The sequence below is a fragment of the Malaclemys terrapin genome, chromosome 8 (assembly GCF_027887155.1).
Source record: "Malaclemys terrapin pileata isolate rMalTer1 chromosome 8, rMalTer1.hap1, whole genome shotgun sequence".
Classification (NCBI taxonomy): Eukaryota; Metazoa; Chordata; order Testudines; family Emydidae; genus Malaclemys; species Malaclemys terrapin.
In genome coordinates, this window is record NC_071512.1 from 90,305,649 (window position 1) to 90,440,765 (window position 135,117).

Consider the following 135,117-nt stretch of genomic DNA (forward strand, 5'->3'; position numbering starts at 1 on the left):
GTTAAGGAACTGACAATAGTTTCATTATAGCCCCCAACTTGGGTACGGAGTTGGTTTAATAATGGGACCCCAGTAATGAGCGACGGTTGAGAGAATGTGGACTCGGTCAGCGCTACACTCAGCTGATGTGGCAACTCATGGAGTCGGATGCCATCAGGTGGTCGAGAGACATCTCCATAGAACATATCACCAGACATCGGCAATACCAGGAGGGATGAGCTGGAGTGCGGATGAGAAGTGCAGTGGAGAAAGTAACTGAAATATTTCCCTCATGTCTTGTATTTTCTAAATGGACAACCTACCCTACATTTTCAATTACTGAGGGACAATCTTTACTTATTGCTATATTGGCTTTCCACAATCAACTCTCTGTATAACTTTTCATGAGTGATGTACCCGAATACTTGGATGCTAACATCTAAACTGTATTCTTGAATTTATTCACCCAAATTTGGGTTATGTATCGTATGACTTTAAAAATAAACTTTGTATTTGTGGATAATCTTAGCACTATACCCAGATATACAAGACTCTCTTTTCTTAACCTGTGTACTATATAATTTTTTAACATTAGCTTTAATAAAAATTTTAAATATCTAGGTATCAAAAAGAGGTTGCTAGGGAGACTAGATGGCTCAGTAGACTGATAATTGCCCATAGAGTCTTTCCTCTCCAAGTTGCCAATTCAACTCAAGTCCAAATCAGAAGTGACTGAAAGTTGTTACCATGGCTGTCAGGTGTTCAGTTAATGAATTGATAATATAGTCCATTTTTTTAATGAATAGGTGACCAAATTTCTTGCCCCTTCCCCCATTTCTGTTAGTTGAAAAAAAGCAGAGAAGCCAAGCACTGAACAGTATGACAACCGCTGAGGCTGTACTTGTTCAGTGCATAAATCAAGCACGGTGATCTCCAAAGCTGTTAAAAACCACAGAATGGCAATGTTGAGTAGTTTAGTCTTACCGTGTGTGCGTGTCTCTCCCATTAGCATCAGTGGGAGTGATATTTGTGTACTAAATAAGGAATAATAGCCACACCATGTCAACTCAGTGATAGGGATAAGTCATCTGTCCATGAGATTTGGCATATTCAGGCTCCATGTAACAACAGATTTGAATCCTGGCAAGGCTAACTCAGCTCTTCTGATGTAGATAAACTGAGTATCATGCACTTTACTGTGGGTTTTTTTGGAAAAGACCTTAAATGTGAATGTTAAAAACCCTACACATCACTTTCCCTAAAAACAGTTTCCCTTCAGAATTCCTGGTCAACATTTGCCTTCCTCTGCTGTTGTACTGTGTACTGGCTGGCGACCATCTTCCACCCTAAAGGTAGCTGCATTTCAGTAAGTAGTGCTGAATGTGTATTATATATTTTGTGAATCTTTGGGATGAAGTTCCTATATAAATGTACAATATTAATAATTATATATTCTCTACAGATTTCAAATTTCATAATGTTTAAACTGTAAATTTATCATTTCTGTAGACTGGGCCAGATTCTTCTTTTGATGTGTGCATGAGATTTCCACTAGCACCAATGGGAGTCATGTATATGCATGAAAAAGATAATACCCTATTTAGTAGTCTACTCTTGTTAAAACATATATGTGTTCTCACCCTTTGATGTTCTGAACAATTGGTTTTCCAACTGCTGCAGTATGAAGCATATTTACATACACTTTGTATGGATGGTTAAAACCAAATGTATGATTTAGCAACAAAATGTTTGGAGTAAACCAATTGAGTAAAACAGTAGAGGGTATGTATAATCAAGCTGGATTTGAGTAACAGCTGCTTCACATTTATGGAATAATAGACCTGATGAATTAATTTGTGACAAAACTGGGCCCAGCTGTACTGCAGTTCACAAATGACAAATTGTGAGCTACTGCATAAGGGAACTAAATTTTTCAGAACAACTTGACTAAAACTGTAAAGTTTTTAAAATGAAGAAGTAGCTATGTGGATCACAGCTTACCCTGGCAAGCCAGCCGCGTGCCAAACGTTGCCGACCCCTGGGCTAGTATATGGAAACTAGAGAATGACTCTAAATATAAACAAAAGCAGAAGTGAATAGTATGTTCATTGTCCAGTCTAAGAGAAATGTGTTGCCTTTCTCCTCTCTGCACGGTGGCCTGGTTCAATACCCACTAAAATCAATGAAGTGTCCTCATAAATGCCAATGGAAATAGAATCAGGCCCTTCTTAAACTTGTGTTCCCTTCTGCACTGAATTGTGGACAACAATGCATACTCTGTGAGGTCCAATATTCACCATCCAGATATGTTCTGTCCCTGAACAATCCAGGGAGATTTAACTATTCTAAAGTACCTAATTTTTTTGTGTGAACATTCCAGCAAATATTCACCAATACAAGATTCTTCATAGACTGTCTGGAAAAGTTTTGTCCAGCTTTACTGAACAGATTCAGTTTGAATAAATTCCCCTGCAGTTGGTCAGGCATTTGTTTTTTCAGTTTGTTCGCTATTTTCAAGGAACTAGTCATACGCATACAGAGATCAGCTTGAGAAATAGCACTGAAAGCACTTACTTTTTCTTAAAATGTACAATTAACACTCTGCTTTTGATGATAGCTGAGACAGATCTGACATGATTTTCAGTGAGAAAATAAATACCCCAAAGAGCTTCCTTATGTCTAGAGGGAAAAGGCTACCAAGATAGTCTCTGGGAACATTATCAGGCTTACTTTGTTTTTCTGCTAGCTATCTGGGGTCATTACACAATAATTCTCTACAAAACACAGTTAGTTTTAAACTACTCCTACCATACTCTGAAAAGGGATTATTTAACTAATATGTTGTAATGCACATAAAATAAAAAGGTACAGCAAACCACACTGCAAAGTTGACGCTATCAAAGGGACCAATTTAGGCAATTTAATGGCCTAAATGTGGCTAATTTTAAACATTACAATAATTGCAGCAAAAGAGGTCTGCTTCTAGGATTGATATCTTTTCTGCTCTCTTCCTGCTTCCTAGGCCTGTTTATCTGTTCCTTTTTTCATTCCTCTAGTTCAGGGATTGTAAAACACATACAGCCAGCTCTCCCTGTAACACAATGTGCAATAATAATAGGCTTTTTAAAAGCCTCTAGCACCTAACTCCCAAATCCCACTATGAAAACTGGTCCTCTCCTATTAAATCACCTCCTTTAGGTTGAAGGATACAGGTCAGTCAGTGGGAAGGAAATATAGTGCTTGCTTAGCTGTGTCTATACTATCATTCTCTGGAATATCTCCCACTGGTGAAGCTCCACAGAAGGTACTAATAAGCTAGTGAAGACAGGGCTCAGCTTTTTTAACCACCATATATCATCTAGGGCTAGATTTTTAAAGGTATTTAAGTGTCTATAGATGCAGGCAAGCACCTAGTGGGATTTTTAAAAGCACCTAAGCAGGTTCGGTGCCTAACTCCCACTGAAATCAATAAAAGTCAGTGGGACTTAGGCAACTAAGTCATTTTTGAAAATGGGACTTAGCCATCTGAGTCACTTAGGCCTTAAAATGCAGAGCAGAGCAATGCGTAAATACCTTTAAAAAAACTGGCCTTAGGCATCTAACCTGTTTAGGTGCGTTTAAATTCTCACCAGTAGCCCATCTGCATCTTTAGATGTTTAAAAATAACTTTGAAAATCTGTCCCCTCAACCAGATAAATCCAAGGACACTTTACAGATTTATCCACCATTGAAATGACAGCAACTCTGTGGTAATTGTTTAAGAGCACACACTACACAACAGTTTAAGACAGGATGTGAAGAAAACCATATCCACTTAAATCTGCAGAGGGACTGATAAACAGAATGTACTTACCAGCATCAGAATTTGGCCAGGAAACCAGGGATAACAACCTTTCTCTCATAAACAACAAGGAGTCTGGTGGCACCTTAAAGACTAACAGACTCCTTGTTGTTTTTGTAGATACAGACTAACACGGCTACCCCCTGATACTTTCTCTCATAAAGAGTGCCTCGGGTGCTTAAATGATCACAGACAGCCAGGACTTCATGTTTTGTATTACCTGAAAGGTTAATAAATTATATATGCACAGCAAAATGGCTCTCTCTTATGACTGGTTCAAATTACTTCAAGCTTTACAGTAGCTGTATACATTAAATGCTAGGATCCACAACATCTTATGTGTTTATTCCATTAAGATGTTGTTTACAGCTGTAAACTTCAGCAACTGTGTAAACATTAGTGTCTTGCAATTGCAGATGTTGCAGTGGAAACAGACATCATACGTGGTTTATCATTTTTTGTACTGAATGAATCTGAGTCCTATGAAAAATAAAATTTGGTATTAAAACTCTGGCCATTTTCCAAGAGGGGTGTAATGCACTAGTTCTTAATTATAGATTAAATATTTCTGCAAGGCTTGAAAGTATATTTGAAGCTAATGTTAATAGACTAAGCTCCAAACCGTCCCTTTCTGAACATATCTGACAATTCAAAGATCACATATATCTTAATTGTTCACATACATTTGATGTTAAATTAACATGTCCTTGCAAGAAGAGCGAACTGCAGACATCAATCAACCCATATGAGTAAAATATTTATTGTATTAATTTACTGCTCACTGCTACAGTTACACTCACTTTGCTAAGTACAATCTCTTCTTTTCCAAAGCTATTTTTTGTATTTCATCTTAAATATCTTCTCATAATTAGTTGTTAATTAGTCATTGATCTGCCAGTAATTGTTGAAACATTTTGTTGAATTTTCTCTGTTTGATATTCAGCTAAAAATTGAAATGTGGACATTACTCCGATGGTGAAAAGGCTTACAGCTCTCACTACTCCTTAGGTTTGCCATCATCTTAGATTTACAACAAAGATGGCGATACTGTGAATAAGATACAATCAGTGCTTAATTTGTAATGAAAGAGGTGCCGGGGCTCAAGCAAATTTTTTACATTAATAACAGATGCAGCAAGCCTAGAGGTGCCAGAGCTCAGCCCTGGCACAAATTAAGCACTGGGTACATTGATTTTCTCTCTCTTTCCACAACTAATTTCACTGGGGGAAAATATATAAGGTGTTTTTATAAAGTAGGGGTCCTGCTTTAAAACATTTGATTGTGGGCAAAATACATTCTAGGTATTTGAATTTTGAATAGCAGAAATGAAAGGCTTGTAGGGGAACCTAGGGGCAGGGATTGTCCCTATCAAATCCAAGGCCATCACAGATTTCAGGGCTTTTCCTGATGACCCCATCAGTTATACAAAATATCAGCGTATTGTCTCTGTTTTTGTTAATTGTTGCCGAATGGCCACTTGAAAGAGCTGCACCCAAACTCCTCAGCCTGCTGCTGGCGCCGCTCCCTTTTGTAGCCAGCAGTGGCAGCGGCCGGCAAGGGATTGCAGCGAAGAGAGGCAGGGCAGCTACCCACTGCCCAGGGCGCAAGCAGGGATACTAGGGTGGAGGCATGTTATTCAGCTCATAGAATGAAAAACTCCCCACTTCAGACTCTCCACTAAGCTTCCCACTATGTGACTTCTTAAACCAGCCCTTCCTTGCATGTAGAGTCAAATTCACAGGGTAGCGGGAAAAGAGTGGGGGTGCTTGGCTGAGGAGTTAGAAAAGTGAGAACCTTGTCATGTATACCTCCCTGATGCCCACCAGAACCATCCCTGCATTCTTTTATCTCCCCTTCCCCACAAAACTTTCCCCCATGATAGGTGTCTCACTTTTCAGTAGGAAATTCTGGTTAATCTATCCCCAAGGATCTGCTGATGTTGTTAAAATATGTCATTTTGTACAAACTGGTGAATTCCAAAGGCAAATAATTGCTTTTCAGAAGAATTTTTATTATCATGAAATAGTGATAATTCCTATGGGCTTTTTCCAAAAGGGATTTTTCCTATAGGCACAAACTCAAGGGGTTAGACCTCATCTCCAAATAGCACCCTTCGTATAAAGTCTATGTCCTAACCAAAAACAAAACAGCACTCACTATTAAAAATATTTAAGGAATGGCACAAAATATGGTTTGAAAGAAAAATGAATTTCCTTCAACATTTTATCTGCAAGGATACAGGGATGACTCCTTCTTATCTTGTAAATCCCACTGACACAATGAAAACTTTGCATGAAACAACATTAAATACCTTTGGGTGCTATGTTTTTATACTAATTGTTTTATTTTCTTTGATTAAACATCAGACTGGTTTGTTTAGTCTATCATAGGTGTAAAACCATGTTCTAAATCTAAAGTGTTTGGGAAAGAACTGACTAGATGCTGCCATTCTTCTCAAGCTCTGCTGAGTCCAGGTGCCACACACTACATACGGTGAGCACATTATAAAGACTGAGAAATTATCTCTGTAGAAGATCAGAGGGAAATGTTTATATACATGTGTGCTAAAGTACAGATGTGTAAATATTATGTTGGATGCTTATATTTAAATATATGTAAGTGAAACAAATTATAATACTCTTTGTATTGTTCATCTTGTATTGTGGGAAAGTCTGTATGAGGAATAACTGTAGATATACTACCCAACAGGGTTTTTTTTTAATAGTTATTCATAGTATTCCAAATACTATTTACACCTCTACCCTGACATAACCCGACCCGATATAACACGAATTTGGATATAACGCGGTAAAGCAGTGCTCTAGGGGGGCGGGGCTGCGCACTCCGGTGGATCAAAGCAAGTTTGCTATAACGTGGTTTCACCTATAACCTGGTAAGATTTTTTGGCTCCCGAGGACAGCGTTATATCGAGGTAGAAGTGTACATTGTTTTCTGTCAAGTATCAGGGGGTAGCCGTGTTAGTCTGTATCTACAAAAACAACAAGGAGTCTGGTGGCACCTTAAAGACTAACAGATTTATTTGGGCATAAGCTTTCGTGAGTAAAAACCTCACTTCTTCGGATGCATAGAGTGAAAGTTACAGATGCAGGCATTATATACTGACCCAGTCCCTATTCAAGCCCAGATTAATGGTGTTGAATTTGCAAATGAATTTTAGTTCTGCTGTTTCTCTTTGAAGTCTGTTTCTGAAGTTTTTTTGTCATTCATTTGCAAATTCAACACCATTAATCTGGGCTTGAATAGGGACTGGGAGTGGCTGGCTCATTACAGAAGCAGCTTTTCCTCTCCTGGAATTGACATCTCCTCATCTATTATTGGGAGTGGACTACATCCACCCTGATTGAATTGGCCCTGTCAACACTGGTTCTCCACTTGCGAAGTAACTCCCTGCTCTCCATGTGTCATTGTTTTCTGGATGCATTAATTTTAATTTACTAAGAAACAGTATTATACTCCAAAGCTGACTAGGAACTACACCTCTACCTCACTATAACGCTGTCCTCAGGAGCCAAAAAATCTTACCGCATTATATTGAACTTGCTTTAATCCACTGGAGTGCACAGGCCCACCCCCCCGGAGCACTGCTTTACCGCATTATATCCGAATTCATGTTATATCGGGTCGCGTTATATCGGGGTAAAGGTGTATTAACACATATTTATCAGGATCCTATATACAACTGTTCTTAAGTTTAAGTCCGTGAGATGCCTTCTGAAAAGAAAGAATCCTGGTCTGTACTTTAGCAAATAATTCAACTGAGGTGCAGGAAGAAGGGGAAGAGGCTTAGTTATACATAATACTGCCTTAGCAGTTCTGTACCCCACAACAGAAGCAGCATTCAAACATTCTTCTCACAGTATAATCTACATTTGTCCAGAGTGTCTTGGTAGACTAATAAATGAAGACCTCTGCTCAATGTGCAGCTATGGTCAAAAAAGTTAACAAAATATTAGATGCACAGGAATGAGATGATGAACAAAAAGAGTATTATAATACCTTTACATAAATCAATGATGTTGCCTTAGCTAGAATACTGAGTGTAGTGCCTGTCTCCTCATCTCTAAAAAGCCATTGCAGTCTTGGAATGGGTTCAAAGAAGAGTGACCAGAATGATCAAGGGTACGGAAAAGCTCTCTTAGGAAAAGAGATTAGAAAGACTGTGATCGTTTAGCTTAGAAAAGACATGAATAAAAGGGAATGTGATAAAACATATACAATTATTAATGGTCTAGAGAAGGTCATTTGGAAGCTTCTGTTCTCCTTGTCTCATAAGAATAAGGGGCCATTCAATTAATTTAAAAAGTGGGAAAATTAAAACTAATAAAAGGAAATATTTTTCACATGATGTGTAATTGTCAAACTCATTGCCACAGGAAATTGTTGAGGCCAAGAACTTATTAAGATTCAAAAAGAGACTGGAGAATTATATGGATAATAAGAATATCCAGAGTTATTGTAAATAATGGTATACATATTGTAAGAGACATTAAATCTTATGGTTTGGGGCTTAAACTAATCTCTAATTCAGTGGTGCACAAACTTTTCCAGTCATGCCTCCCTTACCATTAACAGAATGTGTCCCATGTCCCTCCCTCCCTCCCCATTACTGAACAGCCAAGGCTTCCTCAGCAGCAGAGCTTGGGCTGATGGAGGAAATATGTGAGAATATATGAGAGTAAACTCAGATCTGACATTTCAGTGTGGACTAAAATGTGCTGCTTCAGTAGGGTGCAAGTTATTTGATCCCTTTTGGGTTCACAGCTAATTTATGATTGAAATGTCTGCCTGTACCTCACTCATTACCACTTAGAATTCTTCCCCCTGCATGTTGATGACCCACAATGCAAATTCGTTTTTGCTGCCTTGTTTGTTTTTAGGGATGATTTTCACAAGACTGTGCTGTGTTCCACAAGCAGAAAAAATCCTCCTGGGATTCTTCTTATGTCTTCTGTGTCATAATCCATACGACATACGTTTTCAGGCTTTTCCTCTGCAACCTGGAGGACTAGCACCTTGAAAAGAAAGCTGAGATACTCGTGTAATCCCCTGAATCCAGTAGTTAGGGCTTTAAATACCGAACCTTTTGAGGCTGGCAATAAAAGCACAGGAGTAGGCAACACTGCAAATGTGCTTTCTAGAGCTGGCCCGTGAGTCGTGCCGTGCTGCTAGTGAGACACATGGCCATCGTGTTACAAACAGCGGGGGTGGAGCTGCACTGGGGATGGGGTGACCCCGCTGTGCCTGCGGGAGACGCTTTGGGCAGAGGGGTCGGTGACGAGAGCTCCGGGCCCCACCCACCTGTTGTTCCATCCCACCGTGCGCACAGCGCGCGCACCCAACTCTCCCCAGCCGCCTGGGGCTGCTTCCTGCTAAGTCACCTGAGCGCGCTCTCTGTCACGTGGCCGCCTGGCTCCTCCAATCAGCGGCCCCGGTGCGCTCGAGCCCTCAATTCAAACAGTTAGACCGCGACGGTTAGCAAGTGTCACCCTGCTGGGTGGTCGCTCCCCTCCGCCCCCCATCTCCGGCCTGCGTACGGGGCCGCGGCGAGCAGCATGGAGAGCCGGCTGGTGACAGCGGGGCCCTACCGCGCCACCAAGCTGGTTAGAGGGGATGGGGGCTGCGGGTCAGCACACAGGGCGGGGGAAGGGTCTGTGGGGTGCCGGAGTGTGCGGTGCAAAGCGATTCCTGGTGGGGAGGGGGACTGGAGCCCCTGAGGGGACGGGGGACGGGGGAAAGGCAGCAAGGAGCGATGCGGCCCGGGGGCCGAGCCCCTGAGGGGACGGGGGAAAGGCAGCAAGGAGCGATGCGGCCCGGGGGCCGAGCCCCTGAGGGGACGGGTGACGGTGACGGGGAAAGGCAGCAAGGAGCGATGCGGCCCGGGGGCCGAGCCCCTGAGGGGATGGGGGACGGGGAAAGGCAGCAAGGAGCGATGGGGGCCGGGGACTGGCTGGGAGGGATAGGGATCCGTGGTCGAAATCCGCTCAACGTTTTGCTTTAATCTTCTCTTCTCTCCCCCACCCACACCCCCGCGTGCCCCGTCCCCGCTCCCTTGCAGTGGAATGAGGTTACTAAATACTTTCGAGCAGGGATGCCATTGAGGAAGCACAGGCAACGCTTCAGAAAACACGGGAATTGTTTTAGTGCCGTGGAAGCCGTGGACTGGCTTCACGAACTGCTAAGGAACAACAGGAATTTTGGTCCAGAAGTTAGTAGGCAACAAACAGTTCAGTTACTAAGAAAGTTTCTCAAGAATCATGTAATTGAGGATATAAAAGGAAGATGGGGATCAGAAAATCTAGATGACAACAACGACCTATTCAGGTGCTGTATGTACACCCATTGCTAAACTGTGAAAACTAACCAAGAGTACTCTGTAACGAGATCAACAGTTACTTTCTGTGGGGAAAGTAATTTTCAGTCAGAAGCAATACTGATTCACCAGGAAGTCAGCTTTTCCTCTACTCCTTCATTAATAATGCTGTTATGGGCTGCAGCCCAGCATTTCTGTAGCACTAAGTGCAAGGGGCCTGTCACCAACCCCACCCTGGCCCCAGAGCTTGCAAGGAGGATAGCATGCATAAGCATTCCTACATTGTGCTGTCTCCCTCCCCCGCCAGTGCCTTCTATCTACAGCCTACAGAAGGTATAATCAGAGCAGAATCTGCTCCAAGGACTTAACTTGAAAGTTGAACTTCCCACTACCGTCCTCCAATGAATTTGAGAGAAGGGAATGATATTCCAAAGCTAATTTGGAATTTTGCCTAATTTAAATTACGTATATGTTGTAGAGGTGTTTTGTGTTTTCTTCTTTTTATCTTAAGCCTCTACAGAGTCTTATTGGAATCATCACTGGGCACTAAATTTTTTGATGAAACTAAGTTCTTATTTTTTAATATGTTCTGAATGTGTTTACATTTATCTTGTTAATTATAGATTCCCTTCAACCTCTCCAGTTAAAACTTTGCAAAGGAAGTCTCTATTGAAAGAGAACACAGAAAATATTCCAAAAGAGGAAGGAAGTCTCTTTAAACTACCACATTTCTCCAGGAGGACTCCTAAAAAACATGAATTACTTGATACCTTGGTAATAACTTGTGCTTCTTATCGATCATGTCTTCTTTTCAGCATTAGGAAAACAAAAATAATCACCTCCTTTAGTGGCTGCATCATCTACTTCTGTAGAATCTTCATCTCCAGTTGAAAAAATAAGCTAGCAGCTTCCTTTGGACTACTCTCAGTGAAGTACAACAGTATGAGAATGCAACAGAAAGACACAGCAGCCCTGGTAACAAAAAGCCTTTATGCTATATGTGGTTGCTTACAGCTTGGAGTGCAACCTAAGATCTTAAGAAACTTGAACGGTAGATGTTCAAAATACTGTTTGTATGAAAACCATCTTAATTGTAAACTTGTATGTGGACTTGCTGAAATCTGACAAATTGGAAATAGTGAAATTAAGTACACCTCTATCTCGATAAAACGCTGTCCTCGGGAGCCAAAAAATCTTACCGCGTTATAGGTGAAACCACGTTATATCGAACTTGCTTTGGTCCACCGGAGTGCACAGCCCCGCCCCCCCGGAGCACTGCTTCACCGCGTTATATCAGAATTCGTGTTATATTGGGGTAGAGGTGTATTTGGGCTATTAATTGTATGTAGTAGATTGAACTACACTGTACAGTACAAACTGAAATCTATATATACAAGCTCTTCTCTTACCTACAATTTTAGATTAACTATAGACTAGTATTGGCTTATTCTTTTTTTTTCTCATTTAGTCACATAATAACAGAACTAAAAAAGATCACTTAATGCTCCTCCTCATTCCCCCCCCCCCAAATATGTTTTATAAATTTAAATATTTAATTCTTTTTTGTCAAACGATTAAGATTCCTCATAAATTCTTACAAACTTTATATATTTTAGGAACACTAAATCAGGATACATTACTTAGCTGGTAACTTACCTAACTCTACAACCTTGAATGTAGCTGCCCAGTCATTATTTGTTTTATTCTTTTGCTAATTTTTTTGTGCTTCTGACTCTCTGAATTTAGGCCCCAGTCCTGCAAGCACTTACGCATGCATTCAATATTTAGGGCCTTGGTTTCCCTTTTCATTCTGCATTTCGTTACTTTTGCCTTTAAATTTCAAAAATTTTTCTGTGGTGGACAGTAAACATTAGCAGTGGATGGAAAAGAGCTTTAGCCTTCTATTTTAAATTGGGATAAGACTCATTCAGTGATAAGAGAGCTTAAATTATAAAAAAGAAAATGAATGCATTCTTTAATTTGGAATAAAGCCTTCTTTACAAGTGTATGTGAGTAGGTTTTTGTTTTTAAATAACATTTTACTGGAATTTTGAGTTTGGCATTTGAGATACTTCAGAGAGTCAACAAAATATAACACGTATGATTGCTTATTTGTAGGAGAACATAGAAAACACAAAAAGTGAAATAATGGAAGAGGACAAGGAAAACTTACACAGGAAGAAAATAAGTCAAGAGGATATAGAAGAAATTTGGCGAAACATAATTTTGATACAGTAAGTCAATAACAAACTGGAAATAGTTGGGGAGAGTGTGTGTATATATCTTTTCCTGCCAGTACATAGGGATTAGGTCAGGGGTTGGCAACCTTTCAGAAGTGGTGTGCCGAGTCTTCATTTATTCACTCTGATTTAAGGTTTCGCGTGCAGTAATACATTTTAACGTTTTTAGAAGGTGTCTTTCTATAAGTCTATAAAATATAACTAAACTATTGTTGTATGTAAAGTAAATAAGGTTTTTAAAATGTTTAAGAAGCTTCATTTAAAATTAAATTTAAAATGCAGAGCCCCCCAAACCGGTGGCCAGGACCCGGGCAGTGTGAGTGCCACTGAAAATCAGCTTGCGTGCCGCCTTCGGCACAGGTGCCATAGGTTGCCTACCCCTGGATTAGGCCATTTTAGCTTCAACGTACCATCAGAGCAGAAGGTACATCCATGAGTACATGCTGTGTCAATAATTAATGATCTAAACAATTTATGAATTGCTTGCTTCTTGCTGTTGGCTCTTTCTATTGGTTCAGACAGACCTTTCTATTGGTTCAGACAGACCTTTAGTCATCTGGCATAAAAACTTACCTCTGACTCTTGGAAGCATTGGTCTTGGACTAAGAACTTGGAGTTTAATAAGTTAAATTTTGAGTTTTTCCTTGTTGAAGAGGTCCTGAAGTAATTAGCTTGTGTTCACGTGCTGTCAAGACTTCTGAAACAACATTTGTTCTCTTCCACCCTACAGCTTGCAAACCATTTTAGGTCTACCCTCTCTGGAAGAAGTCTTGCACTCAGCCCAAGTAATTCCTCAATATGTCATGTACAACATGAGTAACACAAGTAAACATGGTGTTGTTGTTCTGCAAAACAAATCAGGTTTGGTTTTGTTTTTGACATATGCTTCAAGTGCCAGTATTTAGTTATTGTCAAGTGGGAGATGACAGTAATTAACTATAGTAGTTTTTAAAACAGATTTGCTTAGGGTGATAAGTCTATTTTTCTTTCAAAACTAGAAAGTAGGGCAGGTGAGAATGTAATAAGTATAGTGATTTAAAAATCATTCTATGTATGCTTTTAAAACTAGTTAAATTCTATATATGATCTTCCTGTATTTAAAGTTTAACATCAGGTGGCTAGTTTATATAGTGGCAGTTGCTGAACAATTTTCTTACTTTTTTTTTTTTTTTTTTTTTTTGTAGAAGACCTCCCTCATTGGGTATTGTCAGCTATGAAGTGCCTTGCATACTGTAAGTTATACAAAAGTAGTCTTTAAAATTTCAGATACGAAGAAGCTTATTTTGGGGAGTGGAAATTCCAAAATGTTTGCTTATATGTGAGAGGTACTAGGCTCTTCTACACTGGATGCAAGTTCAACTATATCTAACAACCTGACATATTCAGAAGATATAACAGTAGGCTGCGTAAAACAGTTATGTATAAAGGTGACCTGTAAGGAAGAAGAGGTAAAGATAATGAAGTTATGTGGTGTGCATTAAAGAGGAAAGAGATCCTATAGAACAATGTACTACTCCTAATCATTGAGTAGACTACCTAAATATCCTAGTGCCAGCTTGCTTTATATGGATCCATGCATGAATCTCTCCCTACCCTTTCAAAAGGGGATGATCAGCTGGGGAGTTTAACTGAAGTGAGGGAAAGATGGCAACATTCCCCAATCAATTAGGGAATCTGCAGGAACATACAACGTAGAACTCTATTAATGTTATATGGAGCCCTGCTATGCTGGAAGACCTCCCTATCTCTTCTCACCATAAGGAGGGTTCCAAGTGGTAGCTACAGACTCCTGAGTCACTGGAAGAAGCTATGCTGGCAGGGAGCTGGGCAGAGATGAAACTTGAGTCTTCAGGCACAGTGCCTCTGTGTGGTTCCTTCTCAGATGTGGGATTTCAGGGACTAAACTACCTGCTTCTTGCACAGAACTGCCTGCTTCTCCCAGGCTGTGAAATAATTCAGAAAAAAATCTGAGCCAAACCTTGAAGAGTTTGCTAGTTTGGCCTGGCCCAGCCCATAATGTGATTATTTTTCTGAATAGGCATCAAAAGTGCTCAAGATTTTTGGCATTTTTGATGCAAAATCTGTTCTCATCGTAGAAAGGAATATTCCATAGTTTCCACTCTAAAGAACTATCTTTATTAGCTACTATCCTTAATTGAAGGTGTGACAAACTTGCAGCACAGTCCTCTCCACTCTAATATTTATATAGAAAAGAGGGAATGAAATGAAGAAGTGGAATATTTTCAAGACATAGGTATATGTTCCTATATTGTAGAATCAGGATAGCAAAATTAAGTGAATTCTCTTGAGAAATGAATGGGCGTCACTTCTATCTATGTAATGATCTGCACTGCATTTTTCAAGTTGTTGGCTTTGAACTGGATTAAAATAGCCTTTTAAAAAATAATGTAAAATTTAGCAAAAAGTTTATAAACTTTAAAAAAAAAATACTTTACACATGTGAAGTGGGCTAACAGAAATGACTTCACTTGGGCTTTCGGAATGTCAGTCTTTCACTTAAAAAAAAAAAACACACACACACACTTTATAAATGCTGATGAATGTATATGCATGGCTGTGTTGCAAGTCTTGTATCCAGTTGAATTCTTCATCAGTTGTACAGTGACTGATGTGTAACTTTTTTTTGAGAGAGAGAGAGATTTTGGAGAGGTAGGGAAAACATGAGTTTGACCTCATTGAGTTTCCTGCAGAGCAGTTCTCCTCAAAGAAGCAGTTTGGGGCATGCAAAATTTAGAAATGTCATGTCTCCCAACTCAGTTTTCACCATTTCACATGTACTGTATCTGCACTGGTGCCTATGCCATTGTGTGGCTTTTTTGCTTCCTCTCGCCGCACAACCTCCAGCAAAGCTCCATAAGAAGCTATGGTGGCATTGGCTGTGTCATTGCATGCATATATGTAACTGTTCAGTAGCAGCTGCAGGAGGGGCCCATATGCAGCTTAATAGAGCTGGGAGTTGAGTTTGCAGTGTGTGATTCACAGAAAGTGTCATTTTCCCCCCATTCCATGCACAGCCCCTAAAAAGCTAGAGTCCATTTGTGAAGAAAACTGTAAAGGAAAATGGGGACAGGGCAGAGAATGCTGCTTTGCTTCATCCTAGCCCATCTTTCTGTGAGGGTATGGTGGAGACCCATCTGCAGGGAAACTCTGGTTCAGTTTATTCTCTCCTTGTCCTCATCCATGCCCATAAATTGGTTCATTGCCCACTTTTGAAGATGCTATATTGGATGAAGAGCAAACCTGAAGTGCGCAGTTGTGATCATCTGGGGGGGGGGGGATATAGGTGAACAAAGTTTGCTCTTATTGCACCAGTTATGTAAGCTTTCAGTAGTGTGTGTGCACTTTAAAAAAACCAACCAAACACACACCTGTCCCCTAGCTAAAAACAAAAAAAAACTTTAGCAGCTGTATTAGTGAATTGAGCCTTAAGCATCTTGAATATGAAAAAATCTTAAATCTATTCTGAGTATCTGAAAATAAACTCCTAGGTGCCTGTAATTTTTGTTTTATTGCTTATGTGTATGTAATCTGTTTGGTTTGGGGTATTTTGGGGAGGTGTGTGGTAATTTTAACAGAAAAACTAAAATTAATTGCTTCTTTTGGCTCATTTTTAAGGGGTGGGTGAGAAGCAGAAGGGGTTGAAGTAGTCAAATAAGGGACTTCCTCTAAATTATTAATATTGAAATATATCTATCTTCTAAAGTTGAGTGACAGCTTCTTGTTCATCTGTTGCTATATAAACAGTTTTATTCTGTTTCTGCATACTAGTTACACAAGGCTGAACTACTGGTCCAATGTTTGTATAAGTAGATGGCTAACATGACTCTCCTTGAGAAATACTAGGCCGTCCCTACCATTCTTTCAGCTAATGTTGCAGAAGTTTTTTGTTGTGTGGTTTGGTGGTGTTTTTTTTTTTTTAGGTGATTATGAGAATAGTACTGTCGTGAGCCTTCTTTCCTCACCTTCTTTTTAGGGCCTAGAAGTAATGACATGAGCCAACCAACTTACATTGGTTTTGAACGGGATGTGTTCAGAACAGTCGCTGATTACTTTCTCAATCTACCTGAACCATTGCTTACTTTTGAATACTATGAACTGTTTGTGAATATTCTTGGTATGTATGACTTGAGAAATAACCTATTTTGTTAAGTGTAAAGTACAAATTTGGGTCTAGTAAGTTACACACATGTAACTGTGTGCAGAATTTGGCCCCCAATCTTTATGGCAGTATGAATTTGTGGGAGGCCACCAGTGCAGTAGTAGTTCTACATTACAATCTGAGTGAAAATACAACTACAATCTTGTGACAATAAATTCATATAAATTATCTGGTCTAACAGTGTCAAAGTATAATAACCACAGTCTCAAATAGTGTAAACTAATCCTAGTGTTGGTTTTAAAAGCTAAATGTAAAGTTTTATTGTCCTTAGTCTTGCATGTATGGGCTGTTTGTTGCATGTCTTGTTTAATGCTTTTTTTTTTTTTTTTTAGCTACAACTAACAATGTGGACTATATTAATGTCTTATATTTGTTGACTGTTCTGTTTTACTTAGCTACTTCAGTTCGTTCTTATCTTGTTCACTTTCACACCACTTGCATCTTAACTTGTATTTCATTTTCTGATAGTTGTGTGTGGCTACATCACAATTCCAAATAGACCCAGTGGAAAACACTGTATCCAAGATGAGGCGTGTGACCCACAGCCTTCAAAAACTCTGCACTTGAACTCTTTCAAGTCAACTGAATGTCTTCTACTAAGTTTACTTCGAAAAGAGACTGAAAAACAAGAGGAAGAATCTGAGTCTTCTGGAAATATTTCCCAAAATGAACGTACTCTTCAAAAAGAATGTGCTAAAAAATTACAGCACTATAATTTGGCATGTAAACGAGCCAGTGTTCATGATCTAAGAGGAGGAAGCTGTAAAAATCTGTCAGGTTTAAGGAATGAACAGGCCCTGTCTCTCAAACTTAGGGCAAGGTGCTATTCTTTGGAACAAATTGCAGCTACTACCTCAAGTTTTTGTAATGAAGTGGGATCAAACTCCCTCTATCAATCTGACATTAACATAATATCAGGCAAAAATAAGGAAAACCCACTACTACATTCTGGGTACAAAGCAGAATTGCTGTTGGATCTTGGATCAGATAGCACTGGGCAGAAACAACTGTGTGGTTCCAGGAGAGTGTCTGCATCAACAGTTCACGACCAAGAGCTATGTAATGGGAATCGCAAATCTAAGCAACTCTGCACATCTCAGAGTTTACTTGGAAGCAGTAAGTCCAGAAATTGCAGTGGCATCAACACACCAGTTGCTGAAATCACAGTAAAACCATATGCAATAATTCATCTTGGACAGAGAAAATCAAGTACTACCAGTGTGGTTACTATAGTAGAAAGTGAGCCTAGGGATTCTGATATCACAGTCAATAAAAGACTCTGCAAAAGTGCAGTAGAACTTTCAGAAAACTCTTTCACTCCAGCTTCCTTTATGTTGACTGGCACGCAAAGTAAGATTGCTCTCCAAAGCATGTGGTATTGGCTTACTGTGTTGACTAACTGTCTCTGCTTTCCTACTTTCTTTGGCCCCATTATTGGATTTTTAAATAGCAAAATCTGTACTTCATGGTTTGTTTAAAGAATATTCTAATGGCTATGAAATTAAGTAACTTAACTAATTATATTACATACAAGCTTTTGTATCTTCCATAATACATGCTCGTGGGTAGTATCCTCTCTTCCCCAAATAGTGATGTCTAAGCAATTCACCATATTTTGCTCTTTGTTCAGGTAAGTACTATTTCTTGTGATACAAACATCTGAGAGAAAGGGAGGAATCAACATAGATTTCCCTGCTTCTAAGTGATGTTTCTTCACGTTCTTTGAAACTGGATGCTGAATGAAGTTTCTAGGTGTCTTTAGATGCCTGGAAATTGGCCAAACAATATATAATAGAATAACAGAAAATACTTAACACTAATGTGCAGAAATAGCTTCAGTTATATTCCTCTGCTAGTCTTGATCTGCGTCAATAATATGTGTCAGAACAAAATGAGATTAACTGGGGGTGAAGACCATGCAAAAAATGTTGAAATAACTGATCCCTTTTTATGTTAGAGCAGACTGTGCTATAAAGTGGCTGCTGTCTTAACTGAATAAAATGAAATGGCTGATACTAAGGTACCACTGTCCTTCATATTGTTTCAAAACTTAATTACAGCTGTTTTTATAATTATTAACTTTTAGATCTTCTCCGGCCTCATTTAGAAAGAGTTGCTATTGAAGCACTACAGATATGCTGTTTGTTGCTTCCTCCACCAAATCGTAGAAAGCTTCAACTCCTAATGCGTATGATCTCTCGAATCAGCCAAAATGTTGATATGCCTCGACTTCATGATGCAGTGGGCACAAGGTCTCTGGTAAGACACCTTTTTCTAAGAGTATGGATAACTTTATTCAATAGCATAAAAATAATGCTTAAATCTGAGAAAAGCAAGAATATTCAATATTAACAGAGGAACTTAGTCTTTGTCTCACTAATTCTAGTATGTAACACAAATATGTCACTCCTGGTATACTTGTGAAAATCTGCATCAAAGTAAACTCTCTTGTTTAACTCCATCTGAACATATTCTAAATAGATTTTTGGGGAAACTTTTTATTTGAACAGCCTTTATTAACTTTTTAAAAGAACAGAAAAGATTCAGTATTTTTTTTGCTTCAATGATTCCTTCTACACCTCACTGTCAATAACTAAATTGATATTGTCAATTAAATTCCTACAAAACCTTGTAAGTATTTTTTAATTGACGCTCTGTTTTAACTGATATGAACACAAAACTTATTTTGCTTTCCTGTAACTTAAAAGGTCTAATGGATATGTTTTGAAAAATAGTTTTTGGCTAAAGCTCTTGCAGTGTGTCTACTTGAGGTAGTTTATTTTTGTTTTGTCCAGTATGGAGTGAATTTCCATAGCCGAGCGTTAGCATAGCCTTTTTATTATATAAATGTTATGTCAGGACTCTAGCTATTGTACACCGATGCCACTAGATGTTAAAATTAAAGAATGGACCTAACTGTAGGGTTTACATTTTGAACTCTAGTAGGTCCAATGCCAGAAAGGAAACAGAAGTGAGTCTGTTAAAGGCTTAAAGCTGTAAGGACTGAATTTAAGCTTGCAGTGGAAAGAATAGAGGTATTTACAGTTGTTAGAATGACATCAAACCTTTGTTTAGTTCTCTTACCATACTCCCTACAGTTATTTAAAAACACATTAAACAAATACTGATTATAGAATGTTAATTAAAAATGGGAAACAAGAAATGAGTAAATACTTGTCAGTTATTGCAAGTGATGTAACAGAGGTTCTGACCATTTATGCCATCTTGAACTCTCTTTTTTGTGTAAGAGACAAGGGTGTTAGCCAGTGAGTTTTCCTACATAAACTGGAAGGATGATGAAGAACTTAGTATAGTTTGGTTGAGGTATGGAACTAGAACAGTGGTTCCAAACTGGGGTTCGTGAACCCCTGGGGATTTGCAAAATGTTACAGGGGGTTCTCAGGAAAAAATTCCCTAATGGTGGACAGAGCTGTTCCTAGGGACCCCGGGCAGACAAGGCCAGGAGGATTCCAAAAGCTAGGCAGATCAATGCAAGCATATCTATCACACTGAGGAGATTTAAACTTCAAGACTCCTTATAAGAAATGGAAAGGGAGGTGGATATTTTTTGCTGTTTTTAAAATTAAATAGGCCGCTAGTATTGTTTTCTAAATTATTATGAAAAACAAGTTTAAGCTTTGTTGTAATGTGTGTTGTTTGCCTGGACTGCTCAAGACCTGAATGCTTGTGTAGGAGGAATTCTTTGAGTTGGCTTCTTAAATACCTTCATGCTGTTTCACATCTGATACTCCTTGATGAAACCTAGGAGCCTTGTCTTATAACAGGCTTATTCAAAGTGATACAAGCTACGAAAGTGAGATCTTGGAAGAGTGTTGCTGTTTTCATAATGTAATAAAAATACAGTAATGATTATTAATAATAATAATAATAATAATAAACAGTGTGTAATAAGCATGTCATAAAAATAAATTTTATATTTCCAAGATCACTGCTTTTATAATTTGTACTCAGGTAAAGGAGAAAATCCCTGGAAATATTCATTTTTGAGGGGGTTGCAAAACTTGACATTTTAGTGAAAGGGGTTCACAGGTTGTTAAAGTTTGAGAACCACTGAACTAGAAGCTAGGCAGATCTGAGTTGTATTCCCAAATCAGTGTATACAGCCCTTACTACAGTGGGACCTTTATCACTGATTGGGGCCTCTAGATCCTGCCACAACACAGTCTATAATGATTATGGGGAATTCATAAATATTATTAATAAAGTGATTTGAGATCTGCAAATGGAAGATGGTGTATAAGTGAAAATTATGTGTTGTTTGGTTTTTTTTTTTAAGGAGAGCACTTCCCCTAACTTCAACTGAATATTGTTAACTTCTTACTTAAACTATTGCTGTTTTGTTCAGCAACTGCCACATTTCATCTCAAAGATGACTATTTCATAGACAAACTTATTCCTATTGTATTTTGTAAAGCACTTGGGATCCACTAATACATTTGGGTGAAATGTGCCAAATAAATATTAGTTCATTATTCATTTAGAGCTGTTGGCTTTCCTCTGCTATCTTAAGCAGAGGGGAGTTAAATTTGGAAGAACCTAGTGGGCAGGTGAGGAATAGAAATATCAACTCTGTGGCATTTTAGCCTCTAGATCAGTGGTTCTCAACCTGTTTACCATTGTGGGCCACATATGCAGCTCTCTATATGTTATGTGGGCTGCATCCACACTATATATACTATCTGTATGGCCCTGAGGATGTTACATGGGCCACAGCTGTGTGCTGATTGGGCCAGGGGTTGAGAACCACTACTCTAAATCCTGCAGTATTAACTCCCTCAGAGTCTCCTCTTCTGCTGCTACTCTGCAAAACCAGGAGATGTTTCCATGGGGAAAAGTAACCCTGATAGCTGTTTCAAGGTGTGTCGCTTTTCCTGCATAGCAGAGAATGTGAATGCAGTTTTCTTGTACTCTTCTTCCTGGCTAAATTTTTTTGAATTTGAAACTCAAAACTGTAAGCTCTAGTTAATCATAAAACTAGAATTATACTCTGTTCTTATACAAGCATCACTTTGTTTCAAATGGGAGAAAATGGCAGATTTCCTCCTTGCTCCATTAATATATGTCAACAGTGCAGGAAGGTGAGGTACACGTCTATCTTGATATAACGCTGTCCTCGGGAGCCAAAAAGTCTTACTGCGTTATAGGTGAAACCGTGTTATATCAAACTTGCTTTGATCCACCAGAGTGCGCAGCCCGCCCACCCCCCGGAGCACTGCTTTACCGTGTTATGTCCGAATTTGTGTTATATTGGGTCACGTTATATCGGGGTAGAGGTGTACTTTGATGCAAACCTGTAGCAGGGAATGCAGTATGGAGCTGCAGGGAGAAGGAAAAGAATCCAAATGCCATAGTTGTACATACTAACAACCTGTTAAAACTTCTAGATGATACAGACTTTTTCTCGATGTGTGTTATGCTGTGCAGAAGAAGTGGACCTTGATGAGCTACTTGCCACAAGATTAGTTTCATTTCTAATGGATCACCAGCAGGACATTTTTAAAGTTCCAACTTACCTACAGGTTGCAGTGCAAGATCATATAGAATCTCTAAAGACAGCTCAGGTGGGTCCTGTGACAAAAAGTTGAACCCTCTTTGCTAATTGCTGTTTATGAATTGTAGGGTATTAAACTACTACTGTCAGTTTAAAAAAAAACTATATTCCATTCCTTTTTTTTTTAAAGTACAATCTTTCATGCAACTAGCTTTACAATTATAGATAGGTTTTTCATTTTTTTTAGCAATTTAACTTTCTAAAACTTGCATTTAATTTACAATGTAACTGAATGCCAGTGAGGCAATAACTTTGCAACCAAACAAGATCCTTCAAGCATGTGTAGATTTTTTTGTTGCCCTTCTTGTTTCAGTTCCAGTATCCAGGGGAAGAAATCAGTGCTATTTTGCCAACTTATTCATATTGTAAGCGGATAACTCCTCAGGAGTTTGATGAACAAAAAGTTTCTACCTCTCAAGCAGCAGTTGCAGAACTCTTGGAGAACATTATCCGGGACAAAAGCTTGTCTCTGAAAGACAAAAAAAAAAAGCTAAAACGGGTAAGAAAAGAAATGGGCTATTCTGTTTTGTTTTGTTTTTTGGTGGGACTTTGTTTTTAGGTTTTGGGTTTTTTTTAGAACACTCAGTTGTAGTTTGCAAGATGGTTTTTAAAAATTCATAAAGGTGAAGGAGAGAATTAATTATCTAATTACTAGATCCTGGCACATCAGCAAACTCCTCTTTAAAAACGAATTCTAGTCTGATAGCTAAAAGAATTGGGTACAGCCATCTGGATGAGTACTTGTCATGATGGCAATTTCTGATCCTGTTTTGAAAGGGGCTTGGTCTCCACTATAAGAATTCATGTTGGTTAGCAACAATGTTTTTCAAACTAAGTACAATTTAAGAGTAAAACACAAATCATTTTTTTTCAAAGCCCTCTGCATTAAATACCAACTCTGTGGTAGGAATTAGAGTTATTTCTTGTGATATACTAAATGCACCAGGTTTCTTGCTTAATTTTTGAGCCAGGCTCTTCACTAGGTAAAACTCTGATGTAAAGGGCGCAAAAATAAAAGTAAGTGGTTTTGGTTAAATTTTAAGACCAGATTATTCCGATGAGAAGCCCTCTTCTGACCAAGTAACTGGTACTTTCTAACATACTGATAGAGTTCTGAACGACTTACATATTGCTTCAGGTTATCTGATATTTCTAAATTCTACTAAGCTGCTGCCTAATAGTCAAACTAATAGCTCAACAACTTTGGCAGGACTTAATGCTGGAGGATTTTTTTCTCTTGCAGAAAACCTTTGGCAAATATCTCTGATCAGTGAATAGTGTACTTGTCCCAGAATTTACTAAGCACATCTTGTGACAAACACAGCTCCACAAAAGCTGCTTTTAAATTTTCAAGTTGCCCCTTTTCCCTCTTCCCCTCCCCCAGCCTCCACAAAAAGAATGATTTTGTAGGACTTGAAATGTTTCTTAAACTTGGTCACAAACCAAAAGGCTGGGCCTCCATTTTTTTTTAATTAATTGAAACTGGCTGTATGAAATAAATAGTACCAGCATTGGTAGATTAAACCTTTTGACTACCCCCAGATTTCTTTGTGGAGACGGGAGGGAATTCCCCATGCATCCCTTGCCTTTCAGCCCTGCAAGGATCAGGCTACAGCCTCTGCAGAGTAAGGAGTGTAGAGAGAGCTCTAGCTGTACAGCTGCTTCCTGTGGGTGGTGGGGGGAGAGAGCTTTGATCTTGGGGCTCACTGCATTTGCTCTAAACTGGCCCTGTATGCATGTGTATTTTTGGACAAAAATGCTCTGGTGTTGTGACATTGAAATGCACAAGTTTGCCTCAGTAGCACAAGCTGAGGCCTAGGTCTAGCAGAAAGCCACACAGATAAAAGTACAGTGCTCATCTGCACAACCACAGCACACTAACTGCTAAATAAAATTACTGTGCTGGAATAGTCAGTGAATGTTGTGCCTTCATTATACCTGAAAGTAACCAGAAAAGTGCATATTGCTTCTCTGGCATTTTCTGGCACACTGCAGTGTGTGCAATGACTTTTTGTTTGAAACTGAAAGGTTGGGGGCAGGGGGTTATGAATATTGTTTGGTTTTGGTGTACCGCTTCCAACAAGCACATGCACCACATTCTGGGAACTTCTCATATAAAGTCAACTAATTTGTAAGACTGCTTGAGGCCATGAGAATATGTAAGAATTAGTAGTTTTACTCTCAGCGATTGAGGCAGATACTACATACTTTCCTGAAATGATAACCCTGTGGAGCATTTTGGCTTTTTGTTGTTGTGGGGTTTTTTAATCGATATGCTCTTTCCTTTAGGAATAGGTCCAATTATTTCTGCCACCCACCCCAAGCCTATAAACCAGGGGTAGGCAACCTATGGCACGGGTGCCAAAGGCGAGCTGATTTTCAGTGGCACTCACACTGCCCGGGTCCAGGCCACTGGTCTGGGGGGGCTGTGCATTTTAATTTAATTTTAAATGAAGCTTCTTAAACATTTTAAAAACCTTATTTACTATACATACAACAATAGTTTAGTTATATATTACAGACTTATAGAAAGAGACCTTCTAAAAACGTTAAAATGTATTACTGGCATGCAAAACCTTAAATTAGAGTGAATAAATGAAGACTCGGCACACCACTTCTGAAAGGTTGCCGGCCCCTGCTATAAACTTTGCTGTCATTTTGAAAAAGCTGACTTCATCAGCAGAAAGTTTTTGATCTGTTGAATAAAGTTCATATACCACTTCCCTCTTCCCGACCACTGCACCAAAAAACAGAAGAGATAATAGGAAAGCAGCTTGGTTTCAGAAACCCATTTTTGATGTAATATTCCATATCTACATATCTGTAGATATTCCAAGCTGCTTTCCTATTATCTCTTCTATTTTTTGGTGCAGTGGTTGGGAAGATATCTACAGATATGGAAAACAGGATGAGTAGGAAACTTTCCTAGTACCATCAAAATTTGCATAATTTAAACTTTAATGCAAAAAACTAAATTTCTATTGTTATGGTCATAAAAGATTCCAAATGAGAACAGAGTGTGTGCCAATGCAAGATTGTCTTCCTTTGTCTGCGGATAGCTAGCTCCAGTGTTGCTATGCTGCAGAAGGGTGAAAGCTGACTGGAATGTTCAGAACTTTGTGGATGGTGCAAAGCATGATGTGTATGTCACTGCTGTTTGACAAAGTCAGGAACAACAGCAGAGACTAACATTTAAAATGGAGAGATGGGTGTAGTTCTGCATAAGGGTAACTGGCATTGGCTGAGTACAGGATAGAGGAGTGCTTGCACTTACCTCCATCTCCAACACAGTAGCCAGTAGACCATGGAGTGGGAGTGGGAAAGAAAGAGAATGTACTTCTTTTTTGTGTGAGAGAGAGAGAGAGAGAGAGACTTCAATATTATCAGAGTCGGATCTGAAAGATAAAACCCATGAACAGGGTTCAAGTATGCCATCCGGGTAGGTATTCTAGCACCTCTTTCCCAGCAGCTGTTGGAGGCAGAAAGAGAAGGAAAAGAGGATACTTAGCACTAGAGAGGAACTAAAGAGTTAAGCCATGCTATATTATAGAAAAGAAAACGTAGAGTAAAGCCTTGAAGGGAAGTAAGGCCTGACAAAACAAAATAGGGAGTACTATACACTTTTAAACAAAGCATTAAATAGAAATGGGATAATATTACAGTTGAATGCAGTACAAAATAGTTATTTTCCTGTAGGGTAGGGGCCAGGGGTTTGGTAGGATATCACAGCAAAGATATTTTTCATCCTGGCTAGCAGGCTTACTCCCCAGACTAATAGGTGACTAATCAGGTTGTTATATTTTTCAGGCTCTCTGTATCTTCTTTTAAGTAGTTTTTTATAATTACTCTTTTGTGTTTTAGTTTCAGAAGGAATATCCACTGATCTACCAGAACAGATTTCCAACTACAGAAAGTGAAGCAATATTATTTGAAAACAAACCAACAATTAAGCAACCAATGCTTAGCTTGAAAAAACCAAAGTTTCGTAGTGTAAGATACTATTAGGTATTCAACTATAGCTCTTGAATCTATTTATCTGATAGGTATATGCATAATCTAGTGAAGGACATTTACTATGAAAATCTGATATTTACTTTGTGGAGGGGAAGAGAGATGTGCACATGCACACTTTATGTTGAAAGGTGCCAAAGTATCTTTCTTCTGAAGATCACTTTTCACTTACCAAATCTTGAAATGAGATAAATATTTAATGTTTACAAGTTACCCAACACATACAAACAAATATTGAGTTGTATGTGTTGAATCTCAGAAGTAGAAAGAAATGTGAAAAGAAACATGAAGTTATTAGTAACCAAAAAATGTGTGTGTGTTATTACTACAGTCTGGGAAACTAATAGTATATGTATTGTTGTAACTTTTGTGTTAAATCTGTTTTGGAAATGATGCTATTTAAATTGTAGTTTTGGTTTTTAATCATTTCTTGTGTACTGTATAAATGCTCTGGTTGGCTACTCCGTATAGTGTGTACTTGCAACAAAACATTACCTTTTTGGATTGAGAAAGGTGACATCCAGGCCCCACTGACTTCAGTAGGGCTAGAAATTCACCCTAGGTTAGGAATTAATCTGTTTATCGAACTTCAACCTCGTATATACTTTTCATTTGCACTCATTTGTAAATCATTAAAATCATCTTAACTTTTTAATATATTTATACATGTTAAAACTATTATACTTGATTTTATATATATTTCTAATTTTTGATGGAAAGCTGATCTCAAATACATGGATAACTGACCTGATATTCTGCTCGAACAAAATAAGTAAGAGGGGAGGATGATATATGCCAATTTGGTTCAGTGTAGGTATATAGGTATTGTATATTAGGCTTCAGTGTTTTATTTATAACACTGCTGAGCTGGCTTTTACAAGACTTTTGAAAAATGTCCATATTGTTCCCTCTCTTAAACATCATGGGTGATATTATGGCCCTAATGAAGGCAATGGGAGTTTTCCTGTTGAATTGGTGGCTAGGATTTCATCTCTTATCTTCAGCAGGATTTTAAATTTCTGTGCAATAAATTTCACATCTTGAAAGTAGTGTTTTTTCCAGGTATTTCCATATACTATGTTATCATTTGTGTACTATTTTTGTTGTTGTTGTTGCCAGGGTTTTTTGTGGGTGGGTTTGGTTTTTGTCTTTTAAATTCAGGACAACTTGTGCATATGTAGAATGTAGGGGGGCTTTTGTTGAGAGGGCGGGTTTGTTTTATCCATTCAGTTTTATGGATCACTTATTTGTGTATTGTATTTAAGCACTTCTATGTATTGTTAAAGGTATAAGTTAGATGTAAATGGTCACTGTTAGTTATGCTGGTGATTTAATGTAGTTAAATCACAGTTTATTATCTATTTAATGCAGAAGACTTGTCATATTGTTAAACTCTTTTGCACACTGTACATGCATATTAAGCCATACCGAAACTAAACTTGGATTGTAGGGAGCACGTGTTTTTGTGTGTGTGGTTTTTAAACTCTGGATTTGTAGATAATCTTTTTGAATGAAGTCCTGGCCCTATTGTAGTCAATGAGAATTATACCATTAATTTCAGCAGGACCAAGATTTCACCTTTTAACAATCCAGATCCAGCCCCTAAATTCAAACATGTGGAACTGTAAACATGTGAGTAGCCCTACAAGGGGATTACTCTTTGTAAGTGTTTGTAGAATTGGGCTTGCAGCTTGTACATAAAGTAGCTGCATTACAGCTGTAAAACAACCACCAGCTAAATGATTTAGAATCTTAGTGAGCTGCAAAAGGTGGGATGAAGGAGGGAGGGGGTTTGTGCCATTCTTTATGCATTTATAAAAGCATAGCCTGAAAGTCATTTTGCCCACCCCTCAAAAAACAAAAAAATCCAGATTGTTTTCTTACAGTAGAAATGCGGGTCTTGTCTGCCTTTGACTTATGGGAGATGGTAGAACTCGTGAAACTGATAGAAGAAGGGAATGGATTTTCTTTTAGGGTGGTTTGAAACGTAGTGTTTGTTAATGCCTTTATACAGCGTATAGTAGTAAAAAAGCACAAACCTTCCCTTTCCCTATGCAAGTCACCTTTAAAGATTCCAAATCAGTAGCTATACACTGTGAAATACATCAGAAGTATTATAATATCACCTGTGAAAGATAAGAATTTGTATCCAACAACAATTAGCATACATGGTGACGGAGGGATCATGAGATTCATGGACAGTGTTGCTTGAAAGCTGGAAGAGTGACTTATGTAATGGAATATTCATTTTGATACCTGTCTGTTTTAGTCTTTTGTGGAAAATCTTTTGGATGAGAGAGTTTTTATTACCATGTCATCTGAACTTGCTCAGAACAGGATGGGATGATGTGAAAGTAAAAGTGCATGGAGGTTAAAAACATTGCTCCATTGCTGCCAACCGTGTGGCTGCATCAGCGGTCCAGGTGGGGTATGTGGGGAGTTTAGTGATGAGCCAGGCTGAGTGCATTTAGGCTTAATTCTTGTTTAATGCATTTGGAGATACTTGGAGGGAGTGTAACTAAAGTGTAAAGTATAATTAGTCTTCAAGTAGTAGTCCATAAGGACACAAGAATGACCATACTGGGTCAGACCAATGGTCTATCTAGGGTGACCAGATCTGCTGACAGTGGCCCACACCGTATGCTTCAGAGGGAATGAACAGAAACGGTAATTACTGAGTGAGCCATCTCCCATCATCTGGTCCCAGCTTCTGGCAGTCAAAGGCTTAGGGATATCCGGAGTATGGGGTAACAAACTTGACCATCTTGGCTAATATCCATCGATGGACCTATCCTCCATGAACTTATCTAATTCTTTCTGAACCCAGTTTAGTCTTCACAACATCCCCAGCAACAAGTTCCACAGGTTGAGTGTGCATTGTGTGAAGAAGTACTTCCTTATGTTTGTTTTCAACCTATTGTCTATTAATTTTATCTGGGGACCCCTGCTTCTTGTTTTATGTAAAGGAGTAAATAATAATTTTCTTCACATCATTCATGATTGTACAGACCTCTATCCTATCCCTCGCCCCATAGTTGTTTCTCTTCCAACCTGAACAGTCCCAGTCTTTTTAATCTCTCCTCATATGTAAGCTGTTCCATACCCCTAATCATTTTTGTTGCACTCCTCTGTACCTTTTCCAATTTTAATATCTTTTTTTGAGAAGGGGTGACCAGATCTGCACACACTATTCAAGGTGTGGGTGTACTATTGATTTATATAGTGGTATTATGATAGTTTCTGTCTTATTATCTATCCCTTTCCTAATGGTTCTTAACATTTGTTAGCTTTTTTGACTGCCGCTGCACATTGAGCAGATGTTTTCAGAGAACTATCCACAATGACACCAAGATTTCTTTCTTGAGTGGTAAAAGCTAATTTAGTATTTTGTATATATAGTTGGGATTGTTTTCCAATGTGCATTACTTTGCATTTATCAACATTGAATTTAATCTGGAATTTTGTTGCCGTCACTCAGTTTTGTGAGATCCCTTTGTAACTCTTCGCAATCTGCTTTGGACTTAACTATCTTGAGTAGTTTTGTATCGTCTGCAAACTTTGCCATCTTACTGTTTATGCGTTTTTCCAGATCATTTATGAATATGTTGAACAGCACTGGTCCCAGTTCTGATCCTGGAAGACCCCACTATTTACCTCTCTCCAATGTGAAAACTGACCATTTCTACCTTTTTGTTTCCCGTCTTTTAACCAGTTACTGATGCATGAGTGTACCTTCTCTCTTGTCCTATGACTGCTGCACTCCATGTGCCTTCAGCCAATTAAGTCAGCATTCCTAGTGGCCATAACATCAGCCAGGAGAATTAGAAGAGATTCAGGCCCTCCTATGCTATCTTTCTGAAGGACAAAGTCACTCTTAGGCCTCATCCAAAGTTTTTTGCCTAACAGTCTGATTTTTCACATTAACCAGTGTTTTCACCTGCTGGTCTCTGTTCCCCAAACTTCATTCTTCACCAGCCGAAGCAAAACTTCACACACGGGTCGTGGTTAGAGAGTTCTGTTATTTAGCCAGGATTAAATTGATTAGCGCTTAACCAAGACTGTTGCATTTGTGAAATAAGTGAGGACCACCAGTATCCTCACAGAGATTATCTAAATGGATCTCCAACTGTATATGTACCTGCTATGTGTTAGCAAAAAAAGGAATCTCTATGGACACATCAGGTCTCATTCAACTTCAGCCCAGGCAGCCTCCACTGACATTTTGAACAATTTCCCTGACTGAAATATGTAAGGCAGAGCCATTGAGTTCAGTCCATACTTTTTTCTCACTGCCTTGGTACAGGCCTCTAGATCAGATGCAAGCTTTAGAAGGGTGATCCTTCAAAAGATATTTACACAAGACTCCTTTAACTGCTTCCGAGCATGGAATACTGCCTGCTAATCACGGAGAGTAAAATCTATGTGGACAATGTCTCAAAGAAAAGAAAACGGGTAACTAACTTTATAGTAACTGTGGTTGTAGTTCATTGAGATGTGCTGACCATACAGATTCGACGACCCACCCTCAGTCCCCATTCTGCCATTCAGAGTCGTTATTGGTGAAGAAACTAAGAGGTGGTTTAGGCCACCCTGACCTTTATAACCTCTGCTACGGTGACTGTGAGGGCCCCAGAGTGCAGCCCCAAAGGACACTGCTACTAAAAAAAAATCCAATTTCATGTACAATTTCATGTGCATTAAGAGAAGAATCTATGCAGACAACACATCTTGAAGAAAAAATAGTTACTAACTTTTCTGTAACTGTTGTTCTTTGAGATGTTTTGTACATATCCATTCCAATGTAGGCGTGTGTGTGCTCTGAGCACAGGCCCTGGACATTTTTCCTTCAGTGATACCAGTCAGGGTGGCTTTGATGCCCTCTGGTACCATGCACTCAGCGCTGGTATAAAGAACCCAGCCAATCCCACGCCTCCTCAGTTCCTTCTTTCCAGCCAACTCCAAATGAGTTGTGGAATGGACATGTGCAACACATCTCAAAGAACAATAGTTTTGGAAAGTAATTGTTGTTTTTTCTGAGTGATGTCCATTCAAATGTAGGTGACTCCCAAGTAATTGCATAGGAGGTGGGATTGGGGTTCACGGACATGCTGACTGTAAAACAACTCAGCTGAAACTGGCATCATCTCTAACTTATTGAGTAATGGCGTAACAAGTAGAGAATGTACACATTAATGACCAAGTTGCCACTCTGCAAATGTCCTGAATGGGGACCTGAGCCAGGAGTGCAGTTGATGATGATTGCGCTCTCATGGGGTGGGCAGTCAGGTTAGCTGATGGCGGAATACCCGTCTGCTCATAACATGTACAAATGGACGATGTGATCCATGACAAAAGTCTCTGAGCAGAGATAGGGAGATCTTTCATCCTTTCTGCAATAGCTACAAAGAGTTGGGTGGATCTACCGAATGGTTTGATCTGCTCTATGTAGAATGCTAGGACATGTCTAACATCCAGAGTGCGAAAACATTCCTCCTCCGTACTCACGTGTGGCTTTGGATAGAAAACAGGTAGGAAGATTGCCTGATTACTATGAAACTGGGAAACCACCTTTGGGAGGAAGCTTGCGGGAGGATGCAACAGCATCTTATCCTTAAAGAAAACCATGTATGCAGGCTCTGATATGAGGGCGCGGATCCCCAAGACTCTTCTGGCTGAAGTAATGGCCACTAAGAAAACCACCTTCCAGGAAAGGGACAACAAGGGACACGTTGCCAACTGCTCAAATGGGGGACATGTATGTTTTGATAAGATCTGGGTTAAGTCCCATGGAGGGACAGGTTTCCGTACTTGGGGGTATAGTCTTTCCAGGTCCTTGAGGGAATGGATGGACATCTCGTGTGAAAAAACGGACCGGCTTTTCACTGGGGAGTGGAATGTTGAATCGCGGCAAGGTGGACCTTAACTTAAGGAAATTGCTAAATCTTGCTGTTTCAGGCGTAGCAAATAGTCAAGAATGTCCTGCAGAGATGACTATGTGGGTGAGACTCTGTGCTGGGAGGCCTATATGGAGAGTTACATAGCCCTGGTGGAGAGCTTCCTGCCCCTAACAGGACCTGGCAAACCTGCTCCAAGCAAGCCAGCTCTCTGAGATTTAGCCATAGAGCTTCCAGACAGTGAGATGGAGGGAGCTGAGGTTCGGGTGGAGCAGATGACCGTGGTCCTGGGAGATCAGGCCCAGATGCAGAGGGAGCGAAATTGGAGCAGTCATGTAAAGGCCTCGCCGTGTAGTGAACCAGTGCTGACCCGGCCAAGCTGGGGCTGAGAATGACCCTCACCAGTCCCATTTGATTTTTAGCAGAATCTTCTGCATGAGCGGGATGCGGGGGAAGCAAAGAACAGGTGACCTGTCCACAGGAGCAAGAAAGCATCCGTGAGTGAACCTGAGCTATGGTTTTGGAGGAAGCAAAACTGGTGACACTTCCTGTTAGACCTGTTTGCCACCAGGCACATCTGGGGAGTCCCCACCATTGGAAAATGTCCCTCGTGATGGGGACCACTTGTGGTGATTGAAGAAAGATCTGCTGAGGTGATCTGCCAGTTTGTTCTGCGCTCCCAGAAGGTGAGAAGCCTTGAGGTGAATTGAGTGGGCTATGAAAAACTCCCATAAGAGGATGCTTCCTGACATGGGGGGGGAATGAGACCCCTCCCTGCCTGTTGAGATGGGACATGGCTGCAGTGTTATACATAAGCACCAGCATGCTCCTGCCTGAAATGTGAGGCAGGAATGCTTGACAGGCCAGGCGAACTGCCCTGAGCTCTGTGATGTTGATGTGTAGCAAGGGCTCTTCTGGAGACCACAGGCTTGGAAGTCTGACGGGCCCTAGGTGAGCTCCCCAGCCTAGTGCTGACGTGTCTGAGACCAGGGATATCGATGGATGGGGCCATGAGAAGTGAACGCCTGTGCAAACCGTCAGTGGGTCCAGCCACCAATTGAGGGAAGTGAGAACCGGGGAAGGTATCATGAAGACTGAATCCAGATGGTAACAGTTTGGCAAAATACACTGAGGCCAGCCATGTCTAAAGGGGCTTGAGGTGTAACCTGGTGTGCTGCACCACATGTGTGCAAGAGGCCATGTGACCCAAGAGCCTCAGACAAGAATGGGCTGCTGTGGGTGGTCCCTTAGGTACTAACAGGGACATGATCATCTGAAACTGACCTTCTGAGAGGAAGATTCTGACCTGGGTGGAGGTGAGTGTGACAGTTTGGATCACAGAAACCCCCTTTGGGCTTGCTACCTGATGTGCCGAGACTGCCTCTGAGCCCATTTTCCCAGGCAGCTTGGGACTTCAGTGCCCGCCTAGTTTGAGCCAGACACGCTAGCTTGCTACAAACATAGACCCAGGTCTGAACAACATCCCCCAAAAGCTGCAGGCTTAACTGAAAACAGTTTAAGAAGTGTTCCTGTCTCCAACACTCAGATGCCCAGCTCCCAATGGGGTCCAAACCCCAAATAAATCCATTTTACCCTGTATAAAGCTTATATAGGATAAACTCATAAATTGTTTGCCCTCTATAACACTGATAGAGAGATATGCACACCTGTTTGCCCCCTTCCCCCCAGGTATTAATACTTACTCTGAGTTAATAAGTAAAAAGTGATTTTATTAAATACAAAAAATAGGATTTAAGTGGTTCCAAGTAATAACAGACAGAACAAAGTGAATTACCAAGCAAAATAAAATAAAACACGCAAGTCTAAACCTAATACTGTAAGAAAACTGAATACAGATAAAATCTCACCCTCAGATGTTTCAATAAGCTTCTATCACAGACTGGACGCCTTCCTAATCTGGGCACAATCCTTTCCCCTGGTATAGCCCTTGTTCCAGCTCAGGTGATAGCTAGGGGATTTCTCATGATTGCAGCCCCCTTTGTCCTGTTCCACCCCCTTATATAGCTGTGGCACAAGGCAGGAATCTTTTGTCTCTCTGGGTCCCCATCCCTCCTTCTAAATGTAAAAGCACCAGATTTAAGATGGATATCAGTACCAGGTGACATGGTCATATGTCCTGTGAGACCCCAAGCCTTCATTCCTCCCAGCCTGACTCATAGGAAGGCCTGCAAGCAAACAGATCCATCCACAGTCAATTGTCCTGGTTGATGGGAGCCATCAAGATTCCAAACCACCATTAATGCCAACACTTTGCCTAATTACAATAGGCCCTCAATTATATTGCATATTTCTAGTTTCTTATACAAGAATGATACATACATACAAATAGGATGAACACACTCAGTAGATTATAAGCTTTGTAATTATACCTTACAGAAGACCTTTTGCATGAAGCATATTACAGTTACATTATATTCACACTCATTAGCATATTTTAATAAAATCATAGTGCAACATCACAGTGAGCACCATTCCAATAGTCTCTATCCTCTGTACCAGAATGAGGGTAGACTTTTGTGCATTTATGAGCAGGCCTAAGACCTGAAACATCGACTGAATGAGGTGGAGGCTGGACTCTATCTGAGCCATGGACTGGCCTCTGACTAGCCAGTCCTCCAGATACGGGTAGACTTGCACCCCCTGGCTCCTCAGGAAGGCCGCCACTACCACCATGCATTTTGTGAACACCCACGGGACTGCTGAAAGTCCAAACGGGAGTACGGCAAATTGGCAATGCATCTGGTTCACAATGAACCTGAGAAACCTTCCGTGGCCTTGGAAGATGGAAATGTGAAAGTAAGTGTCCTTTAAATTGAGGGCAGCATACCAGTCCCCAGGATCCAGGGAGGGAATAATGGAAGGCAGGGATACTGTGCAAAACTTTAGTTTTTTGAGGTAGCCATTGAGCAGGCGTAGGTCTAGAATACATCTGAGACCAGCCTTGGATTCTGAAATTAGAAAATAGAGTAAAACCCCTTCCCTCTTAAATCTCTGGATCCTCTTCCATGGCTCCCACCCAGAAGAGAGTTTTCACTTCCTGCACTAGAGAGGGCTCTGAAGAGAAATAGGGAGGGAGGTTGGGATGGTAGCAGTAAATTGGAGGGTATACCCCACTTGCACAGTGTTTAGCACCATGCTGCGAAGAAAAGTGACAGGCAGTCTGAAAATAAAGGGGAAACAGGATCTGGAAACATGGGAACTGGTACAATGTCCCTGAACGTCCCATCAAAAGGCCTACTTAGAACTCCCTGGGTGTCTGGGCAGGGCAGGCATTGATGCCAAGTTAGAGGCGGATGGTGGTCTATATTTAAAACATCTGCTCCAATGCCTCTGCAGGTCTTGATGGGATGGCAGGGTGGAGAATTGGGTGAACTGCTGAGGCTGAAGTGCTTCCTCGAAGTTTATGGGATATATATCCCCAGGCACTTGAGGGTCACTCTAGAGTCCTTCAGCTCATGGAGCTTAGCGTCAGTCTGCTCCGAAAAGGGTGAAGTTCCCTCAAAGGGAAGGTCCTGAAATGTTTGCTGGTCCTCATATGGGAGACCAGAGGATTGAAACCATGAACTCCTACTCATGGCTACCGTAGAGATCAGGGACCTGGCCACCAAATCCACTGCATCCAGGACAGCTTGCAAAGAAGCCCTGGCTATCAACTTCCCCTCCTCTACCAGTGAGGAGAACTCCTAACTGGTCTCTGGCAAAGTGAGTCCTTAAATTTCAACATGGTGTCCCACATGTTGAAATCATATCTACCCAGAAGCACTTACTGGTTAGTGATACTAAGCTTCAGCCTCCCGGTAGAGTAAATGTTTCTACCAAAAAGGTCCAGTTTCTTGGAGTCTTTTGCTTTAGGAGTCGCTTCCCTGCAAATCCTGCCTCTCCCTTTTGTTGGCTGCAGACACCTTCAGGGATCCTGGGAGGGGATGAGTGTAAAGGAACTCATAACCCTGGGCAGGCACAAAATACTTCCTCTCAGCTCTTTTTGAGGTGGGGGAAGGAAAGCAAGGGTTTGGCCCAGAGCTTTCACTGGGTCCATAGTGACCTCATTGAAAGGCATGGCTACCTTTGACGGCCATGCCACAACCAAAAGTTAACCAGGCTGTGGGAGGATTCCTTCACTACCTCTGCCTGCAAGCCCAAATTTAAGTATTCAGTAGCTCCTGGTGGGCCTTACAGATGTCTTGGGGAGGCGACACGCCCGGCCTTGACACAGCCTCGTCCGGGAAGGAGGAAGCCTGCACTGGCTGAGGGCACCTCCTTCCCTTCTGCAGTGACAGGATCCTGCAGAACCAGTTCCTGAAACTTGGTACCAGAGTCTTGATCAGGTGATGACCAAGGAGACAGATGTGCCTTTCTCTTGGAGGACACCAAGTATGAGCATTCTGAATGGGACCCTGGGATCGGGGGCTCCAAAGGGGTCATTGCACTGGCATAGGCCAGTGACCCCTAGGCCAAGCACTCAATTGCACTCCTATGCCAGGGTTCACAGCAGGGAAGGGATGACTGGAGGAGTAGCAGGAGCGACTGCTCAGCCGAGAGGCGTACGATCCAACCTCAATTCTGATGACAACCATGGACATGCGGTTCCCACTTGTGCTGGAGATCGGTGCCAAGGCAGAGTTTCCCTCTAGACGGTACTGCAGGGCCCGGAACTGAGTGGCAACTGTGGGCTATGTGTTTCCTCCTAGCCATCAGCACCGATGCCGCTGACTCCTGTACTGCCAGCGACGTCGACACTGAGAGTGCCAGCAGGTCTCTGGCAGCAGCAAATGCCTCCAGTGTAGCCAGCACCGCAATGGTGTTGGTGCCGTGTTGTCCCTCCAGTGCCGACAGTTCGTCTGGTACCGGAATCAAAGGTACTCACATAAGGGCCAGCCTCAGCAGTGCTGACTGCGATGCTGAAGCAGAGGAGTGGCCTGACCTATGTTGCACTCCGCTCTGCTCCCCATGCCTGGCCTTCTTAGGAGTTGGGGAACATCCACTATTGGCCAGCTGTCCCTGGTGCCTCTTCCTCAGCACTGGAGATGGCACATAGTGCCAGGACTGCCACACCATAGGAGGCGCACTCCTCACCAACACTGAAGGGCATGGTGCTGAGTCCAACCGGCTCTGCTTGGAGGAAGGTCTCAGTGCCGCCTCCACAAGGAGAAACTTCAGTTTAGTCTCCCGGTCCTTGGTACGGGGTTTGAAGTCCCTGCAAATTTGACAGTGGTCCCTAATGTGAGCCTCACCCAAGCACTTCAAGCAACTAAGTCACTCAGGGTATGTCTACACCCAGCCGCTAATTCGGCGGCTGGCAATCGAAGTTCTGGGTTCGACTTATCGCGTCTTGTCTGGACGCAATAAGTCGAACCAGGAAGTGCTCGCCATTGACTGCGGTACTCCAGCTAGACGAGAGGAGTACCGCGGAGTCGACGGGGGAGCCTGCCTGCCGCGTGTGGACCGAGGTAAGTTCGAACTAAGGTACTTCGAACTTCAGCTACGTTATTCACGTAGCTGAAGTTGCGTACCTTAGTTCGATTTGGGGGTTTAGTGTAGACCAAGCCTCAGAGGCATCACCTTGTTGAAGGTGGCACAGGGCTTGAAGCCCAGTGACCGAGGCATACCTCGGCACCAAGTATGGAGAAAACTCTGCTAACTAACTGAAAATAAACTATACTAAGTAACACTTAATAAACTATTTACAATAATCAGAAAGAAGGTCCACTGAGAAGCTTGTCATAGCAAGGGAACAGTTCCAGCGACCGTCATGGGTGGTAAAGAGGGAACTTAGGGGGTGCGGGATCTGCTGGGCCCTTTACACTGGCACTATGAGCGTGGGGCACCAGAGCCACCCCGACGGGTACCTCTGAGGGAAAATTTTCCAGCGACTGTGCTCAGGGCGTGGGGGCATGCACACACCTTCATTGGAATGGACATGTGCAATAACTTGAAGAACCACAGTTACTATAAAGTAAATAACCGCTTCGTTCTGTAAACACCCTTAATTATACCCAACATTCTGCCACTTACTCAAATATTCTGTAAAAACTGCTATTTTACATAATGTAATAGTCTACAATAAGTTTTTTCACTACTGTAATATTTATAGTTTGATCCTGAAAGATTTAACCATGTTCTTAGTTTCTTTTCAGCTACTCATTTGAAATTTAGTAGGTATCCTGCTCTGAATCTTAGCTGTTTGCATGCTGTTTTGCCTGAGCTGATCAGGCGTGTCAGAACACCTGATATTCAAGCCCATGGTTTTTTAAAAAAACCTGTAATCTCAATTGGTATTCAGGTGTACTCTCCACTGCAGAATTCTCCTCTTGCTCACTGTCACATTTCTTCTAGTGTGCTTCAAGGTGTTATTAAACATAGTGTCACGAGTTCACTAATAACATCATTTCAGTGTAAAATAGAGGCTGGAATTGGTATTTGATTTAAAGGCAAGTTGAGCCATGAAGTTGAAAGTCTGTTTTACATTTTTGTCTTTTTAATTACCGTGCTGCTCCTTGATAAATTCTTAAACTGCCCACCTGCTTGCTCTGTGTCATTCTGGGGGTGAGGGTGGAAAGGAGGCAGTACTATCATTTGATTGCATTGGGCAATGGGGGGAGGTACTGTGCAAGCTCACATGCAATTCCTTCATTTTATGCTTTAGTTCCCCCAACCTTAGCCTTCCCCTTACTGGTCCTGGTGGCACTCTACAGATCCAAGTTGCCCGGGCGGGGGGTGGAGTGGGGAGGATCAAATTGTACTGTTTTAGGCAGCATGGCCATCTTATGTTCCTTACTCACATGATGCCGCTGTGCTATTCCTCCTCATTTCTCCTCTCTCCCTACATTTCCCCTCCCACGACCAAAAAAAAAAAAAAAGAATCTAATGCTGACATTTATTCCCAGGTACATCACAGCACTTAAATGGCCAGGCACACTAAGGCCTGGTCAACACTAGAGGGGGGATCGATCTAAGTTACGCAACTTCAGCTACATGAATAATGTACCTGAAGTCAACGTACTTAGATCTACTCACTGCGGTGTCTTCACTGCGGTGAGTCGACTGCTGCCGCTCCCCCGTCTACTGCGTGCATCTCTCGCGGCGGTGGAGTACAGGAGTTGACGGGAGAGCACTCGGGGATCGATTTATCCTGTCTAGACTAGACACGATAAATCGACCCCTGCTGGATCGATCACTCCCCACTGATCTGCCGGGTAGTATAGACATACCCTAAATTAATAAGTGTTTGTCTACACTGCATTGTAAACCTGAATCTGGGGGACCTGTGCTTGTGAACGCGGTGTTTCTAAGCCCACCCTGGAGCATCCACACTGCATCCACACTAGATTTACAAGTGCTGGACCTGGGTCTCTCAGCCCTGCTAATGTGGCCATACTACACTATGCAGACCTTCTGACTCAGGTCTGCAGCTTTAGCTGTTTTGGATATGAGTCGCAACAGGATTAGAGCTCTGACTTACCCGCCTGAGCAGGGTCCTGGAACCTGGGTCTTTACTGTTCTGAGTCACACTGATTTGCTGGTAGACAGAAGGGGGGCTTGAGTTCAAACCAGAATCAGAGCCCAGGCTTAATTTGCAGTGCATACACACCCTCAGACTAAATATGTTTAAGTGCATTACTGAGTAGGGATGCATGGCTGAATCATAGCCTGTGAGGGTACATCTACACAGCAATTAAGCACTCACAGCTGGCCCAGGTCAGCTGACTCGGGCTCACGGAGCTCAGGCTATGGGACTAAAAATTGCAGTACAGATGCACGGGCTGGAGACTGAGCTCTGGGACTCTGTGAGGGGGGAGGGTTCAAGATCCAAGGCTCCAGCTCAAGCCTAACATCTACACTGCAATTTTTAGCCTCTCAACCCGATCCTCACAAGCCCGAGTCAGCTGGCCTGGGCCAGCTGTAGCTGTGCCACGGGTCTTTTATTCCAGTGTGGACGTACCTGGAGAGGTATGATTAAAGGTTCAAAACGGAGATTGGGGAAAAGCTAAAGGGAGCAGTAAGATGAGCAGATTGGGAGAAACACAGGGACAGGGTGGAGGAGTAAGAGAAAATGAGACCAGAGAGGTAAGTAGATCTTGAAGAGAGGATACGCAGTTTGAATTTGCTGTGGTAAGAGACCGATGGCCTATGAAATTACAATAGAACTGCCCCAAAGCCAAACACATCCAAACTAAAATGAAAGCAAATTAGTATTGATTGCCAGGCAACCAAGGATCCTCTAGGCTTTTAGTCAGTCTTTTTTCCTGGAGCCTTTTTATTCAATATTTCATGGGGAGATTTCCCAATAACTTTGTACCAGAATTCTCATTCTGGGATAAATACACTTTTGCCAACATAACACACGTAGAGTTTGCCTGAGGATGGTCATTTCTATTTCTATCATTTAGTCTATTTTTAAGCATGAAGTAGCTCTTTTCTAAAGCAATGAAACTGCACCCATGTTCTTTCCCAAAAATACCTTATTTCTTGGGGAAATGGGGGGCTACACATGCCTCTTACGTTCTGCAGCTGAAATAAATTCCTGTTCCTTGTCCAGGTGACTGACTGGTATTTCCTGAGCAATGGTCAGTCTCTAAGAAAGACTGATACAAATCTTTGTCAACTAAGAAAAACTTAACAGCAAAATAAAGAACTTCATTTTCCCTTTAAAAAGCTAAATAATGCATCTTTCACCATCATGTGGCTGATAATCCTCATCCCTTTGCATTGCGCCATCTGAGGGTATGTCTACACTACGGGATTAATCCGAATTTAGATAATTCGGATTTGAGAAACAGGTTGTATAAAGTCGAAATGAGTGCGGCCACACTAGCACAGTAATTCGGTGGTGTGCGTCCAAGTACCGGGGCTAGCGTCGATTTCTGCACCGTTGCACTGTGGGTAGCAATTCCATAGCTATCCCATAGTTCCCGCAGTCTCCTGCGCCCATTGGGATTGTGGGTTAAGATCCCAGTGCCTGATGGGACAAAAAACATCGTCGCAGGTGGTTCTGGGTACAGCCTCACTCCCTCCCTCCCTCCCTCCCTGCATGAAAGCAACGGACGGCAGACAACCATTTTCGCGCCTTTTTTCCTGGGTGGGTGAACACTGCAGACTCCATACCACGGCAAGCATGGAGCCCGCTGAGGTCAAGACAGCACTCATGAATATTGCAAACACCTCGCGCGTTCTTGTGGAGTTTATGCTCAGCCAGGACCAGAAAAACGAGGCGAGGAGGCAGCGGCGGCGGCAGCGCAGCGACAAGCATGATGAGGACATGGACACGGACACGGACACAGAATTCAGTGAAACCACAGGCCCCGGTGCTTTGGAGATCATGTTGTTAATGGGGCAGATTCTATCCATGGAACGTCGATTCTGGGCAAGGGAAACAAGCACAGACTGGTGGGACCGCATAGTGTTGCAGGTCTGGGACGATTCCCAGTGGCTGCGGAACTTTCGCATGCGTAAGGGCACTTTCATGGAACTTTGTGACTTGCTTTCCCCTGCCCTGAAATGCCAGAATACCAAGATGAGAGCAGCCCTCACAGTTGAGAAGCGCGTGGCGATAGCCCTGTGGAAGCTTGCAACGCCAGACAGCTACCGGTCAGTCGGGAATCAATTTGGAGTGGGCAAATCTACGGTGGGGGCTGCTGTGATGCAAGTAGCCAAAGCAATCACTCAGGTGCTGCTACGAAAGTTAGTGACTCTGGGAAATGTGCAGGCTATAGTGGATGGTTTTGCTGCAATGGGATTCCCTAACTGTGGTGGGGCAATAGATGGAACCCATATCCCTATCTTGGCACCGGAGCACCAAGCCACCGAGTACATAAACCGCAAGGGGTACTTTTCAATGGTGCTGCAAGCACTTGTGGATCACAAGGGACGTTTCACCAACATCAACGCGGGCTGGGCGGGAAGGGTTCATGACGCTCGCGTCTTCAGGAACACTACTCTGTTTAAAGGGCTGCAGCAAGGGACTTACTTTCCGGACCAGAAAATAACTGTTGGGGATGTTGAAATGCCCATAGTTATTCTTGGGGACCCAGCCTACCCCTTAATGCCATGGCTTATGAAGCCATACACAGGCAGCCTGGACAGGAGTCAGGAGCTGTTTAACTACAGGCTAAGCAAGTGCAGAATGGTGGTAGAATGTGCATTTGGCCGTTTAAAAGGTCGCTGGCGTTCATTATTGACTCGCTCTGACCTCAGCCAAAGAAATCTCCCCATTGTTATTTCTGCTTGCTGTGTGCTCCACAATCTCTGTGAAAGTAAGGGGGAGACCTTTATGGCGGGGTGGGAGGCTGAGGCAAATCGCCTGGCTGCTGATTACGCGCAGCCAGACACCAGGGCGATTAGAAGATCACACCATGAAGCGCTGTGCATCAGAGAAGCTTTGAAAACCAGTTTCATGGCTGGCCAGGCTACCGTGTGAAATATCTGTTTGTTTCTCCTTCATGAAAACCCTCCCCCTTTACTGACTGATTTTCTGTAAGGAACCCACCCTGCCCCTTCCCCCAGCTTTCTTTCAAACCAAATAAAGTCACTATCATTTAAAAATCATTTATTCTTTATTAATAGATTAGAAAAAGAGGGAGGGAACCCGGGTGGTATTTGGGAGGAGGATTGCTGGGAAGGAAAAAGCCACAAAGAAAAGGTTAAAAAAATGACAGCCTTTTGCTTGGGCTGTCTACTGGGGTGGAATGGGAAGGTGTACGGAGCCTCCCCCCCCGCGTTCTTACACGTCTGGGTGAGGAGGATACGGAACATGGGGAGGGGGGAGGGTGGAACAGGGGCTGAAGCGGCAGTCTGTTTTCCAGCAGCCGTTACTGAACCTCCACCAGACGCCGGAGCAGCCCCAGCGTTGCATCCTTCATCCTCTGGTCTTCCTGCCGCCATCTCTCATCTCGATCGTCTCTCCTCTCCTCACGTTGGTCCCTCCTCTCCTCACGTTGGTCCCTCCTCTCCTCACGTTCACTGACTTCTTTCCTATACTTTGAAACTGTTTCCTTCCACTCATTCAGATGAGCTCTGTCACTCCTGCTGGATTGCATAATTTCAGAAAACATGTCCTCCCGCGTCTTCTTCTTACGACGCCTTATCTGTGGTAACCTTCGGGATGGAGGAGGGAGGCTTGAGGAATTTGCAGCTGCTGTAGGGAGGGGAAAAAAGAGAGAATTGTTTTAAAAGCTACATTTTGCAGAACAATGCTTATACTCTTTCACGGTGACCAACACTGTTCACATTACATAGCACATGTGATTTCTGTGCAAGGTCGCATTTTGCCTCTTAATGCTGAGTGCTTGTGGCTTTGCTGCTAGAGATCACAGGTCTGGGCAACAGAATTCGGCTTGCATGCGGCCATGGTAAGCCATTGTTTTACAGCTTCTGCACCCTCCTTTCCCACATACCAAGCATAGCCTGTAGAGTGCTGCAGAAGCCTGGCCAATCTCAGCCAGTTGGGGGGGGGGCAGTGTGGGGGGGCTTGTCTGGGCCCCTTCAGGCAAGTAGAGTGCTGCGGTTTTTCTGTTAACATTCAGCAGCACCAGAAAACAAACTAACCCCCCCCCCCGCCATGAATTCTCTGGGATGATCACGGTACCCCTCCCCCCACCGCATGGCTGGTATCAGGGAAGATCCCTGCAGGCACCAAACTACCCCCCCCCCCCCGCCGCCGACCCCCCCCCCTCGCCATGAATTCTCTGGGATGATCACGGTACCCTCCCCCCACCGCGTGGCTGGTAACAGGGAAGAACCCTGCTAGCCAAACGCGGAAAACTTCAGGGCCAATTTCCCATCTGCGCTTGGCTAACTGCAGGGAAGGATTTATTTTCCGCCACAGGCAAACAGCCCAGTAGGAACGGCCACCTCTGTCCCCTTAATTAAGTTCCCGTATTTCAACCAGGTTACCAGGAGTGATATCACTCTCCTGAGGATTACACAACAAGATAAAGAACGGATGTTGCTTGAATGCCAGCAAACACCGGGACCATACGCTGCTAGGCTTTGTCAGGCAATGATACCAGATTACTTGCTGCAAGCATGGCGTGGTCAAGTGTCCTACCATGGAGGAGGGAATAAGGATGCACTGCCCAGAAACCTTCTGGCAAGGCTTTCGGAGTACCTCCAGGAGAGCTTCATGGAGATGTCCCTGGAGGATTTCCGCTCCATCCCCAGACACGTTAACAGACTTTTCCAGTAGCTACAGACTTTTCCAGTAGCTGAACTGACCGCGAATGCAAAGTCAGGCAAAGTAATCATTAAAAACCGTTTGCTTTTAAAACAAGTTTTATATTTTAAAAGGTAAACTCACCTGAGGTCCCTTCCATGGGGTCAGAGTCTTGGGTACTGGCTTGGGAGGCTTGGGAGGGTACTTCAGTCAGGGTGAGAAAAAGATCCTGGCTGTTGGGGAGAATGGAGTGCTGTGTGCTCTCTGCAAGCTCATCCTCCTCCTCCTCCTCCTCTACCCCATCGGCAGAATCCTCAGGCGTCGAGACTATCCCCGACCCAGAATCCACGAACAAAGGTGGGGTAGTGGTGGCAGCCCCCCCTAGAATTGCATGCAGCTCGGCGTAGTAGCGGCATGTCCGCGGCTCTGACCCGGAGCGACCGTTTGCCTCCTTTGTTTTTTGATAGGCTTGTCTGAGCTCCTTGACCTTCACGCGGCACTGCTCAGAGTCCCTATTGTGGCCTCTCTCCATCATGCCCTTGGAAATTTTTTCAAAAGTTTTTGCATTTCGTCTTTTAGAACGAAGTTCTGCAAGCACTGAATCCTCTCCCCATACAGCGATCAGATCCAGTACCTCCCTCACGGTCCATGCTGGTGCTCTTTTTCGATTATCAGCCTGCATGGTTACCTGTGCTGATGAGGTATCTGTGGTCACCTGTGCTCTCCATGCTGGGCAAACAGGAAATGAAGTTCAAATGTTCGCGGGGCTTTTCCTGTCTACCTGGCCAGTGCATCCGAGTTCAGATTGCTGTCCAGAGCGGTCACAATGATGCACTGTGGGATAGCTCCCGGAGGCCAATACCATCGAATTGCGGCCACACTAACCCTAATTCGAATTGCTAAAATCGATTTTGGCGCTACTCCGCTCGTTGGGGTGGAGTACAGAAATCGATTTAAAGGGCCCTTTACATCGAATTAAATGGCGTCGTTGTGTGGACGGTTACAGGGTTAATTCGAATTAAAGCTGATAAATCCGAATTAAAGTCGTAGTGTAGACCAGGCCTGGAATTGCAGTGTTCTTCCTAAAAAGCTTACGGTTTTGATTCTGTGTCCTGCTGTGCTCCTTTTGATTTCTGTGGGATTTCTATGCATGTAACAGCAACAGAATCTCGCCCTCAAGTGTTTAAAAAAACAAAACCTGCACGGTGGGCTCTCAGAGTGAGGAAATCTCCACAAGGACCTTCTCACAGAGATGTCCCCCCATTATTCCGTCAAGGAGATGGAGTTTGCTCCTATGAGGGCCTGTCAGCAGTACTGCAGGATCTCAGAAGGCCATCTGCATACAGGCTGTGGACCCAGTGGCTACTCACCCTTGTCTCCCTGTCACGTTGGCTGCAAGCTCTTTCTCAACCACATCTGCCTCCATGAAAAAAATAATACAGACTCATCTTATCTAGGGATTCTCTGCAGGACAGGAGACATGAGGGAATTTGGGGGTCTCATAGTCTTGCTCTCCTCCCAGCCACCCCACATCTCCTGACCCAGCATGAACCTGCTGGACCATATGGGGAAGCATCAGCAAAATCTGGAGGGATGAGTATGGGGGATAAGTACTGCAAAGGCAGCTGAGCCTCTCCTCTATATGGAAAGGGGAAAATCCATGCAAAGAGCCCCCATGTAGGGATCTTGGAGGGAAACATCTGGTCTTGGAGCTCTGTTCTAACCTAGTTTGCTCAGTTTTCCAGGCAAAGCAATTGTTTTTTGCCTCTGCTTGTGGAAATTACAAAAGGCACCATCTGTGATGCAGCACAAACAGTTCTTGGGGAGAGAGAAAAATGCTCACTAGCTGTAGTATGAACTTGTGTCTCCTTTCTTTAGTGCAACAGGTTATTTTCTAATAGCCAGGATATGTCTTGGAACATTAATGTGTGCTTTCCTGCTATAATCTAGTGTTTAGGGTGGTGGGCTGTTGTTTTGTGAGGGGAGGCAGGGGTTCCAGGATAAACTAACTTCCACTGTAAACTGGCTGATATTGGTAATTAATCAATGGCTCTTTTGTCTGTAGAAATTGTTTTTCATTGATGCTGTTGCTAGTAAGATGTATGTCATCTAAACGCAGTCTGGAGCCAACAGTGCTTATAAAGGATTGCAAACCCCAGTGCCTGCCTAACCTTACTCACTGTAATGACTTCCATTTTGTTCTGTTCTGTGTTAATACCTTACTTACTTACATGTTCCAGATAAGCAACTTATTAGGAAAGAGGCTGACATTTCTTTGGATTTAGCTTTCAGAAGGCTGCCCCAATTATTCAGAGTTCCTGATCCATGTTATTTAATCTGTAGTCCAAGGTCTTGACATAAACTAAAGTAATAGCTAACTAAATTACAAATCTGACTAACAAACATGACAGTTAACACCTTTAAATGGGTGACGTTATGAAAATGCTCATTCTTTGTTTCATTTTAAACTATACTCCTATGGAGTTGTCAGTTTTCTTTCTGACTCATTCTAAAAAGTCTACTTCAAGCTGGGCAGTATTCATTTTAAGTACCATGCTGCAAAGTTAAAATTAGCCAGGAGGACCAATTAATTTATCAGTTGAGTTCATTCAATTTCCTGTAGCCTATCAGAGTTGTGTACAATATAGTAATAGTTCTTTGTTCTTAAAGTGTGTTTCTGTTCTGAAAACTGACTCTCTAAAACTGGCATCATGGGGTTCCATGTTTATTGTCTCTCAGTGACCCGAGATCAAATTTCTTCATTCTACATGTGAAAAGATGGGGTTTAGCACCCAGCTCTGTAAACTCATTTTGGGATTTAAAAGTTAAATCTGGTGGTGGTTGTTTTCTAAAATAAATAAATTAATGGGGATATCCTATCTCCTAGAATGGACCTTGAAAGGTCATTGAGTCCAGCTCCCTGTCTTCACTAGCAAGACCAAGTACTGATTTTGCCCCAGATCCCTAAGTGGCCCCCTCAAGAATTGAACTCACAACTCTGGGTTTAGTAGGCCAATGCTCAAACCACTGAGCTATCCCTCCCCCCATGCATCACCAACAGTAAAGATTCTGCACTGGGGATTTAGTTAACAATTATCATTGTAGCACAGGGAGCTGGGGGGTGAGCGTGGGACACCTGGGCCATGACCTGACTATTTTTTGACCAGGCCAAACCTGAGTGCCACTGCAACCCCATGTGTCAAGTTGCAATGCTATTCACTCAACTAAAATTTGGCCCAGCTGCAGAAGGCGTAAGGGCTCATGAGTGGTTTGTTTGTTTGGTTGGTTGGGTGTGGGGGGGTCAGGATAATGAGGTAGTGGAGGGGCCTGAGAGGAGAAGGAGGGAAGCAAATCTATGGGCCTCCCACTTTAAACTGCATTCCCCAGTCCCTGATTATTATTATTATAATGTATGAGCCAGATAGAATCCAGTTCTCTCTCCCTGAATACTAAACCATCTGTACATGCTGCAGCGGCATGATGTAATGGATTGGACAAAGAACTAGGAGCTAGTTCTTGAGGTCTAATCTCAGCCCTGTCACGCAGGCCTGGTCTACACACAGACTTGCACTGGTTTAACTAAAGATGTGTTTTTAAATTGCTGTGGTGTAAGTTTGTGTAGAACTCTTATTTTGGTCTGAGTGATTTAGTACAGTTTAACTTAATCTATTTCTTCACAGCATCAGTCTCTCAGTTCCCTGCTCTGTAAAGTGAGAACATTAATACTCAGGGGTTTTGAGGATTATTAATTAACTAATAACTGTATATTGCTTTGAAAAGGAATTGTTAAATTTTTAATTGACAGAAAGATGCCTGATACCTAGTGCAGTGGACAATCTCTGTATGAACTCAGGTGGAATTTGTCTTTGTGGTTTATTCTGTCTCCTAGTGTCCTGCCTAACCAGAAATAACCATCCTGCACACAAGGTCCCCATAGTCTTTTACCTGCTACTGGGTATTTTGGCACTTCTGTGTGGTCTAGCTGCATCTGGAATACCACATGGATTGTTGGCTGTCAGAAGTACCTGTAAATGAACTCCAGGCCGCTCTTTCCTGAATTGTTTGTATAGGGCCAGACTGAGATGTCTTAACTCACATAAACAATTACCCCATGAATAGTCCCATTGATCTCAATGGGATAAGGTGCTACTCACCATGAATGGTTGTATAAACTAGCCCGTAATCATTCTGTGGCAAAGATGCATCAGTATGTTCCATCCTGTTTAAGGAGATGTGGTGCCGTGTGACAGCACAGTCACTAGAGACGGTTTTCCAATAGAAAGATGTCTGCTATAGTGTTGACCCATGCAGGAGTTTGGTCAATGTATGATAGGCACCAGTCTGTTCTAACAGAGATATGTGTGCAGGCAGTCAACAGGCCATGTGCATGGAATATGTTCGCTAAGACATAGTTCCCAGCCTGGAGTAATGAAGCAGCAGTGTGTTCTGAGTTTGCATGCCTGTGGTTAAGAGGATATGCCATCTTTATTCTAGGTCTAAATTGTTTAGCTAGATATTACACCATTAAATCAGGCTAAGCACTGCATGGAAGTGAAGAGACTCTTCTGTTTTATGTTGATAAGCAAGACACAGTAGCAAGACAAAAGGTACAGACAGTCCCTGACCCACAGTACCTGAACTATCTTATTCTTACTATGGGGAGTACTGCACGGGCTTAGGTAACATGATTTGCTTAAGGGATTATCTACTGCAGTGTAGCAAGTTTTTAAGGCCAGTCACAGTACAGCAGTCAGTGGCAGGCCCAACATGAGGGGGGAAGCAGATGGTAGCAGATGCGGGGTACACTGGGGCTAGGAAGAGAAGTCATCCATGGCACAAGGATGGGGGATGGAATTAGTAGCAGGTAGATGTGGGAAGTGGTCAGTGCTCAATCAGAATGTGATGGGGCTCGGAAGTGGATCAGTAGCAAAGTGGCAGACTCACCAGGAATAGCTACATAGGATTATTATCTAAACACTGATATTGCACTTTTTATCTATAGATATCCAATGGCTTCACAAAGAAAAGTAAGTGATGTTATCCTCCTTTTACAGACAGGGTCACAGATACAGAGAAATGAAGAGATTTGCCCAAGGTCACACAGCAGGTCAGTGGCAAAGCTAGGAAGAGAATCCATGATCTCCTGATGCCTGGTCTAGTGCCTGATACACAGGACCACAAAGACTCCCTGGGGGGTAGAGAGAGAGAATTCTTTGTCCCTCAGCTGTGCACTGGGAGACTGTTTCCTTGCTGCTCAGATCCAGCAGCGCCATGCACAGAGCCAGTCTGACTGGAGGTGGTGGTGAAGGGCAGAGCACGTTACAGACTGTGTGACTCAAATGCACTCTCTTTCCCTTCTTGTTTCTTTGTAATCCATTTCTGCTTGGGAAGGAATTAGGTCTCTGGAAAACATTCAAAGACTTTGTTGTGTGAACAGCAATACAAATAATAAATAAAGGGTCAGGAGGATTTCAGTGGTGAAAGCAACTTCTGTTCCCTGGTACAAGCTGATTGGTTGGGATGATTTCCTTGAAGCTATTTCTCCCTTCAGTAGGACTTACCACTCATATAAATACCCAGCACATAGTTCTGACTTCCACGCTTCGCAGTTGGCTCTGGAAAGCTCAAATCCTTGATCAGGGAGAAAATGTCCAGCCAGTGAGTATCCCTATAGGCTTTTCTCTGGACTAGAGACTCGGTGCTTATTATTAATGTAGTAATTGTATTACAATAGCCCCTGGAGCCCCCGTTCTCAGGAAGGGCCCCTTTTTGTGCTAGGCACTGTACAGAGTAGCAGACTGTCCATGCCCTGAATAGCTTTCTCTCTAAATAGAGGACACAGACATGCGGGGGGGAGGGGGATGGAAGGCGAGGGAGATAAAGCACATGAGCGGAGGAAGCAATGTAATAGGATGCAGATATCAAGTTAGTGCCATGATTGTTTGATTGTTTGTTTTTAAACTTATTTGGTGGAGTTTTGCTGGGAGGGAATTAGCTAACCAGACAGAGAAAAGAAGGGAGATGATACTAAGGGAAGGGGAGCATGGAGGGAGGCTGAAGGGAAGAGACTGCGGGGAAAGGGGGAAGCAAACAGCCAGTCAGCACAGGGGAGAGTTTTCCCAATGAAATCTATTGGGTGCTGATGATGCCACCAACTTCTGAAGGTGCCTGCTACAGCTGCTTATCGCTGCTCCTACTGGCTGGCTCCTCCCAGGAGATTTTCTTCCCCAAATTCAGATGGCTGAAGTGGGGGGGCATATGAAGCCTGATATCAGCTCTCCCCTCCTATGGGGAGTATTGGGGGAAGGAGTTACACTGTCTGGCTCCCTCCTCCATGGTGCAGCTGGATCTGCTGGATTTACTAGATACCTGAACATACCTACTGTGATTATTGCACGTAGCATCTTGTTGCAGCTTGTTAGATTCTCAGAAATGGAAACCCACTTCAGAAGTTGCAGTATATGGGAATAATTCAGCACTCGGCTCTCTAAGGAGCAATGTGATAGTTGTCATAAGCAGGGACTGACAGGGGACCTCCAGAGCTGAAAGCATAAGTCTCCACAACACGCTCTGTAGCAGTTGGCTGTAGCAGACTTGCATCCTTAATGCATCAGGGAACACAGAGGGGGAACATTACAGTAGCACTGAGAGAAGGTGACCAGGTCCTAGAGAGCGAGCTGCATCAGAGTCGGGGAGGAATTTCAGTCTGTGTTTAGGGGTGCAGTATATTCTATCTATGCTAATGTGGGTGTGCAGATGGTTATGGGGGGTTACAGTCTGGGGAGGGGGGGCAGGAGGCTGGTCTGCACCTCTGGATGAGAGGGCAGGGCAGTGCAGTGCGGAGTATAGTCTATATTTAGAGTGCCTTGGATATTGTAGTCTGTACTTGGCAGGAGGAGAATCAAGTGTATGATTCTTAGCCAGACACACACATTACAGTTGGCAGCAAACAGCTGGCCTGGAAAATAGAACTTGTGACTCTTGGCACTAAAATCACAGCCCCCTTCCCTGACCTCAGGGTTTCTCTTCCATTGCCAATAGTATTAGGGCTTTGGCCTGTTGCAGAGCAGCCACCGGGGGCTGAGGCATTCACAAACATTAGTTCAGATCTGATGCCCAGCAGTGAAGTCACATGATGACGCTCACTCTCTTTCTTCAGAGTCTCTGTGTTATTTTTAATCAGTTAATGCAGCTCATCAGGCTTCCCCTCTGTTCCATTCAAACCTTCATTCTTCTGAGGGCCACTGCTTCTCCTCAAACCACTGAGCTATGTGCAGCTTTGTTAAGAGTTTGTGTGTGTGAGTCAGAAACTATCCCATCTAGAAACAAAGCCCTGTAACTCTGACACATTTCCAGAGCTCTTATCTAAGCTTTCTTAAAACCTTTCAGAATTGAGCACCCAGCTGGTGGATACAAGAAGCTTTTTGAGACCGTGGAGGAATTGGCTGCACCAGTAACTGCTCATGTCACAGGTTTGTGCATTTCTAACGCTTTCCTTTCACGCTTCCTCGGAACCCAGCGCTTCTCCCCAGGGTCACTGCATGCTGCTCACCTGATCCCGGGGTGCTGCACTGTGAGGTAAATGGGTTAAACATGTCACAGGGGCAGGAAGTACAGTGGCCTGTACATCTCAGGGTAGTGGAAGCAGGTGCTGCTGGACAAGCCCAATTTCCCTTTACACCCTGTGCTGTGATCCCATCAGATCTCTTAATCAAGCTGAGTCATTACCAGGACAGACCTGTAGGAACACCTAACAGCTGAAGAAATAATACTGACAGTTCCATAGGTCACATTCTTTTCTGAGAGTCAGTACTGAAATAATGCATGGCCCGGTATGCTGTTAGGAAGCACTGGACTGCTGGAGGTAACATCTTTCAGAGACATAAAACCTGACCTCTTGTGGTCATTTAATGATCCCATGGCATTTCTGTAAGAACAGGGATGGTAACTCTGCTGTCACACGCCAGCTTTGAGAGCAATGTTCTTCTTAAAATTGGCATTCTGCCTGTAAATTTCTCTTGCATCTTAACACGTGTGCAGTATTCTTCTTCACCTTTTGTCCAGAACTATTGTGTGGTATTACTGTGCAATCTTAAGTAGTTGCTGCGTTTCACCTCAGAGGAGGCTGTATTTCCGTGGTGGATGAAGTAATCCCTCTATAAAGTTGTAAATCAGACTAGTTAGGTTTGTAAGGTGACTTGGGATCCTGTATAATGGAAGATCATTATACACCTCTACCCCGATATAACGTGACCCGATATAACACGAATTCAGATATAACGTGGTAAAGCAGTGCTCCGGGGGGGCGGGGCTTTGCGCTCCGGCAGATCAAAGCAAGTTTGATATAACGCGGTTTCACCTATAACGCGGTAAGATTTTTTGGCTCCTGAGGACAGCGTTATATCGAGGTAGAGGTGTAGTTTTAATTGAGAATTCAAATCCATAGCTCACTCTTATACTAAATTCTAAGTTCCTTTCGTTTTTAAAACTTGAAGAGGAGGTGGAAAGAGATTGGAATTCAATAGATATTAAAAAAAATCTTCTACATTAAAAAACAAAATCTGCTCCTTTGCATAATAACAATTTGCTGATTTATTTAGTTCCATACTTGGGTTTATTCTATTAAGTCTGCAGAATAAGAAAAAAACTGATCTCAGACATTGAAAGAGCCCAGTATTCCTTGTTAAAAGAAGAGATTAATAAACATAGGGAGAACTCAGATTGAAAGAAGGATGGTGCACTTGGAATTAGCATTCACAAAATTACCTCTCGATTACCTTTCCTATAGGCAGGATTCCCATATGGCTTACAGGCAGTCTGCTTAGATGTGGGCCTGGCTTATTTGAAGTTGGTTCGGAACCATTTTATCATTTGTTTGATGGCCAAGCGCTTCTTCATAAATTTGACTTTAAGGAGGGACATGTCACATACCATCGCAGGTAAGTGCAAAACATCAAAGCAAATATAAAGAGATAAAATACAAAATGTTAGGGCCACATTCTGCCCTCTGACGCCTGCAGGATTCACCTTGACTTCAAATCGGTTAGCTGATTGTAAGATCTCTAATGCTGGGATTATTATAATTTGTTAATAATGGTAACATCATCATATTTATGCTTAGCACCAACATAACACTTTCCATTTAAAGATTACAGAATACTTGCATTTTGCAAGTGGATCATTTTACAGATGAGAGAATGGGTAAAGAAGGAAGTTAAGTGACTTCCTCTGAGTCAGTGACAGAGCTAGGACTCATGATTCTCAATCCCAGGTTTTAATCACTAGACAAATCTGCCTTCCTTTACTTAAATAAAGTCCTCTGTGAAAATTGTTGCAATGTCCTACAGCAATGGTCAAAACCCTGTAGCTTAGCCTCTTGTTAGTGCAGAGTTTTGGACCATTACTGTAGAACACTGTTGTCGTTCTTAATCAGGGGTTCTATGCTTGCACCCAAAATTTACTGCCACTTTATATTCAACAAAGTATATAAGTACCTGTTTCAATTTGGCAGGATCAGCATTTGTTTGATATTGAAGGTCCAGAGACTTGACTGGCATTCAAGCTGATCAATCCAGGATACAAGATGATTAGGGCTGGTTGAAAATTTTCCATTGAAACATTTTTCAACAGAAGGCATTTTTAGTGGAGAGTGTCTGTTTTCCGTGTGTGCGTGTGTGAGAAAACCAAAAACTGAACATTCTGTGGGTTTTGGTCAGGCAAAATCTGCCAAAAACCAAAAAAATTCAACTGAAAACTGAACAGTTTAAAAAATAATTCAGTTTGGGGGTTTCCATTTTTTGTTGAAAAGTTGAGACTTTCCGAGGAAAAAAACCTCTGTCCAGGTCTGAATAGGACATCTGAGCTTGCAAGGAAGACATGACTGATGCCATTCTGGAAAACCACTAAGAAAAGTCTCAAGTCTGCAGTCCTTAGGCAAAATTCCCATTGAAGTCAAAATCTAAGACGGGTTCCAGTTTACCTGGTCATCAACTTCCCAGGTGTTTCCCATGTCTGAGCATTTGGGAAGAGAGAGAAGCAGGTTTCAGAGTTGTATACTCTTGAAATGTGACATGACCCTCTTGATAGCAGAAATATGTTTATGAAACTCAGCTCTTTAAACTTCACATCAAGTTTCATTTAAATATTTTAGGGATTAGTTGTTGTTTCATTATATAACACTGTAGCCATTTTTGTCATCATGTCCATTACATCCCTTCTATTTCTTTGCTTTCTCTAGATTCATTCGGACTGATGCTTATGTAAGAGCAATGACTGAGAAAAGAATCGTGATAACTGAATTTGGCACCTGTGCTTACCCTGATCCATGCAAGAACATATTTTCCAGGTGACTGAGAAAGTTGCATGTTGTAGGAGAGTGACAGGTTTTCGGTGTCATGGTTTGAAAGCCCCACTGTCATTGATCATTTGTTGACTTTGTTTGCCCAGGTTTTTTTCATACTTCAGAGGTGTGGAGGTCACTGATAATGCCCTGGTTAATGTGTACCCAGTGGGTGAAGATTACTATGCCTGCACAGAGACCAACTTTATCACCAAGATTAACCCAGAGACTTTGGAGACAATCAAGCAGGTAGATATTTGTACTTAGGGTATGTCTACACTACCCACCGGATCGGTGGGCAGTGATCGATTCAGCAGGGATCGATTTATCACGTCTAGACTAGACGTGATAAATCGACCCCCAAGCCCTCTCCTGTCAACTCCTGTACTCCAGCGCCATGAGAGGCACAAGCAGAGTCGACGGGAGCGGCAGCAGTTGACTCACCGCGGTGAAGACACCACGGTAAGTCGATCTAAGTACATCGACTTCAGCTACGTTATTCACGTAGCTGAAGTTGTGTAACTTAGGTTGATCGCCCCCAGCGTAGACCAGGGCTAAGAATTTAAAAATGTGGAGGAATGAAAAATAAAATGAAGACTATCAGCAGCACATTACAGATGGGTAATATCCAAGGTATTACCTGGAATGGGCAGTTTTAATAATGATATCAACTAGCTTGATCATTTATTAAAGTGGTTCTGAGGCATCATGGAAAATGGGACAATGTTCTCTTCACAGCATGCTGCCTACATCATGCTTGCAGATGGAAATAGGATCTTTGTTTTAAAGAGTTTTCTCTGCTCCTCTTATTAATTCCTCCCTTGAAATCAAAGGATTCTGTTAAAATTCTGCCTTACAAACTGTGACCAAAGTGCATCTTCATGTCCAAAGTAGACACCTGTGCAGGTGAGGAGTGTGACTGGGATCCATGACCATGGCTGATGAAAAATGAAAGGCCAACTCTACAGATAACAGTGATGTCCATGGGCCTATTCACAGCAGAAAGCAATATGCCAATCATGTTTGCAAGACTGGGCCCTAAGCTAGGTGCACCTGCTGTCGATCTGTCTAAGTACTTGTAGACTGTATTATCTAAGCACGTCAAATAGCAATGAATTTACTGCACCTCTTTATTATTATTATTATTATTATGGCTGGCTTAAAATTTTCCATTGAAATTGTTTTTCAATGGAAAATTGGGTTTTCACCACAAAATTACATGTTTCATAAAAAAGTGTCTGCTTTCCATGGAAAATGTCATTTTTATGTCAAAATATTCTGGCCAAAAACCTAAACTTTTCAGCTGAAAACTGAGAGTTTGGCTACAAATGAGCATTGTGGTGCTTCATGGAAGCTGTAGTTTGCTCCTCGTGGTTCCATTTCTTCTATGGGCTGGGATCCCCAGTTGAACTACATCTCTCATAATGCACCATAGCCAGGCACTCCATGTTCCACAGCTTCTCCTCACCAAAAAGTGAGACTGTGAGGCATTATGGGAGATGTAGTCCAGTTTGAGGGTCCAGCCCACATAGGAGAATAGGGATATGAGGAGCATAGCTCCCATGACATACTACAACCCACATTTGCAGTCAGCATCTTTTGATTTCCAGTTTTCACCAAAAACATAAAAGATTTTCCATGGACATTTTGACAAAAATTAATATTTTTTGTTTGTGTCAAAAATGTTCATGGGGTAAAAAAAAACTGGATCTGTTCTATCATCCTCTTTTTGGAGATGGGAAACCGAGGCACACAGAGACTAAGGCTGGCATTTTTCAAAGGATTCTCAGAGTTGAGTGCTCAAAATCCAATGAAATTCAGTGGGTGTTGGGTGCCGTCCTCCCTTCAGTGATTTGTCCACACAGGAAGTCTGTGTCAGATGTCCAGTTCAGTGCCTTTATCCCAAAGCCATCCTCCCCGTAGGACCTCGTTTGAGTAGCATGGCAATGAAGACACAGCTAGTGAGCAATCCTTAGTATGAGCCAGTGACTGCCATTCAGCCATGTGCTAATGGAGTCCCAGTGCTCTGGTGACAGGGCAAAATGTTCACTGGACACACAATTGTACTGCTGGTCTCTGGCCCCCCGGGTGGAGCCATCGTTGTGCTTATTGGCTTGCTGTCTGTTTTGCCAGGATATTTTGTTTTTGTAATGGCTGTCACAAGAACAATATTCCTGTGCAGCCACCTGCAAATCTGAGTGCATGAGCTGATACAGACTTTGCAGACCCTGGAAAGTAGCACCAGAGTTAAGGTGAAGGGGGCTGCTTTAATCTTAGACATTACGATCAGGTCCCTTACACCCATTTATACCACTGCAGCATGGAAGTATGAGCACACCTCCATTTTCACTTTCTTCTGGCACTCCACTCCACCCCATCCCCAATTTAGCGGACCTTTCAGTAGCTCATAGGGGGATTACAGCAGGGTACAAATCACATTTCTATGTCAAGGCCAAGAATTGAATCTAGTGTGTTGTTTCTTTGATCAGAGCTAGAGGTTTTGGGAAGGATTCTGACCCCCCCAAGTGGAGAGATGCAGAACTGTCTCTAACCTGAATGCCATCTTCAACAGCTTATCTGTGAGACATTAAAGCAGTTTTTTATTTTTAAACTCTTTGCCTTTGGACCTCACAGTTCTACGTACAGAGCTCCTCTTGACTTAAATGGGAGTTGTGTGCATGCCGTTGCTGCTATTTCTCTAAATATTTGTAGATGATTTACCTCGAGGTGTGAAATGAGAACATTCCTTAGCTAAAATAACAGGACACTCCCAAGCCAAGTACTTCATTACATTCATAATGATAAGTATATACCTCCTCCAGATAAAGCTTATGATTCACCCCAAGTCACCTCTCTCTCTCATTCTTCAGGTGGACCTTTGTAAATATGTTTCAATCAATGGCGTAACTGCTCACCCCCATATTGAAAATGATGGGACGGTTTATAACATCGGCAACTGCTTTGGAAAAAATTTTGCAATTGCCTACAATATTGTACGGATCCCTCCACTGCAAGCAGGTTAGTTTATGTATTGCTTAAAAGCAATGTCTGTGCCCTTCAGACATTCAGGCTGTAGAAATCCCTTCAGGTGCCGAATTAATCTGTCACCTTTGAACATTGCATCATTTTTCAGTATTCAGATGATTTTTTTATTTGATTTTTTCTTTTCTGTCCCTTCCTTATCTAACTACAAATTTTTATAAGAAACTTTTTACAGATGTTGTTCTTTAAAAAGACAGTACATGTTATTTTCAGAGACTAATACTTCTCGTGTTAAAGGCCAAAAACTTTCCTAGCTAACATTTTGTAGCATGGGCTTACTGAGCCATTCCTGGGGCAGCTTCCATAATCATTTAAATACTATTTTTATTTCAGACAAGAAAGATCCAATGAACAAGTCCGATGTGGTTGTGCAGTTTCCTTGCAGCGATAGATTTAAACCTTCTTATGTGCACAGGTAAATTGTAGGCCACTTCTGTAAACAGCACAGTGAAATATATAAACCAGTTCTGTATGCAGCAAAGTGAGACTTTCTTGCTGTGAAACCTGTATTTCATACCTTTGAGCCACATTGGAAAACAGCCATTTCTAGCAGAGAACCCACTGTCATTTATGCAAATAACACAAAAGGTATAATTGTCCTGTGATGTGGACAGATATATTTTGTACAACGTTTGATTGTTTTTTTTAAACATGGTTTATTCAAACGCGTTTGCTGTTTTATACATGGGAAGCAGAACTGCTAAGCATGCAGTAAACGACAGTTAACATTAAGAATTTGCAGATATCAGGAGGATTATGTTCCAATAACATTAAACTGACTTTTAGATGAAGCAGCCACTATTTGACAAGCTACCATTCTGTGTATAAACATACTGTTGTCAGAAATCACCACAAGCAAACTTACAAGCTCCAACTGTATTTCTGAACAGCTTTGGGCTGACTCCAAACTATATAGTGTTTGTGGAAACACCAGTGAAAATTAACCTGCTCAAATTCCTTTCTTCTTGGAGTCTGTGGGGAGCCAACTACATGGATTGCTTTGAGTCTAATGAAACCATGGGGGTAAGTGAAATTGCATTGCATTGTTACATACTGGCCACATGTGAGGTTGTGTCATGTTAAATATACCACTATTTCTCATGTGCCAAAAGCAAAATGCTTCTTTGTTTTCCAGGTCTGGCTTCATGTAGCAGATAAAAAAAAAGGAAAATACCTCAATATCAAATACAGGACCTCGGCCTTTAACCTCTTCCATCACATTAATACCTATGAAGACAATGGATTTCTTATTGTGGATCTCTGCACCTGGAAGGGGTATGTAAGGGCACTCAAGTGATTGCCGGCCGGGCTATTGGTAAATACAATCTAGAGATGTGCTGAGAGAAATCTTGCACTGAGAAGGGGATGGGATGGGCAACCTAATGGGTCTTTCCCGTATCTAATTGCTATTATTTGGGGCCTGATTCTCGGTGATTGACATTAGTGAGATTTTTGTCATTTTCTTCAATCAGAGTAGGATTGCAAACCAGGAATGGATGGATGATTTTGTCATCCAAGGCTATAAATCCATTCTGACTGAAAAAATACCTGGCTTGTCTGGATAATCCAGCAACAAGTTTGTTTTCTAAGGAACCAGGGATAACCACTACACTGAGGGTATGTCTACACTGGAAATGCAAGTCGACCTATATTAAGTCGATTTACAGCCACTTTGATAATTACTGCGGTAGTGCATGTCCACACTACCCTTCTTGGGTTGGTGGTGCACGTCCTCACAAGGAGCATTTCCACTGACCTAAGAGCCCAGTCTCTCAGCTCCGCTGGCAGCCGCCTGCCAGGAGCTCAGCTGCCCCACAGTCTCCCGGGCTCCTGGAGGGCTGCCCCACCATCTGGTCCCTGTTCTCCGTTGGGAGCGAGGAAAGCTGCCTGGTGCTTCTCCCCTCCCCATTCCCTGCTGGAAGCTGCCCCGGGCTTCTTGCCCCCAAGGAGTGGGGTCCAGCTGCCCTCGCTTCTTGGGCCTCCCATACCCCCCACCCGCTCCCCACCAGGAGCTGGGCAGCCTTGTCAATTTCATGGCTCATCCATTCATGAAATTGACAAGGCTGCCTGCCTCCCAGCAGGCAGGGAGGTGAGGAGCCCCAGCTGCCTTATGTCAACCTAACTGTGTAGTGTAGCCCAGCCCTTCATAATTTTGACCTGGAAGTATCTAAGTATAATCAGTTTTAAAGCAGAAAGCTGAAGTGACATCTCCTCATAAAGTACTGCGATGCTGTGATCTGGTTAAGGAAAATAAGTTGGCAGACTGATTTTTTTGTTCAGACTAAAAAATAACTGGGTTTCAGGGCAAATGTTAATTTTTAAAAGCAAAATATTATTTTCCTGAAAGTGATAGAATTTTGTGGCTGTGTGACTGTTTCATTACAATATGTGAAAAATCTTACTTTTTTATGTCAGTTCCTGCAGGGCACTTAGGTATTAGCAATGAAGTAAGGCTCTGATTCCCCCAAGCTGACCCACAAGAAATGGGATCTGTCTGTGGGGAATCAGCTTCCAGGGTCAGGGCTTAAAGCAGGACCTGATTTTTAACTATCTTCTTTCAGAATGTTCATATTGATCACTTTTGGTTTACACAGATGTTCAGTTACTAGTGTGTGCGGAGGATTTTGTGAAGTTTTTATAACTGATTTACCAGTGCTTTCAGTTCACTGTTAACTTTAGTAAATGGTATTAATTGTTGAAATACCTCTGCTACTGCTAGTCCAGTGGGCACAAATCTGGATTAATTTTGTCAGGATGATAGGCAATAGTCACAGAAATACAGAAATAAATCTGTCAGCATAGACTTTAACTTTCCAGCAGTGATTCTGCACCATGGCCACTCAAAACTTCATGGTGACAGCAAGTGCAGAAGTGGGATTATCCTGCTCCAAAAGCAGCTAACTCTATAGAGCCTGTGACATGCAGCAGAACAGTTCTTAATTCCATCCATTAGAGAACAGTGCTGTGCACACGCAACATCCCCCCAAAGAACACTGCATCAGGAGCCCTAACAGATCTTGCTGTTCCCTTGTTGCGGGCGTGGGAATGAACACGTGCATTTTGACCTCTTCTCTCTAAAATGACACACAATTGTTCTGGCTCTTATTTCTGATTCTATCTTTGTGCAGGTTTGAGTTTGTTTACAATTATCTGTACTTAGCCAATTTGCGGTCCAATTGGGAAGAAGTGAAGAAACATGCAGAAAAAGCTCCTCAGCCCGAAGCTCGTAGATATGTCCTTCCCTTAAACATTGACAAGGTAACAGTTTGACTGGGCTATGCACGTCGGGAAGTTTAACTACATTCAGTTCTCTGAAATGCGACAGCCTCCCTGGCTCCTGCAAATCTGTTGCAGACTGTTTTCAGTCTAACTGAGTTTACATTTCTTTTGAAGGAAAAACCCCTTAAAAATCTGTCTTCATACAAATAGAAAACTACCCAGCACTTTCTAACAGTGTCTGTCCCACAGAAAGTTCCCATGTATTGCTTTCCAAGTTAGAGAAGTGTAAGGTGTAAGTGCAGTTCTTCCATAACACTGGTCTACAATTTTTGAGAAGTCGTCTGCTTCAGAGATAAAATGTGCTATTTATTATGTATTTTGATGTGCTGAATTCAAAGATGACCATTAAAACGCTGTTTCTAAGATATTTAAGTTTTTACATTTTATGTCTATGTATATTGTGTAGATAGTAGAGTTTTAATCATAAATTGTAAACCGAGGTCTTTTCATGTGTTTATGGTTGCTTTACATGATAATATTTCACCTGTCCTGTTTATGTAACACTTTAAAAATCAGCAAAAGGGTTATATAAATAGAATTTATTATGAAACAAAAGGCAAAAACCTGTTATGTACGTAGTTTAATCCTATTCAGTGTCTACTCGGCGCTTCTTGGCTTGTCTCTTGTATTCATTAAATGGAGCATCTCTTGTCACTGTCCAGCAATAGTCTGCAAGCATTGATGGGCTCCATTTGCCCTGATAGCGTTTCTCCATTGTTGCAATCTCCTGGTGAAATCGCTCGCCGTGCTCGTCGCTCACTGCTCTGCAGTTTGGTGGAAAAAAATCTAGATGAGAGTGCAAAAAATGTATCTTTAGTGACATGTTGCAACCAAGGCTTTTGTATGCCTTGAGGAGGTTTCCCACCAACAACCTGTAGTTATCTGCCTTGTTGTTTCCAAGAAAATTTATTGCCACTAACTGGAAGGCTTTCCATGCTGTCTTTTCCTTGCCACACAGTGCATGGTCAAATGCATCATCTCGAAGAAGTTCACGAATCTGAGGACCAACAAAGACACCTTCCTTTATCTTAGCTTGACTTAACCTTGGAAATTTTCCGCGGAGGTACTTGAAAACTGCTTGTGTTTTGTCAATGGCCTTGACAAAGTTCTTCATCAGACCCAGCTTGATGTGTAAGGGTGGTAACAAAATCTTCCTTGATTCAACAAGTGGTGGATGCTGAAGACTTTTCCTCCCAGGTTCCAATGACTGTTGGAGTGGCCAATCTTTCTTGATGTAGTGGGAATCTCTTGCACGACTATCCCATTCGCAGAGAAAACAGCAGTACTTTGTGTATCCAATCTGCAGACCAAGCAAGAGAGCAATAACCTTCAAATCGCCACAAAGCTGCCACTGATGTTGGTCGTAGTTTATGCACCTCAAAAGTTGTTTCATGTTGTCATAGGTTCCTTCATATGGACTGCATGACCAACTGGAATTGATGGCAAAACATTGCCATTATGCAGTAAAACAGCTTTAAGACTCGTCTTCGATGAATCAATGAACAGTCTCCACTCATCTGGATCGTGAACGATGTTGAGGGCTGCCATCACACCATCAATGTTGCTGCAGGCTACAAGATCACCTTCCATGAAGAAGAATGGGACAAGAGCCTTTTGACAGTCACGGAACATGGAAACCCTAACATCACCTGCCAGGAGATTCCACTGCTGTAGTCTGGAGCCCAACAGCTCTGCTTTACTCTTGGGTAGTTCCAAATCCCTGACAAGGTCATTCAGTTCACCTTGTATTATGAGGTGTGGTTCAGAGGAGGAGGATGGGAGAAAATGTGGGTCCTGTGACATTGATGATTCAGGACCAGAAGTTTCATCCTCTTCCTCTTCCTCGTCTGACTCAAGTGAGAATGATTCTGGTGCATCAGGAACCGGCAGTCCTTCTCCGTGGGGTACTGGGCGTATAGCTGATGGAATGTTTGGATAATGCACAATCCACTTTTTCTTCTTTGACACACCTTTCCCAAATGGAGGCACCATGCAGAAGTAACAATTGCTGGTATGATCTGTTGGCTCTCTCCAAATCATTGGCACTGCAAAAGGCATAGATTTCCTTTTCCTGTTCAACCACTGGCGAAGATTTGTTGCACAAGTGTTGCAGCATATGTGTGGGGCCCACCTCTTGTCCTGATCTCCAATTTTGCAGCCAAAATAAAGGTGATAGGCTTTCTTAACCATAGTGGTTATACTGAGCTTTTGTGATGCAAAAGTCACTTCACTACAAACATAGCAGAAGTTATCTGCACTGTTCACAGAAGTACGAGGCATCTCTGCTCACTTTGGCTAAACAGAAATGTGTCCCTTTGCCAAATCAAACACTGACAAATAAGAGAGCACGACACTGTATGATTTCTAGAGCTGATATAGGGCAATTTGTTCAGCAGAGTGATGTATGTATCGTTATAATTGCATCATCCATGACTTCTAGGAATAACATGATGCAATTCATATAATGTATGACGCAATACCAGCTTCAGATTTCATCGTTCATTGTTTTGCCTAAAAAGCAAGTACTGTCCAAACCCAGTCATAGATTTATTCATAGATCCAGTCAAAGATGTATTTTAGTCATTTCTGGTTTAAATTGAGATCCCTTCCCTTTATAACTCACTTATCCTCCACCATTCCCAAGTCAAGGGTCGTATATACTGACCCAATAGCTTATCTTGAAAACTAGAGCCAATCAACAATTTTAAGCATCATTTTCGTTCTCAGTGACCCAGAATTAGTAAAGTTTGACTACATTTATTTCAGAAGCATTTTGGCTGTAGAGCAGTGTAATAGGCTGTTTTCCAGGAGGTGTAGTATGTTGATTGGAGCTGGGTGAATAATTTGTCAGCCATCTTGTTTGCTAGAGTATTTGCAGAGAGCAGACACAGCTGGAGTGAATTTCTGGATGAAATCCATTCCCAGCCCCTGGTCTGGTGTTGGGATTCTGACACGACCAGCCTCAACACAAGGTTTGTGGCCTCTGAATTTACACACCAAGCAGCTTATGTTGGACAAGTTTGTCCTACTGCTCCCTTCTAATCCACTATCTTCAGAGTAGCTGCAGACAGGTGCTGGAACAATTTTTATAGCGGGGGGTGCTGAGAGTCTTTTAACCAAACTGTAAACCTTGAATATAATGGAAACCACTTCAAGCCAAGGGGTGCAGCAGAACCCCACGGTCCAGCACCTATGGCTGCAGAGCTAATTTCCCTGGCTAACAGAGTGCTGAGGTCCATTGTGCATCTGCTTCTCCTGTGCCCCCCACCCCAAATAGATTTTGTAAAGCAGAGACCCTTACATTTCACCCTTATTGTTCTAGATGATTTTTAAAACTAATCTTTGCTCTCAATCCTGACTGTGTTGAGAACAGACAGGGGTGATACTTCCAATCAAGTAAATTGGCCTCAAAGCAGTGAATTTCAGTGGCACTATATATCATACACCTCATATAATTTAATTAAAACATACATGTACATATGTCAGCACTTAATTACCTCAGGATAACTTTAGGGAAGATTCTCAAGAAGAATTAGGCCCTTGTGTTCCATGGCCTTTCAGTGAACATTGGGTACCTAACTTCTCTTTGTGAAACCTCTCTCCTAAGGACCAGTGGCCTGATTCTGATCTCATGCCAATGTAAATCCATTGGTTCCTGATTCACACTTAAATAACAGACCAAAATTTGGCCCCAGCTTTCTCTTTGTTTTCATTCTTTTAAGGAAAACAAAATGTGGATTTTGCTCATGATCAGATATAGTGCAGCAGAGCCTTATAAATTTATACTAGCCAATGGGAAACCCGTGTGAATTCATGAGTTGGGAAAATGAGCCGGTAAATCCCAACTGAAAAGTCAAGGATACTGAACTGCAGGTTGTACTTCGCTTATTTGTTTTGGGAACTATATCTTAGTTTCATTTCTGTCCTGAGACTTCATAGTATGCTGGGAAATATACAGTTATATGTTTTGTAAAACTAATGAAGTCTTATGGAGATGAGCTCTCATTAAAGCACCTTGCTGTTAAGTGTTAACTGAGAAACGGGAAGAGACAGCCATTTTGTGTCGGTGAATTATAAATTTTGCTGCTTAGCAAGGTTCTACTGTACAGTAACTCCGCACTTAACTTTGTCCCAGTTAACATTGTTTTGTTGTTACGTTGCTGATCTATTAGGGAACAAGCTTGTTTAAAGTTGTGCAATGCTCCCTTATAATGTCGTTTGGCAGCTGCCTGCTTTGTCCACTGCTTGCAGGATTCTCTGGAAGAGCAGCCCCTCCTCGTGGGGATTAGCACCAGGGGGAGCTGGCAGGTCCCCATCCCCATCAGCGCCCCTAAATTCCCTGTACGGCCCAGCAGCAGTTCAGCTGTCCCTCCTCCCTGCCGTGCTGCTCCTGCCCTGCCCTCTGCCTTGGAGCTGCTCCCAGGAGCTTCCTGCTTGCAGTGCGTGTGTGTGTGTGTGTGTGCTGATATCAGGATGTCCCCCTGCTCCTGTCCCCCCATTCCGTACCCCCTCTCCACAAAGCGGAAGAGGGGGACAGGGCTCTGGGACAGAACGGAGGGAGCTTGTTGGAAGCTGTTGCTGACTGTCTGAACCGGCTGATCTGCTTAAAAGAGCAATGTACTTGAAGTGGGGTCAGTGTACTTAAAGGGGCAATGCACATCTCTCTCTCTCTCTCTCTCTCTCTCTCTCTCTCTCTCTCATGCATGCATCCCCCAGCACTTTGGAAAGTCAGCACGTGTGCAGCCGTGCATGTGCTGTCAGGAGAAGGGAGTGGTGCGCTCCAGCTGGATAGCGTGGGCTCATCATGTTCAGTTTTTGCAGGGAAGTGTTTGTAGCTACTGCCCTGCATCTATTGTGTTTCCTCCCTCCTGCCTCAGTCCATGCTGCCTTGTAGAGTGTGAGGCTACATTAACAACAGCGTATTAACCCTTGAGGGCTCGGCCGAGTGCTAGTTCATCATTTAGCAGCAAGGCATTCCCTAGGAAATATCCCACCCTCTGACTCCACCACCTCAACCAAGCTTCACACTCATTCATTGCCATGTACAATATTAAACGGTTTGTTTAAAATTGTTTAAAACGTATACTGTATATGTATAGAATGTCTTTTGTATGGCGAAAAAAATTTCCCTGGAACCTAGCCCCCCCCATTTACATTAATTCTTATGGGGAAATTGGATTCGCTTAACATCGTTTTGCATAAAGTCGCATTTTTCAGGAACATAACTACAACGTTAAGCGAGGAGTTACTGTACGTCACTAACTGCATTGCAGGTGTGCAAAAAAAAATAAACATTAGACTGTGTGTGGTGCAAAAATGCAGAAAATAAACAGCGTTTGGAATGCAGTTGTTTCTTTGTTTCTCAAAACCTGTTGCTTCTTTGTTCTAGGCCGACACGGGTAAGAATTTAGTCACCTTGCCCTACACAACAGCAACTGCAACTCTGCACAGTGATGAAACCATCTGGTTGGAACCAGAGATTCTTTTCTCTGGGGCTCGCCAAGGTAAGATGTTAATTCTGAACCTCAGCCAGAGGCAGCAAAAGCAGTTTACTAAATCCAAAACCCACTAATCCCAGCAAATGTGTGCTCTCATTTTCTAGCCTTTGAGTTTCCACAAATCAATTATAAGAAATATGCTGGAAAACCCTATACGTATGCATATGGCCTTGGATTGAATCACTTTGTTCCAGACAGGGTAAATATTGATATTCTGATGAGGACACGTTTGACTTAAGGCATGTTATTTTAAGGCAAAATTAACAAGGAACAGTACTGAGATGATTTTTCTCCCTTTTGCAGCTTTGTAAGCTGAATGTTAAAACGAAAGAGACTTGGGTGTGGCAGGAACCAGACTCATATCCATCAGAGCCTATCTTTGTTTCACATCCAGACGCCTTGGAAGAGGATGACGGTAAATGATTTTAGATTATGTTTATTTTTGTTCAATTAGATTCTTTTATAAGTTTGTATCCACTGACCCAGGGACCCAGAGCTATCTTGAATGTCAAGTCCTTTAGATGGACAGTCAATAAATTGCCGAGTGAAAGAGAGGCATCAAGCAGCGAAGTGCCATAACAACACTGAGGCACTCAAAGTGTGCCCCAAACAAGGGTTGTTTTCATTACTGTGAAGCAGAACTGTCTAAACAATTGGGAGGAGTTTCTGAAAATAGACCAGAGGCCAAGACTGAGGAAGCAAGAGTTTAAGGTGTTGTGAATTTGTCCCTGCTCTTGAGCATTTCTATCAGGAATTACAATATTAAAAGCAATTCCAATAGCAGAGTTTTATGAAAGTATAAACCTAAGAACAAATGTCATTATAGTTTTAATGTGGGGGGGAGAGGAGTGAGTTTAGTGGTTGTGTACGTGTAGGATGCAAAGCACCCCACTTGCACAAGGCATAATGCAAGCTGGCTCTGTGCAGCCATACTCCTGGCCCCAATACTGAGTGTCAGCAGCAGCACTAGTAAAGGTAAGGAGCTATCCCGATGGTTTCCTGTATCATCCTGTCTCCCAAAATACGGTTAAAAGACATTGGGGGAAATCCTGACCCCATTGAAGTCAACAGTTAAATCTCCCATTGACTTAGTGGGTGAAATTTTGATTCCATTTATGTGCTCAATTCACGAAAGCATTTACGCATATGCTTAACTGCTATTTACTTAAATGGAACTTAAGCACACACTTGCGTGCTTTCCGGAATTAGGAGAACATCAGCTCTGGTTCAGTGCTTACATTTTTACAGACTTTGTCCTAAGAGTTTTGACATTGTTCTTTGGTGCTGCAGCACCTGTCTCTGCCCCCAGGAGTCACTGATAATTTTTTGGTATCTTAGTGACTTTGTTTTCCATGCATCAGTATTTTTGTTTCTTTGCACCAGGTGCTTGTTTCTCATGTTTCAGTATTGCTGTGGCACTCTGCTATCAGCATGTGGGCTTAATGTACCAGTGCCTGAGTTTAAGGACACTGTCAGCAGTTCCTGCCACTTGCATGGAGGCAGATTGAAACTCAGTGAAGAGGGCTAGTTGGACTCAACGGAGTGATAGGCAGAAGGAAATAGGGCCTTCACGTCTCATGCTCTACCCTGCTTCGACTGGCTGCCAAAAAAAAAAATCTTAAGTGGTAGGGGAGTTCTGCCTATCTTGCACTTCAGCCCAGAAGTGAGGATCAGAAAAGTAGAATTAAAGTAGGGCTATGACTTTCATGTTGAGTTTTCTGTGACTTGAGCCCCCGGCATCTGGGAGCTCTAGGGTCCCTGCCACCCATGCCAACCCCGCAGCACCGGATCATGGAGCACCGCAGCCAGCAGGGGTGCCCTGGAGCTCCAAGCAGAGCTACCGCAGGTGGCGGGGATGCTCTGAGCTTGGAGCCCCCAGTGGCGTGGGGACCCTGCAGCTCCCCATTTTGTCATGCATATTTTTAGTAAAAGTCACGGATAGATCACGGTCTTCCATGAATTTTTCTTTATTGCCCGTGACCTGTCTGTGACTTTTACTAAAAATATGCATGACAAAATCTTAGCCTTAATTATAAGGCAAATAATTTTCCCTTTCTACTTCTAATGTGATATGAATTCTACTGAGGGTCAATTGTCACAGGATCTTACAATATCATTTTTATGGTCACCTTGAGAATAAAGCTCTGCTTTTAAAACATTGTATACAATTGGGCTGCAGCTGCCATGCTATAGCGAACCTGCCTCAGAAATCAGAAAAGCAGTGGCTTATTGGAAAAGCAAGTAAAAATCCAGAATGCTTTCTGAAGAGGAAAAGCCTTTTCCTTTCAATAACAGTTTTATGGCCTCCATGCTTTTAGTAATAGCTATGCTCTGCCAGGATTCTGGAAGTAACTGATAGTTTTGCCACTCACAGGTTAGCGGGTGCCCGCGTTAGAGCCTAGTGTGCCATGTGTTTTTTGTTTATATAAATCATATTTACTTCTGCTTGCTAGGTGTCGTTCTGAGTGTAATTGTTAACCCTGGCGCAGGACAGAAGCCTGCCTATCTACTGATCCTGAATGCAAAGGATATGAGTGAAGTTGCCAGGGCTGAAGTGGAGATGAATATTCCTGTTACCTTCCATGGAATGTTCAAAAGATCGTGACGATTCTCTTCAGTGCACTTATCGTAATTTGCTTTTTTGACTTTGAAAAGGTACATTTCTAGTTACAAAACTCCAATATTCTATGTTCCTTCAATGTCTGATTTGTAAAACTCATTAAGCCTGAAAATTTCATTTTTCTTGATGTTTGCGGTATTTTTGTTTTGTAGCTGTGTTGGTCCCAGAATTTAGAAAGACAAGGTGGACTAGGTAATATCTTTTATTGGACCATCTTCTGTTGGTGAAAAAGACAAGCTTTCAAGCTACACAGCGCTCTTTAGGTCTGGGAAAGGTACTCAGAGTGTCTCAGACCTAAAGAAAAGCGCTGTGCAGCTTGAAAGCTTGTCTCTATCAATAGAAGTTGGGCCAATAAAAGATATTACCACCTTGTCTCTCGCTTTTCTTGATGGTCACTTAAGTATTCTCTCATCAGATTTTTCAACCTTGCAAACTCATTGACAGGATTTTAAAATGAGCAGCATCGAGCATTTTAAAACTTAAAAGAATGGTTCTTTACAGAGTTAAACTTTGGAGCAGAGATGCAGTTGAAACAGTACTATGTGAAATTCAGTGTGTTGTAGATTCAATAAACATCAGTGGAACAAGCTCAAGAGTGTCTTCCAATGACTGCTTTATGAGGAGACTATTTTATCCTGTATACAAATTTATTAATTTGACTAAATTCCAGTTCACTGTATTAGTTTTCTAAAACGCAGTATTTTTGAGTGGGGCCACCATAAATCCATCCAAGTTGTCGACTGTCCTTCCTGTGGCTGTTTTTGAGAACCAGGATCCATCTATGAGGCAGTAAGTCCATGACTTTGAGACACAGCATTTTCTCCATTGATAACACGCACACGCCAAAGAAATTTTGAAAGCTGCAGCCAACAAAGTAGCAGTTCACGTTCGCCCTGCACCCTTCAGTTAAGGAGCAAGTCCCCTTTCCAAGCATTATAGCAGTCAGTATGAAAGAAAATCCCCCACCTTTCTCCCCTCTTCTCCTAATTTTGGGAGCAAAACCTTCCTGATGCTTCAGGTAGCAGGAGGTTTGCATACGTGACCAAAATCAAAATCCAAACTTAATTTAAAGGAGGTTTGGATTTAAATATTGGCCACTTGCTTGCCGGGTGAAAGTACTCTTATGACTCTCAGAAGTCCTGCCAGCCTCCAAATCAATATAATAATGTGCCGTCAGCTAAGTTTGGTATTTGTACAGTAACTCCTTGCTTAACGTTGTAGTTATGTTCCTGAAAAATGCAACTTTAAGCAAAACAATGTTAAGCGAATCCAATTTCCCCATAAGAATTAATGTAAATAGTGGGGGTTAGGGTCCAGGGAAATTTTTTTCAACAGACAAAAAACTATATATTATATAGATATACACACTGTATAGATTTTAAACAAACAATTTAATACTGTTCACAGCTATGATGATTGTGAAGCTTGGTTGAGGTGGTGAAGTTAGAGAGTGGAAGAGGGAGGGATATTTCCCAGGGAATGCCTTGCTGCTAAATGATGAACTAGCACTCGGCTGAGCCCGCAAGGTTTAACACGTTGTTAATGTAGCCTCTCACACAAGGCAGCACGAACACGAGGGAGGGAGGGACCATAGCAGACAGAGATAGACACACACCTTGTGTGTGCGAGAGAGAGATGCACACTGCCCCTTTAAGTAAGCTGACCCGCTCTTAAGTGCCTTGTCTTTTTAAGTGGATCAGGAAGTTGAGACAGCAGCTGCTGCCCCAACCTCTCTGTCTCTCTCTGTCCGTGTCCCCTCCCTGCTCTATATGGAGAAGGGGTAAGCGGGGTGCAGGAGCAGGGGGACACCCTGACAGCCCCCGACCTTCACCCCCCAGCACAGCAAGCAGGAGTCTCTGGGAGCAGCTCCAAGGCAGAGGGCAGGAGCAGCATATGGCAGAGGGGGGAGGGACAGCTGAACTGCCGGCAATTGATAGCCTGCTGGGCGGCTGCAGCACAGGGAACTTAGGGGAGCGGGGAGCTGCTAGGGGGGGCTGCCGGTCCACCCTAGTTACAAGCCCCCACCAGCTAGCTGCAGCGGGCTGCTCTTCCTGCAAGCAGTGGACAAAGCAGGCAGCTGCCAAACAACGTTAGAAGGGAGCATTGCACAACTTTAAACGAACATGTTCCCTAATTGATCAGCAACATAACAATGGAACAATGTTAGTTGGTACGACTTTAAGTGAGGAGTTACTTATTTGATGCAAAGATCCAGAAGGCTATATGAAAAATAAAGCTATTACAGTTCATAACTGAGGTACCTGCTAGCAGCCAGCTTCTGGGTAAAATATAGCATTATTTGACTCTGAATTCCTGGAATTCTGTGCCAGAGCTGACAAACTAGTTATATTAAATAACTAGAACACTATTCATTATGTAAACATTTTATCTTTTGATGTTAAAAGTAATATTAAAGCTGGAATATTATCTCAGACCCTGAGCTGAAGTAATATTGTCTGTTAAAGCTTTGTTATCCCAGAACTTACTATAATTTCTTGTCACTGTCAAAACTCCTATGTGAGATGCATTTAGCTCCTGCTTTCTTAGCACATACAAAAGATGCAAAGAAAAGGTTTTTGTCCTAAAATTTTCTACTTATTTGCAGAATAGGTCTCCAATTCTTAGGAGGCCAGGGGGGCTAGTTAAATTGCCCCACATTGCCCTGCTACGATACCTCACATTCCATGGGGAAAGACTGCATCTAGAGTTTTCAGATAACCTGCCAAATGGATTCTTGACCTTTACTGAACAGAGACAAAAGTGCCAATTCCAGGACTAGTTTCTCTGAGGTCTCTTTCAACATTGATTCATTTCACATAGGCCAAACAGCCTTCAGATTGTAACCGCTTTCAGTTAGCAACCTGGGCTGGAGGAAGGTCTACTAACAGTACTTAGGTCATATCATATAATACTTTTGCAGCCAGATCTCAAAGCACTTTACAAAGGAGTACATCATTATCATGACTATCCAGATGAGGAAACTGAGGTACAGAAAGATGAAATGTCTTGCCACGTAGGCAGGAGAGCTGGAAACAGAACCCAGGGCTCCTGTCTCCCAGGTCAGTGCCCTATTCGCTGACTCACCATGTGTCCTTTAACTAACTGAACACCTAGCACTGACTAAATGTTACCCCAACAGTATGGAGAGACTAGATCTCTGAATGTTTGGTCTGATTAAAAGTCAACGGAAAGACCCCCGTTACATTTAGAGGGCACTGGATCAGACTCACAGTGATGCAGATTATTTATAATGTATCATAAAAGACAATTTCAAAACAAACTAGTTCAGAAGCAAGAAGGATCCCTTCAGCTCCTATTTACACTGACGAATGCTGAGAAGTTTGACAGTATAATACATGGGTGGGCAAACTTTTTGGGCTGAGGGCCACAGCTGGGTATGGAAATTGTACGGTGGGCCATGAATGCTCATGAAATTGGGGGTTGGAGTGCGGGAGGGGGTGAGAGCTCCAGCTGGGGGTGCAGGCTCTGGGGGGGGGCCAGAAATGAAGAGTTCAGGGTGTGGGAGGGGGCTCGGGGAAGGGGCAGAGGTGCAGAGGGGGGTGCGGCTTGGGATTAGGATTTGGGGGTGCAGAAGAGTGCTCCGGGCTGGGACTGAGGGGTTCCGAGGGGGGACGGGGGGGGATCAAGGCTGGGGCAGGGGGTTGGGGCATGGGAGGGGGTCAGGCTCTGGTTAGCGCTTACCTCAAGCAGCTCCTGGAAGCAGCAGCATGTCTCCACTCCAGCTCCTACATGGAGGCGTGACCAGGCAGCTCCCATTGGCCACAGTTCCCGGCCAATGGGAGCTCTGGAGATGGTGCTTGGGGCTGGGGCACGTGGAGCCCCCTGGCTGCCCCTATGTGTAGGAGCCCCCGACCCTGCTCCCCAGCTGGAGCGGGGCAAGCTCTGGACCCTGCTCCCCAGTGGGAGCTCTAGGGCCGGATTAAAAACGGCTGAGGGGCCAGATGCAGCCCTTGGGCTGTAGTTTGCCCACCCCTAGTATAGTGACTTTAAAGCAAATATCCAGGGAAGAATAAATCCTTTATTTTTCATATCAGCTTCCACTCAATTTTTATTAATTTTCATTGTTTTTCTATTGTAGACTGAGAAACTACAGCTTGCTCTTACATTTCATATACAAAGTGTGAATGTTGTTAACCCAAGAATAGTTTTTGCACAAAGAGGAGTTTGCTTCATTACACAGACTGTGTCAAGATCCAAAAGTGTATTAATTGCATTTTCTTTTTTCTTTTCATACAGTGTAAGTTTCAAATTTGCTAGCGCAACAGGGATCAAAATACAAACCTAATCCAAATAGCCTGAAATCTGAGCTTCCTTTTTGTATACTGACAGTTTCTAGAACTAATTCAAGTTATATTAAAGGTATCAAACTGTTAGAAAATCACTTCCATTTAAAAAATTGTATGTTGGCATTCTTAAAAACACAATTATTTGCAAATGGCAGTTTGATTACAATCTGATAACGGGGTAGTGTTGCAGAGATGCGATCTGGTACTTCTGCTGTTTCATAATTGTTAAGCACTGTGCAATCACCTGATGAAAAAGAAAACAGGATAAGCAATTAATCCTCCAGAAACTGCGAATACTAGAAGTTATATTATGTTCAGAAACTCAGATAATGCTTTTGTTTTTATCTCTTTCGTAGAACAATTGATGCTTAAAATGATGAACTGTAAAAACTAACATATGCACACATAGAAGAAAAATAGACATTAGAGCAATATTTTGCTGGGGGAAGGAAGAGGGAGAAATGTCCTTGGGAGATCAATAGACAGTGTGGAACAAACAGATGTCACTCTACTTTAGGCAACTGTGAAGAAAGAATATTAATTTGACGTAACTAATGACAAAAGTATACATTTTGGATTATTAAACTATCTTGCTCCACCCCTTTTGTTTGACCAATATACAATATTCATTTCCCTGATCATCCAACCCAAATGTCATTACAACTCTGCACTACTGGTATTCCCAATTGCACAGAAGAACTGACTATCCTGCTCCCTTTCTCAAGGCTTAATCTTTTAGAAAATCGTTTTTCTTGGTCTCCCATGGATCAATATCTTGTCCAGTTTTTGTCTTGAAAAATAAGATCCTTTCATTTGTTCAATTTTAAAGTAAGGAAATCACAATTTCTATATTACAATGTGATTGATTTTTCTTGTTCTAAATATACTGATTTATAGGGACTCGGATCATGTTTGGCATAGTTTGATATAGAAAGACTCCTTTCCCAAAGTTCGCTACATATTTTTGTCTTGTTTATTTAAATATTGAATTTTTTCTCTTGTCTATTGGTCCTGCTTTAATAGTGAACACCCCACTACTAATAGAGCATATTACCACAGAAAGGCTTATTAGTCAGGCTTAGATGTGAGCACACATTTCTCTATTTAGGTTGATATCTGCAACTAAGAGTGAGAACTGGGATAAGAGGCAACATGGTATAGTAAAAAGACTGCTCAGAATTGCAAGGAAAATGAACTTTGGTGTCCCAGTGAAATTGCTTGGGAAAGTATGGATAGCTCCCTGATTACTGTGCATTTTTCTTTCCAAATTTAATTTCTAGACAGATATATTTATAGGTGTCTGTGAGCTCAAATATGTGAAAGATACATCATTCTCCCATAAACAGAGTTTCCACAAAATGCCAAAGAAAATATTAAAAATCACTTATACGGTGCCATAAATATACATTAGTGGGACAAAATCCTTGCCCTAAAGGGCTTGCTGTGTCAAAGTATAGAGTACACTAGGCTCTTAAACAAATATTTATTAATAAATAATAAGACAAGACAAAGGACAAGTGTCCAGGTAATATAGATAGTGAGGAGGCACACAGGGAAGCAGTGAGTTTTAAGGAAGGATCTGAATAAGTGGATGCACAGCAGGTAAGAACAGGAAGACCATTCCAAGAATAAGGGGCAAATTAGAAGCCAAGAGTAGAAGAAAGAGAAATGCAGCACAAGGAGAAAGGATTGGGAAGAATTTAGGGATTGAGGAATTAAAAAAAAAAAGTGGAGATGTAGGTGTAGACTAGATTATATAGGAAACTTCAAGGAGACTGAAGCCAATTAAGGAATTCAAGGAGGTTTCATAATCAAAGCAACCAGAATGGAAGAGGACTGCAATGGGACCATTTTGGATAGAGTGGCAGGGAGAGAAAAGGTGAGAAGAACCTGAATGATTTATGTGGAATGTGCATTTAATGTAAGGAAAAAGCCTACCTTCCTAGAATTCTGTGGCAATATTATGCCATCATCCCAGAGTCGAGCAGAGGAGTGAAATGCACTGTTTTCTTCGTCTAGCCTAGATAAGAGAGTATTTCAGAAGCTTTAAAACTCCAGAATAGGAAATTAATTGGATAAGTCAAAGCAGAGAAACAGAAGCATAAGTGACTAAGGCACAAATCCTACTCTGGGATGCATGTGTGAAGCTACCATAGAAATCAGTGCATGTCCAGTACATATGTAAGGACAGAATTTGACCCCTAAGCCATCTTGCAGAAAGACAGTAATTCCACATGCAAAGGAAATATGCCAGGTTTCTACTTAATATAAAACCATGTTTTATAACTAACACTGATATTTGTTTGTTAGATTTTCATCAATGTTCGAGGTAATGCACTGGCTTTTTTTTTTTTTTTTTCTTTTCTTTTTTTTTTAAGTAGATCTGCTTTGGTTGGTGAGATATTTAGCAGGTGTGTTGGTCTGGAAGAGAACAAAACTAAAAAAGTGAAATTAATTTAATCATAACCATAATTAAGGGGCCAAGTATCAGAGGGGTAGCCGTGTTAGTCTGAATCTGTAAAAAGCAATTTGCGTCTGATGAAGTGGGCATTCACCCACGAAAGCTTATGCTCCAATACTTCTGTTAGTCTTAAAGGTGCCATGAGACCCTCTGCTGATAATTAAGGGGGTTATTTTCAATACTTACTTTTCTTTTAGATGCTTTAACTCTGAGTCATCTCCTGTGCAGTCGTCATCCCTAGCCTGTGGGAATGTGGAAATATGTCTTGAATCCACAAGGGCAACTCTTGCATTAGGCCACAGGAACAGGAAATTTGGATCAAATGACCTCCCACACTTAAAAATAAATAAATAAATAAATAAGTGAGACACACTATTCACTCTCCAGGAGCTTAACAACTAAAACGAGCCATTTACATAGGATGATGCAGTCAGGTCCCTGAAGAACAAAATGTAATGACTTTTTAAGGTGTGTATATTCCCCTTTGGTACAAGATCCTATCAGACTTAAACCAATTCTTTCAAGTCTTTATAGGGATTAATTAGAACACTCAACATATTAAACTGAATTAATCACATTCCCTGCAATAATGTGCGACTTTAAAGGTATGAACCAAAATGACAAGTTTTAGCATGTTCTGTGTTTGCTTTATTTTTCTGATGCATTTTTTAAAATGTCTTTGTTTATATCTACATATAAAAAGGCATTAACTATATATATATATTAATTAATTAATTTCTGGCCTAAATACCTAATGGTGAATATTAGTTTGTCAAGTCTAACATGGATACATGCATTTGTTTCCGTTATAAACGTTCAAGTCATGGAGTATATAACTACTAAAGGACCTGGCTCGAGGTGGTGTTGAACACCTTAAACTCTCATTGGCTTCAATTAGAGTTCAGGTCATTCAGCAGCTTACAGGATGTGAGTTGGCTGATCCGTACGTAGCTGTGTTTATACACATCCTTAACTGTAAGTGTCTGAGTAGTCCCCATTGCCTATGCTATTTTTTTCTTATACGTCTAATTTCCAATGCCAAGAAACATACGACTCTTGATCATTGAGACTAGTAAGCTTCAGCTGAGGAACAAGAGCAGCGTTTGATCCTTAGTGTGAGCAGTTTCAGAGAATTAATTTTCAGAGCTTTCACCCCCAGCTTTCACAGATAGGGACCAAACTTACTAGAGTTACTTTATGAAGCAGCTCTTATTTTAAAAATGATTACAATAATGAATGGAATTACGTGTGCCAATGGCAGACTGAACCAGAGGGAAACCTATGACAAGTCAAATATTATCCAACGTATTAACCATACCATGGCATAACTTTCATTCCCGTAACAGCCACCAATTACAAGGGTTATCTTGGGCACAGCAGCACAAGCAACTGCAGCCATCATGGAGGCCTGTGCCTTTAATCTATTGGTGTGATCCTCTGCCTGAAATTAAAATACAGATGAAGTCAGTGTAGTTCTTAAATATTTTTTCTAGATTCCCTTCACCCCAAGCAAACTTATAAAGCATCTGAGGATTTCCTTGTATAAAATTTGAAGTGATCAATGTTTTCAGAACAAGTAAATCAGGAAGAGCATATGCATATAGCATATGCCATAAAACTATCAATCAGTGAAATAGTTATAGCCTGTGTTGGTAACGCAGCACTGCTCTGCTACATAAGCCCTGAAGTGACTTTGGCTCTCTCTAGGCTAGTAAAGCTCAGATCCACTGCGGCTGTACCAGGCTTGATCTCAAATGCTAGGGGCATATAGGAAGAGTAGGGCTAGGGAAGAAATGGGTGCAGAGAGAGGAGTTCTCTGCTCACAGAACCTAGGGCTAAGCCTACCCTGATGTTCTCTGTGGCCTTGGACAAGTAACTCTCTGCCTCGGTTTCTCCATCTGTACAATAGAGATAATACTTAGTTACCTTCTTGATAAGGCTGTTGTGAGAACTGACTAGTTAATATTTTGAGATGAAAAGCAGAGTGCTAGGTTTTACTACTAGCAGGGAAGGCTGGACACCCTGCTACCCCAGGTAAATGGATAGTGTTGCTAAAGAAAGAGAATGTGGATGAGTGTAATAATAAGGGGAAATGGTGACCCTAGAGCAGAGGTGGGCAAACTACGGCCCGCGGGCCACATCCAGCCCGTGGGACCATTCTGTCTGGCCCCTGAGCTCCTGGCCCGGGAGGCTAGCCCCCGGCCCATCCCCCGAAGCCTCAGCTCGCCCAATCACTGGCGCAATACTCTGGGCAGTGGGGCTGTGAGCTCCTGGGGCAGCGCAGCTGCAGAGCCCGGCCAGTGCTGCGCAATGCATGGCTGGCTCCAGCCATGCGGCGCAGCTGCCTGTCCTGGTGCAGCCGCGCCGCCAGCCACCAGTGCTCCAGGCAGTGGAAAGGGGGCAGGGCTGGGGGAGGCTGGATAGAGGGCAGGGGAGTTTGGGGTGGTGGTCAGGGGCCGGGGGTGGATAGGGGTCAGGGTGGTCAGAGGGCGGGGAACAGGGGGGTTGAATGGGGGCAGGGCTTCTGGGGGTGGTCAGGGAGAAGGGGTGGTTGGATGGGGCAGGGGTCCCAGGGGGGGACCAGTCAGGAAGGAGAGGAGGGGTTGAATGGGGTGGCAGGAGGCAGTCGGGTGGGGGTTCCGGGAGCACTCAGGGAGCGGGGTGGAGGGGTGGATGGGGCAGGGGTCCCGGGGAGGCAGTCAGGAAGGGAGTGGGTGTTGGATGGGGAGGTGGGGGGCAGTTAGGGGCAGAGGGACATTAGGGGTGGGAGTCAGGGGACAGAGAGCAGGGGGGGTGGATGGGGAAGGGGGGGCAGTCAGGGGCGAGAAGCGGGGGGGCCAGGCCACCCCTGGCTATTTGGGGAGGCACAGCCTCCTCTAACCAGCCCTCCATAAAATTTCTGAAACCCGATGCGGCCCTCAGGCCAAAAAGTTTGCTCGCCCCTGCCCTAGAGTGTAGGTCTAAGAATAAAATGCCTAAGAACCTAGTTGGTTTTATCAAAACGAATAAGTTTGAAACAAAGATTGCGATTCATAACAAATAGCAACTTTGTCAACGTGAAAAAATGAGTCGGGACAAGAACTGGGAACTACCTTCTCATTCTTGAATTACGGTACCATACCTGTGAGAGACTTGTTGGCTCTGGTGCATGTGGAGCAGTATTCTGGAGAAACAGGATGGGAATGCGTCGCTGACTACACAGCTGTACAAAGTGGCTGCCCTTTAGAGAAGCATCATGAGTCAGCTGACCATTGTTAGCCACTATCCCAACTAGGTGTCTAACAAAACACACATAGGAACACTTTCATTTTTGTAGATTGAGATTGGTAAAAGTGTTGTTTGTAGTAAACTAACAAAAATAACAACCATATGTACTAGCATCAGTCCTATAGGAGCATCTTCAAGAGAGACTCAAAATAATACATAAATTGCACTTGCATGCTGCCTTCATTCGAGGCTCTCAAAGTGCTTTACTAACATGGAGTGTGCAACATCCCTGTGGAGCAGGGTAGTGTCATACCCATTTAACAGATAAATACACTTAGGCTACGTCCTCACTATGGGGGGGGTTCGATTTAAGATACGCAAATTCAACTACGCGAATAGCGTAGCTGAATTCAACGTATCAGAGCCAATTTACTCCGCTGTGAGGACGGCGGCAAATCGACCTCCGCAGCTCCCCCGTCGATGGCATTTACTCCTACCCGCGCTGGTGGAATTCGGAGATCGATTGTTGCGTCCCGACGAGACGCGATAATTCGATCCCCAAAAGATCGATTTCTACCCGCTGATTCAGGCGGGTAGTGAAGACGTAGCCATGGATGAAGTACAGAAATGTTAAGTGACTTCCTCAAGGTCACGGTGAGATAGTGGACAGAGCTATGAATGCAACCCAGGAGTCCTGACTCTCTTCCTCATCACTTAGTGTGACATACAATGTGTCTCTAGTTAACATCCAATGTTCAATATTTACATTTGAAAAAAAAATTTTGAAAAGCTTTTTTATTTCTGAACAGTTTCTTTACAAAAAAAAAAATCCAAGTAATGTTTATGTCAAACAAAACATGTCAAATATTCTTCCTCTATAAAATGTCTTTCAAAACCACAAATTTTAATCAGGATCAACATTTCTGATGCCTAAGGTTCAACTTTACAGAGGCCTGCCATGTATGTTTGTGCTTCCAAATAAACAAGATCACAAGTAAGTACTTACTGAATGTTTCTGATAACTTAACACGGTCCGTTTTAGCACATACTGATTATTTAAGCAACAAATCACAAAGAGTCTAACATAAACGAGAGGCGACTCTTGGTGCTCTAACTGAAAGCCCTGTTTTCATGCAGAGCTGGTCGCTTTGGAAACGCTTGAAAATAGATTAAAAATTCATTTACTACCACTTTCTCCTTCCCCACATCCAATTTATATTGTTTAGTTAACAATGACTTGCTTCATTAAATGTCCTAAATGCTAGCCCAAAAATGCTGCTTAATGGGGTTAGGACTTTGGGGCTCTACATGGTAAAAAACGAAGGACCAGTTTAAATGGCAAAGCTTCAATTCTTCTTGCCAGAAAAAAGGATCAGGCTGTGATTATTATTTCTTTGTAGTTTATTCATGAGCAAATCCTACTCAGATTCTGAAGGATAAACTGTGCAGCTAAAAGAAAAACAAACATGTTTTACAATGGATGCTGTACCTTCTGCAGTGATAATGGACATTCTGTACTATGCTGCACACTCAGCTGCAAGTCTATGCTTAAACTAGGTTTCTAGTTTATTATGAAAATTACACTTGTCAAAGCTGTGATTTGTTTAGAGCAGGGAGTCTGAATAAGAAATTCACCAGGACACACAAGGCCAGTAAATACTAGGAACTCTAAAGATGGCTGCTTATGAATGGTCTCAGCTTGACAAACTCTCAAACTGCTAATGGAGCAAGCAACATATACTTGCCCAATATACTCAACTGTATAATCTGTCTTTTCAGCATAATGGAATGTGTACCTCAAATATTCATCTTGTCTCAGAGGAAAATCAATTAACCTGACCGTTAAGCAGAGTAGCATGCTATATCAATTCTAGCAAAATGATTTATCTTCTGGCACTGTTTAATGATTAACTTAACATTTATTAAGGAGAAAGGGACTATCATACTAGAGGTTACTCTGACTCACAAAATGGGCCTAAAATATTTATTTTGATCTTTTAAAGATTGTGGGTGGATTCAGTGCTGGTAAAATGTGCCAGAGTAACAGCCCTAGAGGACGAAGTAATTTCTTATCCACTGAAGTGGCACAGTACAGGAACTGGCAATGCAAGCTCACTCACACTGCCTCTCCCATATACCTCAGCCCTGCTCTACAGGGGCCACTTTGAGAGGTTCAGTCTCCAAGCCTGTTCACTGCTTAATGAATCTGCTGAGACTGCCAGCAAAGTACCAACTGGGATGTGGACACCTGTCCACCTAGGTACTGGACTGAATCACCAACTCATTTCACATAGGCCACAAAACAGCCATCATCTTGTAATGGTTCTAAGCCACTACTGACCTGGCCAAGTCTGAATTCAGAATCTAGAGGTAAAATGTTAGGCTAACTAGAGCTATCTTATTATCAATCACTTGAACCATCCAGAACTCTAACTTAAGGTGTTTGTTTTTTAATTGGACATACTACACGACCTAATAATGATACAAAAGCTTCTTAACCAAAAGAATGATTTTTTTATAATATCCTCTTGCAGTCTTACCCTTCCATATGGGCAAATCCCGTTACTAATGTTGTTCCATATTCAGCTTTGAATTCCTGGAACCTGCTTCCATCTATCAGACGGCTCAAAATCTACAAGGAAATTACTGGTTTTCAACAGAAACTTAAATCAAGATCGGATGTCTTTCTAAACTTACGCTCCGTCCAACCAGAAATTACAGCCAGTGCTATTCAGAAGCTCAGAGTAGATCATAATAGTCCTTCAGGCTTTAAAAATCTTTTAAATCTAAAAATATGCAATGAGCATGAAAACAAACTTTTGTTAGTACTTGATTACCTGCTACTCGGAAACAATCTTTAAACTTGGCCTCTAAAAAGTTTGTGAACGGTCATTCACATGAACAAAAACCCACATTTGCACAAGCAAAAAAAGGCTTTTTTGAGTGCAATTACCTGGTTTGTGTGCACAAGTAACTCTGCACTAAACCACACGTGCTCATAAATTTTTCAGGTGTATTCTAAGAGGACCATTTCAAAATGAAGCTGAGACCCCTGAATCGTTAGAATTTACTGCTGGCAAAAGATGCAGGACTAATATCCCTGGAGACCAAAATCATCTGTATATCCACAGACCACCTATAACATGAGAAGTGATAGTCCAAGTTTTCCCAAACTGCCCCACTAATGTGCCTGATCTGAAGGGACCACCAAAGGATGGGAGGGAGTCAGACTCCTTAATTCACTCGTTCCTTGGCCTCTCAACTGAGACTACCACAAGGGTGCAAGTTAGTGCCAATTGTAGGAGTGGTTTCTGTGATGTGTAGCTTTGTCTACTGGGAAATGGACAAGAGCACCAAAACCATTTTCCATAGATTTGCAGTTCCTTAAATTAGCCACAAAGATGCAAAGCACACCGATTCTGAAGCACTCCAAGCTTCTACACGCCTCGGCATGTGGGAGTAGTAGTACTTCCAGAATTATTTGGTGCAGTTACTCTACTCTCTACAGAGTGTTTCACTTTTTGTTTTTTTACACAACCATGAGGAACCTTTCCCATTACACTTTGAAATGTATTCAAAACAGAAAGAGGAGCTGACGTAGTAGTCAGGTCCTTGGCAACAATAATATCCAACACTGAGTATTTCATGTGATTTAGGATTCCCAAATGAATCCTCCAAAGAAAGGATGTTTTCTTTTAATATGCAGATACTGGATTAAGCAGACACCTAAAAATTGTGAACTACTGTAGCATTTGTCCTCCTTACCAGTTTTATATGTAGAGTATAGCTATAACCTCGTGGTGCAAGCCCCAGGAGCTCTTCAGCACTGTACAGAGGATCATCATACTCCAACGTTTCCTCTGGTGGAAGTTCGTAATTTAGCGTCAAGATAATATTTCTAACACATTCATACGCTTCCTTTTCTGAAGATGCAAAATGGTCAACACAGCCACTGACTCTGAGGGACAAAGACATTTTAGAAATACATGATAAAAATGAAAGTTCAGAACATCAAATTACATTAATGAAAAATTAAGGACTGATGCTAACCCCAGATTAAAGGGGGGAAAATCATTTCTATTATCTGCACTGTGGATCTTCCAGACTCATTCGGGACTTTGTGCATTTTTGTTCTTGCTTCAGGTGCAGATCTCTCATGTAAGTCAATGCAAGTTGTGTGCCTGGAACAACTGCAGTCTAAACAACAAAAGATCCGGAGAGGAGAAAAATTCTCTCTTTATTTCTTTGGTGGTTAACCATATTAAAGAAAAAGCTTTTATACTCATCTTCAATATATTTCGGATACAACATTTGAAATGATAAAGAGAAAAATAATTTTTGTAATCTCTTTACACCAGCAGTATTTCAGACTGGAAATAAAGAAACCAACTTTTCATATACTGCACAGTCCCATTTATCTGAATGGCACTGGGATCCCCAAAACCTTCAGATTAACCTTTGTTCAATCACAGCATCCAGCCCAGCAGGCTCTGGAGTAGAGTTTCTGAGTCTGCCAAGCCAGGGAGCAGTGGAGATGTTTATAGTGCAGAGCACAGAAGACAGAACCCACCTCTCTTCCTAGCTGGAACTGCAAAACATTCTTTTGGCAACTACAGCAATTTCTTACATGGAAAAATAATAAGGAAGTGTTTAGATACTTGGAATGGTCCTGCTATAGAGTCTCTAGTCCCTTCAGCTCACATTTCCTCTTAGGCAGCAAGGATTACTAGTAGAGGCAGAAAAGCTGGCTCCTTGTTTCCAGCTGTTTTTACAAGCATCCAGCTTCTTTCTTGCAATGAAATACTTTAATGCCTCCAAAATAGGTACTGATCTGGCCCCCATTATCATAGTATCTCAGTGCCTCACAAATTTTAAATGCGTTTATCCTCATGACACCCCTGCAAGATGGGGAACTGAGGCACAGAGACTAACTGATTTGCACAAGATCACACAGGAAATCTGTGGCAGAGCAGGGAAGTGAACCCTGGTTTCCCTAGTCCCAGGTTAGCACTCTAATTACTGGACCATCCTGCCTTTCTGCTGATGTAAATAAATCAATAGCTTTCTTCCTCCTCAGATACTGTGTGATGGTAAATTCCAATTATGGGCCTAATCCTGGAGTCTCTATTGAACTTCTAATGAAGTCAAGTGTGTAAGGTCTGAGGAGCAGGCCCTGAAATGGAGAGATTGTTTGAGCACAAATAGTAAAATAAGAAATTAAAAGAATTATAACAATACTTAGCTCTTATACATTTACGTTACATTATATGTTTGATGGGTTCTTTTTAAAATGAATGTATCTCTAGCACTATCGCACTCCCATGTATGTGCAAAAAGGCTCTTTAAAGTCACTCACATATAATTTCTAATGTGTTTTCAAGGCATACTTCCTATCTTTAGGATCAGACAGTGTCCTGTCACTGCAGACATCAGGCATATCTTTTGTTACTAAATATATTATTTGAGCCCCATTTTTTATAAACATTGTACCTACTTAGAATGCATACTGGCTCCTCCTAGGTCCTCAGGAGAGATATCTTCTCCTGTGGCAGCTTTAACCAAAGGGGGTCCAGCAAGAAACATACTACCAATTTTGTCTACAATCACAGTTTCCTCTGCCATGGTGGGAACGTAGGCACCCCCAGCTGTACAAGAACCACACACCACTGCCACCTAGGGGACAAAGCAAGACATTTGTGTAAGGAGAATGCTTGGGCAATGACTGAAGAGCGCAGCCTCCCTCTGCCCTTGTGCCTGCAGGGATCAGGTGTCACCAGCCTGTGGCTGCACAGGAAGCACTCTGCAGCCCCACTGTCACAGCCCAGCTCCTTCACCCCAATGACAGCAAAGCTACAGGGAGCTCCCTGTGCTGTCTCAGGGCCAGTGACACCCAATCCCTGCAGGCTCAAGGTGTGGGGCAGGCTACTGACCTGAAAAGGCAGAGCAGAAACCTTTGTCCAGGGCTGCAAAGAGGAGGAGTCCCCAGCGGCAGGAGAGGCCACCCTGTGCAGGAGCCACTAAGCCGCAGGGTGGCCTTCCCTGTGGCTGGGAACTTGTTCTCTTCACAGCCCTGACTGCGGGGATGTGTGTGTGTGGGGGGGGTATCTCTGCTCTGCCCTACCAGGACAGCAGCCTTTCCCACACCTTGTGCCTGCAGGGTCAGGCATCACCAGTCCCTCGGCCATGCAGGGAGCTCTCTGCAGCCCCCATTCTCATGGCCCCACTCACTCACTCACCACCCAGGAGCATGGCAGGCATGCCTGGGCAAGAGCTGTTCAGCAGCACCCCACAGCTGGGGGCTCATCCTCCTCCTCAGAGTCCAGGCCTGCAGCCTTCCCTGCATCTTGTGCCTGGTCTCTTGGGCCCTTCAGCCATGCTGGGAGCCCCCCTGCCACTCAACTGTCAGCACTGGGAGCCTCTCTGCCAGCACTGCCTTAAGCCTACCCCCAACCCTATCCCCCTTAATTTCCACCAACTGGTAAACAGATAAAATCAGCAAAAAGTGAGATTTTACTAAGCTGTTCTCTAAGAGTGTTAGCCTCATTATCACTATGTACTACTGGGAAATAATTTTCATCGTCTACAATGATGGATTATGGCCAATCTGAGCCTCTTACTCCAATGGAACCCCTACACTTTTGGGCATTTCACTCTCTTGCCCAAGCATGGTGTGAAGGGACTAGCTCTGCTACCATCTCTGTGTGACTTTAGATTTAAACTCTCTTTCCTCAGTTTCCCCATCTATAAAATGGAGATAATACTGCCTCTGAATTTATTATTGTTTGCAAAGTACTTTAAAACCTCCAGATGGAAAAGGCTATAGAAATATGATAAGTACAATGATGATAAATGTTAAGTTTTAGGCAGCCATCCTTGAAAGCCTCGTCACCTAAAAATGAATTGTGAGTCAGATGCATCCCCATCTAGCTAACGAGGAAGAAGTTCCAGAACCCCATCTTTAGGAATAGGGCACCAGCTGTTTCCTTGGTCCAGAAAAGCTCTAATTACCTCCTACTAGCTGCCAAATCCTCTCAGCACTCCCTGTCCTTCACCTGCCATACTGTTTCGCATACCCCACAAGCACCCCCAACTCACTTATACACTCCCAGTGATTAGAATCCCAACCCTCAATCAGCTGTCAACACCCAGATTTGGGACCCCATATTTTGGTTGACCTAGGTCTCCTTTAGCCTTAGGCCATCCCCACTAATCCATACTTAATCACCCCCGCTCCCCTCAAGAACTTCATAGCGTAACTCTCAGCTTTGAAACAACTAGATTCCTTAGAACCACAGATACAAATCTAATCATTGTCAACCACTGTCAACACAACCTTCCAATACAGATAGAGTAAAGTGCATGGCAGTCAGTTTGTGTGTGTCAGGCCTTGTCCTTTCTGCATGGACATTAAGGAGCAAATGGTGCTTTTCCTAAGATCAGGGATTTGCTCTGGTGTCCTTGGCCAAAATTTCCCTTTGCCCATTCCAAAAGAGAACTGCATTTCAGTGTTGCTATACAGAGTTTGTTAAGCACTTTTGGGATCCTTCAGGCTGAAATGTGATATTTATACTATATAAATTTCCCTTTTGATTTTTTCCCCTCAACATACACAAACCTAGATGTTATAAAGTATTTTTACATAGCTGAGTGTTAGTTCTAGAAGCTATATTACTGAAGGTAAAACATTTTCCATAAATCCATTAACCACGTGTGCTATCTTTATAAAGATCCAATATGACATTGTACCTGAGGGATTTTCATAGCAGACATTATTGCCTCATTGTAGAATACTCGGCCACCATGAGATTGGTCTGGAAAGAGTTCTGCCTGATAACGCAGAGAAAAGACACCGGTTTTACCAGAGAGATTCAATATTATTTTAAAAAGCCAACACTTTGCCTTTAGTTTTGACAAACAAAAAAGCAAACAAGTTGTACAGCATATCTGATTCACAGGGGACCACTGTTAGGAATCATAATGTATAACTTTCAGGTACTGTTTTATTCTCTATTGTATGTACTGCCCACCTGAAACTCAATTCAACAAAAATAACCATGCCCTTCTGTGCTGTACAAGGCAGAGAGAAGTCACAGATCTTGGCTTTGTGAAAGGGCAATCTATTCAAACTCAAGGGCAGCTGATTCAAATTCAAGGACAGTGGGGGCACAGAAGCCATCTCTCTTTAGATACATGGGCACAGACTGAAAACCAGGGAATAGGAGAGCTCATGTTCATTCTAGATTTCTGAAATGAATTCAGAGAGTTTCTTTTTTGTCCTTTGTTTTCAATGCAATTTCTGGATTCAGAATTAAACTAGACGCTGCTTTAATCACACACAGCTCCTGCTGACTCAGTAACAGGCTCAGTGATGGTTACTGTCTACAAAGCTTTGCTTTCTGTTTGAGATGGCACAGCTTTAGCTTTTCAGCAGAAGTCACGTGTACTAGGAGTACTCATATTCTCTGCAGAAACTTGAATTCTATGCAGTGAAAATGACCTCTGCAAACCCTCTTCCTCATATTACAGCAAGGAGAAAAAGTCTCCATTTTATTTTTAAGGAGCCTATTTATCATCAATTTTCCCTGCATTATTAATACAAACTTTATATTAAAATACTTTGTCTTTGCAAAACTTTTTCATACTGAAAATACAAACTGAAAACACTGAAGACCAAGGGGATCGTCACTTGAGCTCCCAGTGTTTGCTGAGTCCACAATTTGTTCCCATGTAGAGACTCGAGTTTCTAAATATTGATCATGTTGGCTTCACTTAGATGCAAGATCAGTCAGAATGACTTCCACTGTCCTGGATGTTAGAAACATCTCCCAGACTCTGATTTGATTGCAGAGTTCAAGTAGAGTATAATTTGGACAAAAGTTAAAGTCAGCCAGCCAAAAAAAGCATAATGAGATTCACTTCTAGAAATTGCAGGCAGTCCTCGGACTTACGACAGAATAGGTTCCTGAAAATGGCGTCGTAAGTCGGAACGTCATAACTTGAAACCGCAATCCACTCCACTGTGGGACAGAGCATCGTAAAGTCAAAACCGAATCAGGGTGTCAATTCAGAAATGTCATAAGTGCTGTTCATTGTAAGTCGAATGTCATAAAGTCGAGGACTGCCTGTAATCTGATGCAGATAAAAAATGGCTATTTTCATACAATGTGCCCTTTCCAATATTACCTGTAGTGGTAGGAATGCTCCCCCGCTGTCAACTAGATATATCGATAAAAGTCTGTTTTGAATTGCTATTTGTTGAGCTCTTAGCTGTTTCTTCACTGAAATGGGATAAATGGTCCCGCCTTTAACTGTTGCGTCATTTGCCATAAAGACACACCAGACACCACAGATCTTTCCAATTCCTGAAACAGAGCCCACAGACATTTATCAAGGACTCTGTAATAACCCAAGTGTAGACCTTTTGCAACAGTTCCATACACTAAACAAAGAAGCCAAAGTGCATGTTATTCTTTTCAGTATTAGCAGCATGTCAGTAAGACTTTCTACAGCATTTACCCCTATGCCAATGATCCACACATACTGTATGGAGGAGACACCTCCTACTCTGTACCCTTACAATGTGGTCTTATTTTGAAAAATGAGAGTGAAGGCTAATGGCGTTGTACAGATGAAAACAATGTGACCTGGAACATCTTTGCTACTGACATTACATGAGGAAAGAACCCAGCTCTCCAGATGAGTGTGCAAGACAGGCAATTAGGGGGAAAAAAATCTGCGTAAAAACTGAGAAAATCTGATAAAGAACCCAGTGAGACAATAAATATGGAATTTCATTATGCCATTCTTCCAGGTGCTTTTCATCACAGAACTGCACTTTCAAATGCAACAAGGCAAATTATTTTATCAGAAGGCATTCACTCAGCCCTGAACTGATGATCCCCAAGCATTCATCTCGTTTCAGTCCCTTTTCATTTAAAAGAGTATGTGCTTGCTCACCACCCTTCCAAAAGTGGGTCATTTAAGTTTTTATAGAAGAAAATTCCCAATGGAGAGGGCCAACATAATACCCTAAGTACAGGATGACTGGATTCTTTAAGGGGGAGCAGGGTCCAATGCACCTGTAACTAGTCAGCTACCACACAACTAGACTTAAGAGAAGGCACCTGCAGCCTAGGGAGAAACAGAAAGGGCAGGTAAGAATTGCCTGAGAACAGATGGCAGGAACACCCTGAGGAAAAGCTGCTGAAGACCTGAAAGACAGCAGTAACTTTTTGCTGCTGGTGATGTGTACTGAGGAGAACTGACTAGAGCTGGGGAATCCTGCCAAGATATAGGAAAGCTTGTGCACAGGCCCCTAGGAATGAGGGTACGAACCAGCTTAGTCGGTGCGAAAAGTGAGTGAAGCAATTCTTGGTACACACAAGTGGGTGGCCTTGAGAGTGGAGATCCAGTACAGGGGCAAAAGGAACTGGGACAGAGAGGCTAATGATTCTTAGGGGGGTGAGCTGGAACATTGACTTTTGAACAGTTGCTACTTTGTTTTATTTCAGGGTTTTCAGAGGAACTATTTTCACTATGAAGGGGTCTGTGAGCTGTGGCACTTTACATAAATAAAAGGGTTTGAATTTGCCACTGAGAGATCTATGGGTGGATGGAGGGAAACCTGAGCGGGTTGTGCTTGTACTAATGAGGATGACTATAGGTAGGGTGCCCATGACAAGGTTTCCCTGTAACAGCACTGAACAAAGGGCTTGTGAACGCAGGGGCTTGTGTGGGCCCTCTGAATTGGGTGAATTTCACTTTAAGTGAATACTTATTTATAGAGCATGAAAGTAACCTCTGACACTTTTTGGGTGGTCATAGCAGCAGCAAAGAGATGCCTGAGTCCAATAGTGATACACAGGCATAATTGGTCATGCATTCTGAATACCTACTGGAAAGAACCCAAATATCGAGTTGGTAGTTTGAGAACAGCTCACTAATGAAAGCCACAGTTCCTGTGTTAATCACTCAGTGGCTCAAGCTCCCTCAATTTGATGGGGCAGCCCTTAGTTAAAGTGTTTGCGATGTCATATTTAACCTTTTGAGACAGAAATCAGTCACTGCTGTAACTAGGACAAAATATTAAACCAATAATATAGCACATTCAACACAAGCCCCAGTATAGGGGGAGTTCCAGCAGTGGGCAGGATGGGGTATCTCCATAGTACATGCCATTACAGAGATTCTAAGCAGTCCAGCAACCCATAATCAGCCCTTGGAGAACTGCTGTAAATCAGAGCACTATCAGCACTATTCCAGTTTATGTCCGGGGTCATACTGCCCCCCAACCAGTCCAGATTCTGGGTGGTTTAAAAACATCCATTCCCTTCCTCCCCTGGGCTGTGCCTCACACAGGTATGGCACAGAACTGGACTCTCAACCTCAATCTATCTTTATGATTGCTAAAAGGAACCAGAGAGCAATGAACATATTCAGTTTAAGAGCTCAAAATCTATTAATTATATTCAGCTTTATTAACAATTAAACAAAAAGCATAACCCCTTACTATACATGCAATGATTTTTTGCATTACACCAACTATAGAGGCCACAAATCTTACCAGTGAGGCATCCAGCTGCAGGGACATCACCATATGGCAAATCAAACCCTGCAAAAGGGGACAGCTCAAGAAAAGTTTCATCATCGAGAAGCATTCTTAGGCGTTCACGAACAAGCAACTTCTTGTTCCTTTGGGTATGACGCAAGATTGCACTCTCTCCACCTCCTTTACTGACCTTGCAAAGCAACTCTGAATATCTGATTTCAAAAACAAAGCTTCATTTAATGAAAAATAGTTATTATCTTTTAGTAAGTTAATATGGTACTTAAATAAACTACCCAGCTGTCACACCAATGTTTGACAATTAGGTTAAACTATCACTTTTGGATTATGTTTCTGGAAGTTATTTTCAGTTAATTACTATATTATAATTTAGTTCACCACAACCAAATGAAGCAAGGGAGACAAAAAAAGCTCAGATATTTTATAGGAATGAGACATTTCAGTTTGATTCTTCACAAGTTAGTTTTCCCAAGCCTAAAAAAAGACAGTTTAGAAAACAGTCAAAATAAATTCTGTTTATGGCTTTTGTTCATAGTTACTGGAACTTATTAAAGCTATAATCTTTTCCTTGGTATTTCCATATACATCCAATGTTAAATATTTTAAACTATTTATGGGATCCAATTACCATCTGTATAGACAGCTCAATCTATGCAGTACTAAGAAGTGACTGAGCAGTTACTGACTGTCACAGCTGAAGCATCTGATCCTGAGAGATATCGAGCACTTGCTGATTAGAATTTTCACTGCAGAGCAAATATTGATGATCAGTTTACCAACCTTAATTCAGTTTTTGGCAAGCCTTACTTTTTGAGTTCTGCTACTCTAGAAAAAAGAACCATTCATTAGCTTCTTCTCTGGCTCCCCTCAACAAGTGTTAAAAACAGCTTATCCATTGGCACAGACAGGAAAAAACTAATGTCCAACTCCATTGCGGAAAGAATGTTTTACACTAAGTGAACACTGCAGCATTGTACTTTCACAAAACTAAATCTGACTAGTCTAATTTTGTCTGAGAAGCACAGTATAAATAAGAAACAGAATAAATGATTAACAGTAAATTTGCTTTTTGAAATCATCTCAGTTTAAAAGTTAAGTAAAACGTTTTTTAAATATATATTTTCAACTCCAAGTTCCATTTTTAACCAAAAGCATTGTTTGACCAAACAATATATGAACGATTCTGTAGATTATTCACTATTTTTACTGTGGTTTCCCGCAAGGTAAGTACCGGTATTCAAGTTAAAATGCCTCATGAGAAAAAGCAAAGAATTGTAAGTAACTATTTAAATACCACCACAGGGAGGCACCATATCTTTTACATAGTTTTGCTTTTGCTTAGGGAGCATACTTCTGAGTAAAGACCTCTGAATTGTTGCCATATGATCCTTAAGGACAAATACATAAAAGAAATGAATCACTTTCCTCCTTTTATCAGTGAATCACGACTAATTGAGATAACTGTCATCTACTATTTCACTGGAGTTTTGAAAATGTATGAGTCACCACCATCTTTGCATTAAAAATTAAATACAAGGCAAATTTTATGAAGTTCTAGAAAATTACTTTTTAGTAATATATGCAAAATAATACACCATGGCTAAATGTTTTAAATTTGGGTGCCTAACACTGGAGACCTCAATTGATATTTAGGCAACTACATAAGTGGGTTGACATTTGGAAGAGCTAAGCAAACGCCTTGCAAATAGCCTGTATCCAGAAGCCCCAGCAAAAGAACCATTTAAAACTTTCAGGTGGCAAAAAAAAACGGCTAAAAATCTTAATTTCTATATTTTTTAAAATTAGCTATCTATAGGCTACTGCATGTATAGTCAAGTCTGTATACATACTAACGTTGCCAAATGATTACAAAAATGGCCAATTACCTTTGAATACAAGCCTCACTATTCCTTAAGTTTTCTTCAAACACATGTTCACATACAGAAGGGATACTTCCATCTAAAACAGGGAAGGTTTTTTTATACTGTCCATATCTTGCTTTGTTACTTACAAAACAATGGGGAAACATGTTACATGTCAATGTGGGGACAGTCTTTTTCAGAACCTGGCAGAGACTATTTCGTAGTGTCCATATTGTCTGTCTGTTTTTGCAGAAGTCCTTACAATGTCTTATGAATAAAGGAGTTAAGGTTTGGATTCTTGAAGACATGAAGCTAGGAGAAAGTCTCCAGAGTGAGCATGAAGTGATATTGTTCCACATGGCCCTAAGAATTAAAGGAGAAACAGCTTTTTATTTCCAGAATTCAAATTCACAGATCTCTCAATTAAAAGGGTGAAAACTAACAAGCAGACCACATTACATGACACAATCGTCAAATGCCGAGCCTGGAAAATCTAAATTCAAGTTATTTTTGATCTATTTAACATTTCTTACTAGTGAACTAAATGCTCAATGAATAGTAAACTATTTTTAGAGTTACAGAGTATCCCTAGCTCCTAAAAGACCTCCGTTGAAACTGTAGGTGTTGGGCATCTCTGAAAATCAGGCTCCAAGAACGGTGCTAATGATCAGTGGCAGAGTTGGTGGCACCCCGCAAGTGACTGCAAACGTTCACCCCGACTTACAGAGCAGCATTCAGTTATTAACAAGTGGGTAGGTGTGAGAGCTACATTGTTTATACACCAGTAACAACACCTATTGGGCTTCAGGAAGTGGGGGGACCCACTTCTAAAGGGTCCCCCCACAGCCTAAGGGGAGGATCCACAGGGCCTGAAACTCAAATAATTACAGGGGACAACCAATGTAAAAACAGGGACAGGAGTGCAGTCAAAGGGTCAAAAGAAGGGAACCTGACGGGGACACTGAGCAGAGAACCCCGGACAGCACCCACTGCTCCTCAAAGGTGTCAAGGGAGCCAGCGGACGCCACCCAGAGGAACTCTGCCCGGATACGTGAATGGACAGAGGACCGGAAACAGGCCCCACAGTCACAGGTGCCTCCATCGGCCAACCTCCTCTCCCTGGTTTTATAAATGGCCAGTTTAGCCAGGCCCAAGAGGAAGTTGACCAGGAGGTCCCGTGACTTAGTTGGGCCACGGATAGGGAGTGCGTAAATGAGAAGGTGAGGGGAAAAGTGCAACCAAAAACGCAACATAATATTGGTGAGGAGCCGGTGTAGTGGCTGCAACCTGGCGCACGCCAAATAAACGTGAGCCAGGGTCTCCCTCACGCCGCGGAAAGGACAGGTGTCCGGGACAGGGGTAAACCGCGCCAAGTACACGCCCGTGCTCAGGGCCCCATGAAGGAGCCGCCAGCTGATATCCCCGGCGGGCCTTAGGACCAAGGTGGAATATAGGCTGGTCCACCGGGGCGTCTCACCCTCAACAGGTGGTAGGAGGTCCCGCCACTTTGTATCCGGACGGGACACGAGGGTGAGGAACAACAGGGTGTGAGCTAGCCCTGCTCCACACTAGGGGCCTGCTTTTTTAACATGTCTTTTACATACTTTATTGCCTGTTCTGATCCTTCCCTGGGGAGCACCTGACTCTAGCCCCTACCAGAGGGGCTAGATGGACCCTTGGTCCGACCCCCTATGGCCGTTCATCTGTGGCTCCCACCCCATAAAGCTGCCCCTGCCCATCGTACAGCTGGGAGCTGCCCCACCACACAGGAAGTCTGAGCAATGCAGGGAACTGACCCAGTCTTGAGCAACCACCCCGCCCCCACGGCGGCTCTGCCGGGTGCCCAGCGCCCCGGAAATCGGCCGCAGGAGCAGCCGGGCCTGAATTCTGGGCGCGGGAAGCGCTAGCGCGGCCGGGCTGGGGCAGGCGCGTATCCGCGGCACCTGCTCTGCTCTCCCCCAGCAGCGCCCAGAGGCTGCCCGGCGGGGAAGGGAGCCGGGCCGGCGCCGTGAGGGGGCGGCCGGAGAACGCACCGGGGGGAGCCCGCAGACCCTCTCACGGGCCCCTGGGCGCAGCGAGCTCGGAGCCAGGCTCTGAGAGGCAGCGGGACCCGGCCATGCCCAGCTTCGCCCTTCGACTTCTAACCCGCCCCGCCCCCAGCAAAGCTTCGCTCCGAGCGAAAGTCACAGCGCCGCGTCCGGTCCGGGCGGGCCCTACCGCCCCTCCCCCCACAGGCCCCGTCCCTCGGCCGCTCAGCGGGGCTCGGCACTCCTCGAGCGCGGCCCCCGCTGGCCTGGGACACGGCCCCTCCCCCCGCCGCCTTCGGGAGCTCGCGCCTGGGCCTCCTACCTCAGCCGACCCAAACTACTGCCCCATAGCCCGCCCCGCGTGCCCCAGACAGCGACTCCGGGGCCTGCACACGCCAGTCACTGCCAGGATCCCGCCCCTGTGTCTGCTCGCGCTGTCCTCCGGGGGTGGGGTCATAGCTGATCAGCTGTGGGGCATAGGCCCTGTACTGTACTCCTCCCAGCCGAGGGGATTCTCTTGGAGCCTGGCTGCAGGGGCCTGTGCCGGGAGCCGCAGGATCTGAGCTCTGCCTCTCTCTGATAGTGCAGCTGGCAGAGGCATCACGACGCCATCCACAAGTCCCAGAGAGCAGGTGCCATGCCCGGCTACCCCGCCCCCCAGCTTTTACCTCTAACCTCCCCCTGATCGGCCACAGACTGACCCCTCACCCCAGCAAAGCTCGTGGCAGATGTGTGACAGTCTCTCCCAAATGTTCAGCATGGGTAACCGAGGAAGCCACCTAGCCTTCACTTCTGCTTATTGCCTGGCCTGATCTGCAGACGTCTCTGCATGGGCTATTAAAATGCCTTCTCTTTTTTGTCTCTACCTCCATCTCCACCTGCTTTTCCTCTTTATCTGTTCTCCTCTGTGTCCTTTTGTCTTCCTGTGTCTATTTTCTTTTGTCCTCTCTTCTTTTATCCCACCTCAAATCCTTGACACCTTATTTCTCACTGTGCCATCTCCATCAGTTCCCTCATCCCTTCTCTCCCTATTTAATTCTGACTCACTGCCCTTCTCTATCTCCTTTTTCCATTTCACCCCTTGCCAATTCAAGTACAGATCAGCCAAGTTGCACTTTTTTTTTTTTTGCATTGTTTTGTATTCAGTCCAAGGCAGTTAAATCTTACATGAAGGATTTCACTATGTGTTTCAGTGACACACTTGAACTCTCATCCATGCTTCTGTGATATCCCTCACTATTCATAGTGTCACAACTTGACAGTTTGGTAAGTACCCTCTCTGTAAATCCCAGGTTCTTGTTTTCTCCTCTCCTGGTCTTCTATGCCTCTCTTTTCTCTGTTCCCTGCTTTCCTTCTCATTCTCTCCCTTCATTAGCTCTCTTGCTGTTCTATTTTCTTCTTGCCCTTTTATGTTTGTATTTAGGCATGTTGCCTCCTTAGATTTAGTGGGGTTGTTCAGAATTCACTGGGTAGGGTTATGTTAAGTGTTGATGATTTACCTTAGGAGAAGAAGCAGATATCCATCACAAAAAGCTATATAAAAGGTAAAGCACCCATATTGGGTACAGAAAATAGATACTGTTACATATGATGTATGTAAGTGGTTTTCAACCTGTGGTCCGCGGACCTCTGGGGGTCCACAGACTATGCCTAAGATTTCCATAGGGTTTGCACCTCCATTCAACATTTTTGGGGGGTTGTAAATGAAAAAAAGGTTGAAAACCACTGCTGTATACCGTGTCCTTGATTTTAAAGTGTAGACTGTTATTTATTTATATGGAACATTACAGCCTATGCACTGGAGCCTCTAGTTATTTTCTGCTGAGAGTGTAGGCCTCGTGTTTTAATTACTTAAAAATTCTAAGTTTGATTGAGACTAATTAATAGGCCACAACATGTTTAGTTTCCAACTGTTCCTTTCATATTTGGGTTTTACACAGGCTGCCAATAATGGGACTGGAAGCTGTAGACTACATTTTTAAATACTTTTACCAGCAGGGATATTTCTAAATCATTTGATTCTCTAACTATGCAGGCAAGATGTCTAAACATTTTCTAATTAAGATTGTAATTAAAATATTAAAATGGATTTAAATTTTTACTTCCACCCAGCACACTATTTCTGGGCTGCTTTAATGAGTTTGCTATTGTTTAGTCATGACATAACACTCTTCTTGAAATTATAGCTTGTTGCCTTTCAGCGACATCATTAAAATGCATTCCTGCCAGATAGATCTTCATACATACATACATATTAATAAGACTTCTTAAGGATAATTAAGCAATGACTAATACATTGCTGAATATAACTTTCCCAGAATAGGTGGAAGAAACAGTTTGAGAGTAAAAGAATTTTTATATAATATTAAAAAAATTATTAGCAATAACAATCATTTTGAAGACTTGTTATTTTAAATTATTATAGCTCTATAGACTCTGTTTTACATTGGAAATGCACGTAATAGTCTGTGCTATTGTTTATTAATTTATTAAGAGGAGAAATGCTTGTGGAAGTTTTTGAAACCACCCTAGTGGCAATGTGAAGGATCCTGCTACAATCCTCATCTAAATATATGAGATTATATCTCCCTCTACTGGCTGGCCCACATAGAGTATAAAATCCTGCTTTTGCCACCAGTGAATAGCTCAAGATGTAGAAACCTATGCTGAAGGTGTGAGGTTAACATAGCCATGCTAGGTTTCAGAGTAGCAGCCGTGTTAGTCTGTATCCGCAAAAAGAACAGGAGTACTTGTGGCACCTTAGAGAATAACAAATTTATTTGAGTATAAGCTTTCATGGGCTACAGCCCACTTCATCAGATGCATGGAATGCTAGTTTAACCTAGTAAGCATAGCTAACAGTAGCAGTGACAACATAGGATCACGGATCCTGGTGAGGGTCAGCAACCTGAGCACATACCAGAGTCCACAGTGGGCTTGTATTGGACTGGATAACGTGTGCTGCCATGTCTTCACTACCACTGTGATCCTCGCCAGCTAGATGAAAGCTTGCCCAGGTATGCCTACCTGTGCTGCAATCACACCTTCATTTGCAGTGCAGATGTATTCTGAGTGAAAGCACCAGAAGCGTTTAGCACTGTAGGGGTAGTGACTCCTCAGAGCTGGAGGGGCAGGAGAAGGGTGGGGCCTTTCTGCACCAGCAAGAAGATCTGGGCAGTGCAAACGGTGTCCTGTAAAAGGGTAGCAGAGTTCCCACTCTGGCATGGACTGTCCCAGAATCCCAAGAATTTGACCATCCACACCAATGCAAGTGATGTGTATATGTTACCATTGTGGGATGAAATTCTCCTACCCAATTTGGTGGCAGGGTACTGGACATCCATATAGCCACTGCAGGATCGCTAGTCCAGCCCATGGGGTTGCATCTTCCATCCAGGATTTGTGGTCAGTGGCTGTGGGCATTTTGGAGACCTACTATTCACTTGTCCCCTGGTCCAGCCACCACCCTTTCTCCTTCATATGTGTTACGATAAGTAGACTGCTATGGCACTCAACTCCATAGTCTACACAACATGCTCTGTAGCCCCTGGTATGGCCTCTCCATTTCCTGGCTCACTGCACAGGGGAACTGCACAGATGATGGGGGGGTGGGAGGGTAAGGAGCAGTGACAGAAATTCACTCTAAGCGAGCAGAATGTATTTGAGGAGGCTAAAAGCACAAAAATGCCTTGAAGTCAGTGGGAGTTCCTGGGTGCTCAGCACTTTGAAAATCAGGCCACTGATTTAGGTGCCTAAATATGTATTTAGGAGCCAAACATTGGGTGTCCTTTTTTGAAATTTTGGCCAACATCCCTTTCCTATAGACATAAGGTCTATAGTACTTTAGTTTGTCCTGATGTATTTGTGCATTTGTCTGTACTGAGTACTGTATCATAATTCACATGCAAAAATCACTTTTCATCCTCCATAATTAAGCCTTAGGCTTCCTTTTTGAAAGACACGCTATCTGTAAAATTCTAACATTGCATTTGAATTCACTGGTGGATTGTTCTGTTTACGTTTAGAGGCTGTTGAGATTTAGTTTTTGAGTATTCTTTTTAGTATTGTCGTGTGCGCTGGCCTGCCTTATTTTATATAAATATATTTTGACCACTAGATGGGGTTCATATTCATAATGAGAATATAGTCCATTAATATAGATTACTTTTCCACATGCTTAAGTTGATATTAGACTGGTATTACCCTGCTGAAAACTGAACACCGGGGTTCAAACCAAACGATAAATAACTATCTTGTGAAAGATAAAGTGTAACAAAGGCAAAGAGCAAGTGTTTAAAGGAATGTTTGTATTCTCTTGATAAACATCGATTATTAATTTACTGTTCCAAAAGGCAACCAGGTGTGGATGGCAAGTATCTTAATTAAGAGCAAGTAGATTCAAGTGGATTTATGTTACTCCTTCAGCTGAAGTCTAGACTTTCAGTATTTATTGTTGAATTAGCATAGAGCATCCTTGCCTTAATGAATACTGAAAGGAAGCTGACTGAAGCAAGAATAAACAGATTTTCTGGAAGGATGCAGAGTTTGCATTTGTTACTCTAAGCCATTTATTTTGAAAACTTTCTATCTTTACTTTGAGTATTTAGAACAGATGGACTAGTGATATGAAATTATGTGCAATGAACTGTGCCAGCATTGAGGAAGAGTTTTATGCAATTGCTCACTTTAACATGGATTTCAAATTTGCTCACCGACTTTAACCCCCCAACATTGTCATTTAAAGAACAGTCAGACTGGTGAGTGGAATTTCTTCTCCATTTTATTTAGAAACCTGCTCATATGCACTGGATGCTGGGAGAAACCAGAACACTCTGTTGGAATGTCATATCAAAGGCAGGGAGAGCCCCACTCTTAATTCCACTGAATTTCTGCTGCTTCTTATTTAGATTTTGTTTTTTAATACCCCAAAGCCTTTCATCTGCATTCTGACAATAATGGCCTGGAAATTGTGTCTAAATTAAAGTGGGGTTTTGTTTGTTTACTTAAAAGAGCTAAAAGGCTGATCCAAAACCACAGCATTTTTGGGAGCTTCTGTAATTCCAAATCAGGCTCAACCAATTCCAGACAAATTTGGCAAAAATATTTGCTTTTGACCACCTAAATGCTGAGAGAAGAGCAAAGGAAGCTAAAGGTTTGAGAGGTGCTAGGGGAGCTCAGCAAAATGACTGGAATTGTTAAGAGATGCTAGAAAGCTTATTGTAGATGCCAAAAGATATGAGAGAACATAGGGAGTTCACTGAATTCACCTGAAGTTATGAGAATAGTTGTGGGAGAAATTAAAGGCCAGATCCTTAGCTGATGTCATTTGACGTAGAGTGATATTGGAGACAATTGAGCTATAGTGGTTTATACCATGTGAGGATCTGGTACCATATCACATGTTCCTTAGCCCAGACTGGCTCTAGATTTTATGGAGCCCTTTATGAAATAAGATGTGGGGTGTCCGGCCACGTCCACAAACAATCTAAGGATTGGAGGATGTGATATCTGCATGGGCTGTGGATGATTTATTTATTTTTCATATTTTTTCACTGCATCTATCCTAGGCTCTAGGTACATCACAACGTTTATATAAAACAGTTCCAATAAAATATTAACACAGGGCACTCAACCCAGCCTGTAATCATACAAGAGAAAAATCACAGAACTACAACAGTATCTTCCAAACCCTAGTTGACTTCTCCCAACCCGGTCTCCACTGCCCCTCAGTCAGCACCTAATCATCCCATCCCTCTCCAGAAAAAGCATGGGCAAACAGGTGGATCTAGAAGTTTGTCTGGGCTCGAGGCAGGAGAGGGAGCAAATTGGATAGCCAAGGACTTCTCACTGAGAGTGCCTGTCACTAGCCCTCGTTTCCTGCTTATATCAGGAGGGGACTGTGAGCTCAGGTGCCTCGCATGATCTCAGTTGTCACAGAAACACACGAGGAAGAGTTGGTCTCATGATGAGAAAGATACTGTCTGTCATTGTTGGAATGTGGTTGTCACGCTGTCTGGAGTGGCTTATGACCGTGAGTGCCTATCTCAGGGCAGACTTTCAAAACCAGGGCAGATACCCCAATCTAGTGGTAAATTCTATAATTACATTTCACTAAGCCAGTGACAAATGTGAACTCATGGATCACTATAACCTTATCATGGAGTCACAGACAGTCTCCTTAGACTCTCCAAGTTGGACTTAGTGATAAAAGGTCATTTACACCAAAAATCACAAAATATTCAGGTTGCTTCTGGTGCCAGTCACTTACCCCAGGTCAACTGGGACTGTAAATCTTACACGAAAGACAACGCCTGTAGCCAATACATTAACAAAGTAGCTAAAGATTTATTAACTAGGAAACATAAATAAGAAAGTTATTTACGGGTTAAAGCAAGCAAATATATGCACACAATGAGCTGCAATCTAAAAGCATGGCTACACTTGCAAATGGAGAGCGCTTTTAGTTAAACCAACCTTCATAGAGCACAGTAGGGAAAGCGCTGCAGTCTGTCCACACTGACAGCTACAAGCGCACTGGCATGGCCACATTTGTGGCACTTGCAGCGGCATTGGAAGCGGTGCATTATGGGTAGCTATCCCACAGAGCACCTCTTCCCATTCTGGTGCTGTGGCTTGTGGGAAGGGGACGAGGGGTGCGGGGTATTCTGGGTCCTGTCCCAACGCCCTGTGATGCATTGCTTTGCATCCCAGCAATCCCTCTGCTTCCATCCACTTTTGGCGCCATCTTTCAATGTTTTTTGTGCTGCACTCTCTGTCTTCCCTTTTCGGTCTGTGGGAACAGCGCCTGAACTGCTGAGGAATATGCTGATGGGTCTCGCCAGCATGTCACATTTGGCAGTCGAGTTACTCCTTAATATCCAAACTGACAGTGAGGACTCCGACGACGATATCGACTCGAGTAACGCATATGACATGAGATTGCTTGTGGCATTCACGGACATGCTCACCACCGTGGAACGCCGCTTTTGGGCTCAGGATGATGAGCAGTGGCTGCAGAACTTTCGTATGAGAAAATTCACTTTCATGGGACTGTGTGAGGAGCTCGCCCCCACCCTACGGCACAAGGACACGAGATTGAGAGCTGCCCTGCCGGTGGAGAAGCGGGTGGCTATTGCAATCTGGAAGCTGGCAACTCCAGACAGCTAACCAGTTTGGAGTAGGAAAGTCTACCTTTGGAATCGTGTTGATGCAAGTTTGCAGGGCCTTTAATCGCATCCTGCTCAGAAGAACCATGACTCTGGGTAACGTGCATGACATTGTGGCTGTGTAGCGGGGTGGACACCCGCTCCTGCCCTGAAGGGCTTAAAACAGCCCTGGGGGAAGATGGTGGCTGGGAGCTGCTAAGCTGGGCTGATTGGGAAGTGGCTGCAGCTGGGCCATGCTCCAATCAGGCCCCAGCTGGCCTGTCTAAAAAGGCTGTGAGCCAGAGGCCAAGCAGTCTCTCTCTAGCTGTAGAGGGAGATGGGCCTGGTTGCAGGGAGCTAGAGACAGAGTACCTGAGTGGAGCAGGGCTGCGGAAAGGCTGGGGAGCTCCAGCCTGGAAAGCCCTAGGCTGTGGCCTAGCAGAAAGCCAAGGGGTACTGGGGGTTGCAGAGGGCAGCCCAGGGGTAGGCCAAGGCAGCAGGTCCAAACCCAACCTTGCCTGTGATGAGTGGCCTATACTGTAGTCTGCCCCAGGGAGCGGGGGCTAGTTGGTGACTGGTAGTGGCCTGATTCTGAGGTGAGGTAGGGATAGTGGATGGGGGGTTCCCTGGGGAGGGGAGACCCTAGTACTGAGGGGTGTACTGCCAGGGGGCAGCACTCCAGATAAAAGGGCACCAGGGTCCGGGAGGGACATGGGGCTGGAGGACAGGCGAACCACTGGCCTGCAGAGGGCACTCCAACGCTGAAATGGGCTAATTCCTGTAGATGACCAGCAGGAGGTGCCGCAGGGGTGAGTCCGCTCTTCTACAGGCTGGCTTTGCACAAGTGGGTTTCCCTAACTGCGGAGGGGTGATAGATGGGACGTATAGTCCAACTCTGGCACCAGCCCATCTAGCCTCCGAGTACGTTAATCGCAAGGGGTATTTCTCTATGGTTCTCCAGGCACTTGTGGATCACCGTGGGTGTTTCATTGACATTAAGGCAGGCTGGCCCTGAAAGGTGCATGACGTATGCATCTTTTGGAACACTGGACTGTTCAGGAAGCTGCAAGCTGGGACTTTTTTCCCAGACCAGAAAATCACTGTAGGGGAAGTCAAAATGCTCATTGCGATCCTTGGAGACCCTGCTTTCCCTTTAATGCTGTGGCTCATGAAACCCTACACAGGGAGCCTTGACAGCAGCAAGGAGTGGTTCAACAACAGGCTGAGCTGGTGCAGAATGACTGTGGAGTGTGCTTTTGACCGTTTAAAGGCGCTCTCTGTATGGGAAGCTGGGCTTGGCTGCTGACAGCATCCCTGTGGTTATATCCGTGTGCTGTACTCTCCATAAAGTTTGTGAAGGGAAGGGTGAAAGATTCACTCAGGCATGGAACTCGGAGGTTCAACACCTGGAGGCTGCTTGAGAAACAGAAAGGGCAAGGGGGTGGGGTGGGTAATGGTACAATCACAGATTTGTGTATGTCCTGTTATCATACTCAGCCTTCCTGTCTGGAGTGCTGTGCAATGAGTGCTGTGCTTCAGGATGGCTATACTGCATGGTGATAGGGGTTGAGTGCAGTGGGTAAGGGTCGTAGTTTTCAAGGCTGGGTGGTGAAGCGACAGGTGTTGGAGGCAGCTGGTGGCAGTAAGAACCCGGATGCTGGGGAATGTGGGTTGGAGGTAACATGGGAGCACAAGGGAAAGAGTTTTGGGACAAGAGCTGCAGGGGGGACAGGCGCGGTAGTGCTCCTCCTGCATGCCTACGAGCGCCTGGAGAGAGTCTGCTTGGCACTCCATGATGCTTATCAGCTGCTCTGTGCTTTGCTGCCAGAGCACTGTGCTTTTATGCCAACGCTCCTCATTCTGCTGGTGTATTCTCCTTTCACTCTCCCTCCACTCCTGCACTTTTAGAGTGCTGCATTACTTCATGCAGCATGTCTTCTTTGGGGAGGGATAGCTCAGTGGTTTGAGCATTGGCCTGCTAAACCCAGGGTTGTAAGTTCACTCCTTGAGGGGGCCATTTAGGGATCTGGGGCAAAAATCTGCCTGGGGATTGGTCCTGCTTTGAGCAGGGGGTTGGACTACATGACCTCCTGAGGTCCCTTCCAACCCTGACAGTCTATGATTCTTTGCTTCTATGCAGTCTTTTCCTGATTCTTTGCAGCCTCTCGGCCGGTGATAAGACGGACGGCTGCGATCTCAGGGTTGCATCTGTAAAGGCAAAATGCAACACTTAACAGAGGCAGCATTGTTCACACCAGACAGAGCAATGATTCCCCCATACTTAAGGAGGGCAAACACAGTCTACACAATAAAATAATTTGCCCATCCAAAAGCAAGCGCACATAACCCACGGGAGCCCCAAAATGGTGAGTAAGCACAGGAGTAAGGGGGACTGATTGTTTCAGGGTTGTACTGCCCTCTGGCTTTCTGTGCCTGGGGGAGAGCCAACAGCTGCAGGGGGCACCTATACTGAACACTGTCCCAACATTTTCCACAGGAGTTCATCCTGGAAGATATCTCGCTGCTGAGGGTGACCTGGGAAGCAAGGGAGGGTCTTCTACTACAATACGGCTTCCTCCCTGACCCATATGCAGCTTGCCTGTGTTCAGCAATGATCCCTGCACCCCTCACAGCACAGTGGGGTGGACATGTTAGCCTGACTGGGACAAGGACCACAGGGGCTTTCCCAAGAAACCTGCTCAAGCACATTGCACATTCTGGATGAGACCTTTGAAGAGTTCACTGAGGCCGATTACCGTGATGTGAGAGAGCACATCAGCGTCCTATTCCGGATCTAGGCATGCATGCAGCCCTAACTCTCCTCACCCCAAGAGCCCACACCGAATAACTTCCTTTCCAAAATAAAAGCTGCTTACCGAGAACCTCCTCTGGTGTTTATCCTTCCCCAAGCAGCGGCCGCAGCGACTGGCTACCTTCCTGCTGGCTTGAAAACAGCTCCTGGCTGCATGCATCTAGGGATGCTGGGGTGTCTTCCTGCTCCTCAGCCCCCTAGCTCCTGCTTTCCTCCTCCTCCTCTGCATCACACATTATTCCACTTGTCGAGGTGGAGTCCCAGGAGCACTCTAGCTGCGGAGTCCGAGCGCTCTACATGCCTTGTAAATGTGGACGTGTCATGAGTTAGAGCGCACTGGGCTGCTTTAGTGCGCTCTAACTTGTAAGTGTAGCCAAGCCCAAAATCCTAAGAGTGACAGAGTTGTACAGACCTGGTAATTCAAAATGTATTTCAGGGCAAACCCAGGGAACGATCTCTGGCTTCAGTTTAGTGTCTCTGGCCCTCTGTGAGTTCAAACAGCAAAGAAATGAAAAATCTTCATGTCCACTATATATTTCAGGGGTGGCCAAACTTACAGACCCTCCGAGCCACATATGCCAGTCTTCAGAAATTCGAGAGCCGGGGCACACCTGCTGGGGCTCGGGGCTTCAGCCCTGCGGAGAGGGGTGTCTCGGAGCTTCAGCCCGTGAGAGGCCTCTGTCAGGGCTCCAGGCTTCCGTCCTGTGGGGAGAAGGGAGGGGTCTCTGGGCTTCAGTCCTGCTTCTGCTGTAGCCCCAAACCCCAACAGGTGTGCCCCATGGGGCTGAAACTCTGAGACCCCCCCTCTGCAGTGGGCAAAAGCCAGAGACGATGTGTGGGGAGGCACATGGGGTCACGTGCCCCCCCCATAATTTTGCCAGGGTTTGCTGGTCCCGCTCAGTCACATGGTGCCATAGGGCCCCCTACCTGCATAACCGCTGCTGGAGCCAGCAAGCTGGGAACTCCTAGGAGCTGTAGGAAAGGGCTACTGAGAGTAAGAGGGGGGCATGCCTGTGTGGGGCATGACTCAAGCTGTTGGCGGGGAACCTTTAAATTGTGCCCGCCCCCCCCCCCACGCTCTCAGCAAGCACCAGTCGTCTCTGACAGAAGCCCCGAGCCCTACCATCCCTGCCACAGGGCAGAAGCACCAAACTCCCCCCCCGGTCTGTTAGGTGGGGGATGGGATCGGTGGCCATGGAGGGCTCCTTGAGTTGCATTTTAACCGTAAAAAAGCTTCATGCAACTCCCGAGCCGCAGTTTGGCTACCCCTGATATATTTATTTCCCTCTTCCAGCATTCAGACCAATGGGAGACCTTCTGCAGATACTTCTCCTTGGGGTGGATGGGGCAATTAAAAAGGCTTAACTAGGGTTATCATATTAAAGGTTTTTAAAAAGGGGACACTCCACGGGGCCCTGGCCCCGCCCCGGCCCCGCCCCAACTCCACCCCTTCCCCAAAGTCCCTGCCCCAACTCCGCTCCCTCCCCTGAGCGCCCCGCATTCCCCCTCCTCCTGCCTCCCAGCCACGCAAAAAGGGCTGCCTGAGTGCTACCGGCTTCACGGTTTGCCAGGCAGCCCCCAGACCTCCAGACCCTGCGCCCCGGGCCGAGCGCTTCCCCAGCGCAGCCGGAGCCCGGGAGGGGAAGCGCCTGGCCTGGGGCGTAGGGTCTGGAGGTCTGGGGGCTGCCCGGCAAACCGTGAAGCCGGTAGCGCTCGGGCAGCTCGGCTCTTCAGCTACACAAAACTGAGGTGTCTGGGGGGAGCAGCAGCCGCCGCCGCCGCAGCGGGGAATCCGCCTGCAGCTCGCAGCCTGCCGGAGCCGCTCAGGTAAGCAAGGGACTGGGGCAGGGATGCCGGCATTTTCCCAGACACGTTCGGCTTTTTGGCAATTCCCCCCGGACGGGGATTTGAGCACCAAAAAGCCGGACATGTCCGGGAAAATCTGGACGTATGGTAACCCTAGCTTAATTATTGATAGTCCTCTTGGATGGGGAGGGGGAGGATGATTCCCATGCCTGGGTTCACAAGTTCAGAGCAAACATTTTCCAAATTATAAAGAAAAACTTACATATTTCCTTATAGCATGGAATTCAGACATTACGGGTGAGATCAATGCATGCAGCAAGCATTTCATAGGGTCTAAACACTAAATACATTCTTATAAGACTAATGCCTTTCTTGAACAGAACTAACATACAGGTGAACTGGTTTGGTTTCCAACTATGAGTTTGTAAGTTCTTAGCTAATGCCTACAGCCTTGGCTAGAGCTGGCACTTGGTTTACCAGCCTCACAGTGGTATGGAAAAGTGAGTCGTGAGATGCGGGGAAGAATAACATAATATTCCTTACATGTAAAGAGTTTGCTATAACTGAGGGAGGTGGATGGATGAGAGGCCAGAATGTTTATATCAGCTAGATCTAAATCAGGAACCCAGGTTTTCAGCAACTGAGAGGGGGTTTGGAATCTTGTAGTTCATCTTTCCTGATGTGTAGGTGAAACAATGTCTCAAATGGCCATTATATGTGTGTGTGTGTGGTGAAAGAGAGTACTGAAAAGAAGGGGCTCCTTAAAAAGTCCTGTGTGGCTCCGCACGTGGCTAGAGTCTGTTCTGTCAGGAGCCCTACCTTCCCCCGGTATAGCTGTGAGCCACCAGAGCCTTGAGCAGGGGATCAACTTCTTGTCTGCTGGATCTGGTATCTGCTCCCATCACAATGGCCTTACAAAAGCATGGATAATTAATGTAGCTGTGGGGGAAAAAAGTAATCGTGTAAAAATGGCTCCGTCTGACTCCGAATATTAGCTGCCTCTGTGTACCCAGTGTCACGTCTGCTCACTGACAAAAGCATGTTTTTATAACTTTTTACTCCTGATAGCCCTGCAGAGCTATGGGAAAGAGAGCTGGATTCTATTCTGGCTCATGCATTGTCAACGGAATTGTTAATTAGTTTCCTCTGCAGGGCCAAATTCTGACCTCAGAACCCCACTGACCTATGCAACCCCACTGAAGACAATGAGAACAGAATTTGGCTCTCAGAATCTCAGAGTCTTTATTATTGGTGATGATGCACAAACCAGAAAGAACCGAGCATCAACTTCAGATCTGAGGTTGAATTTACATGGCTGGCAGTTAAACTCCTCCCGTCTTTTTACTTGTAAACTGAACACATTTGATCTGGAATCACTGAGGGTTGGGTATACCTACACTTAAAACACTGCAGCAGCTTCAGTAGCAGTCACTACCTATGCCAACAGGAGGGCTTCTCCCAAATTAATACTGGTCACTCCAGGCTTGTATTAAACTTCCAAGGTTACAGCTTTTCTCTGACCTGGGATGGATAGATGCTGCCACCACCCAAATGCAAAAACCCCTTTGAAGAGCTAGGAGGGCGCACTTGGGAATTCCTTCCTGTGGGGTACCCTCAAGCCCTTTCACCCCTCTCTCCGGGGGAAGAGCTGAGAATGAAAACAAAGGAAATCAGCTGTTGCTACCAGCTAATTAAACAAGATCAGTGTAAGTAATCCACTGCCCCAAGAGGCAGTAGCTATTATTCAATCAAGCTAGTGCTGGTCTACACTGGGTTAGGTCAGTACAGCGATGTCTCTCAGGGTGTGGAATTTTTATACCCCTGAGAGATGTAGCTATCCTGAAGTAAATTCCTAGTGTTAGACCTGGTCTGAGGGGGAATTAGCGTGGAGTCCCATGATGCCCTTTTTACATAGTTTTCAGAGTAGAATTGCATCTGAAAGGATATTTCACAATTTCATCACACAGAAGGTGCTCGAAGAACTATGGCATTTTTGGTTGTAAGGGCCTGAGCCTAATGCCTGTTGAAGTCACCAGGAGTCTTTTAACAGATGTCATTGGGTGCTGGATTGAACTCTAAATACATATTTCCCCAGTAGTATTTTATCCCAAGTGAAATGCTGATTTATTCTCTTCTGCAAATGTTCACTGATGAGTGGTAACTCTGGAGTCTAAGACCATGTGGGAATGATTAGAGTCGATTGAACATGACATTGTAAAGTCATTTCCAGCTTGTAATCAGCAACAATGGATGTGGTTAGGCTATTTAAATAAACATATGGAGGAGAGGATGAATCATTAAGTAAATAAATAGTTGATGCTTAGGAATTGCCATTATATGTAACAGTGTTGGGCAGATCTGACAAATCTATTTCTTTTACTAAGGGCTTCTCTACACTTAAAATGCTATAGAGGCACAGCTGAGCCACTGCAGCTGTGCCATTGTAGCACTTCAGTATATGTATGCCAACGAGAGGGCTTCTCCCATTGGTGTAGGTAAACCACTTCCCTGTAGCTAGGTCAACAGAAGAATTCTTCCATTGATCTAGTGTTGTCAACACCAGGGGTCAGGTTGAAATAGCTGTGTCTCAGGGGGATAGATTTTTCACATCCCTGAGAGACATAGATACACCGATGTAAATTCCTTGTGTAGACCAGGCCTAGGAGAATATTTGCTGAAGTATAAGGGCCAAATTCAGAAGTGATTCTAAGAGAGATGTAGCCAAACCGACCTAACCCCCAATGTAGACCAGTGGTAGGTTGACAGAAGAATTCTTCTGTTGACCTAGCTACTGCCTGTCCGGTAGGTGGCATAGGTAGTGTCTACAGTGAAGTGCTACAGCAGTGCAGCTGCAGCATTTTAAATGTAGATAAACTCTGTAAGTAGGTTTAATTTAATCCTTCTTTCAGCTCATGGACCCTTCATTCCATACATATATATGCTACATCAATTTAGACTTCTTTAGGATCACGACCCCTGACCAGTTTGTAATATACAGCCACTCCCTTTAATACAGCACTTTGGAATTTGGTCCATTGAGTCTGAGGTCTTGCCTATATTAGAGAATTTTCCCTTATGTAACTGTATCAGTCTAGTTCCATCAATGTAAACCCCTAATGTAGATGAGCTGCATTGGTGGGGCCTAGATTAGTATGATTTAATCCAATGAATAACCAGAGTAGCCTGGTTTATATTATGCAGCATGTCTACATGCATTTACCAGTGCAATGCAGAGAAGGCTAAGGGCTGGTCTACACTGGGTACTTGCGTCTCTCAGGGGTCTGAAAAATCCCCACCCCTGAGAGAGGTAGCTATACCAGGGATCGGCAACCTTTGGCCTGCAGCCTGCCGGTTTGTTTACCTGCCACGTCCGCAGGTTTGGCTGATCGCGGCTCCCACTGGCTGTGGTTTGCTGCTCCAAGCCAATGGGGATGGCAGGAAGTGGCGGCCAGCACATCCCTCAGCCCGCACCGCTTCCCGCAGCCCCCATTGGCCTAGAGTGGGGAACCGCAGCGAGTGGGAGCCACAATCGGCCGTGTGAGGTAAACAAACCGGCCCGGCCTGCCAGGGGGCTTACCCTGGCAGGCTGCTTGCCAAAGGTTGCCGATCCCTGAGCTATACTGATGCAAATTCCTAGTATAGCCCAGGCGGAGTGTAAATTAAACCAATATAAATGCCCTTTCATATCCTTAAGTGGGTGTAATTAGGCATGTAACGGAGTTGGACTGGGCCAATATGTAGGGGCTGAGTGGGGGCCAGAATCTTGCCCATTATGGCTAGTGTGTAATTGGAACTAAATGACGTGATTTCGTGTTGCTACAGCTAATAATTACCTTATTGACATTGATATGGGGCAATATTCTCCAGTGTAATGCAGTGTGTAATCTGACCTTAAAGATGGTTTAACTGGTCCAGGGAAGATCACAACTTAAGAAGAAACCTCCAAATGCATGTAGCCTGTGTAGGAGTTTTTATTCTCGTCTTCACCCAGCTGCCAGGATATCTGAGGGGGGAAAAGTGTAACTGGAAAAAAGGGTGCCTGATCAGGACACCAATCCTCAATCGCATTTCAGCAAAATGTAAAATAGGACAGCCCTCATGCAGCTCTAGACTAAAATGATGCAGGAGGATCAATCCTGCACAGAGCTGCAGGAAATTTAAGACACCTGTATACATGCACCCCTGACTGATGCTCTGTGCAGCTCCTCAGAACCCCAAGATCTGGCTCTAATTGTCCAGCTTGCAATTGAAAATAAATGTAGGGAGTAGCAAAGTTTGTCTGATGAAAGCCATTTGCTGCAACCTTGGATCTCTGTACACAGCCTGGTAAAGCAGAAGTTTTTTATTTGAGCCCTGGCATGCTTAGTTTTGACTTACAGTGCAACATGGTTATTATGTGTCTATATTTAACCACAGTGTTTTTTACAATAGTGTTGCTGTGGTTTTTCTTTCATATTGCACACACGCAACAATGGAATACATAAAACATTCTCATTACCAAAAGAAATTTAATTTTGCAGCAATAATTAAATAGGAAGTTGCCACTAGAACTGCCTGGCAGTTTTACAAAGTGGGATGCAGCTTTGCCTTTGAATGCAAGGGAAGGCAGAGGACTATCAAAGTAGCTATACTTCAAGTTGTCCAGAAAAGGTGTATACTGTCTTCCTCAGAGTTTTTCCCTCTTCCGCTCTCTCAGCTTCTGATCGCTCCCTTTTTGCTTTCCCCCAACACAATGGAACTCCTTGGTTCTCTGACAAAAGCCATCCAGCTGGCTAACAGCCACACGCTGGCTACCAGCCTCACGCTTCCAACCACTCCTCTGTGCTATTGATCCTCAGTCTTATTGGAGATCTGTCAACTTCTGGGAATGATAAAGGGGACCTTAACTTGGAGCACGCTTGTGTTAATAGATGGTGTTTATGAACAGATATATCAGTGACCTACCCCTTCAGTGGTTGAGAATAATCAGTCACAGACTCTCCACTACTACAAGTAGGGAGTCATATTCCGCAATACTCCTTTGGTTGGGGTGGGGGCAAGAGGATTCCAGCCTCAAAATCCCTTATGTGGCATTCAAATAGCATGGAAGACAATTTGGACCCCATTCAGGGTGTTTTCTGGTAGACCCCTGGATTTCCTGTACTTATGTTTTTTCCCTCACTCCTTGATCAGTTTGACACTAATGTTTCAGTGCTCTGTGAACAGGAAAGTGTTGGCCTCTGACTCCCAAGGCTCCAAACCAGAATAAATTGTGAAGAAAGAAAAATATGACACTAATGGAGTTTTCTTGGTCTTATTTCAGGACAAGAGCATCCCTGACCGAGAGGCATCTAACTTCAAATCCATTAGTCCAGGGGTCAGCAACCTTTCAGAAGTGTGTGCCGAATCTTCATTTATTCACTCTAATTTAAGGTTTCGCATGCCAGTCATACATTTAAACATTTTTAGATGGTCTCTTTCTATAAGACTATAATATATAACTAAACTATTGTTGTCTGTAAAGTAAATAAGGTTTTTAAAATGTTTAAGAAGCTTCATTTAAAATTAAATTAAAATGCAGAGCCCCCCTGACCGGTGGCCAGGTTCCGGGCAGTGTGAGTGCCACTGAAAATCAGCTTGCGTGCCACCTTCGGCACGCGTGCCATAGGTTGCCTACCCCTGCATTAGTCTCTTTGAGCTTTGGTCAGGAAATTATGTAACTCCTCTCATTCCTTCTTCATTAAAACATATCTCCCCCGAACATGTTGAAGGACTTGGCTAAGGTACTTGTGCCTGTAGCATGTTTTGCTGTGTTAATATCTTCCTCTCAAAAACAAATGACAAATACGTGTGAGAATGTAATCTAGGCATACGTTTTCTATATATCACTTTGCAAGTGCTTGTAATCTTAATGGTTCATATACCACATAATAAATGATTCCATATGTAGAATTCAAATGTTCATAAGGTTCCTTTTAACTAATGTTGGCTCTGGAATGTCAAAATACCAAGTTGCCACATTTCAAGCAAAGACTTGAGGACCATATGGCTATAATGAAGGAATGGAACAGAGAAGTTCCAGTAAGACTTCAAGTAAGCACTAGGATGAATCTTCCAAAAATGGCAAAGAGGAGGGCTGGCTACCAGGACCCTTGTTTGAAATGAAGCAATTGGGTATTTTGACAGTGCAGTGACAAATTTGTTGTCATCTGATCAGTGGGATATCAGTCCAGCTCCCAGGAGTCAGGTGCCCATGTTACTAAAACAATCACCACTACCATAGCTGGCACTAAATGTCACCTTTGCTGAGCTGACCAAGTCTCAGTAGAAAGGTCAAAGGGAGACCAAGAAACCAATGGAGAATGTAACCTCTAGAGATAGTCCCTTCAGGTCAGAGTCAAGCCACATAGTTGGAACCATCTAAATAAATTAGTGCTGCCAGTGTCCTTGTTTCACCTATTAGTTTAATAAATGACAAATGTAGGTCAGGATAAACAGTAAACTCAGTTCAGCTTAGGAGGGTGGGGGCGTTATGTCACCTTTATGCCCTCCCTCCATTTTAAGGCCAGCCCGGGACCAACTTGGTTCCAGCAAAAGTTAGGGCAGTCTAAGGTTATGTCTACACTACACACCTTTTCGTGACACAGCTGTGCTGCTAGAGCTTTGCCGCTAAAAGGTTCACAGTGTAGCCGCTCTTTGTTGGTGGGAGAGAGCTCTCATGCCCACAAAAAAAATTCCACCTCCAACAGAGGCAGTAGCTTTGTCGGCAGAAAAGCTCTCCAGCTGACAAAACGCTGTTCACACCGGCGCTTTTCGTCGGTAAAACTTTTGTCGTTCGGGGGTGTGTTTTTTTTCACACCCCTGAACAACAAAAGTTTTACCAACAAAAGTCCAGTGTAGACAAAGCCTAAGAGTTATTGTAACGTACATCCAGCTCCTTATAGCCCAAAGGGTCTTTTCCAGGGACTGAGTATCACTATGGCATTGTGGCCCTGCCTTCTTTCCCTAGGAAATATCTCCTGCACAGATGGTCAGGTGGGAGTGGGGAAGGAGTGGTGTCTGTCACTACAGCTGCTCTACAATATTTGGGAATTCCCCAAAAGCTGGGGGAATCCTCCACCAGATGGTTAAAACATCATTTTTATGGAGTCAGAACGCTGCAATGCAGTTGTAGCAGGACTGAGGACCTGGTGTTTGGTTTTAATTTGAAAATCATGTTAAAAACATAGCACCTGTACATGTGTAATTTGTTTTTATCTTGGAGTTTTCTCCATAGACATGAATTAATCTCTCCCTAGGCTCATAATCTGGGAAAAATCTTTTAAAATAAGTTAATAGCTATACCCTAGGTAGAATTACTCTTAGCATAGCATTTCTTAGCATACTCAAAAAAAAAATCTGCTTTCTAAAGCTAGTATCTATTATAAGGACCACAGCGTAATTTACTGCCCCTTTGTCAATGATCTGTCAGTTAATGACAATTTGCAGTGACAGTGGTTTTAACTATTCATGGAGGCATGGACAAAATTGCAGACTAAGGGCATCCATACGATTTTTAATATTCTTTCCTATTTTAAAAAAATAGACAATTTTTCCATGAGTCTGAAACCAGCCAAACAGTGCCAGAAGATGTGTAATTTGTTGCATTTACCACAATAGGGCGTGTATTTTTGCAGCATAATTCTCAGTGACAGGGTCACTTCATATCCATGGAAATGGAGATGAAATAGTTTAATTTGATTTGCTGAACAGAACTTGGTTTTTGTGCCAGTTTGAAATCCCTTCGAATTTTTGTATGGGAGAACAAAATTAGGAAACTTGATCAGAAACCCAACTCACTACTATTGCCTTCCTAAAATCACAGATGTGATCACTGACACTGAGTCTTTTGTTTGAACCCTGACCATGCCTGCTCTATCTTCTGTTCCTTCCCAGACTTGACAGGGTCCCTGACTCCCTTCACTTTCTGGACTGCTTCCCACTGATGGATCCTTTTCTTTTTTGATGAAATAATTTAAGTAAAAATGTATATGATATGAATAAAATCAAGGATTCAGTTCCTCAGCCCCATAAAGTTTGCTTTGCATCACCAGTTGTGTAAAGCTAGCTCAAGTAGCCAACTGACAACCCCCTTGCTTGTAGGAATCCTCCAACGGTATACAGGTGATGTAGCTGAACTTCCACCTTGCAGTGCCCAGTGTAAGGGCTGTGGCCAGCGATAAGGGTGGCTGGCCAGAGCACCTCTCCTCTCCAGTGATCTCATTTGCTGAAAAGACCCTTGGAAGCCATTGTAGCCAGAATGATATAGAGCAGTCCTGAGGCTGCTCTGAATTGTTCCTTTGGTTTAGGCCAATTCCAGAAGGCTTGACCAAGGAGGTGCAAAGGTGGTCCAAGGTAGTCCTAAACAGCTAGCCCAAGAATTTTATTCCTTCTTGTTTACAACAATGAGGGTTTCACCATTTTTATTTCATTTTTTTGAAAAGCCTGACTACTAAGGGGAAAATGTTGATGTTAATTATATCTGTTCAACTCATTAAAGTCAGTGGGGTTAAACGGAAAAGCATAATTTTCTCACTAGTCATTTTACACTCCCCCACATGTACACACCCTCCCACATATACACACAAACTATCTTAAAATAGTTTTAAATATAAAGACAAATATTTTATGAACAGGCAGGAGGATATCAAGCTGGAAAGGAGTGCTTGGTGTTAGTGTATAAACAATTGTGGTGAGGAGCATAACAACAGTTCTGTCTTTGCTATCACAGAGTGAAGTCAATAACATACTTCCCAGACAAAATACAATTCTGTTCAGTTTGTTATAAGTAACTGATAGATTCTATAAAATGTGCAATCCCTAGATAACTAATGCTCGCTGAGGAAAAACTAAGAGTGGACGTATGCTTTGATAGAGTATATTTTCTATACAGTGTTACAAAGGAGATGTGAGAGAAAAGCAAAGCTGTAGACCAGAGTAGTTCATGTCTTTCTAGTCAAATAATCTTAGACACAACAGTTTTGTGAATTGTAATAAGGGTACACATTTATTACATACCCTGACACATACTTACCTTGACAGCATGCGCCTTAAAAATGATCACAACTCAAAACACTCAAGGTGCTTAATCTGCAAATGTTTAGACAAATTTCATCCATAAAGAAAATACTTTTTCCAGTTGAAAAATAACTAGAAAGTGCAGAAATGAACAAGATTATATTGTACAGTTTAGATCTTTTGAGGCTTTAGGCTTAAGTATTTTTAAGAACTTCAGTGTAGAAATAATTCCACTATTAGGTCAGTTTAGGGCTAAAATGATACAAAATGTTGTCCCAATCCTGCAAGGCAATAAGTACCATTAGCTCCTAGTAACTTAAATGGGAATTAAAGGTGTCCAGTATCTCTTCAGGAGGCATTCAGTTCCTTGCAGGGTCATGTCCCATAAGATCAGCATAAATATACCCATCAATATTTTTGTAAAATGCCAACTAAAACAGTTTCTTGGTTGGATAAAACATTCCCTACTCACTCTCCATTCAGTTACAGTAAGTGTAACTGAAATACTGCAGCATTGTGCTAGTGCATAGAAGCCAGCAATTGAAACTGGTTAGTCTAATTTCATTATCAAAGCTGAGTGAAATGCAAGACAGAGAAAAATGGCGCGAATGATGAAAAGTGATCAGAGCTTTAAAATGCTTTCAGGGGTCATAATCCAAGATGTTAATAACACAAGTAAGAGAGTCTGTTTTTTTAATATGTTTTTCAACTGAGATTACTTGGAATCAATGGGAAAATAAACTTGCAATAGTAACTGGTGGTGGTTTTAAATATTTTAATAATAATGGGTCAAATTCATTCCTGGAAACTATTAAAATCTTGGAAGTTACTTCAGAGATTAATTTGGCTCTTTAATGTTACCTCTATCGACCAAGCAGCTAGCCAAAAATTTTGGGTCTTGAGGTTGTTCCACTTAGGAGGGAAAATTGGTAACAGGTATTTCTTTGATGCAGCTTTGTTTATTTGCAAAGAATGTATAAAATCCTGTTTCCCTGAACAAAATAGGAAACAAACAGCAGGAGACAGTTCCTGTGTTCACTGTTCTAAGCTTGTCTTCTCAGCTGGACTCTGTACCCAAAAAGCTTTTGCTTTTAGTTTTCTTGGGACCACATTACCAGCCTTCTCTTACTATCTGCTTGGATTTCTCTTGCAGCTTTTGTCTGTCCTGTGGTGCTTCAGCTTATGCTCTCTCTCTGTGTGTATCGCTCGCACATACAAACACAAACGCCATCAACAATCCCACCAATCAAAGCCCTACCACCTGCATTTGAAACCCCCTGAGCCATATGCTTAAACTTCTGCTCAGCTTGTTTGTGGTCCTGTGTTTGCAATGCAACTGTTATTGTTTCAGCCTACTGATTACAGTGGCTTCTTTACATTTATCCTGAATGTAAGATGGCAGCCATGCCTGGCCGATAACAACAAGGTTTAACTCAACCCAAAACATTATGTTTAAATCATATACATTTTCAATACATCTTGGCATATTCACTCTGCTTAGGTGCTCTAATGTGTTCTCTATTTCCTTACTTCATATATATTACATTGCTAAACAAAAAACTTTGTTCAAAAAGAGGTAAGATTGAAAAAGTTTCTTAACAGAGTGCAGATAACACATCCCCAAATGTACAATTTATTTTCAAACCCTCTTCCACTCAAAAAATGTTAAGACTGGAAATGAATAGTTCAGGGATCCCGCTAGTTCTAATGTTGTATAGCCTCCATCACTTACAATAACCCACTTGACTGACACTGTCCACCCAACCTTAAAGTTGCCCTCTGTAGTTTGCAAATATCAAGGTTGGTCTTTATACACTAAAAAGTAACTCTTTACCTACTCATCCAAAACTCAAAAAGGCACTCTTCCTCAGCAAGGCCAACACAACAAAGATGGATTTTTTTCCAATAAGCAAAGGACAGGTTTATTTTCAAAATATTGTATCTTTAAAACTCTTTTTTTCTGATTTTTGCCAAACTTCTCAGGAAAACTCTACCCTGTGATGAAATGTGGCATGTAAGGTTTCAGGCTGAAATTTGGGGGATATTGCAGGGGAGGGACAGGGCATTGAAAATTGGGCACATAAGGCTAAGGAAGCTATCTTCAATCTTCATGGTAGAGTGACCTATCCTAATACCTTCTTCCCTTTAGTGTGTTCTCAATCCATTCAGTACCAACTGCCCCCATGATCTCTAGCTTTAGATCCGGATTAGCTACAGGGGTTTCTTGTGGCTGTTACCTGCTTTGCCAAAGATCCCAGTCATTAATTGGCAACATTTTGCAATAGTAAACTTTTTACTGAGCAGGGCCCAGGAAGGATAGGCTGAGACTATGGTGCCTGCCTACAGTGTTCTGAAAGGTCACTGCAATGATTCTATACCTTTTTGTCCACACAATCCATTAGGACTAGAAAACCACAATCATTAAACAGGGAAATGCCTGCATACTAAAATAGTTTGCATTTCTACTGACAAAACCTCCTGAGGTAAATGTTTACAACTAAATGATAGCATGATGAAAAATTAATAGACAGGTCACCAAGATCCTTTTAGCTAATGCTCATTTTTTTGAGTTCTTGTAACAAATTTTACTGTCTGTTTAGACTGGAAGAAACAGCTTCACACTTGAATTGAATGTGTACCTGTGTGTTTTTGTTTTCAGTGTTGTTGTGGCCATATTAGTCCCAGGATGCTAGGGACAAGATGGGTGAGGTTATCTTTTATTGGACCAACATTCGTTGGTGAAAGAGACAAGCTTTTGCAAAGAGCCCTTCTTCAGGTCTGGGCATTGGCATACAGCTGGTTAACTCTTAAAGCTTTATCTGTTTATAACATGTTTAACACAGTGTTGGTGCAGTATAAATTACAAATAATAAGCTCCATGCAACTGGAGATACTGAGAAACGAATTTCTTATTATAAGGGATAAAAATAAAATGCACAAGGGCTATAAAAATCACAGGATGCATTTAAAAAGATTTGAGAGAGATTCTGAACAGATCCACCCCCTGTGGGTTACCTTTGATGTAAAGGTTTGTTGAATTACTTGGATCATCTTCCCCTGGTATCCCTGATATAATGGCGTTGTAGTGTGAGAAACTTTTATTCAAGGGTTGCAAGCACCAACTCTGCAGGGGACCTCTTCGGTTGAATTGGAATGTGAGAGAATGTAGAAATCACATGGATTGTTCAATACAGCTGTTGAAACACAGTGAAGGATAAAGCTCTCTCCTGAAGACACTAGATAAGACATATGATAGATGTGTCAATTTGAAATCTCTTTTAACAAGAGTCACCTTTGGTTCCTTTGCAGCTCTCAGATATTTCTGTTGTATAAAGGAGTCCTCAAAGTTTCACCAAATTTATCTGTTATGGATAAACTGCTTTCTTCAGTGTCTGTCCTTCTGGATTGTGATTTAATCATTCAAGATGCTAAGAGCACCTAGCACAAGGGGGTCCGAACCTTTTCTGGCTTTCAGGTGCCACCACAAGACAAATAATTAATAATAAGAGTACAAACATTTACACTTGGAATTCAACAAGAGGGTATCCTGGACAGCTGAACAAATGGCATTAAAGTGAATGAAGGAAATTATCTTCATCATGTAAGCTTTGTCCTTGTAATATTGAGAGTTTAATTCACTTTTTTTAGAAATACTAATAATTAAGGGAAGATAATTAATATTAATAATTAAGTGGGGCCATAGTATAATGGTCTGAGCATGGGAATGTAAATCAGGAGCTCCTGTATTCCAGGCCTGGCTCTGATACTGACCTTCACTGTGACTTGGGTAAATCATTTAACCTAGCTGCCTCAGTTTCCCCATTTGTAAAATTGGGGTGATCTATATCTAGCTCATGTGTATCTCAAGAATTAATTTGAGATTAATTAACTTTGAGATCTTTGAATGACAGAGACAACATAAGTGCAAGGAATTATAATTAAGTACATACAAGCATAATTAATTTCTTTACATATCCAAACAGAGCTTTTCCAATTTTAGTATTTATTGTTTTGAAAATATTCTCCAGCTGTCCCCTATTTATTTTTATTGTTCTTTTTAAATACAGGTCTGTGTCTGTCACTCTCTTGGTGTCAATAGACTACAAGAGTAACATATTTTACATCTTCATTGTTAATGCTGTTGTAATTGTCTCCTACATAGATAGTGGGTTTCACACTGGGAATTTTTATACTAGAACCACGATTGCACTATGATACATCAAATTTCCAGGAAGACTTAAATTATTTTTCTGGGCTGTAGCATACATTAAAGTACAGAATTAGTGACACAGTTGTTATGACCTGAATCTAAAGTAATATCAGTATATTAAAAAACACAAAAAACAGAGTTCAATTATAAACTCCTTACTCAGATTGCTGAACAGCTACTTACACAACTAATGTCACTGCCATCAGCGGGATTACTCATGTGAGTAACTGCTCACCAGCGGGATTAAAAGGCTCACAATTTGGCCCATTTTCAGAAAAGGATCAAGGCAAAGAGGCAAGCTGCCAGTAGGTCTGAGCAAATAAACCGCAGTGAATGATACATCATCCAGCTAATTTAGTCTCTCTTTCTGTTTGCAGTATATCCAGGAACAGATTGTGATTTCTCCAACTGAATTTATTGTTTGAAATTTATTCAGCACATTTTTTCTCCACTAAGATTTGATCACAGATAGTTTTCTAAGTTTTTTTTATTCCATATTCAAAATGCCAGCTGTGTTGCGTAGTTGTGATTGGCCACATAAATCATAGTCTGGTTTGTGTTCTGCTATTGGGTGAGCACACAAGCTCTTTTGGCACAAATGCTTCTGTCCATGAATATAAAATGCAGTTTCTGTGAATATTTCATGTGCAACTTTGACATTGGCTTTCTACCAACATCTATTCCAGTAAAACTCAGTTGCTTGAATGTTCTCAGAAAATGATCACAAATGGGGCATGAACATGGCCTAAGCAAATTCGTTTCAAAATCAGAGTGAAAATTCCCAGAAAACAACGTGCAATATTCACCTCTCTCTAGCGAACAAAGATTTCTGTCTTTAATGTTTTCTCCTGTGAATCACAGATAGAGGACCAGATCCTGATCCTTCTGCTGCTTTTCCACCCCCTTTAGGGTGACCAGACAGCAAATGTGAAAAATCGGGATGGGGGTGGGGGGTAATAGGAGCTTATATAAGAAAAAGACCCAAAAATCAGGACTGTCCCTATAAAATCAGGATATCTGGTCACCCTAACCACCTTGTTTCTGGGGGTGCAAGTTAGAGCAGTGTCAGAGTTCCAGAGCAAGACCTTTTGTCGAGGAACTGGCTTGCAGGAACTCGGTGGGAGCTGCTAAGGTTTGTCAGCATCTACAGCCAGCTCCAGTCATCTTATTAAGAGTATGTGTAATCTTATCATGTTTGGAGGGTTGTCCGAATATGGGTAATCTTATTTTATGTTCAGTTTTGCTGTAAAAGCAGGACTTATATAGTTAAGCAAGGTATTATAATTGTAAAGAATGCAAATGTAATATAATGAGAGAGATGGGGCATGAAATGTGTCTGCCTGCATTTTGCAGTTGGTTTGTGCCTTAATGGTGTGTTTAGGCTTATTCACATTTATGCTGTCCCTAAATATTTTCTTTGTTCCGCCACTGAGTTCTCTTTTGGGTTCTGTTCTAAGAATACTAGAACTTGTTTTTGGTTTCCAAACTGGAACAGGGTTCCTCGAGGATGTCTCCCATTTTGCTTATATTATTATATTGTGTATTTAAAATGCCATTTAAGATGCATTGTCATTTGACAATTAATTAATTAATATTTAGCCACTGAAAGAGAGACATTTAATTATTCTTTGTCTCAATCCTTCTAAGTTCCCTGCTATTATTTTCTTAACATTTTTGGTTCAGAGGTGAAGTGGAAACAGTGATGGCACAAAATCTTAGTATCTTCTAAAGGTCTGTGGCCACCCAGAATGTCACAGCCACAACCAAGGGGGCAATTTTGGTCCTTCTGCTAGAAAAACATAGACTCCTCCCCCTTGGATTAAACAGAGAATCTCAAGTCTATGGCTAGAGCAGGTTCTGACATTACAGTAGAGGGCAGTGGTGATACTCCGTCCAGTATTTTACATGTTTCTGTTTAACTTTTTTTTTTTTATTTCATTATGTATTAACATTTTCAGGTAACAACCATTGTCTTTGTAGTGTTCTTTGACCCTTAAGGCATGCTTTTTATTTTAAAATAAAGACTGTGTTGGATAGACTATGTTAAACTCTATTAGGCTCTTCTAAGTTGAAACATAGTTTTAAACTTGGTTATAAATGGTAAATGGGGCAGTGGGTTTCTGTCTCCACACCCAATTCTCCTGGCATTCAGAGGCAAGGACAGTGAATGCTGGGATAGCAGAGGTAAGGGTTCTGCAGTCTGCATAACCCTGTTCATTACATCACAGTCGGTACTGCAGGCTGGTTATTTACTCTCTATATCACTTCCCAGCAGGGGTTCAAAGAAATCAGCAAATCTCCCCGTCAGAGCTAGGAATACCTAGCACAATTCATTCACGCACAGCAGGAAAGCTAGGGATTAATCAGAGGGGGAATGTTGTGAATTCCAGAGAGTTCTTTCTTTCTGTTGCACAGCTGGTGGGAGAGCATATTGCTACATGAAAGCAGCCCTGTCAGTATCAATCTTCATTACTAGTGCTGCTACATTCCAGAGAATGAATTGGCCTCATTTGGTAACTCCAGTGCTGCTGTTCCCTTCTGCTGGATTATACTCACGAAGAATCCAAATTCAAACACATTGAATTTGCAAATTGTCAGTCATGTTCTGGGAATTACCACATCCCCAGCTCAGAAATACATCAGTCTCCAGTTCTAATTCTGTATGTGAATCACAGCTTCATGGAAACTAGAAATGGTAGACATATTAGAGCATACAGACAGTCCATCTTCTTGCCACCGCTGGATTGTTTACATTTTAATTTTACACTCGGGCTGCCACCACTTCCCTTGGGACGCTTTTCCCCAAGTGCTTCTTTATATATTTTTAAATAGGACTTTAATTTAGATTGATAAGATACAAGACAAAGCCAATAGGTGCAGTTCTTTTAATACAATATAGTGGAAACTTGGGAAATTACGTGTTTTCCACAGGATCATTTTCTTATAAATAGAAGTTAATTTTTGCAATTCTTGACTTGTTGCAAAACTTTGAAATAATCTGGGTCTTCCATTTTTTCCTCACAGATTTTCATTATGTGTAGTGAGCCAGTTCTGCTGTCTGTATATATTATTATTTATTGGTTATTATTTGCATTGCAATAGTGTGTTTAGGAGCCCCTGTCACAGACCAGGACCCCATTGTGCCAGATACTGTATATAACATATTTTTCACATGATGCTCTACAACTACACCAACAAAAATTAATGTTTATCTCTGCTACTTCAGAGATGTTGTTAGCAATGGAAATTAGATAGTACTACAAAAAGCAATCCCACAGCAGACCTCTCTTAATACCAATCATAGGGCACATGTTGGCACGATAACACAACTTCACGGAAGCTAAATTCTTCCAGTTTTTCTGCCCTTTAAGACAACGAGTTCAAGGACTAGCCATTGCCCATCAATGAAGATCTAAAGTATACCCACAAATATAGTGGCTGTTGATTTATTTTTCATTGATTAAAATCAGGTTAGCTTTCATAGTAAAGAAGAATCAAGAAGTTTGTAAGGTTATCCCTTGATCTGTATTGAAACCTTTTTTTATAATTTTTTAAGCCCATACATAAATTTGCTTTTAAATATCAGAGAGTTACAACTGTGTTAAATGTCTATATCTAGATAAATTGGACTCAGATATTTATCTAGATAGTCTAGGTATGTAAATATTTAACATACCTGTAATTCTACCGCAAGTAAAGACCAAATTTTGCAGCCAGAATACGTTAATTGCATTTCAGAGTTTTAAATTTGCTACAAACTTTGCCGCTGATAATTATATATCTAAGTCTCCTGGCTTTAATTATTGCCCCTCTTGCTAGGTGTCAATTCTAATAAATGGTCAGTATGCAAGATGCCATTTTTGTTTAAGGAATGCACATATCCATGACAAATGTGTGGAGTATAAGTCCATTTTTAAAAGGACCTTAAAAGGGAGGTATATTTGACAATGTTTTTGTTGGATGGCTCCATATGGCCAGCCTCTGTTCTAGAGAGAGCAGAACCCCTTGGACAAATTCCACCTCAGTCCAATAGGCCCCTCTAAGTTCTGGAACCACTAGCTTCCAGGCTCCATCTTCAAAGACCATGGCTGCTTTCTATTTGGGTAGGACCATTAAATCAAAAGCCTCAGATAAAAAGGCACATTACTCCTCTGGAAAAAGCAGAGGGCAGATCCTCAATGGGAATTCCTGGTAAAAAAGAGGTCTAAATCATCTCATCACTCCTATTTGAAGGAGACTCCATGGCCCAATCTAGGTACCACTGGATCTCTTAAAGAGCACGGTACTAGGGCTCCGGTGTTGCCTCAAAAATCGAAATCCGCTGCCTCTGATACTGAGGCCAAGGCATCATGGATTACCTTAGCACCAAGAGCTTCAGCACCAGTCATTATGGTATCAGTCTCATGGAGACCACTCTCCAGGGGTGAAAGTAACTCAAAGACTTACTGGTACACTGGAGTCCTGAGCGGGGGTGTGGCCTCAACCGGAAGAGCCTTTCAAGCCCGGCTGCCGGAGCTCTGGCGGGGATTTAAAGGGCCCAGGGCTCCCCGCTGCGGCAGGAGAACCGGGCCCTTTAAATCACCGCCGTGGAAGCCGGTCCAGTCTGGCACGGCATACTGGCTCATGCCAGTATGCTGTACCGTACCGTACCGGCTTACTTTCACCTTTGCCGCTCTCTTTAACGCTAATCACTTTCTACTTTCACTAAACACAGCTCCTTGGAAGAAACATAGAGGTCTGATGGGGTTTTTTTTGGCAGAGTCTTTTTCTAAGTGGACTCCAAGCACCCTATTACCTTCACATCAGGTCACTGTTTGTGAGTCAGCTGGTGTGCAATACGTATGGACCAGCACTTGATGAAGAAATAAAAGTTGCTTAACTTACAGTAACTGGATTTCTTTAAGTTGTTTTGTCCATATGTATTCCATGACCTGACCTCCTTCCTTGCTACTAGAGTCTTTTAACATCTGGATTCTGCAGTGACAAAGGAACTGAGTTGTAGTTGGCCCTGCTCTGCACTTTTTGCCCTTGATAGAAGCACAAGAAGACTTAGGGCGCATGCACGGCCTCAACAGACACTGCTAGCCAAAAGACTCCGATCTCAGGTGCGTGGGCGTGGGGCACATGTCCACATACATATGGACAACATGAAGAACTCCAGTTACTGTAAGACACGTAACTTTTCTCTTTAAAGTAATGACTACCAACTACAAACTTACACAGGAACCTCTTTTTTTCTGCTATTTGTATTTTGCCCATTTGTATATCACAGTATTTTATTTTGGTTTATTTTGCTTTCCTCTCCTTTCAAAGATAATCTTTGGGTTCCTGAAAGTGAAGACTGAAAGCCCTTGCTAAAGTCAGGTCTGGGACTAGGTAGATACTAGTTAAGCACATGCTGTCCAGATCTTCCAATGTATTTCAACCTTCTTCTGTAAAACAGAATTGTTCCATTATTGGGGTTTTTCAGAATAGTTGTTGTGACGAGTTGGATCACAGAACCCCTCTTGGGAGCTGCCACCTGATGTGCCAAGACTACTTCTGCCCCTGCTTTCCCTGCCAGCTCGGACCTCCAGCACCCTGCTCCAACACAGACCCAGGGTCTGAATTTCCCCAAAGCTGCTGACTTAACTGAAAGCAGCTTATAGAATTGTTCTTGTTTTTAACACTCAGATGCCCAACTTCCAGTGGGGTTTAAACCCAAATAAATCTGTTTTACCCTGTATAAAGCTTATACAGGGTAAACTCATAAATTGTTCGCCCTCTATAACACTGATAGAGAGAGATGCACAGCTGTTTGCCCACCCAGGTATTAACACATACTTTGAGTTAATAAGTAAAAAGTGATTTTATTAAATACAGGAAGTAGGATATAAGTGGTTCCAAGTATAACAGACAGAACAAAGTGAATTACCAAGCAAAATAAAATAAAACACACAAATCTAAGCCTAATACAGTAATACAATTGAGTAAAGATAATATTTCACCCTGAAAGATGTTTTAATAGGTTTCTTTCACAGACTGGATGCCTTTCTAGTCTGGGCACAGTCCTTTCCCCTGGTACAGCCCTTGGTCCAGCTTAGGTGGTAGCTAGGGGATTTCTCATGATGGCTTCACCTTTTCTCTGTTTTACCCATTTATATATCTTTTCCATAAGGCGGGAATCCTTTGTCCCTCTGGGTTCTCCCCACCCGCCCCCCTCCCCCCGGCCTTCTCAATGAAAAAGCTCTAGGTTAGATTCCAGTTCAGGTGACATGATCACATGTCACTGTAAGACTTCATTACCCCTTGCCAGCACACACTACAGGAAGACTTACAGGTAAAACAGAGCCATCTGCAGTTAATTGTCCTGGTTAATGGAAGTCGTCAAGATTTCAAACCACCATTAATGACCCACACTTTGCATAATTACAATAGGCCCTCCGAGTTATATTTCATATTTCTAGTTTTAGATACAAGAGTGATACATTTATACAAATAGGATAATCACACTCAGTAGATTATAAGCTTTGTAATGATACCTTACAAGAGACCTTTTGTATGAAGCATATTCCAGTTACATTAGCATATTTTCATAAAATCATATAAAGTGCAACGTCACAGTTGTGTCTTACATTGCAGGTGATTTGTATAGCAGAATTGTGATGTAAATAAATATTCACTATTATTTGATTTACACCATCTAATCTAAGACAGATGCATAGATCAATCTGCTAGAGGTGACTCGCTGCGTCATTTAACTCACAGTTACACTAGGTGAAAGCCCATGCTGTCACATGGGTGTAATTCATAAAATATAAAGAAGTGGAAAATGGCTGAGAACTTAAAAATTGGATGGTAACTGATCACGAATCCTAGTGATGACCGTACATGGTGATATTCTAAACAAAAAGAGTTCTCAGCCATGCTTGTAGCTGTTTCCATGACACACACACACACACACACTCATACACCATGCCCCCTGCCCTCCGACAGTCTATGCTTCAGAGTGACAGTCCTGGAATCTGATTATATGGCTTACTGAGATTGCTTCGGTTTTACATTGAAAATCAAATCATTTGGAGCTAGATTGTAACTTGGACAATGTACCCATGCAAAGGAGTAAGTACCTCTTTCCCCATTGGGAAAATGTCTCCTGAGACATTGGGTCTGGGAGCACAGGAGTAAGTGAAGCTACTCACCTTACTTCTTCCCTGGGGCCTCTACTCTCCTCGCTCAGAATAATTGAGCTGGGGTAATAATTTGCTGCTGCTACAGGCCAGCAGTAAATGACTACACCACCCAAGAGCCAAGAGGAAGCAGGGGAGGAACTGTGATTCAGAAACTTATCACTGAGTCACACAGCCTCCCCGGGTTATTCCTTGGGTGCGGCAGTTTACGTGCCACTCCCTGCTCTGGACTGTGTCTAAAAACACAATCTAGTCTTCTATCATTATGGAAAAATAAAGCTTAACTAGCTTCTACTGTACCTTGGCTATGATCAGGGATGATCTTACAACGCTAACCAAAGCTGGACCAGGTCAGCACTTGGATAGGAGACTGCCAAGGAAGATCACTATAGTGTGGTGGGCAGTGGCATGGCCGCTCAGCCATGATGCTGCAGTCATGAGCTCCCTGACCAAGCCACTGGGCCACTGTGGATCTTGGCAGTAGCCCTGAGAGCTACCTGCTGTGATAACAGACTAGGGCTCAGTCAGACATGCCCATATTTTTACAGTGGAGTAGACGGACTGCCGCTTCCTCTGCTGTTTCTTTATCCTCAATTTGTTCCCTGGGTCCCTGTTGCCAGTGGATAATCTTTTCATGATTTATCAGTCAGCTCTGGTGCTGCGGGCCAGGTGAACTGGTCAGTCACCTTGCCATTTCAGTGGCTGTCAGCACAGGTGCTGACTTCCCAAAGTGCCGGGGTGTGCTCAACTCCCAGCTCTGCCCCAGGCCCTGCCCCCACTCCACCCCTTCCCCCAAGGTCCCACCCCAGCCTTGCCTCTTCCTGCCCTCGCTCCATCCCCTTCCCACCCAATTTCGTGGCCAGCCCCCTCAAGCATGCTGTGTCCTCACTCCTCCCCCTCCCTTCCAGCCTCCTGCCCGCCGCAAAACAGCTGTTTGTGGCAGGCTGAAGGCGCGGGGAGGGAGGGTGGCTCTGATCCATGGGGCCTGCCCGTGGGCGGGAGACACTGGGGGGGATGGGAGGGAGCTGATAGGGGGCTGCCGGTGGGTGCTCAGCACCCACCATTTTCTCCCTGTGGGTGAAAGCAGACTAATTAGAACAACCTCCAGGCTGCTGTCATTTACAAGGGGCCAGGCAGGCTCTTTAGTGATCCAGAATATGAGGATTTTAAAGCGACCTTAATATGACCACCCCTGTGCGAATAGCTAAGAATCAGGCCCTCAGACTCTATGTCTGAGAAAAAGCACATGGCTATGTGGGCCTGGAGCAACTCCAGGGTCATCCTGGGGTTGTCAGGATGTGACTAGCGCTCCCTAGCTACAGAGCTGTGGCTGTTCTTGGCATTGCTAAACATCAAAGTCAGGATTTGGCCTCTCATTTACAAAGCACTTTGGATTGAGGATATTATTGTTCTCTCCTGACAGTAGGCACACCACTACTAACTATCAAAATAACTGTTCGTTGGAGGCTTGAGAGCTGGATTATCTTTGTTATTAGACTCCTCTATCAATGTTTTCATCCGCTGAGTACAGATTTACAGAGCTTGACCTTTCTCCTGTGCACTGAATTTAAATACACCACAGACCATAGAGTCTGGACGGGCTTTTAACTTCAGAGGTTGGTGCAAGGGAAGGGAAGCACCTGCCAACATCAAAGATTCATTGACTGTGATGAGAATGGGTCAGGACAGACAGTTACTCACCTTCTATCCATCCCTTTAAACAGGCCTCCTTTGGGGCACTAGAAGTCTTGTTCCTATTAAAGTTCAGAGTTAGTTCAGTATTTTAGGAATAAAAGGAAAAAAAGTCAAGTTTTTATGGTATCTCCAAATTATTCTCTATTGCCACTTCTTCTCCTTCAATGCTTAGCCAGATAGTCGGCCGTAGCAATCGTCTGCCATTTGGTCTGCTTTGGTGCAGCCGCAAGGGCTTGACGAGGCCAAGAGTCCAACATCGGAACAAACTTGATGCATCCATGTACCATTGCCATTGGTCAGGCTTTTATAGATACATTTTTTCCATAGGTTACATTTTTGATAATTTTGGCAGTGGATAAGGGCTAAATCCTAGAGGATGCTATAAAGTGCTCAGTTCCTTTAGATCCTTGGGATTTCATTGGGAGTTAATGGTGCTCCCCTTGTGGGAACTGGAGATGAGTTACTAAGTAATCATTTGGAAACAGATGGGAACAAATGAATTTTCAGTGTGTTTCAATCTGGCCTGCGTGCATTTGTATAAGCAGCTGATTTTGCCTGCAAAAGCATAAACTATATATAAAGGGATTATAATCTTCATATTGTGTAAGTAGCAATGACAAGAATACTGAAAATGAACAATTATATTTTATCAATGTGTATGGGCGTATTTCAGAATCCAAAATCCCTAAGTGCTATCAGGAGCACCGCCAGCTTTTCTGCCGCCTTAGGCGGCGGAAGGTCCCGTCCTGAAATGCCGCCCCCCACAGAAGTGGCGGGAGATCCTGCCGCCGAAATACCACCGCGGTCGCCGCCCCCCAAATTGGTGGTCACCTAATGGGTTACGCCGGCCCTGAGTGCTATTAGGCAGCATGGAGTGCAGGCTGAAATTTGTTAATTTCAGCTTAAGGTGTCATGTGATACCATTTATATATATATATATATAATGAAGGTCTCACTTAGGTATATAATGTTCAAAATAACGTGACTATTTGTGGTAATATACTCTGCACAAGTATTGACACTTCAGAGTCTAATAGTGTTGATAGCATTCTGTTTCCGTCAGGAATATGCATTTGTTTTTAATAAATAAAGCAAGGTACTTTGGATTAGATTATTGAAAGGGTCCTCAATGGGGCTTCCCAACCAGGATTTAGAGATGCAAGTTTTATATATAAATTCACTAACAAATTTTTTTCTAATGCTGAGTTAAGGTTGTCTTTGATATCTTGTGCCATTCCAGAACATCAAGTACAGCTGTGATGTATACAAACCCCACACTGGACCACCACACCTGCAAGACGTGGACAGCCTGGAGGAGGAGTTAAAAAGGAAGCAGAACAGCTCACTTGTGGGCAGACCAGTGAAGGTAACTGATCTTCAACCCTCAGATCTTGAGGAAAGGGATGACTGAAGGCAGGAACTATTCCAACAGCAATGGCCTGAAGGCCCTCCGTGGAGAGAAGGGAGGGCCTGATTCTGATATACCCTGGGAGGGAAGCGTTCCCCCTCTCTCTCTCACTAACTCAGTTTCTTTGTGTTAATTCCTCTTGCTTTGTCCCCAGAAGGGGAGAGACTTTGAAGGGACCTGGCCAGAGGGCCAAATCACCGGAAGACGCAGGCCACTGCAGAGGCAGAATAGCCAGCAGCAGCAGCCCCAGTGGAGAGCGAGCTGCCACACCAGGCCCGGCCACGAGGAGGCGCCAGCGGTGAGTCAACCCCTTCACAAGCAAAACTCAACCCCCTGAGAAGCAGAACATCAAGAGTTAAGGTAATTCAAACTTAAATATCTGAAAACCAGGAAATACAGAGTTAAGGTACATGCCAACATACTGGGTAATAGGGACAGGGAGGAATGTGCATCTCTAGTATAGAGCTCTGTTTTTATTCCAATACTTGTATGTATGCAACTACAATCTGAAAATAATAACTCTATCTTAGGACCTGTCCAGTCACTTGGCTTTCTTTGTACCCCCCCTGGCCTTCTCCAGCCTCCTATGGCACTGTTTAGGGAAGGACATGGCACTCTGCAACATTCCTGAGACCTTGTACTTAAGCAGTTACCAGCCTATTTCTAATTCTGTGTTCCTAGAGTGCAGTTTCTCCCAAAAGCACCAGTCAGTGACTGTCCCTAATAATATTGAAGATCCAATGCAAGTTGTCTTAAAATGAAAGTACAGACTATAAAAACAGAGAGAAAGCATACAATAAAAGTGGGTTAAAAAATTAACATTTTGGCTGGCTGAATACTATGAAAACCATTACCGCTGGGTTCTAAGTTTAGTTGCAAAGTATTATTTAAAGCTGCTGACAATCTTACATGGCAGATTAAAGTCTTTCTCCTAGAGGACTACGTCTGTCTGTTCCCTCTTGCCTATCCACTACAAGTTCTGCTACCTGTCTGACATGGTCCCAATTAGAGATGGGCCTGAACTGAAATTCCAGATTCAAACATCATTGAACTGTGGTGACATTTGGATCCAGTTCGAAATGTTGCCGGTCAGACCCATCTCTACTCCAAAAAGTTAGAAGTGTGTGAGTGTGGGAGAGAGCCTGAATTAGCAACAACCCAAATCCATCCTTCCTTTGTAGGCATTGACTTTCTTTGTATTCTTCAAAACACGTGGGGCCTGACTCTCCATTGCCTGGTACCTTGTCAGTGTAAAATGGTACCAGTTCAGAATAATAGTGTTTTACATCCAATTTGCACTAATGTAAACATCTATACAAGGTGCAGGACAATGGAGGCTCAGCCCTTCATAACTGACAATAGTTCAAACATCTCATCATCTTTCAAAATCAGACCAGAAAGGTAAAACCTGCTTGAATCTAGTTTGGGTGACCCCAGTACTGAATGTATAGTCATTACTCCTTTGTTTAATGGAATGACCCTCCTTAAACATGTCTAATTCACATTTGGATAGATTCCTTACTTATGAGATCTGAAGCTTACGGACAAGTACTATGAGAACAGGCTGTTCAGAATACAAAGTTACCCATACGAGTGACAGGTAACTGTCACATACCTGCCGAATGTTTGCATATCAGCAGTTAGAGTTCACTTTTTTTTATGCTGGTTGAGCATGAGGATTTTGAAGTTTTAAGAGCCTCCCTACCTCTCTACTCGCTGACAGTAACTAAAACTCAGCAGCAGTCTCTGAAAAGTAGTAAAGATGATCCAGAACTAAAAAATGTTAACACAACTCGGATATTTCAAAAACTAAACTCAACTGGTATTTTAAAATCCGAGTTCAGTGTTCTCTACTCTGTGTAATAATCATTTACATTTTTATAATACCTTTCAGCTGAGAGTTACAAACCACTTATTAATGAAGCCTAACAACTCTTCCTTGTGAATTAAGCAAGTATTAGCCCCATTTTAAGGATGGGTAAATTGTGGAACATAGCGATCAAATGACTTGGCCAACATTACACACTGAGAAACCTAAAGAAAACTCCTGTTTCAAGGACTACTGCTAAGAGTTCGCAACTTATCCCAGGACAATGATTTTAGGGAAATCTTTGTCTATTGACATACAGAAAAATAAATTCTAAATGTTTTATAAATGATTATTCCTGATGACAATGCTCATTCCTATTACAGAATCAGATGGCCTGAAAGTATATCATTTTTGTAAGGTAGCGGGGTGGAGAGATGACCTTCTCCTCCCTCTCTTCCCCTGTCCTTGACATCCATCTTTCTAGCTAGGGAGGGCTGGAGGCTGTAGCCATAACCTTTTGAACCTGTCAAAATGTATTCTTCCCCAACCCTACAAGTATCAAATGTGTACATATTTCTGGGGACCCAGAAGATCCTGGTCTTGCAATTGGATCCACATAGGCAGACCATATTCCCATATGGACTCTGGATAGGCACTGGGGACTGCCTGCATGGCTCTGATTCCAGATAGAGACCTTAGTCATTAGTTCCAATCCAACACTGGTTGGTAGTCACTGAAAATCGTTACCATTGGTCACCTATATGATGGTCTCCATTCCTACCAGACAAGCATCCGCATCACAATTGATTTCTTGTTTGCGGTCTAGAGAGAGGCCAAAAACTGAATGAGATGCATCAGTAACCTTACGCTGCTGGAACACAGCAGATATATGTTTTTACCCGATATCGGGCATCAGTGGGATATGGTCTGTAGAGCTTTGATGTACATCAAAGCTAATTGTGCTACATTAGAAAAATGGCTACATCAGGGAAATGCAAGAAATCTTTCTCACAGCTTAGACAAGAAAGCATGGACAATAGGACATGCATGAAATGTGTGAAAATCCATGTTAGAGCTGAATGGACTACTCTTATCAGACAAAATAAAAGCTCCTTAGAAGGCTAAGGAAATAGCAATTAGAATAGGAAATAGCAATGAGTTTAAAGAAAACAACAACCATGAATTTTAGAGGTCATCAGCATCCTCCAACACACATAGTCTACCGAGGACCGCTGCACCAGTCAGAGTGACCAAGGTCACACCAGGTATCATGTAGTGAAGTTCCCAGATCTGGCTCAATTCTGTGAATGCACAAATCTCTGGGATGGCCCCAGGGGCAGTGCCAGGAAAGATAAGATTGGGATCCCTTCATGTATCAGTAGAGAGTTTGAGAGCATGGTGTGCTGGGGTGTATTTGTCCCATCTTGGCGACATGGCTGAAGAGGGGGCAATACTGCTTTTAAATATAACGAGCAATTGAAGGAAGGCCAGATCCCTGTGAGATAAAGACATTAGCTGCTGTGTGTTTCACTTAACCACTTTATCTTCTGTAAAATGAGGATAGTAACAATCAATTTTATGAAGTATGATGAGTTTTTTAGATAAGATGCTATACATGTGTGAAGTATTTTTATTATTATTATTTAGCTCAATGAAATGAAACCAGAACAAAGTCAGCAGGACAAGACAGAGGGTCAATAGGAGTTAGTACACTAGGTAGGAGGAGTTTGACTGCATAGGCATATAGTTGGGGTTCAAATGGGAAACATTTAATGGGGGATTACATTTTCCTTTCTACGTTCTTCCTGTATATTACACATTGTTTTATTTTAAGACGAGAACAGAGCTTTTGTGTTCCCTGTCAATTAAATCCCTGGGATTGATATACTAGCTACTTGACACAGCCCTTTTTGATTTGCTCTCTGCTAAAAATGAAAAGATAGTAATAACTGGCAAGAGGAATGTATGTTTAAAGAGAAATGTCAAATTACAGCTCATAGCTATTAGATCATAGACTTGGCAATAGCCCATTCTGGTTACTCCAACAGAGGTGTCTCTTTATAGGAAAACTTTTATAACAATAATAAGCATGCCTATGTTTTTTTTTTTCAAGTGAGATTTTCAGAGCAATCTTAGAGGGGTTATACATATCTTCCTTTAAAATTAATGGAAGCTGTGTCTAAATCCCCTAAGATTGCTTTGAAAAATCTCAACCTTCTTCTAAGCAGTATCAAGGTTTATTGCCCCCAGTAATCTGTTAATCTTCCAGGTCCTCAAAATCTTAAAATTCGATTGACTGATATATTTATACATACGTACAATCCTAATATTGAGACTGGGGTCCCTGTTACAATCAGAACGGCCAAGCTGCATAACCTTGCTACCTTATAAAGCGCCAGAAGAGTATGAAGTTCCAAAATTGGTACATATTTGTTGTCCTTTTTGTCATCTAATGCCACAGTACTATTAATGCTGGGACTCCTTGATGAAATCTATCTCTTTTGGCAAGCTGCCTCAGTCCTCTCACTTAACTAATGTACGTCATCGGCCTTTTCTGAAATTGGATTAAAGCTGCATCTTCGATGCAATAACTCTGAAGCAGGCATCAGAATCCCAAGTGCTCAAGATGAGTTCATTTTCACTCACCTCTGGTAGGCTCTGAAAAACTAGAGTTTGGTTTAGTTGTAGCAGCATCTACTAATTGAACCTTCAGTGCTAATCTGAAAATGGGTTAGAACCATGGGTACCAAGACAGCATACTGTATAGTATTTTAATATTAAAACTGCCCACAGCTACTAATAAGGACAACTTCCCTAGCTTGTTTTCAAAGGGGGCGGGGAAGGGTTTACAAACTGAAGAGTGCTAAGAGATATGTTGTTGGTGGTGTATATGTGTATACAGTATAATCATTTTATACACACACACACACACACAAATTATTATACATATACACATATGCACTACATATGTAGTGTTGATATCCACGTAATAAATGAATGTATCACTCTTTAACCACATCACCTGCCCTCTGCCCACTAGTGCATTTTTCCAGAACATATTATCGCATTCCAGACATCTGAAGAGCTCCAAACAACTTCCAGAGAAATGTTTCCTCCATCTCTACCCAAATGTGGGAATTTCCCCCAAAATTACCCAGTCTGTGGCCTGTTTTCAGCAAGCTTCAGTCCTGGGACCGCAACAGTTGTGTCTGAAAGTCGGAGACCAGGTCTACACTAGAAGCCTTTGTCAGTCAGGGGTGTCATGAGGTGTGATTTGTGACAGTTGCTATGCTGGCAAAAGCCCCTAGTGTAGATGCCATTATAGTGACAAAAATGTGCTTTTGCCAGTATTGCTTATTTCGCTTGCAGGGACTGGAATAACCTATACTGGCAAAAGTACATTTTGCTGATATAAGATGAATCCACACTGGGAGTGCTTTCCCAATATAGTACACTGGTATAGCTATGCCAGCAAAGCTTTCCGAGTGAAGACCTGGCCTAAGTCACCTCGCTTTTTGATATGGGGTTAGTGTTCTGTGTTCAGTAATGGGAAGAAGTAAGATATAGGTTAGGAAAGGCAAAAGAGTGCTGTGGTGGTGGG

At 42.8% G+C, this 135,117-nt stretch overlaps 3 protein-coding genes and 1 long non-coding RNA gene across 10 annotated transcripts; 3 read left to right on the plus strand and 1 right to left on the minus strand.

Moving 5' to 3' along the window:
- The first annotated feature begins 9,323 nt into the window (after nucleotides 1-9,323).
- On the plus strand, nucleotides 9,324-27,591 carry DEPDC1 (DEP domain containing 1). 4 transcript variants are annotated; one of them, XM_054037747.1, is made up of 12 exons: nucleotides 9,324-9,441; nucleotides 9,897-10,162; nucleotides 10,775-10,925; nucleotides 12,270-12,385; nucleotides 13,122-13,252; nucleotides 13,576-13,623; nucleotides 16,386-16,526; nucleotides 17,040-17,921; nucleotides 18,658-18,830; nucleotides 21,977-22,153; nucleotides 22,457-22,642; nucleotides 26,005-27,591. In XM_054037747.1, the coding sequence occupies exons 1-12, from the start codon at nucleotides 9,394-9,396 to the stop codon at nucleotides 26,146-26,148; spliced, it is 2,463 nt and encodes an 820-aa protein (XP_053893722.1). In that variant the 5' UTR covers nucleotides 9,324-9,393; the 3' UTR covers nucleotides 26,149-27,591. The 4 variants fall into 4 exon arrangements, with proteins under 4 accessions (XP_053893722.1, XP_053893719.1, XP_053893721.1 ...); XM_054037744.1 differs by having other exon boundaries at nucleotides 17,040-17,687; XM_054037748.1 differs by having other exon boundaries at nucleotides 9,406-9,464.
- A 22,221-nt stretch (nucleotides 27,592-49,812) lies between these two features.
- On the plus strand, nucleotides 49,813-69,588 carry RPE65 (retinoid isomerohydrolase RPE65). The gene is made up of 14 exons (XM_054037661.1): nucleotides 49,813-49,875; nucleotides 51,607-51,689; nucleotides 53,006-53,156; nucleotides 54,455-54,562; nucleotides 54,664-54,805; nucleotides 57,427-57,574; nucleotides 57,932-58,013; nucleotides 58,489-58,621; nucleotides 58,734-58,873; nucleotides 60,727-60,856; nucleotides 66,267-66,381; nucleotides 66,480-66,574; nucleotides 66,679-66,790; nucleotides 68,829-69,588. The coding sequence occupies exons 1-14, from the start codon at nucleotides 49,865-49,867 to the stop codon at nucleotides 68,978-68,980; spliced, it is 1,602 nt and encodes a 533-aa protein (XP_053893636.1). The 5' UTR covers nucleotides 49,813-49,864; the 3' UTR covers nucleotides 68,981-69,588.
- A 3,426-nt stretch (nucleotides 69,589-73,014) lies between these two features.
- LOC128842114 (methylcrotonoyl-CoA carboxylase beta chain, mitochondrial-like) lies at nucleotides 73,015-94,832 on the minus strand. 4 transcript variants are annotated; one of them, XM_054037855.1, is made up of 13 exons: nucleotides 94,748-94,832; nucleotides 92,423-92,761; nucleotides 90,534-90,730; nucleotides 88,154-88,332; nucleotides 86,717-86,797; nucleotides 84,465-84,643; nucleotides 82,736-82,928; nucleotides 81,511-81,602; nucleotides 78,885-79,041; nucleotides 77,082-77,204; nucleotides 75,950-76,098; nucleotides 75,241-75,322; nucleotides 73,015-73,546 (listed from the first exon to the last, which is right to left on the minus strand). In XM_054037855.1, the coding sequence occupies exons 2-13, from the start codon at nucleotides 92,755-92,757 to the stop codon at nucleotides 73,463-73,465; spliced, it is 1,851 nt and encodes a 616-aa protein (XP_053893830.1). In that variant the 5' UTR covers nucleotides 92,758-92,761; nucleotides 94,748-94,832; the 3' UTR covers nucleotides 73,015-73,462. The 4 variants fall into 4 exon arrangements, with proteins under 4 accessions (XP_053893830.1, XP_053893831.1, XP_053893832.1 ...); XM_054037856.1 differs by lacking the exon at nucleotides 94,748-94,832 and adding an exon at nucleotides 94,432-94,536; XM_054037857.1 differs by lacking the exon at nucleotides 94,748-94,832 and adding an exon at nucleotides 94,195-94,407.
- A 137-nt stretch (nucleotides 94,833-94,969) lies between these two features.
- LOC128842115 (uncharacterized) lies at nucleotides 94,970-111,710 on the plus strand. Its single transcript, XR_008445942.1, has 3 exons — nucleotides 94,970-95,057; nucleotides 95,619-95,691; nucleotides 111,491-111,710. It is a non-coding gene; the product is annotated as an uncharacterized LOC128842115 (long non-coding RNA).
- The last annotated feature ends 23,407 nt before the right edge of the window (nucleotides 111,711-135,117 follow it).

What these genes read in the sequence shown, in the direction of transcription:
- DEPDC1 (XM_054037747.1), top strand. Translation starts at nt 9,394, where the DNA reads ATGGAGAGCCGGCTGGTGACAGCGGGGCCCTACCGCGCCACCAAGCTG. An exon ending in ATGAATTACTTGATACCTTG is followed by an intron (nt 10,926 to 12,269) that starts GTAATAACTTGT and finishes GCTTATTTGTAG; the next exon opens with GAGAACATAGAAAACACAAA. An exon ending in TGTTCTGCAAAACAAATCAG is followed by an intron (nt 13,253 to 13,575) that starts GTTTGGTTTTGT and finishes TTTTTTTTGTAG; the next exon opens with AAGACCTCCCTCATTGGGTA.
- RPE65 (XM_054037661.1), top strand. An exon ending in TGCAAGAACATATTTTCCAG is followed by an intron (nt 54,563 to 54,663) that starts GTGACTGAGAAA and finishes TTGTTTGCCCAG; the next exon opens with GTTTTTTTCATACTTCAGAG. An exon ending in TTCCCTTAAACATTGACAAG is followed by an intron (nt 60,857 to 66,266) that starts GTAACAGTTTGA and finishes TCTTTGTTCTAG; the next exon opens with GCCGACACGGGTAAGAATTT.
- LOC128842114 (XM_054037855.1), bottom strand. Translation starts at nt 92,757, where the DNA reads ATGTGGAACAATATCACTTCATGCTCACTCTGGAGACTTTCTCCTAGC. An exon ending in AGTGAGGCTTGTATTCAAAG is followed by an intron (nt 90,731 to 92,422) that starts GTAATTGGCCAT and finishes TTTTGAAATCAG; the next exon opens with ATATTCAGAGTTGCTTTGCA. An exon ending in GGAATGAAAGTTATGCCATG is followed by an intron (nt 76,099 to 77,081) that starts GTATGGTTAATA and finishes TTTATTTTTAAG; the next exon opens with TGTGGGAGGTCATTTGATCC.